Source organism: Zingiber officinale, chromosome 5B (assembly GCF_018446385.1).
Source record: "Zingiber officinale cultivar Zhangliang chromosome 5B, Zo_v1.1, whole genome shotgun sequence".
NCBI lineage: Eukaryota > Viridiplantae > Streptophyta > Magnoliopsida > Zingiberales > Zingiberaceae > Zingiber > Zingiber officinale.
In genome coordinates this window covers 129,601,999-129,746,177 of record NC_055995.1, presented here as the reverse complement: position 1 = coordinate 129,746,177, position 144,179 = coordinate 129,601,999, and the positions used below count along the sequence as shown (strand labels likewise).

The 144,179-nt window shown below is 39.6% G+C and overlaps 6 protein-coding genes across 6 annotated transcripts; 3 read left to right on the top strand and 3 right to left on the bottom strand.

Annotated features, from left to right (window-relative positions):
- Positions 1-14,230: 14,230 nt before the first annotated feature.
- Positions 14,231-17,127, top strand: LOC121985994 (TPR repeat-containing thioredoxin TTL1-like). The gene is made up of 7 exons (XM_042539744.1): positions 14,231-15,201; positions 15,277-15,472; positions 15,560-15,732; positions 15,810-16,143; positions 16,238-16,436; positions 16,516-16,622; positions 16,686-17,127. Exons 1-7 carry the CDS (start codon positions 14,312-14,314, stop codon positions 16,830-16,832), a joined length of 2,046 nt encoding a protein of 681 aa, XP_042395678.1. The 5' UTR covers positions 14,231-14,311; the 3' UTR covers positions 16,833-17,127.
- A 420-nt stretch (positions 17,128-17,547) lies between these two features.
- LOC121985992 (50S ribosomal protein L3, chloroplastic-like) lies at positions 17,548-22,897 on the bottom strand. Its single transcript, XM_042539743.1, has 2 exons — positions 22,276-22,897; positions 17,548-17,976 (listed from the first exon to the last, which is right to left on the bottom strand). Exons 1-2 carry the CDS (start codon positions 22,838-22,840, stop codon positions 17,687-17,689), a joined length of 855 nt encoding a protein of 284 aa, XP_042395677.1. The 5' UTR covers positions 22,841-22,897; the 3' UTR covers positions 17,548-17,686.
- Positions 22,898-45,381: 22,484 nt separating this feature from the next.
- LOC121985991 (protein ALTERED PHOSPHATE STARVATION RESPONSE 1-like) lies at positions 45,382-53,954 on the bottom strand. Its single transcript, XM_042539742.1, has 4 exons — positions 52,754-53,954; positions 50,780-50,961; positions 46,975-47,198; positions 45,382-46,312 (listed from the first exon to the last, which is right to left on the bottom strand). Exons 1-4 carry the CDS (start codon positions 53,802-53,804, stop codon positions 45,517-45,519), a joined length of 2,253 nt encoding a protein of 750 aa, XP_042395676.1. The 5' UTR covers positions 53,805-53,954; the 3' UTR covers positions 45,382-45,516.
- A 25,265-nt stretch (positions 53,955-79,219) lies between these two features.
- LOC121985990 (probable serine/threonine-protein kinase PBL7) lies at positions 79,220-82,094 on the top strand. Its single transcript, XM_042539741.1, has 6 exons — positions 79,220-80,283; positions 80,373-80,614; positions 80,793-81,184; positions 81,260-81,392; positions 81,472-81,561; positions 81,627-82,094. Exons 1-6 carry the CDS (start codon positions 79,986-79,988, stop codon positions 81,837-81,839), a joined length of 1,368 nt encoding a protein of 455 aa, XP_042395675.1. The 5' UTR covers positions 79,220-79,985; the 3' UTR covers positions 81,840-82,094.
- A 2,462-nt stretch (positions 82,095-84,556) lies between these two features.
- LOC121985989 (elongation factor Tu, mitochondrial-like) lies at positions 84,557-93,637 on the bottom strand. Its single transcript, XM_042539740.1, has 12 exons — positions 93,288-93,637; positions 92,366-92,441; positions 92,045-92,137; positions 91,717-91,791; positions 90,957-91,061; positions 90,775-90,865; positions 90,486-90,691; positions 89,102-89,185; positions 88,570-88,635; positions 88,421-88,483; positions 87,899-88,139; positions 84,557-84,910 (listed from the first exon to the last, which is right to left on the bottom strand). The coding sequence occupies exons 1-12, from the start codon at positions 93,467-93,469 to the stop codon at positions 84,840-84,842; spliced, it is 1,353 nt and encodes a 450-aa protein (XP_042395674.1). The 5' UTR covers positions 93,470-93,637; the 3' UTR covers positions 84,557-84,839.
- Positions 93,638-135,266: 41,629 nt separating this feature from the next.
- Positions 135,267-139,351, top strand: LOC121985988 (RNA demethylase ALKBH10B-like). The gene is made up of 8 exons (XM_042539739.1): positions 135,267-135,422; positions 135,509-136,113; positions 137,125-137,258; positions 137,403-137,520; positions 137,764-137,865; positions 138,053-138,168; positions 138,273-138,427; positions 138,570-139,351. Exons 2-8 carry the CDS (start codon positions 135,540-135,542, stop codon positions 139,024-139,026), a joined length of 1,656 nt encoding a protein of 551 aa, XP_042395673.1. The 5' UTR covers positions 135,267-135,422; positions 135,509-135,539; the 3' UTR covers positions 139,027-139,351.
- The last annotated feature ends 4,828 nt before the right edge of the window (positions 139,352-144,179 follow it).

The window sequence follows — 144,179 nt, the reverse complement described above, 5'->3', positions numbered from 1 at the left end:
CCAATGGAGATATCTTTTCTCTTATAAACCCATGATCTTTCCCATGTGTTTCCAATATGGGACTATGTTTGCAACCTTGCAACTCCAACAATCCCCCCCTCAAACAAAGGACCATAGGCTTCCCACGTCCGATCCTCGACCCACCAGGTCTTCCTGCCCCTCGGTCCACCCGACCTACTAGGACTTCCTTGCCTAGTCGCAACTAGGACTTCCTGCCTGGTATCTGGTCCTCTTGATCCGAACATAGGAGCTCCCACTTTCTTTGTTTGAGGTCAATATTGTACCCACATGGCTCAACCAGACCATAGCTCTTATGCACAGCCGGAGGTTAAACCTTCTGGCAGTCCGGGCTCTGATACCAATTGTAGGATCGAAAAGAATTTAGATATCTCCACAATAGCATGATATTATCCACTTTGGGCCTTAACCCTCATGGTTTTGCTCTTGGGCTCTCTCCAAAAGGCCTCATGCCAATGGAGATATCTTTTCTCTTATAAACCCATGATCTTTCCCATATGTTTCCAATATGGGACTATGTTTGCAACCTTGCAACCCCAACAATGGAGGATCTCCCCAAGTAAACCATCGCATATGTCCGGCCGGATGTTGAGGGAGCTGTCCGCCCGGAAGCCAGATTTGGAGTAAAGGGGAAAAGGACAAGGAACGTCTTTTTCTGACAGCAGGTATGTTTCACGTGGGGGCCATACTCCAAATCTTGTGACAGGGGATTCCACTGTCCCATCGAGGACATGCTAAGATTGTAGCAGTATGGGTTATGGAAGCTCACTGACAAGCCCTTACGGGAGTATGGGCTATGGACACGTGTGCACCTCGGAAGGTGTATACTCACTTCTTCGCTGCCCTATATAAAGACCCTTATTCTTCGCCGGAGGTACATTTTTCTACGAGTTCTGGAGCCACTTTTTCTCTCTTGAGCTTCGCCTGACTTGAGCGTCGGAGGGTCGCCGCCGGGAACCCCTTCCCGGCCCGACTTCTGTGCAGGTTCGCCGGAGCTGTGTTACCAGTCGAAGGTCCACGTCGACAGCCGGAGAGTGCCCCGTGCCCAGCGTCCGTTGGTTCAGCATTCGGACAGGATCAATTTGGCGCAGTCTGTGGGAACACACCTTCATCCGAGCGGAAGCAATGGACGAGGCTGGACGACCGCCCACGGTGATGCTCTCCACGAAGGAACTCGACGCTCTAATCAAGGCAAGAGCAACTAAGCTCGTGGAGCAACAGAGAGAGAATGCGCAAGCCGAGCGGCTGAAGCAACAAACAACGTCAGCATCAGGTGGCCGAGCGGAGACAATTATCCCCGAGCGGAGGCAATGATCCCCGAGCGGACGCCTCCCCCAAGACAATGATCCAACCGGCATTCAAGGGGGAGCACCGCCGAGCGGATGAAGATGGATTGGGACTTGGATCAACCATGAAGCGCAAATCATCTCCAGCCGTACCAAGCTGGGTGAGAGGTGCGCTGATGTAATTTTATATATGTTTTGGTCGCCTATGTCCTTGTAATGCAGGAAGCAGAAATAATTAAAGGATGACAAATAGCTTCGCCGAACGGCAGTGTCAAAATTAGCCTTAATGGCCGTATAAACCCTCCGAGCGGAAGACCGTCGAGCTCCGACGTTAAATATCGAGAGACGAGCCGGCGTCTATAAACCCTCCGAGCGGAAGACCGTCGAGCTCCGACGTTAAAAATTGAGAGACGAGCCGGCGTCTATAAATCATCCGAGCGAAAGGCCGTCGAGCTCCGATGGCGACTATAAACCCTCCGAGCGGAAGACCGTCGAGCTCCGACGTTAAAAATCGAGAGTCGAGCCGGCGACTATAAACCCTCCGAGCGGAAGACCGTCGAGCTCCGACGTTAAATATCGAGAGACAAGCCGGCGTCTATAAACGTCCGAGCAGAAGACCGTCGAGCTCGGGTTAGACGATCGGCAGTATCAAGTTAGCCGCGAAGACCGTCGAGCTCCGACGTTAAATATCGAGAGACGAGCCGGCGTCTATAAACGTCTGAGCAGAAGACCGTCGAGCTCCGACGTAAAATATTGAGAGACGAGCCGGCGTCTATAAACGGCCGAGCGCAAGACCGTCGAGCTCCGACGTTAAATATCGAGAGACGAGCCGGCGTCTATAAACGTCCGAGCGGAAGACCGTCGAGCTCCGACGTTAAATATCGAGAGACGAGCCGGCGTCTATAAACGGCCGAGCGCAAGACCATCGAGCTCCGACGTTAAATATCAAGAGACGAGCCGGCGTCTATAAACGTCCGAGCGCAAGACCATCGAGCTCCGACGTTAAATATCAAGAGACGAGCCGGCGTCTATAAACGTCCGAGTGCAAGACCGTCGAGCTCCGACGTTAAATATCGAGAGACGAGCCGGCGTCTATAAACGGCCGAGTGCAAGACCGTCGAGCTCCGACGTTAAATATCGAGAGACGAGCCGGCGTCTATAAACCCTCCGAGCGGAAGACCGTCGAGATCCGACGTTAAATATCGAGAGACGAGCCGGCGTCTATAAACCCTCCGAGCGGAAGACCGTCGAGCTCCGACGTTAAATATAGAGAGACGAGCCGGCGTCTATAAAGCCTCCGAGCGGAAGACCGTCGAGCTCCGACGTTAAATATCGAGAGACGAGCCGGCGTCTATAAACGTCCAAGCGGAAGACCGTCGAGCTCCGACTGCAAGTGTCCGAGAAGTTCATCGCCAATATTGTTCGACCGACTCTACGTTCCGCTCGGCTCAATGCCCAAAGGTTCTTGTCGGCTTATAGCGAGCGATCCTTGCTAGCAAAGCGGAATGTTACGCGTCCGGAATATTTGCCCGAGCGGAAGGGCATGGCCAAGTACTTCACAAGAATGCCTTTCGAATGCCAGAGGTGTGATAATAGGCGAGCGGGTAACACACATATTAATTAGCAAAAGGACAAAGTGCAAAAAGATAGAGTGCGCGAAAGGAAATCATTGCATTAAAAATAAAATCTCAGGCCGAGCGGCCTAAGTACAAAAGGGACCATATTTAGCCGAGTGGCCAAATTACAAAAATTACTCGATATAATCGTAGGGGGTCTTGGGAATGTTATTTAGGAGCGCCACCTGATCGCCGGCCGGAATATTGGTGGAGTCCGGAAGAAGGCCCTTCGACTTCAGATAGGTCATAGTGGCAGTCATGGCCAAGTCGAAGGTGTTGGTGCGGTTAGCACTAACGATTTAACCCAGGTTTTGATGAATGACAAATAGGTTAAGTTAGTTTTGTTGTTGTCTGACACTTTAATCGAGTGTGCAGGAGAAGTCCAGACAGGTCGACGGGCTGACCGGATGTCTGGCACGAAGTCCAGCTAGGTCGACGGGCTGACCAGATAGCTGGCGAGAAGTCCAAGCGGGTCGACGGGCTGACCGGACGCTTGGCGAGAAGTCCAGCTAGGTCGACGGGCTGACCGGACGCTTGGCAAGAAGTCCAGACGGGTCGACGGGCTGACCGGACGTCTGGCAGGTAAGTGAGGTAAGTCACTGGAGGGGAGTGACTGTGAGGACGCGTTCCCGGGAAGGGGACATTAGGCATCGATCCGGCTTAGATCCATTTCGGATGTCTAAGTCGAGATCGTGACTAAATTCCGGTCTCGGAAAGACGGAATCTAAGTCATACTCTTTTTATCCACCTGTTGAACTTTAACTGTGCTAACAATATGTTTTACAGGATGTATATTTGCCTCGGACTAACTTTGTTTTGCAGGAAAAGGGAGTTTTCTGAAACAAGGTGGTCCGGGCGCCCGGAGGGGATCCGGGCGCCCGGAAGGCGAATTCTATCCAGCCGAGTCGTCGCCACGTGGAGCATCATGGTTTGTGCAGCTACGTCACATTCCAGGCGCCCGGAAGGAATCCAGGCGCCCGGAACAACATATAAAAGAAGCACCAGGCAGGAGCTTCAGAATCAATCAATCAATCAAGCTGAGAACTCTTCTACTGCTGGTCTTGCTGCTCGACGTTCAGTGCGACGCCAACAAAGCTGCGACACTACGCTCCGTTCTTTTCCCTTTTTGTCGGTATTTGTTTTCAGTTTTCATTAGCATTCCCTGTATGGTTCTTTTGTAATCATCATTTCGAATTGCTAGTGATTGCCCAACGAAAGTGGTCAAGGACCACGGGCCTTCGAGTAAGAGTCGTCACAGGCTCCGAACGAAGTAAAACCATTGTGTCTATTTTTCTTTTCCGCTGCGTTTATACTCGATATTTTCGAATCGATATTCACCCCCCCCCCTCTATCGAATCTAACGGTCTTACAAGTGGTATCAGAGCAGGTACTGCTCTGATTTGGTGCAACCACCAATCAGGCAAAGGGGGGACTTTTTGAAAGAAAAATTAAATATCGTTTGTCTTTAAAACGATTTTTGAAAAATACATCGTCATCTTTTCACCATTGTTTAGTATTTAAAAAATATTACATTTTCAAAATTTTGAAATAATATTTTTTCAAATATTTTATTAATATTTTAATATTATTTTATTATTTTTTCCGAAAATAGTGAAATATTATTTTTTCCAGCACTGCTAATCCAAGACCAAGTCTTGGGATTTTTTTCTGTTTCTCTGTGTGCAAGAACAATGACTCTTCAAGAAGGACGGAACCCCCACGAACCACCACCATACGATCAAGATTCCAACTATTGGAAGCGATTAATGGAATGCTTCTTAGGAAGCGTAAACTTTGATTATTGGCTGATATTGAGAAAACCTTCTCAGAACTCAGAACTAAATACAAATGTAAGTAAAATCATTTGTAATGTTTTACCTAACAATGTTTTATGCAGAGTAAAAAAGTACAAAGATGCACATGAGCTTTGGACCCAATTGATCAAACTTCACGAGGAGCCGATGGAGCTTGAGGATCAAGTAAAAATCGAATCTGAACTCGGGTTAGATCCAATCGAAAAGCCTATTGAATTAGGGGTTGCGCTCAAGGTTAGTGATATTTACCAAAATACCCCTGCTAATAGTAGTTTAGAAAATATGAGCATTGATCTGGTTATTTCTGAAAATATATGTGAAAACAATGTAGTTGACAATAATTACAAAAATACCCCTAAGATATTATCTGATAAAACAAATCCAATTAATTTAAAAAATTCAAACTTGAACCTAAACAAATCTGAAAACTCAAATGATAGAGAGGACAAGGTGAATATTGATCTAGATAAAATTAATAAATTATTTAATAATCTAGACAATATTAATCTAGAAAATCCTATCCAAACCCAAGATAATTTAATTAATAAAAAATTAAATTTTAATGATAAGAATAATCTAATAAATTCCACTAATTATATCAACTTAAAAAATAAAGAAAATATAAGAATAAAATCAAACACTTTGATAAAATCAAAACTAAATTTAACAAAATTAAAATTAAATGTCAAGAATAACATATTAAATAAAGATAATCTGAAAAATTCAAAATTAACAATTAATAAAAGGTTAAAAGATAAACCTTTAAGGAAATATAATTCAAATAATTTAATTAATTCAAATTTAAAAATGAATAAAAACTTAAACTTTAAAAATAAGCTATTAAATAAAAATAATTCAATTAACCTAATAAAAGTGAAAATGAAAGAAAATTTTAAATACATTCTCTTAAAAAAAGATAATTTGACTAATTTAATTAATTCAAAATTAAAAAATTGAATCTAAATTACAAATTAAACATTAAATTTTAACCAAAACTTAACTATAATAAACCCAGAACTAAAAACTAAATTTATGGCCAATAATTCAGGGGGAGGCTCCAGAATAGCTGGCACCTCCAAAACTAACCTACCCGACAGGGTAACCCTAACCAACCTACCCGAAAAGGGTAACCCCAACCAACCTACCCGACAGGGTAATTAGGACTAGTTAAAGAGGGTTCAAGTTTAACTTGAATAATGGTACTGGTGAAGTTTTTTGATGATAGTACGTTGGGGAAGCTTGGGCATCGCATGTCTAGAAAGATATAACTTCAATCTGGTGCATTTGGCCAAGTGGAACCGACCGAAGTTACCTTTAAATGGATCCTAACTAGTTAGACCAAGGTTTAGTACTAAGCTCCGTGGATAGGACTATTCGGAAAACCTCGAAAGGTTGGTTACTTCTAATGACGTCCAAGTGACTCACCAAGCTTAGAAGTTTATCCGAAGAATGCCTATTTGTTCAGACCAAAGCTAAACCTGAATCTAACACAAGTTAAACCAAACTCTGTAATAAAATCTAATTCATCTCACAAAATTATAGTATTCCCTAATTGATAATCTAGATCGGGTGAGATGAATAAGGATTAAATTAATTTTCAAACTAAATTAAAATTAATTAAAATTAAAATTCGAATTTCAAATTACTTAAAATTAAATTTTGAATTTCAAATTAAAATTAAATTTCAAATTTCAAATTAAATTTTGAATTTAAAATTAAATTAAATTAAATTTAATTTAAATTAAATTAAATTAAAATTAATTTTTTTTTACTTAAAAATTTATTTTAAAATTAAACTTAATTTTTTTTAATTTAAAAATTATTTGAAAAATTCTTTAAAAACTATTTTAAAATTCTTTAAAAATTATTTAAAAACTATTTTAATATTCTTTAAAAATTATTTTAAAATTCTTTAAAAATTATTTTAAAAATTCTTTAAAAACTATATTTTAAAATTCTTTAAAAACTATTTTTAAAATTCTTTAAAAATTATTTGAAAAATTCTTTAAAAACTCTTTTTAAAATTCTTTAAAAATTATTTGAAAAATTCTTTAAAAATTATTTTAAAACTATTTTTTTAAAATTCATTAAAAACTATTTTAAAAATTCTTTAAAAACTATTTTTAAAATTCTTTAAAAATTATTTGAAAAATTCTTTAAAAACTATTTTAAAAATTCTTTTAAAAACTATTTTTTTTTAAATTCTATAAAACTATTTTAAAAATTTTTAAAAACTATTTTTAAAAATTCTTTAAAAATTATTTGAAAAATTCTTTAAAAACTATTTTTAAAAATTCTTTAAAAATTATTTGAAAAATTCTTTAAAAACTATTTTAAAATTCTTTAAATATTATTTTAAAATTCTTTAAATATTATTTTAAAATTCTTTAAAAATTATTTTAAAAATTCTTTAAAAACTATATTTTAAAATTCTTTAAAAACTATTTTTAAAATTCTTTAAAAAATTCTTTTAAAAATTAATTTAAAACATTTTAAAAATTATTTTAAAAATCATTTATAAAATATTTTAAAACTATCTAAAGATTTTGTATCATTTTCAAAAATTCTTCTTATTTTCTCACTATAATGAAATTTTGTTAACTTAAAAATAGTAATAATAAATTATTTCTATAGATTATTTTCACTTTAAAAATTATTATTTTTACTTTAATCTTAAACATCATTTTAACCTTAAAATTAATTTTTAATTTGACTTAACTAAAAATTAAATCTTAAATTAAAACTTAATATTGAAATCACAATTAAAATTAAAATTTTTAACTTCAACTTAAACTTAAATTAACCACTAATATTAATTTAAATCTAAAATCAAAACTGAATCAAACATATGTTAATTGACATAAAAACATATTATAAAAATCATTTTAAATTCCTTTTAAATGCTGTTTTAGAAATCCCTTTAAATTTTTTTAATAATAATAATAATTATAACTAACACTTTCATTGACCAACTCAATCAAGTAATATGAAATTTAAATTACTTCACTAAGTATTAAATTATTAAATCAAGTAAAAACTAATCAATAAATTATTGATAATGCTTAACTGTTATTGAATTAATAAAATCTTAATTAACCTAACTTTAATTAACTAACTCTTATTTAACCTTAAACTAAAGTTAAGCACCTGAATCTAAAATTAATAATTGATTAATCAAATTCAAATAAACAGTTATACCAAGGATATAGAGATAATAATATATGTATTACTAAATTAGACAAATGTGTTAGGGCTTTGAAATTTAACACAACCAAACCTTAGTATTAAAGGGGAGATATTAAATTAAGGGGAGTAACCAATTCAGGGGGAGGTTCAATTTCTTTTAAATCCTCTAGAAAAATTAATAAATAAGGAGGATTAATAAAGGAATATCAAATTCAGGGGGAGGTTTATTTTTTAATTATCTCCTTAAGCGTTATTTTTTAATCTTCTCTTTAAAATCTCTCTAGAAAATTCTACCTCATTTAAAAAAAATTTACTTTGAATATTTTTAGCAAATATTTTCAAAATTTTAAGTATCAAGTTCAGGGGAAGAAATTAATTAAAATTTTGTGTATTTTTTTACATCTATTTTAAAACTAACTTATTTTTAAAACACCAGTTTTCAAAAAGTTAAATTTAACTAAGTTTAATCCCACCTAATTTTTAAAAACCTGATTTTAAAAGTTGAGTGACATATATGCTTGAATATTCAACTTTCCAAACTTAGCTTTTATCAAATTATCCTTAAAAATTTATTCTGGCAAATATTTTACTTCCATATATGCTTGAAAATTCAACTTTCCAAACTTAGCTTTTATCAAATTATCCTTAAAAATTTATTCTGGCAAATATCTTACTTCTTGAAAAATTATTCTTACTTGTTTAAAATTTTTGCTTTGTTTTTAAAAATCGAAGTTGAAAATTTACCTTGTTGAAAAGTAAATGTTACTTAAACATGAAAAGTAAAATTAAAAAAACCTGATTTAAAATTTTTTTTGAAAACTTAAACTTGATTAACTTTAAACTTATACTTTTCAAAATTCAACTTGTCTCCCCCAACTCAACTTGACTATTTTTTTCAACTTGTTGTTAAAAATTGTACTTTTATCTTTCAATTTTGAACCAAACTTAGATATGTTTCAAAATTTGATTACTTTTTACAGTAACTCTACACTATGATTGTTTACCCTTGCTTATTTTTTATGAATGCCAAAGGGGAAGGGTTAGGTGGTTAAGTTAGCTAAACCAATTTGAAAATACAAACTAACTTTAAAACCACATAAATGCATGTTGTTTCTTGCATATGTTTTCACTAACTTAACCATGTTGTCATTCCATCAAAAAGGGGGAGATTGTTGGTGCGGTTAGCACTAACGATTTAACCCAGGTTTTGATGAATGACAAATAGGTTAAGTTAGTTTTGTTGTTGTCTGACACTTTGATCGAGTGTGCAGGAGAAGTCCAGACAGGCCGGATGTCTGGCACGAAGTCCAGCTAGGTCGACGGGCTGGCCGGATAGCTGGCGAGAAGTCCAAGCGGGTCGACGGGCTGACCGGACGCTTGGCGAGAAGTCCAGCTAGGTCGACGGGCTGACCGGATAGCTGGCGAGAAGTCCAAGCGGGTCGACGGGCTGACCGGACGCTTGGCAAGAAGTCCAGACGGGTCGACGGGCTGACCGGACGTCTGGCAGGTAAGTCACTGGAGGGGAGTGACTGTGAGGACGCGTTCCCGGGAAGGGGACATTAGGCGTCGATCCGGCTTAGATCCATTTCGGATGTCTAAGTCGAGATCGTGACTAGATTCCGGTCTCGGAAAGACGGAATCTAAGTCATACTCTTTTTATCCACCTGTTGAACTTTAACTGTGCTAACAATCTGTTTTACAGGATGTATATTTGCCTCGGACTAACTTTGTTTTGCAGGAAAAGGGAGTTTTCTGAAACAAGGTGGTCCGGGCGCCCGGAAGGGATCCGGGCGCCCGGAAGGCGAATTCTATCCAGCCGAGTCGTCGCCACGTGGAGCATCATGGTTTGAGCAGTTACGTCACATTCCAGGCGCCCGGAAGGAATCCAGGCGCCCGGAACAGCATATAAAAGAAGCACCAGGCAGGAGCTTCAGAATAATCAATCAAGCTGAGAACTCTTCTACTGCTGGTCTTGCTGCTCGACGTTCAGTGCGACGCCAACAAAGCTCCGACACTACGCTCCGTTCTTTTCCCTTTTTGTCGGTATTTGTTTTCAGTTTTCATTAGCATTCCCTGTACGGTTCTTTTGTAATCATCATTTCGAATTGCTAGTGATTGCCCAACGAAAGTGGTCAAGGACCACGGGCCTTCGAGTAGGAGTCGTCACAGGCTCCGAACGAAGTAAAACCATTGTGTCTATTTTTCTTTTCCGCTGCGTTTATACTCGATATTTTCGAATGGATATTCACCCCCCCTCTATCGAATCTAACGGTCTTACAGAAGGCTAAGTACATCCGCTCGCAAATTTTCTCCGAGAATTCGGGCGATCGGATGTAGCTCTGTCGCAGAGCGGCGACTCGGCTCGGCTCGGCTTCTTGATATTCTTTGAAAGCCGCCTGGGAGCCTGTGAGGGCCTCGTTCAGATTCTTAAGCTTTTCCGTGTCGGCCGAGCGGCCCGACTTTTCCCTGTCGAGCTGCTCCGTCAACTCTTTTATCTTCAGCTCCAGGCCCCGAGCCTCAACGTTCTTCTTCTCTAGATCGGAGATAGCTGTATTCTTCCGAGTGGTGGCCAGGGTTATTTTTGTGTCAAGCGACTTGACTTGTCGCTCGGACTCGGCCAAGGCGTGGGCCTGGTCTTCTTCTCGGCCGCGAGTTTGAGCTTTCTTGACTCCTTTGCACTCGGAATAGGAAGGACCACAAGGCGGACGGACCAATCTACTGCCTTCAGTAGCTCTTCATCCACAAGGCAGCGGTTGGAAACCGCAATTCTCCACCCATCTCGGCAAAAGAAAATTATAGTGTTAGCGGCCGATCGGAAAAATGAATACCAAAGTTTGTAGATTACAAACTTACCCCCGTATATGGTTGTTAGCCAAATTTCCGAGGGTATCAGCGCAGTGCGGGCATCGGCCCACATCTCAGCTAGGGCCCTTTCAAGGTGATGGTGTGCTCGGGCGTGGACGGATCCCCGCCCCTCTTGATCGGAAGATGAAGAATGACCCGAATCGTGCGGCCATGACCGGGGTCGTCTGACCGGTGGTCGGGAGAGGGAATGGTCGAGCGCTGGGCTGAATGGCGAGCGGGCGGAAGGGTGCTGATTGGAATAGCCTCCACTGGAGCAGCTGGCTCATCCCAATCCGAAGGCGTCCGGTCGGACGAGATGGTTTCGGTCTCTGGCGCCTTGCCCCGAGCAGTTGCAGTGACCCGCTCGGACGGTTGGACCGCGGAGGTTGCTGACCGCAGGGGAGTCTCCACTCGACGCCTCTTTTGTAAGGGTTGCTCCTCCTCCCGAGCGGAACCTTCCTCGGGGGCAGTTGGCTCTCCAGGAGGAGTGGCTCCGCTGGCCACGTTTTGCTGAGAAGCGGGAGCAGTCGACTCAGCCTGAGTCCCGCTCTCCCCTTCGTGAGATCCGACCGGCTGGATACCCAAAGCTTCCATTTCTTTGGCCACCGCGGCTTCCAGAGCGGCCGCCTTCCTCTTCAAAACACCGGCCATGACCGAATCCATAACGATGTCCGCTGCAAAGAAAGGAAAAGAAATCAGTTAGCAATCAAAGCAAATGTCCAACCAAAGTTCTTACCGAAGCCGGCCGGAAGAGGGGTCCGTATAGGACTCAGCCCGAAGATGTACATGACTCCCTCGTGGAGAAGTTTGTTGATGTCAAGTCGCAGACGGGCCAGTATATTTGCAGCGTGGAGGTAGTCCGGTCGAGTCTTAAACTTCTTCAACTCGGGAGTGGGGGGCAGATTGACTTGCCACTGAGTCGGGAAGCTTGCCTGATTGGGCATACAGATGTAGAAAAAATAATCCTTCCAATGTTTATTGGAAGTAGGGAGTTTGTTGAAAAAGACCAAGCCGGGCCGAGCTTGGAACATGAAGGTGCCCGGCTCGGCTTGCTTGGGGTAATAAAAATAAAAAAAGACCTCCGGTCGGAGGGGGATGTTGTGAATCTTAAACAAAACGACAACACCGCAGAGGACACGGAAGGTATTGGGTACTAAACTGCCGAGCGGCACCCCGAAAAAATTACAGACATCTATAATGAAGGGGTGCACAGGAAAACGAAGACCGGCAGTAAACTGGTCTCGGAAGACACAGAAAGCTCCGCGCGGCGGCCTGTGAGGCCGAGCGGAAGGACCAGCTAAACGAATTTCGAAATCCTCTGGGATTTCAAAATTGTCTGTCAAAATATCGAAGTCCCGCTGTTCGAATCGGGACTGCATGGTGGTGTACCATGGGTCGAGCGACTGATCTGCGGGATTGGAAGAACTAGTCATGGGCCGATCGGAAGGAATCAAAAGGCAAAAAGGCAGGAAAAGAACAACAACAAACGAAAGGAGGTTTCAAGGATCGAAACTGAGGAAGAAATGCGGAGGAAACACCGGAAAGGAGGAAGGAAAGCTATAAAACCTTACTGCGGGGAAAGGGATCGCGAAAGAGGCGCCGGAGAGCGTCGGAGAGCAGAAACAGGATCGCCGGAGCTCCAAAGCGCAGGGGGCAATGGTTGGAATCGCGGAGGCAAATGAGGAAGAGAAGGAAAAACGAAGAATTTATAGGGTGAGGGCCGGGCGGCCTCCACCGTTGGATCCAGGTCATGGGAATCAAAGCATGCATCGAGCCGTCCATTTCGAATCGCTTCGATCACATCAAAACACCACGCCACCGCCGCCGTACACCGATGGCAGTGCTCCACGTGGCATTCAATCATTCGGAGCATTTAATGAAAGCATGCTCAACCTTAATGTCGAAGATTGGCGCAGAATACGAGGAGATCCGGTGAAGACCATTGTTGATTCGCTTAAGGCTGCCTCTATGGTCGGCCGAGCGGATGATACAAGCACGGAGGAACCGCTCGGCCGGATTCTTAGTCCAGTCAGTCGGACTATCCGCCTCCTTCGACTAGACTTGAAGGGGAGGCAAGTGATCCGGTAGTAAGAGCAGGGGGCCCCGCCCTGTGAAGTCAACGCCACGTGGAAGCCACAGTGGCAGTCGTCCATCCGGAGAGGGCCGGGTCCGACCGGACGCCCGGAGAGGGCCGGGTCCGACCGGACGTCTGGCCGGCCGATGGAATCGAACGCCCGGAGAGGGATGGGTCCGATCGGCTTGCCGACCGGACGATATACGGCTGATGGTTAAAGGCGCCCTGTCGAAATCAGGGTTCCGGCGCTCAGTGGAAAAGGTCGTGGGCCGAGCGGACCTCACGCTCGGCCAAAGCCATAAGGTAACACTGCTAATAGTCCCCATAAAGCACGTGATGGAGGATCTCCCCAAGTAAACCATCGCATATGTCCGGCCGGATGTTGAGGGAGCTGTCCGCCCGGAAGCCAGATTTGGAGTAAAGGGGAAAAGGACAAGGAACGTCTTTTTCTGACAGCAGGTATGTTTCACGTGGGGGCCATACTCCAAATCTTGTGACAGGGGATTCCGCTGTCCCATCGAGGACATGCTAAGATTGTAGCAGTATGGGTTATGGAAGCTCACTGACAAGCCCTTACGGGAGTATGGGCTATGGACACGTGTGCACCTCGGAAGGTGTACACTCACTTCTTCGCTGCCCTATATAAAGGCCCTTATTCTTCGCCGGAGGTACGTTTTTCTACGAGTTCTGGAGCCACTTTTTCTCTCTTGAACTTCGCCTGACTTGAGCGTCGGAGGGTCGCCGCCGGGAACCCCTTCCCGGCCCGACTTCTGTGCAGGTTCGCCGGAGCTGTGTTACCAGTCGAAGGTCCACGTCGACAGCCGGAGAGTGCCCCCTGCCCAGCGTCCGTTGGTTCAGCATTCGGACAGGATCATGTATATTGAATGAACATAAATAAATTCTTACTAAGCTAAACATTAAATTTGTTCATGAACATTTGATTCATTTACCGTCCTAGTATAGTATATCTTCATTCTTCACATATAAATTATGTCAGCCGTCCGTGATTTACCTCCTTCGTATTGATCTTGAGAGTTAGGATGGGCTGACAAAGACACTGAGGATGAACATATTCATCTTTTACCACATCATATAAATTATGTCTTTATATAATTTCGAGTACCACAATTTTCTTAACTTTTTTTTCCAGAGCATTGCATATATTACGAAATAATTACATTAAAAGACTTCATGCCATTCTCAATTTAATAGAGAACCAAATCACTCCCGCGCCCGCTTCCTCCGCTCTCCCGCACACCCCAACGTAACGCAACTTTTCTCCTTCCTCTTCTTCTAATTCCTCTTTTCTTTCTGATCTCTTCTTCTCCGTGCAATGCAACTCAGGTCAACCTGATCAGGCATTCTCCGCCTCCTCCTCCGTCGTGAAATTCGCTGAGAGTCCAATGTTACCGTCGATGGTTTAATAACATATTGTTGGAGCTCTGCACCGCCATTGTTGTTGATGTTGTTATGATGGAGGAGGAGCACGGGAAGAAGGTCTCCGGGTGCGGCCTTTCCGTCCTCTATAACAGCTTCTTCCGCCGCGGGACAGCGGACCCGAATTTGAGCCACCTGCAGTCGTCGTCGGCCCCTCAGAGCACCAGGGTCTCCCCGGTCGACCCCAAGCGGCGCCGCTCCACGTTTGATGAGGAATTCATGTTGGAGTCGACCAACGCACCCAATGTCCGTGCCACGCCGGCTCCTTCCATGCCCAAGGCCGCCGCCTCCGGCGGTGGCTACGTCAAGGCCTCCGGCCGCCCGGCGCCGGGCGGCAGAAAACCTGGTCCACTGGGCTTGTCTGGGGAACTCGACAGCTTGATCCACGACCATCAGCGGAGCAAAGGAAGCAGCACCCTCGTCCGCGCCTCCTCCGGCAACGTCATGGTCTTCGGCAACCTCGGCAACATACGCGCCCCCGGCGCCACCACGCCCAACCGCAACGTCCTCGACTATTTGCCGAAGACGGCTAAGGAGAAGGACGGGGAGAAGGAGGCTACTAGGGATAGGCCCCGGCCCAACGCCGGCTCCGTGGCCCCTCCAAGCACCAACGAGGAAGATGAAGAGGAAGAGGATGCTCAGCCGCCCGAGGTGCTCTGCCGCGCTCTGTCCAAGAGGCTGGAACCGGAGGAGCTGAAGGAGATGGGCAACGAGGAGTACAAGAACGGGAGGTACGCGGAGGCAGTGGCGCTATACGACCGCGCCATCGTGATGGACCCTCACAAGGCGTCGTACTGGAGCAACAAGGCGGCGGCGCTGATGGCCATGGGGCAGCTCCTCAAGGCCGTCGCGGAATGCAAGGAGGCGGTGAGAATAGACCCGTCTTATGGCCGGGCGCACCGCCGTTTGGCCACCTTGTACCTCAGGTACTCGATTAAATTCCTCATCGACAACCACACTTGCCAATTCCAACTAAATTCGTTCTGGAAAGTTGGCCGCAGATTAGGGGAAGCCGAGAAGGCGATCCATCACTTCAAATTGGCAAAAAGAGAGGCGAATTCCCAGGACATTGCGCAAGCCTATCGACTGCAAGGCCATCTCTCCCAGAGCGTAGAAGCCCGCAAGAAAAGAGACTGGCACTCGATGCTGAAGGAAGCGCGAGCGGCTGTGGCTTCTGGTGCTGACGCAGATCCGCAGGTCTCTCAATCTTCTTCTGCTCCACGATATCATACGATTGCAATAGATTCCAGAACTAGATTAGATCTCTCTGGCTTTGCTCTCTAGATCTTGGGTGCCAACGTGGAGGCTCTGCTTGCACTCGGCAAGCAGGAAGAGGCAGAGAGCACGCTAGATTCTGCGGTCAAGTTCGACATCGATGCCTCTGCCAAGTTCTTTGGTCCTTCCAGAACCGCTTACCTGCTGTCAGTGAGAGCACAAGTTCAAATGGCTGCTGGCAGGTAAGGGCTAAGTGCTCGCGTTATCTCAGTACTCATGAACTAAATAGACATTTATTTCGTCGGTTCTTGCATTTAAGGTTCGACGAGGCGGTTGCGATAGCCCAGAAAGCTGCGCAGCTCGACCCGAGCAGTAGGGAAGGCAACGCCATAGCACGCAAGACGAGGGCAGTAGCGTCTGCTCGTTCGGCAGGCAACGATCTCTTCAAGGCATCGAAGGTTAACGAAGCTTCTGTGGCCTACAGCGAAGGCCTTGATCATGACCCCCAGAATGCAATTCTACTCTGTAACCGAGCGGCGTGCCGAGTGAAGCTTGGCCAGTGGGAGAAGGCCATCGAAGACTGCAATGCAGCACTAATCATGCGCCCTTCCTACGCCAAAGCTCGTCTTAGACGAGCTGACTGCAATGCCAAGGTAATCTAGCTCAGCTTGTGCCATGCATGTCTGAAAATGGAGAATCAATGCATGGTTTTGAGGTGGGTCGTCGTGTTTGCATGCGTTTATATAGCTTGAGAGATGGGAAGCATCGGTGCAAGATTATGAAGCTTTGGTTCAACAGCTTCCAGGAGATGAGGAGGTGGGCAAGGCCTTGGCCGAGGCACAACAGCAGCTCAAGAAACCGAAAGGCCAAGATCATAATAAATTTGCCAACAATTTTACCAATGTCACGAGCAAAGATCAATTCAAACGTCTCATTACTGCACCAGGCAAGTTTCTCCCTTCATTCAAAATAAATTTTTTGCCTTTTTCTTTTAGTTGTTGACATTTGTGTTGACTAATTTTCAGGGGTGTGTGTTTCCTTATCTTTCAACAATCTAAGTGAGCTTCCAGGGCAGACAATTCCTTTCATGGAGAGAATGTCCAAGAAATATCCTAGTGTTAACTTTCTCAAGGTGAATTGTTAGTTGGTGTCGTCCACAATCAAATTTGTTGAATTAAACTGCAAGTGTTTGCAGTTGGAGATCGATGAGCACCCATCCTTGAGGGACTACGGTTGCTCTGTGCCGGTGTTTACGATCTACAAGGACGGATCCATGGTCAGGGACATGGATGGGCTCGACCAGGAACAGCTTGAGACCTTGCTAGCATCCTTTGTCAGGTAATGAACTCATATCAGCTAACATGTACAGAGAGAACCAAGTGAAACTGCTGAAATCAATTCAGCTCACAAATTCAAAGGAGAATGTAAAAGATTAGTGACGATATAACTAACGGTGCCTGCAAATAAACATAAACTATAGAGAAGTAACTTAGAGACTTTTTTTTCCATTACAGATCTTTGTCGTGTATGTGCATATATGGAAATCAAACTCTTTTATTTTCCCCTATGCTGGTTCTTGATTTTTTTTATTATTATTATTGTAGAACTTAATTTGTTATGAGTATAGTATAAATTGAATATCTCAGACATGGTTGTGCCACGCCATTGTCACAGAATGATCATTTGGGCACCTTCATTAATTTTATACTCGGTCTGACTCAATTACCTTATCAAACAATTTTAACAATACAAAATTTGGTAGTTATTTTGTTTACAATCCTCATCGTCAGACAATACGACATTTATCAAGCAGTGGGGTTAAACTGCGAGTACAATTCCTACCAGATCATCTGCGTAAATGAAACAGTGAACCAAGACCATAGAAGACTAATAAAAGTTGAACAAAATTCATAGAAATAAAACATTTAGCCACCCAGTTCTCAACAAAGAGAATAATAATAACGATTGCATTGACAAGATAATAAGTGCTAACTTTTGGGTAACAAAATTCATATCAAAAAATAAAACATTAGCCACCCAGTTCTCAACAAAGAAAGTAATAATAACGATTGCATTGACAAGATAATAAGTGCTAACTTTTGGGTAACAAAATTCATATCAAAAAATAAAACATTAGCCACCCAGTTCTCAACAAAGAAAATAATAATAACGATTGCATTGACAAGATAATAAGTGCTAACTTTTGGGTATATTTAGCCCAACGATTTTGGCAGGTGTTATTCGAAGAAGATTGCCAGGCTTACCAGGAACAGCTCCTTTAATCATGACTGCTCGCAGTTCACTGTCAATTTTGACGACCTTCAGTTTTCTGATCTTGTTTTTGTTTCCTCCCATTCGACCAGGCATCTTCTTTCCCTTGTATACACGACCAGGAGTAGTACCGGCACCAATTGAACCCAAGGCTCTGTGACTTTTGGAGCCATGGGTCATTGGCCCACGACGGAAGTTGTGCCTTTTGATTCCACCTGAAAAAGGGGAAATGCTGAATGTTCATGTTCAACTCAGAGGTTCTTGTAGTTGGTTGTTTGCTTTCTTCAGACATGACCAATGTTCAAATTAGATGATTTTACTCAGCATTTGGTTGCAGCAGGAAGATGCATGAAACATACTCTTTTGGTTGACCAAGTCACTAGTTCAAACAAGAAAAAAATATAAAGATATATAGATTGAAGGCCATATATGCCTGAATAATACGTGATGTGGATTTGCATGGAAGATCAACAATTTGCATTTTTCATAAAACTGGAAAAATTAGGGTGTGTTTGGTTTACGCATGTTTCATTTTCATTTTCTAGAAAACGCGCGTTTTCTAGAAAATAAAAATGACTTTTAATCATTCTCTATTTTTCCAAAAAATACTATTTATTTTTTTAGAAAATAGACATGGAAAATGCAAACCAAACATCATTTTTCAAAAACGCACGTTTTTCAAAAAATGAAAATGAAAAACACACAAACCAAACGCACCCTTAGTTTCCCTATATGTATTAACATCAATTCTACCAATCAATAAATTTTTCATCTCCCCAAAATAGTTGATAATAGTAACATTAATAATTAAGAAAGGAAAAGAGCACGTGTCTTTCCTACTACATTAACAATATATGCGAAACGGATCCCTAATAGTTGGAATCTGCAGTTGATGTAAGCAATTTATAAGCCACTAGTAACTCTATGGTCTTCATTTCCTTGTGAATATTACCCAGACCATTTCCATTAGTCAAATTTTGATCGATCTATGTTAATTGGTGTGGAGAACAAATCTATATCTGATCTTAATCAGATCTGTTTTTTTAATTTAGCCGTTGTAGTTTGGAAAATGGCAGATTTGCCTAATTTTTGGCTTTCTATAAATTAATCTACCTAATCTGGTATATTCCAAGACCAGCCCCTCTAAAAATGTTTGAAATTTCTCTTTTAACTCCAATTGAGGCAGCATGATGCAGATCTTTTCTCTGCCAATTAACGTGGTATCCTTTCTATGCATCAAACTTAATATTTATAACTATTTAGTTTGGAAGATGTAGCTTCTAACACTACTTAGAGCTCTCACTTGACATTCACTTTTGAGCATGTATCCTGCAACTCCAAATCCAGCTATAATCCTTTCAACATGATATTTCCATCAATAAGCATCTAAGACCATCGCCAGCAAGCAAGTTACCATTGGCTATCCAGTGCCTGCTCATGCATGATTTTGTAGGTTTAGGTTCTCAATAGGAGTCAATGAGTTGCTATGCTGACCAGACACTGTAAAGCAGGGGATGACTTTCTAAGTCCCGCTTCATCTCTATTGACCTTTAGAGCCTTTGATGATGATTCATCCCCAACATAAAGTCTTTGAAGCTAACCAAATCATTTGTCCTCATTTACCAAATGCAGTAACTTTACAATCCTCACCACCTTGGTGAGGATGCTCCTCGACACCTTGCTCCTCTTTAGTAACATTTATGCATGATGTCTTCAAATGTCACTTGATTTCTTCTCTTGAGAGCTTTGGTGTTTGAAACAACTTGCTTTATACACAGTGAAAGATCCGAATTGCCACAGAACAATGGTGGATTGCTGTGCAACAATGGCTACAAAATTTTATGTCCTTTCTCGCAATGGAACATGCACTTCAGTTTCTAAACTGCCTCTATGAATGTTGTGAGCTCAAAATGGATCTTCCACCTCAAGTATCGAGATGGTAATTCCCTTAAATGCCAAAAAGCTCAACTTATTGCAAAGAACTTCATAACCCATCACATAATGACTTCAATGTCATGTTCAGTCAATCATTAAAACTACAACTTTCAGGTTACTACCATCTATTGTAGTCAACTCTAATTAGTCAATTTAGAAACTAAATGCTTTCAATACCTTTATCATGGGCATCTAAAAAAACAACAACAATTTTTATAGAGTAGTTGTCTATATACAGGTGGCAATGGTTCTAAAATCAAAATGTTAAATTTCTTTATAGAAAGGAATGGAATAAAGATATTCATTCTTTAGAATTTACATTGAAATATCAAACAAAGAAGAAAATGAAATAGATACTCATTTATTGCAGTAAGATACCTAATTTCATCCATATTAGATGACACATGAAATGACACTAATATTTCTCATCCATACATCTCATTTGTTGACAAAACATGTAAAATTTTCATACATATTGGGACATGCATGGATATTATTTCCATGAAGACCTTTATTAGGATCCAACTCACACCAAACCTCAACTGAATCTTTATATGCATTGGTAGGCTAGAATCACTTTGCATCACAAAAAGAGGTATAACTCATATCTATTACTGGTTAAACATTATTTAACATTCTCCCTTTGAACACCATCTATATCATCCTTAGTAGATAGTGGCTGTATGATCTCTTTATAACAAATGATGGAAGGGAAAATACATTTACTTTAAAATATAAAGGAAAGAAAATCATATGTCATTCTTAAAAATCTAAACCTATACTGCAAGTAACGAAGGAAGCCCCTTATACCCTAACATTAAGACATCCTACAAAAAGTATGAAACAATCTAGAAAAAATGTTAACCCAAGTACTTTAAAAGTCAACACCTGAAGCTTCACCTTCTTGGAGTCATCCATCTCTTGGGAGAGCCCAAAGATATGACTTAATTTGTCATCATCATGAATTAATCTTCACACTACAAGAGATAGTCTGTACCTCACTTAGTGATTCTTCTCTTGAAAGCAAAGGGCCTTTAACTAGCCTGTGTACTTAATCACAAAGATCACCCTAATAAACAATTCTCTTTGAAAAACATTCATGATACTAATCACCTAGTCATTCTTCTCTTGAAGCAAAGACTTTTATTAACCCTTGTATCATGGTTTGAAATCTCTTACCATGTCAAGCGAAATATATCGTTCTGATAAATTCTTGAAACTCAATACTAATCACTGAGATAATGTCTCCTATGTCGTGTCAATCACGTTGATGAGTATCATTTCATGTCAACACTCGATACTCCTTGTCCTTGGCATGCTAAAATTGAGATAATGTTGTTATTTTTAGTTTTGTAGTTTGTCTCCATACAAGCTAACATCAAAATTGTAGTAATCCAACATTGAACTTAACTATATAGTTATCTTATCTTTTTCTTCTTCATCTCTTTCCTCTTTCCACCTCTAATTTACCACTAACACCGTACATCGGTATATTGATACGATATTGAAACAAAATCGTTCTAGTCAAAGACCAAAACACTAGCATGGCTCGAGATTGTGAACCTTGCTTGTACTTAATTCCAAAAAAAACATCCCAAAAAACTATTCCATTTGGAAAGCATTCAACATGACGCTGATCACATAACCATCGTAATTCTTACCTAATTCAATACTCATCTCCTAATACTGATAATCTTTTAATCAAAGCTCCTAAAAGGGGGTCTATGATAATTCACCACCTTAAGGGAACATTCAACATGTTAATAACACACTACCCTAAAGGCTCAAATAACCAAGTAAACAAAATAAACAAAAGACATATTAGGAATTTGAATTTCTCTTTTAGCAATTGAAAACTTTGTTTATAACCATTATGTTAAGGAATTTACGAATACATATCCATTTACAATCTAAGCAAAGAATTGCATTACATAATCTTGATTATAAAAATTATGTTGATGATGCATCCCATAGACTAACCATATAGGGTATACTTATTCATTTATTAGCCCAAGCAATCCCATAATAACTCATTCAAATGGTTAATTCTAAGGATTACTTATTTAACTTGTCAATTTATTTAAATAATAATTTAATTTCTGAATTAGAAGATCTCTAAATTTAATTCAAGACATTCAAGCCTCCATCCTTCAACTTATCTCTAACTCCCAATCAATCCTTCGATTTATCCCTTCATGGAAATAAGCCCAAAGACCAGTCCAACTCTCAGCCATACATTGCAAGTATCCTTAGGATGGCTTCGTTACCTCTAGACCTGAATCTGATCTTGAGTGTAGTTACACTTCTCAGGTTCTCCAGATGTACAACCCTTAATTGGCTTCTAACTTGAGGCTCCTTGATCCATTTGGATTGGATCTTAGTGTGTAGAAGGTTGGTTTTTTTTACTTATGATCATCTTTTGGCAAGAAGCTGCCTATGGGCTGTAATCTCTCAACTGAAATCATCAGGCCGAAATATGCACGAATTGAAGTACTTGTGAGGGTAAGTACCATCAGATCAAATGAAAATGAAGAATGCGGAACAAAGATGCTCAATTAGACAGGTTGGAATCACGATACCTTGGAAACCCTTGCCGATAGAGTTGCCGGAGACATCAACGAGGTCTCCCTCCTTGAATATATCCTCGATGACAAGCCTCTGGCCGGGCTCGAATCCATCGACGGACTGGAGGCGGAACTCCTGGAGATGGCGCATAGGGATGGCGCCGGCCTTCTCAAGGTGGCCCATCTCGGGCTTAGTGAGCTTCCGGTCGCGGACGCGGCGGTACCCCACCTGTACGGCATCGTACCCGTCGGTTGCAGCGCTCTTCACCTGGGTGACGATGTTGCCCTCGCGGAAGCCGACGACGGTTACGGGGACGACAGTACCATCAGGTTCGAAGTACGTCATCATGCCGAGCTTTGTTCCCATGACGCCGATGCCTGCCTCCATGCTCATGACCGTCACTCCTCGAGGGCCGCGGTGGGGGAGGTTTCCGGAGGAAAAAGAGCGGGGAAAGGAATGGAAGGGGAAGCGGGGGGAGAGGAGGGCAGGACCGGGTAGAAGGGATAATACGGGTTTCCCGGTGCGAGCGGAGGCGAAGGAAGAGCAGCGGACGCCGCTGCACGTCACCGACAGCGCCATTGTTGCTTCGATGAGGGCGTTCGATTTTCTTATCTTCTTATCCAGCGAAATCAAGCATCACAGCGGGTGCGTTCTGTTCATGGGCGAAATTTACACAAAGATCCTAAAATCATTCATTTAAAAAAGCTTTTGCCCCTGGAAAATATCAAAAAAAAAAAAACAGTGCTCATTTTATCAAATTGTAGGATATTAACGTGGAAAAAGATGATTTGTTCGTTCCTGGATCAACTCAAATTGTAGGATATCAAGAAAATAAGGTTAGACAAATCGAACTCCTGATTTAGATGATGTTTTTAGAATGGTTATCGGAGGTTTACTTTAAACTGAAAGGGAGGTTCCAACTTTTCTTCACATGCATGGATGTGTAATCCTTTGGAGCATGCTCACTTAAGTTGATATTGTATCACAAGTACACATTTGTCTTTTGTTTTTTTTTAATCTCCTTGGGCTCAACTAATGCCGCGTTGTAGCTGGGATTCAAACTAGTTTAATGATGTGGATAAATTCGTAAGTGCACGGAGATATCATCAAATAATAAAAAATATCGATCACATGAGTACTGTGAATCAAGTACTAGTTAGAATGATAAACCAAGTTATCTAGACAATCAAAGTCTGCGTGTTGCTAGAACAAGAAAAAAAGTTGGAGTTGAGAGAGTAAGAAAAAGAGGTAAGAGAGTTGCAGAGAAGATCACAGAAAGAAGGCAGAGAAATTAGAGTAGAAATCAATGAGATCATAGAGAGAAGACAGTAAGATCTCAATGAGAATGCAGAGATGATCACAGAAGGGAGACAAAGATATCTGATCAGAAAGCAGAAAGATCACAAAAGGTTTAGTAGTGAAGGGGAATCTAGGACTTCAGTTTCACTCAAATGATTGTAAATATTTAATCTATGTTTGGTTTTCTATTCTCAATAAGTATTTATATAGGTAATCATCCTATGGAATCCAATGTGAACTTTTATTTTTACAATGACGTATCATCCATAATTATTTTCTACGTTCGAAAAGATCGTAACTAGTTATAGTAACCTAGAGGGGACCCTGTCACTAGATCTCACAACCACTAATTAACCACTTATCATATTGTATGACAACGAATTAGATTTGATCCATTAGGCTCTAAGATGGCCTAAGACTCCTCGCAACATATCGGGTTGTACTTTTGTATCCGACTCTCCGTGTCTTAGTTTTCTAAAGGTCGGAGGGTCAGGTTCTCTTTTCAATTCATCTCTAAACCCTCATGGGATACAAATCTCATGCTTTTGGCATTGAGATCATGTTAATATGGTAGATCCATACCATAAACACATATTTTATCAAATAAGAAACATACAAACATATAGATTAATCAAAAAGATGTTCACATTGTTGGTCCCTTTGGAGTCCGGCAAGAGGGGAGGGGTAAATTGCCCTACAAAATAAAACTCGAACCTTTTTCGGATTTCAACTATATAATGAACACTTGTAATAAATAAATAAAAGAGACTAAGTAAAGAAAAGCAGACACCAGAGTTTTACTTGGTTTGCAATCAGGGGATTGCTAATCCAAGGAATGTAAGCGCACTATCTGATTCTCCTCTGGGCGGAGTAGCCTCTTTACAATGTTAACAGCATAAATGAAAAGAACAGAATTGAAATCACAGAAGGAATTGATTACAAGTGAGATATTTTGAATGTACAGATCAGTACTTTATTTATAGTACTGGTTTGGGCGCCTGGAAGGGGTTCCGGGCGCCCCCGGGGGGATAAATTTTATCCCCCAACGGTCAGCTCGCGATCAGCTTCGATCTGGTCAAAATGAACCCCCGGGCGCCCGGAATTGATCCGGGCGCCCGGACCTGTCAAGTCAACAAAGTTGACTCTGGTCCAGGCTCTCTGCTCCGGTTCAGCTTGTCTGTTCGCTCCGGCTCCACTAGTTTGGGTGATCTCGGCCTTCCGGAATAGGGCTCACCCGAACCCATGTTCCGGCCTTCTCCTCGAGCAGCCTTCCTTCCCGGTTTCTCGTCCCTCGAGCGTCGCGCACGCTCTTCTCATCCACCGGTGTACTCTTCCGCGGACACCTCGTCCATCGGACGCACCGAGCCCGTCGGCTCTCTCCCGTGCCGTCCTTCTCGCTAGCCGCGTCTTCCGCTCGACTTCCTGTGTTCCTAAGCTCCTGCACACTTAGACACAAGGGTTAATCAAACGCAGGACCTAACTTAGCTTATTTGATCACATCAAAATACCTTGGGGTTCCAACAATCTCCCCCTTTTTGATGTGAGCAACCCAAGTTAAGTTAGGGTAAACATATGCAATAAGAACAATTTATATTCAAATAAGTCCAAGTACTTTTCAAATGAAAAAATTATATAACCTCCCTCTAGACTTAACATACTTCTCCCCCTTTGATCACATAAAAATTGGGGTTATAAACAAGTCTAAGGTAAATTCAAACAAAAATTTTGAGTGTAAAATATTTAAAAATGTCTAAGTAAAGACACTCTTCAGAATTTTTCTTTCGAGAAAAATTTAAGTAAAACATTTTTCAGATAAATAAAAAAAAATTCTAAGTTAATATTCATAAGAAACAATTCTAAGTCAATTTTAAGAAAAATTATAAGGCAATATTATTAAAAAAAAAATTCTAAGATAACTTTCATATAAAAAAAAAATTCTAAGTCAATTTTTATAAAAATTTCTAAGATAATAAAAAAAATTTCTAAGTCAAGTTAAAAATTTTACCTATTTTCTTACACAAATTGAATAACTCTTTTAAAGCATTAAGTAATTTAAATTAATGCTTGTTCAGTTAGTCAATTAAACTTTTCATTTCGATACTTGGCTTCCAGGTCGTGGCGAGGCACTAGGCCTTCTTGGTTATTGGAGCAACAACCACTTCCTTAGACAAAACCTCATAATGAAATTAGTTGTTTAATTTCCTTGCTGAAAATGCTAAGTCTGACTTTAATTTTAAATTAAACAGGTTTTTAGAACCCAGTAGAGGTTCCTACCTACAGGATTAACCAAGTATTTCCTAGGTATATAAATTTTTGATATATTTCTAATTTGACTTTGATGAAATCTATAATACCAATTTAAACCTCTATAATTTCTAAAAGTAGAAATATTTGAACCATTAGATTTTTTCAATCTTTCTATTTCTTCTTTTAGCTTTTCATTTTCAATTTTCAATTTTTCAAAATCCTCTATAAGACACGATTTTGCCAAAATTCTCTTTGTTTCTAAAATTTCATTTTCTAATTTGGCATTTTTATTTTCTAATTTATACATGGATTTAGTCATTGCCTTAATACCAAAGTAAAGTTCATCAGGGGGTAAGAGGCATACCTCACTTACCATATCAGATTTAAAGCCTGAATCTCCCCCTGCTTCGCTACTTCCATCTGAGGTCGCTCCTCCTTCATCGATGCTGGGTTCTGATGTACTTTGTCCTTCCTAGCTTGCCATCAGTGCTATCCTGGCATATTCTTGAGCTTCTGATTCGGATGAAGAAGTATCGTCCCAAGTTGCTTTTAGGTTGTATTTCTTGGGTGTCTTCATTTTGACCTTCTTGAGTTCTGAGCAGTCTTCCCTTAGGTGTCCCTCCTTCTGACACTGGTAGCACCGTACCTTTCTTCTACCTTTTTGATTCTTTTTATTCTGCATTTTAAATTTATTAGATCTAAAAAACTTTTTAAAGTTTCTTACCATGTACGCTTCTTGATCGTCTTCGGAGTCTGACTCAGGTTCATCCTTGTTGGTTGCGTTCAGCGCCATAGTCTGGGTTGTGTCCTTTGATATCTCTGCATATCTAGTTTCGTGTAATTCAAGGGTAGAAAACAACTCTTCTAAAGTACTTACCTCCAGGTCTTTTGAGATGTAGTAAGCATCGACGATTGATGTCCACTCCGGAGTTCTTGGAAACGCGTTGAGCGCGTAGCGTATAGTGTCCCGGTTTGTTACCGTTTCACCAAGGTTTTCGAGACCAGTAACTAGTTCTTTTACCTTTGCATGTAGACCGGCTACTTTCTCACCTTTCTCCAGACGGATGTTCATCAGTTTGTTGCGGAGGATGTCCCTTCTAGCGAGCTTTGCTTCGGACGTGCCTTCGTGGAGTTCCAAGAACTTCTCCCAAAGTTCTTTAGCAGATAAATAGTTTCCGATGCGGTTGACCTCTTGAGGCGGTAACACGCTCAGCAGGTGATGTTCCGCACGGCTGTTTGCTACCGACTCATTCTGCTCCTTCTTTGTCCAATCGCTCTCTTCTTTTTCTTTTCCATCTTTATCTATTGGAGCTACAAAACCATATTTCATAATAAACCGAATTTCAAAATCTGTTTTTAGGAATACCTCCATACGACGCTTCCAGTCTGCGAAGTTCCCCTCGAATTTTGGTGGAACAATGCTTGGTCCGGCCATCTTTGTTGCTTCGATCGGCGGTTAGTCCTCCTGAAGCGCCTTGCTCTGATACCACTTGTTGGTCCCTTTGGAGTCCGGCAAGAGGGGAGGGGTGAATTGCCCTACAAAATAAAACTCGAACCTTTCTCGGATTTCAACTATATAATGAACACTTGTAATAAATAAATAAAAGAGACTAAGTAAAGAAAAGCAGACATCAGAGTTTTACTTGGTTTGCAATCAGGGGATTGCTAATCCAAGGAATGTAAGCGCACTATCTGATTCTCCTCTGGGCGGAGTAGCCTCTTTACAACGTTGACAGCACAAATGAAAAGAACAGAATTGAAAGCACAGAAGGAATTGATTACAAGTGAGATATTTTGAATGTACAGATCAGTACTTTATTTATAATACTGGTCCGGGCGCCTGGCAGGGGTTCCGGGCGCCTGGAAGGGGTTCCGGGCGCCCCCGGGGGGATAAATTTTATCCCCCAACGGTCAGCTCGCGATCAGCTTCGATCTGGTCAAAATGAACCCCCGGGCGCCCGGACCTGTCAAGTCAACAAAGTTGACTCCCAGTTCAGCTCGTCTCAGTTCGGCTCGTCTTGGTCTGGGTCTGTTCGCTCCGGCTCCGCTAGTTTGGGTGATCTCGGCCTTCCGGAATAGGGCTCACCCGAACCCATGTTCCGGCCTTCTCCTCGAGCAGCCTTCCTTCCCGGTTTCTCGTCCCTCGAGCGTCGTGCTCGCTCTTCTCGTCAACCGGTGTACTCTTCCGCGGACACCTCGTCCCTCGGACGCACCGAGCCCGTCGGCTCTCTCCCGTGGCATCCTTCTCGCTAGCTGCGTCTTCCACTCGACTTCCTGTGTTCCTAAGCTCCTGCACACTTAGACACAAGGGTTAAACAAACGCAGGACCTAACTTAGCTTGTTTGATCACATCAAAATACCTTGGGGTTCCAACACACATATTAAAAGGGTTACTCCCTACATTCTAAAATCAAGAAAACTACTCCATTGTAAGAAAATTACAAACCAAAGACACTAATAAAAGCATTCAAATATACCAAAATAGAGAATAGAGATAGAGAAATACTTAGGAAGAAGATTTTTGGTGTCTTCGAAGTGGTTCTCTTGCGCCAGAGGTGGGCGGATCGCCAGAGTTGATGAAGATGATGCTTTTAGGATTCCCCAAGAGGGGGACGAAGTCCCCTAGTCCAAGCTTTTTCAAATAAGGGTTTGTTTTACCCTTTTATACCTCCTTTATACATTCTAGATCTGCCCTCATTTGATGGGATAGGCCAAAATTGACTTTTCATCTCTTAGACCAGTTTTCTCGATTGAACCCCGAAGAAAACTTATAGATATGAAAGTAATCTATATTTTGATAAGTGGTTCGAGCCCTAGTTCCAATCGAATCGAAAGTTATAGCTCTTCAAAGTTTAATCTATAGTTTGGGTCGGACAAGGTAGATTTGCTAAATTTACAAGACTCCGTTAAAATAGATTTTTTGATCATTAGATCTAGTTTTCTCGGGTTAGACCTTGAATCAAAGTTGTAGATCTTAAAATTATTTACATTTTCATATATGGCACGACCTATGATTCGAACCGAGCTAAAAGCTATAGCCTTTCGAAGTTTGATCCATATTGCAGGCAAAGGTTGACACAGACCGTGTTGGTTCACATGTCCACCCATGTGAAAATGGCAAAACCTAGCACATGTCATGCCTAGCCACATGAGCTGGTAGTGTGGGAGCTATTTGGAGTCATCGTAGCATTGTTTTACGCCCGATTTCTTCCGTATGAACATGCTTGTATTATGAGATATTGCCAGAGCATGTTTCTTGATTAAAATTTCATTTTGATAGGCTTTTGAATTATTTTTTTTCTTCATGGATGCTTTGTGTGTTCGACTCCTTACTCTACTCCACTTTCAATAGTCCATTTTAGCTCTAAATTCACGTCCTATCAATAAAAACATGTAAAGAGCAGTTTTTCAAACTAAAAGTAATAAAAAACACACATTAAGATGAAAACATGAAATATGTGTATATAAAATAGAATATGATGTATATCAAACTATGATAAAAAAAAAACTTATATGAAATGCACACATTAAAATTCCCTAGATTTAAACCTTTGCTTATCCTCAAGCAAGCATCAATATTAAGAATACATGTGAATTCATATCTTCCAAATTTCAATAAGTTTATCTAATCATATCAAATAGTATCATCTTTAAAAGAAAGTATTCAATTAGTTTCACCAAGCCCAAAGAGCTAGCTTAAGTACCTAGTGTCTAGTTTGTTCCTAAGGTTTCAAGTTCCTTTCTAGTCAAATCATCAATCCATTGTGTTCTCATAGTTTCCAACATTACACACTTACCTGCTATACACAAGATTCATCCCCTCTTCCCAACACCAAGTCTCAAAGGCATGCTCGGTATTGAAAGAAAAGGATAAATATTTTTGTTATGACCAAAAGTAGCTAGAGGGGGGGTGAATAGCTCGTCGCGTTCGCTCGGTTTTCGGCATTGCTTGTTTCTTCAAAGATGTGCAGCGGAAATACAAAGAAACACTCACACAATGCTAACACGGTTGGTTTACTTGGTATCCACCTCACAAGAGGTGACTAATCCAAGGATCCACACCAACGCACACACCCTCCACTAATAAAACTCTTCTTTATGGTAACTACCAAGGGCGGAGAAGCCCTACAAGACTCAATACAAGAAGAGAGGGAAAGGATACAAGAAATACAAGCTTACAAGCTTACAAGCTTACAATGAGTATAAACCCTAACCCTAGCTTCTCTTCTTGGCTTTGATCCGCCTATTGACTTGGAGAACTTCCAAGATCCTTCAAGAACTGGCGATCTGAGCTTTGTGAGTGCTGTGGAGGAGCTGGCGAGAGATCTGGAGTGAGTCGGTGAAGAGATGCCGAAGGAATCGTGCGCCTACGGCCTTTATCGACGCTAACGGTCGGATCCCGATCGATTCGAATGTTCCCAATCGATCGGGGAGGCTTTGGATCGATCCACGGATCGATCCAGAGCGCCTCTGTACTCTGGAAAAACGCCTGAATCGATCCACGGATCGATCCAGCGCTTATCGATCCAGCTCCAATCGATTCACCGATCGATTGAATCCTGGATCGATCCACCGATCGATCCAGCTCCTGGATCGATCCACCGATCGATCCTGCTCTTGGTTTTTGCCCAAAACCAAGTCCCAAGCCTCTCAAACCAACATCCGGTCAACCTTGAACTGTTGGTGCATCATGCCTAGCATCTGGTCACTCCCTCAACCTGCCATGACTCCCCATCAAGTGTTCGATCAATCCCTTTGACCCACTTGGACTTTTCTCTTCGTGCCAAGTATCCGGTCACTTCCTTGACCTACTTGGACTTCCACTAGATGTCTGGTCAACCTTGACCCATCTAGATTTCCTCGTGCCAAGTATCCAGTCAATCCTTTGACCTACTTGGACTTCCCAACACCAAATGTCCGATCATCCTTGATCCATCTGGATTTTCCCTTGCCTGGCTTCACTCACCAGGACTTTCACCTAGCTTCACTCACTAGGGTTTTCCATCTGCCTAGCTTCACTCACTAGGGCTTTCACCTGGCTTCACTCACCAGGACTTTCACCTAGCTTCACTCACTAGGGTTTTCAATCTGCCTAGCTTCACTCACTAGGACTTCCCTTCTGTCTGGCTTCACTCACCAGGACTTCCATTCTACCTAACATCCCAGTTAGGACTTCCCAGTCAAGTATCCGGTCAACCTTGACCTACTTGACTCTTCTTCAATCAATTTCTTATTGTCAAACATCTAAACTCAAACCAAGACTCAGCTTGGTCAACCAGGTCAACCTTGACCTGAGGGATGTTGCACTAACAATTTTTTCAGTAATCTAACTCGGTCTCAAAGGGGCATATCATCCTTTCTACCCATGACAACTATTTTCTATCCCATTATTGACACTCTTATTTTTCTTTTTTCACTCAGATATTTTTTTGCATCTCAAATATGTTTTTCTCTTATTTTCCCCTCATTTTTTTCAAATGATATTTTGATTTTTCCAAATAAGCTTTCACAAATCGAGCATAATCCAGTAACTAAAATGTTGGGAAAAGGATCACCTATGGTCACCATGATACTAATCCAATAAAATGAATCATGACTATGTTATAATAAATCCACCTTTTGGAAACAAATCAAAAGTGAAGTGTAATGATTAAACTATCAAGTAGGCATATGGTGAAACAAAAATCAACACAACATCGCTTCTATTAATTTTACTACTAGATGGAAAAACACGAATCACCAAAAATGAGAGATTGCATCAACATAGTAGCACTAATACTAAACACATCAAAATACTGCTTAATGGACAGGGCATGCATGAGTGCTTTTGTTTGATACAATGTAAACTAGAAGAAAAAATTTATTACGCAATAAGAAACATGACAAAACTAACTAATAACCCAAAGTATATACATTCCCCATATTTAAATTTTTCAATGTCTCAAAGATAATCATAACTCTAATTTGGAGGAACTTTAGAGTAAGAGGAGCTACCAAGTGAGACGTGTCAAATGTTTAAGTTATTCATGTGTTAAAGGCGCCCCTCTATTCGTTATTCACATTTCTTCTCAACTTTGAATCCTAAAAGAGAAAATTAGATAAGAAAAACCAAGTAGAGGGTTAGGATTAGGAGAAAGGAAAGAAGTAAGATCAAGGTAGATATGGCTCGTGCTTGCTCTTGGAGAAATTTAACACGAAAGCTTCATTTTTTTTATGGAGCTCGACACGGCCCGTGTCAGCTAACATGACCCGTGTCAGCTTGCACGGCCCGTGTTGACTTCTGGAGATTGGGCATGACCCGTGCCGACTGGCACAAGTGCTCGTGTTCATCTAGCCAAAAGGAGCACACTCATGCCACTAGACAAGGGGCTATCGTGGCTAGCAATCCGAGCTTGGCATGACCCGTGCTGCTAGGCATGGGTAGTCGTGGAGAGTTCCAGAATTTGTCTACCAACTCCATTTTCGCTACTTGCTTGCACCAAGTCTTAGGCTATCATTGAATATGCCCATCTTCAAATGGTTCCCATGAAATCGTCCATGTGGTTGCTATGAAAAATATACCGTACCACAAGCATGCTTGAGAAAATATTGATTAGTAGCTTCAAATATATCAAATGAAATTTTACCTACATCAATCATCAAAGTGAGTAAATCATCGAATATGATTTCATGTGTGGTTAGGGTAGGTTCTAGCTCCGGTGGGTAAGTGACTAAAAGAGGTGGATTCTTGGGGCTTAGTCTCCACTATATAAGTCCCTACACTTTGATCATCAAAAAATTCTAATCCTGCAACATCTATATAGTGTCCAGTGATTGTGTGACTAAAAAAAGTGATTCTTAGAGCATTGTTTTCACAGTACAAGTCCCTATACTTTCATTCACAATATCATCATAGGTAGGATAGAATATATCAAGATTAACATTAGCAACAGAAGTAACAACAATATCAATAGACACAACTAAATATTTTTCTTCAAGTGCTATCTTCATGACTTCATTTGCTTTGTTTTGAGTTGCAATAAAATTTTCGAACTTGATTTGTAAGCTATGAGACCTACTGTAATTATTGGATGTATGTCCTGTTGTTTCTATACCTCACAATATAATTGTTGTTGCAACCAATCATTATAGTCGGGGAGAACACCCTATTTTTCTCCACATACTCTATATGTAGGGTCAACTATTAGTGGACAATCATCAATCACATTTCATGTTGCACAACAATTCTCACAACAATAAGGAGAAAAATTCACAGCATTAAATTAATTAAATCATTGATTATAAGCATCCATTTTTCTTTATCAAACCAAAGACAAAAAAATACAACAAAAGAGAAACAAGAAAAGAAATATAGATTAACCTCAATGATATCCAACTAATATTGATTGGCAACAATGCCAAAAATTTGATATAAATAAATTCGTAAGTGCATTGAGATGTCGTCAAGTAATAAAAGATATCGATCTCAAGAGGACTATAAATACAGTACTAATCAGAATGGCAAATAGGTTATTTAGACTGATACGACGTGTTATGAGCAGCTCCAAAAGTAATATGAGATGGATAGTCAAGATGATATGACAGTCAAAGTCAATGTGAGGTGACAGTTAAAGTCAATGTGTACATAGTTGATCAGTCACTTCATGGGTTCAACTCCCTACTCTTCAAGGGCAAGGATCCCAGCATACAACTAGTCGACCTAAGAGCCGATCAGACTTTTGAGGCTCAGCTCCTCACTTCTCATGTGCAAGTCTTCTAGGATACAGTCGGTCGACCTAAGAGTCAGGCATCAGCTCCTTACTTCTCATATGTAAGTCTCTCAGCATACAGACAGCGGGTCATAAAGTCGGTTAAACCTTCCTGGTTCTCAACTCTCCTCTCATGGGCATGACCCTATCATATAGCTGGTAGACCTAATAGTCGGTCGGACTTCTGGAGCTTAGCTCCCTACTCTCCAAAGGCAATGCTCTCAACATACAGCAGATCGGCGTAAGAGTTGGTCAGACTTCCGGAGTTCAGCTCCTCACTTCTCATGTGCAAGTCTCCCAGCATATATCCAGGCAACCATAGCACTAGTTGGACCTTCGAGGCTCAGCTTCCCACTTCTCATATGCAAATCTCTCAGCATATAGCTGATCGGCCATTGAGCCGATTAGACCTCCCTAGTCTCAGCTCCCCCCTCATGGGCATGACCCCAGAATACATCCGGTCAACCTAAGAACCAGTCATACTTCCGGGACTTAGCTCCCCACTCTCCAAGGGCAAGATTCCTAGCATATAGCTAGTTGACTCCAAAGTCGGTTAAACTCCTTCTAGGAGACAACATTGTCAAAGAATCACAACTACCTGTCAGAGAATAACAACTACTCATCAAGAAATAGTTTGCTATTGACATATACAAACAACGGAACCTTCTAGGTGAGGGATATTGTACAACCTCTGTTACCCAACATATTCTGATACCAGACATTCTCTAACGTCTCATTATTGTGGAGGTTATTAGGGTCAATATAATAAGGGGTCCTCTCCATTGGCCAGGTACGTTACGCTACGCACGCACGCACACACACACACATCTATGCTAGGGACCCCCTCCCTAGTTCTCTCTAACGTTTCCATTTTCTCTCTTCGTGGTGTACGCAGAAAGGATCGCTCGGTGCTATCATCTTCCAGCTCTGAGTCTTCTCATGGTCAACAACAGAGTCACCTATCCAACACACCATCTTCCTCAATTTTAGACATGATCATAGACAATCAAAGGTTTATGTATGTCACTAGAACAAGAAATAAAGCTAGAGTTGAAAGAGTAAGAGAGAGAGGCGAGAGAGAGATGCAGAGAAGATCATAGAAAGAAGGCAGAGAAATTAGAGTAGAAGTTGGTGAGATCATAAGAGAAATAGTAAAATCTCAATGAGAAGGCAGACATGATCATAGAAGGGAGACAGAGAGATCTAGATCAGAAGCAAAAAGATCACAAAAGGTTTAGTTGTGAAGGGCAATTCTAGGACTTCAATTTCACCTAAATGATTATAAGCATTTAATCCATGTTTGATTTCCTATCGTTAATGGGTATTTATATAAGTAGACAATCCTATGATATCATATGTGAACTTTTGCTTCTACAATGGCGTATCACTCCTAATCCTTTTCTGTAGGGGATCGGTGGCCGACTAGAAGGGGGGTTGGATAGACGGCGCCCCCAAATCGTTCGCTTCCTACGTATTCGTTAGTGCGTAAGCGAAAATACAATAACAAATACTAATACGAATACAAATATAAACAAGAAAGAAATGCAAACCGCTAACACGTTCGTTTACGTGGTTTGTAGATAACTTGCTCCTACTCCACGGCTGTCCGTAAGGTGGACGATCCCTCAATCCGTCGGTGGATTAGTCCCCGGAAGCTCCGGCTAGCTCAAACCTCCTTGTGGGTAGAGAAACCTCACCACAACACTCACCAAGAACACTTGGACACAAGGAAAACCTTGAGCACTTAATGACTACTAATTAGGCTTTAACCAAATCTAATTTCATCACCTTGGTCGGCCATCCCATGCTTCTTCTTATAGAGCTTGGAAGAAATCAGCAAACTTGCCCATTACCAGTCGACTGGTCCATACACCAGTCGACTGGTGCCAGCCCAACGGCACTCCAACGGCTCTTTACCAGTCAATTAGTCCTTGCACCAGTCGACTGGTGTCTGACCGTTCAGGCACAGAAGCTCTCTGTGCTCACCACCAGTTGACTTATCCCAGTACCAATCGACCATTACAACCCTAAACTTAGGGTTTCCCATCCCGAGTACATTTCTCTCGCACTCGGACCCTCACGACTCAGTTTACTCCTCTTTGCAGCTTTGACCTCTTGCCTTCAAGCCTACTTCCTTTGGCTCTTGTCCCTCGGATGCATCCAAGCCTGCAGCTCATCCCCAATGTCATCCTTCGTGTATGCCTCGAAGTCGCTTCCCTCGACCCTTGTCCTTGCTGCCTTATCCACGGTCCCTCAGATGCATACAAGCCCACAGCTCATCCCTAATGTCATCTTTCACCGGACCCGAAGCCATCAACTTGAGTCACATGTGTATCCTACAGTCCTGCACAACTCAAGTACACATATCAAATACAAGGGTGAACCTAACTTAAACCCTTTGTCCAAACACCAAAACACATGGTCGCACGGACCATTGGGATTGCTCCAACAATCTCCCCCTTTTGGATGTTTGGCAATACGTTTAAGTTAGGAAAAACATAATAGCAAAACAATATGCTAAAAACAATGGACTTACGATGTCAAGGCTACACACTTGGACTTGCTCTACCGAATAGACTTACGTTGCCAAGGTTACACACTTGGACTTACACCGCCGAATGGACTTACGTTGCCACGGCTACACACTTGGACTTACACTGCCGAAACAAAATGCAACATGCATTGGAACATATCCCAAGGCTCCCCCTACACCTAAGGTCCCCAATGAGCTAGGATTTTCCCACAAAGATTTTAAGAACCTATCCCAAGGCTCCCCCTACGCCAAGGCACTAAGGTTTTCTCAACTAAACCTTACTTCTCCCCCTTTGCCTAACATTCAAAAACTCTCCAACAATATCCCAATTGTTGAAAACTTGTTGTCCAAATTGACCCTAAACTCATATATTTATCCCCTATGGATCACATACATCTAAACTAGTTGACACGATCAAGAACAACGTTGAAAACACTATCAGGCTGGTATCAGTCGACTGCCCCTTGGTACCAGTCGACTGCCCCTATTGAAATCAACACACAGAAGTATTTTGTGTTCGAAATCTACTGTTACCAGTCGACTGGTATCTGCACCAATCGACTGGTACCCTATTTCTGAAAAAATCAACCTTTTCTGGCCAACTTCAGAAATGCACCAAAAATTTTACAGACCTCCAAAAATCTCCAAATTTTATGGAGAAGTCTATTGTATCCATGTCTACTTGGGAAAAATACATTACAAAATATATCTATCACCAATCCCAAGATTGACATAAAATCCAAAACTAGCTAAATGGTTCAATTGAACCTTGACCTAAAGTCCTAGTTTTGGCTTCCTCTTGATATATTTGCCCATACCAACCCACAATGCATCTTTAGCATTGATTTATATGACATCTATACATCCAAAACTAATTATCATGCTATATGACTCTAATGTCATAATTCTAAGCATGAAACACAACTCAATTATGCCAAATCACTAAGGTTGAGACTCAAATCTGTCTTCAAACCTTTTGGCACATTCCATAACCCATCTAGAATCCCAAGTAGTACCCACTTGAGATTCATTTGCCATGGGTCCCAAATTGACTCTTTGAGCTCCCCCTAGAGCTCTTAACCTTAGCCACCTCCCTAGGTGACTCATCCACAATCGCTAAGCCACATCGGTGCACCTCCGGTGATACTTGGTCTACAAACCTAACCTTCTTAACCTTGAACACCTTGTCCTTGGTTAATTTAATCTTACCTTTAAATGGCTTTCCCTTGCCATTTATTGACTTCTCCTTGCTATAGTCATATGCAACCCTAGTATAAAACTTTCCCTTAGCATTGGAAACACTAGATCAATATCTTAGACCCGATCTATCATTGTTGGGTGTTTGACTACCCAACACCATACTTAACCTTCTAGATCCAACCATGAATCTAGCTAGGGTTTTCTCCAAACTATCAAGGTTTGCCTTTAAAGCTTGATTTTCCCTTTCTAGGTTCCTAAACCTAGAGTCAACATGTCCACCATGGACATTTCTAGACCTACCCATTTTTCTAGGCATGTCTCCCCTTCTTGGGATTAATGCCTTGGGTCTCTTTAGGTCTACCATTACTAATTTTATCATGACTAGGTACCTTGGGATTTTGATCTACATTAATCCTACTTCTATCTGATGGTGGCTACTCGGAAAACCTAGAGGTTCCACTGTACAAAAATTTTGTACAAAGGTCTGAACCTTTTCCTAGCTACCATGTGTTCTTTTAAATTAAATTTTGGATCGCCTGCGGAACTTAACACGTTTGATCCAAAACTTAATTTATTTGTTCTTTTAGGTTTAGACTTGGATCTCCTGCGGAACTTAACACGTTCTATCCAAATCACCTAAGTTATTAATTCCATTAAATATTAATTTTCATAATTAGTTCCCAGTACTGACGTGGCGAGGCACATGGCCTTCTTGGATATGGGAGCAACCACCACCGACTAGACAAAACTTTTTAAGGAAAGCTAATATTTAATTTCCTAAAATAACTTTAGGTTAACCAAAAGGAACAATCAAATCACAAGGAAAAGTAAAAACAAAAGAACACAACATCGAAAAACATATTCGAAATACTAGAATCGTAAGCCTCTTGTATTTGGTATTTATTTCCAAAAATAACTAGTATGATGCGGAAAAGAAAAATTACTAGTTATACCTTTTAGAAAGACCTCTTGATCTTCTACCGTATTCCTCTTCTAACCTCGGACGTTGTGTGGGCAACGATCTTCCGAGATGAGAAATCACCAACACACCTTCTTCTCCTCCTTGCTAGGTTCGGCCAAAACAAGAGCTTCACCAAGGATGAAGAAAACCACCAACCAAGCTCCAAGGGATGCAAGCTTTCTCTCCTTCTTCTTCTTCTTCTCCAAGTAGTATCCGGCCACCACAAGAGCTCCAAGGGAGATGAAGAATTCGGCCACCACAAAGAGGAAGAGAGAAAGAGAGGATGGCCGGCAACAACACCAAGGAAAAGAGGGAGAGAACAATAGAAGTTGTAACCCATGAAGGCACCCCTACCCCTTCTTTTATATTCCTTGGCTTTGGCAAATAAGGAAATTTATTTATAATAAAATTTCCTTAACTTTCCTTGACAACAATTAATTAAGAAAAATTAAATAAAATTTCTTAATCAATTAATCATGGTCGGCCACCTCAAATAGACAAATTAGGAGAGTTTCAATCAACAATAAAAACTTCCTTATTTGTCTTTGGAAATTTTTAAAAAAATAAAATTTCCCTTTAAAATCCCTTCATGGTTGATAAAAAGAAATTTCTATAATTTTAATTTTCAACATGTGAATAATTTTCAAAGAGAAAAAATAAAATATCTTTCCAATCTACAAATAAGGAAAGAGATCTAATCTCTTTCTTTTAATCTTTTGTAGATCCTTCAAAAAGAGATATTTTAATTTTAATTCTCTGTAATAAATTATATCTTCCACATAATAAAAATTAAAATTAAAAATCTTTTTAATTTTATTATGACCGGCCCCTCTAGCTTGGGTTCAAGCTAGGGTCGGCTACCCATAAACCAAGCTTAGGCCGACCCTAGCTTGATTCCCAAGCTAGCTTGGCCGGCCCCCTTTAGGTGGGTATAGAAGGTGGGTATAGGTGGGTATAGTACTCTATAAATAAGAGGCTACGATAGGGACCGAGAGGAGGAATTGGTTTTGGTCTTCCGATAAAATTAAGTATCCCGTGTTCGCCCCGAACACACAACTTAATTTTATCAATAATAATTCATTCCACTAGAGAACTATTATTGAACTACCGCACCAATCCCAAATTATATTTTTGGGCTCCTTCTTATTATGAGTGTGTTAGTCTCCCTGTGTTTAAGATGTCGAATGTCCACTAATTAAGTGAGTTACTGACAACTCATTTAATCAATATCTTAATCCAAGAATAGTACCACTCAACCTTATCGTCATATCGGACTAAGTCCACCTGCAGGGTTTAACATGACAATCTTTATGAGCTCATCTTGGGGACATTATCAACCTAAATTACTATGACACAGTTTTCTTCTATAATCAACAATACACACTATAAGTGATATCATTTCCCAACTTATCGGGTTTATTGATTCATCGAACTAAATCTCATCCTTTGATAAATTAAAGAAATAAATATCAAATATATGTGCTTGTTATTATATTAGGATTAAGAGCACACACTTCCATAATAGCTGAGGTCTTTGTTCCTTTATAAAGTCAGTATAAAAGAAAACGACCTCTGATGGTCCTACTCAATACACTCTAAGTGTACTAGTGTAATTATATAGTTAAGATAAACTAATACCTAATTACACTACGACCTTCCAATGGCTTGTTCCTTTCCATTTTGGTCGTGAGCTACTGTTTATAATTTATAAGGTACTGATAACATCATCTTCTGTATGTGACACCACATACTATGTTATCTACAATATAAATTAATTGAACAACTACAAACAAATGTATATAATTTGACCAAATGTGATTCTTTATTCAAAATAAATGTTTACAAAAGTTTAGGCTTTCAGTATACACTCTAACACTATCATGATATCTAAAATCAAAGTTATGCATGGGCAAATAATGGAAATTATTTCTAGCATGCATGGGAGTATAAACATTTGAATTATGATTCAAATTAGGGTATACCTCCCTTACCCTTGAAGCTCCCCCTTGACTTTTGCTTCTCTTCGTCTTTTCCCATTTCTTTAGATGCGCTAGCTTCTTGATCTATCCCTTCTTGGGACATTTGGTGTGGTAGTGGCCCTTCTCCCCACACGGGAAGCACACGATGCACATTTTTCTCCTTTGGACTTCTTCATTCCTACAACCCTTGTTAGTATTCAAATTAACTTGAATGGGTTTAGGAGTTACCTCTTTCTTATCCAATGGACATCTACTCTTGTAGTGTCCCTTTTCATTGCACCCAAAGCATATTATGTGGTCCTTTGACTTCCCTTCGGTGGAGGTGCTCACTAGGTTGACTTCCAAGACTTCTTCTTCACTTGTCTTGGATTCTTCTTCAACCTTTGAGGATGTAGATGTTACCTCATCTTCCTCATCCACACTTGTGGATGACCTCTCTTCATCCTTCTCCTCCTCGAAAGTTGAGCATGAATCAACTTCTGATTGCTCCTCCTCTACTTGAGTCACATCTTCTTTTTCTTTGAATTTTCTTTCTTCTTGTGTAGGTATGAGTTCTTTCCCTAGAACTTTCTTCAATTTGCTCCATAATTCATGGGAATTCTTGTGTTCACCTACATCACTTAACATGTTAGATGGTAAAATATCTACCAAAATTGATATTACCTTATCGTTTACGTTTGATCGTGTGGTTTGCTCTTCCGTCCAATGTCGTGGTCGGAGCTTCTTCCCTTTCTTGTCTTTCAGGACTTCAAACGGTTCCTTGATCACCATCATGGTATACCAATCCGTGTCGAAGAAGACCTCCATCTTCATCATCCAATAGGTGATGTCCTATAAGCCTCCGCCTTCAAACTTTGGCGGTTCAATCAAGTCGGTCATCTTTTGCTTCCTTGGCGGTTAGTCCTCGCTCTGCCACTTGTAGGGGATCGGTGGCATGCTAGAAGGGGGTTGGATAGACGACGCCCCCAAATCATTCGCTTCTTACGTATTCGTTAGTGCACAAGCGGAAATACAATAACAAATACTAATACGAATACAAATATAAACAAGAAAGAAATGCAAACCGCTAACATGTTCGTTTACGTGGTTCGGAGATAACTTACTCCTACTCCACGGTTGTCCGCAAGGTGGGCGATCCCTCAATCCGTCGGCGTATTAGTCCTCGGAAGCTCCGGCTAGGTCAAACCTCCTTGTGGGTGGAGAAACCTCACCACAACACTCACCGAGAACACTTGGACACAAGGGAAACCTTGAGCACTTAGTGACTACTAATTAGGCTTTAACAAAGTCTAATTTCATCACCTTGGCCGACCATCCCAAGCTCCTTCTTATAGAGCTTGGAAGAAATCAGCAAACTGATTTACCCGTTACAGTCGACTGGTCCATACACCAGTCGATTGGTGCCAGCCTAACGGCACTCCAATGGCTCTTTACCAATCGACTGGTCCTTGCACCAGTCGACTGGTGCTTGCCCGTTCGGGCACAGAAGCTCTCTATGCTCACCACCAGTTCACTGGTCCCAGTACCAGTCGACTAGTACAACCCTAAATTTAGGGTTTCCCATCCCGAGTACATTTCTCTCACACTCGGACCCTCACGACTCACTTGACTCTTCTTTGCAGCTTTGACCTCTTGCCTTCAAGCCTACTTCCTTTGGCTCTCATCCCTCGGATGCATCCAAGCCCGCGGCTCGTCGCCAATGTCATCCTTCGCGTATGCCTCGAAGTCGCTTCCCTCGGCCCTTGTCCTTGTTGCATTGTCCACGGTCCCTCAGATGCATACAAGCCCGCGGCTCATCCCCAATGTCATCCTTCACCGGACTCAAAGCCATCAACCTGAGTCACATGTGTATCCTGCAGTCATGCACAACTCAAGTACACATATCAAATACAAGGGTGAACCTAACTTAAACCCTTTGCCCAAATACCAAAACACATGGTCGCACGGACTATTAGGATTGCTCCAACATTTTCTACTTTCTTAATGATCATAACTAGTGATCATAACTTAGAGAGGACCCTATCATTAGATCTCATGATATCTAATTGATCACTTTTCCTACTACGTGACAATAAATTGGGTTTGATCCATTAGGCTCTATGAAGACCTAAGGTTCCTCGCGGTATACCGAGTTGCACTTTCATATTCGACTCTCCGCGTCTTGATTTTCTACAAGTCAGAGGGTCAGATTCTCCTTTCGATTCATCCCCAATCCCTCATGGGTACGAATCTCATACTTTTGACATTGAAATTGTGTTATACGGTATATCTGAACCATAAACACACATTTCATCAAAAAAGAAACATGCAAACATATAGATTAACTGAAAAAATGTTCACATATCAAAAGGGTTACTCCCTATATCATAGAATTAAGAGAACTACTCTATTGCAAGGAAATTACAAACAAAAGACACTAATAAAAGCATTCATACATATCAAAACAGATAATAGAGATAGAGAAATACTTATAGAGAAGATTCTCAATGTCTTCAGAGTGGTTCTCTTGCACCAGAGGTAGACGGATCGTCGGAGTTGATGAAGATGATACCTTTAGGATTTCTCAAAGAGTAGGGATGTAATCGAGCCGAGCTGAACTCTTGAATGTTTGAGCTTGACTCGTTTATAATCGAGCCGAGCTCGAGCTTTATTTAATGAATATATTCATGGCTCACGAGCTTATTCGAGTTTTTGTCGAGCCTAAACGAGCTTAATAAATATAAATCGTAAATTTAAATATTCATTAAAAACTAAATTATATATTTAGAGAAAATTATAATATTATTAAAATTTATAATTTTATTCTAATAAATAAATTTAATATATTTGTCTATATTTTTCATAAGTAGAGTATAAAATTTATAAATTCAATATCAAAACTATTTTTTTTTTATTTAAAAGTTGCTTAATGAGCTTAATGAACGTGTTTACGAGTTAACGAGCCGAATATTGCGAAGCTTGAGCTTGGTTTGTTTATCTTAACAAGCCTCATTAAACGAGCTCAAACGAGCTTTTATCGAATCGAGCTTCGAATAGCTCGCGAGCGGCTTGGTTCATTTACACCCCTACCAAAGAGGGAAAAAACCACTCCCTAAGAGGGGAATGAAGTCCCTTGGTCCAAACTTTTTCAAGCAAGGATTTACTTGACACTTTTATACCTCCTTCATACATTCTAAATATGCCCTCATTTGATGGGCTTAGCCAAAATTGATTTTTCACTACTTAGACCCAATTTTCTTGGGTTAAATCCTAAAGAAAACTTGTAGATTTTGAAGTTATCTATATTTTGATAGGTGATTCGACCCCTGGTTTCAATCGATCCGAAAGTTATATCCCTTCAAAGATTGGTATGCAATTTGGGTTGGGCAGGGTAAGTCTGCCAAATTTACAAGACTCCATCAAAACGTCCTTTTTGACCATTAGATCTAGTTTTCTCCGGTTGGACCCTAAATCAAAGTTGTAGATATTAAAATTATCTACATTTTAATATGTGGCATGACCCATGGTTTGAACCGAACTAAAAGTTATGGTTATTTGAAGTTTGGTCTGCAGTGCAAGCAGAGCCTGACACAGGCTGTGCTGGTTCACATGGGTACCCGTGTGGAAATTGCAGAGCCCAGCATGGGTCGTGTCCAGCCACACATGTTGGTCGTGTGGGAGCTATTTAGGGTCATTTTAGCACCATTTTGTGTCTGATTTCTTTCATATAATAACGTTCATGTCATTGGACATTGTTAGAGTGTGTTCCTTGATTAAAACTTCATTTTTATGGATTTTTGAATCCTTTTTCTTCGTGGGTGCTTCGTGTGTTCGGCTCCTTGCTCCACTCCACTTTCAATGCTCCATTTTAGCTCCAAATTCATGTCCTATCAATGAAAACATGTAAAATGTAATTCTTCGAATTAAAGGTAATAAAAAGTACATAGAGATGAAAACATGAAATATATGCATATAAAATCGGATAGGATGTGTTAAACTACGATAAAAATCTATATAAAATGCAGGGATCATTTAACTATTAAATTCAATCAAGTTACATGAGTAAAAAAACAGAGTCGGCAATTGTCCAGGGGAGTCACCTCAACATACTTAAAGAAACGTCATTATGCAGAAACAGCACAATTAGCACAAGTAAAGGAAGATTAACTAGTTTTCAATGGTAGACATAGCTGCCTCAGCTGTCATCACATGAAAAAAAAATGAGTTGGTAATACTAAACCATATCTTGTATTAGTATCATACAAACAAAACTGGTTTTGCAGGATGCAATTGGTTCAGAAACCACGAAAACAAACGATCAATAACCTGAGAAGCATAGCATATATCCATGAATGTTTTGAATGAACTCTAACATCCATTAAATGTCAGTTTCAAGGGTGAGAAGTCATCTAGTGATTACTAACCTCATTTATTATTAACATGTCTCTATTCAAAGGAGCATGATACATTTAACCGACACAATTCTTCGTCAGAAGGCACAACTTATCCTAGCAGAAACTCTTCGGTGATGATATTATCAAGACAATTTGATTGTTCAAAGTGTTCTTCATAAACAGTGGAGTAATTAGCTTTTTTGTATATTTATGATGTGGTGAGATGCACGGTTTGGCCAGTTGGTGGACGTAGTCGATTCTCACTTCATGTGTCAAGCAAATATTATGCCTGAATGAACATCAAAGCCTATGGATATCTCATCCTTAGTTGCATCAAATGGAGGTTTCAATCCGATGTAATTTGCAAGAAAAATGTGGCCTCTTCTAATTTTGCACCATCAACGGCGCCACATCCCAGTCCTGCTCCCTAACCATTAATAGATGATCATGGAACTTTCTCACAAGGTAAAACCCCCAACAAGGGATTTGAGTCATTTGACGTTGGGTGTGGCATGGGGGATTCACCTCCCGTGAGTAGGCATCCTTACGCACTGTGGTAAAAGGTGAATATACTCACCCCCAACGTCTCTGTCAATTCGTCCCAAGGTCAACACGAAAGAGGTAAATCACGGACGACTACTAATATTTGAAATAATGATTAGCACATAAGGAAAGTATTTACCTCGACTTTGCCGAGATTCGAAGACATCCTTACTCACGCATCGAGCTATAGTCGTTCACTTCTGCGACAGTCATCAAATCATTTTTGAAAAATAATAATAATAATAATTACAAACAGAATTACATTACTAATGAGCTAATTACATTTACCAGTCACCGATCTGAACACTGCAATCAAACAAGAAACAGAAAATATTTAGGAAAAAAAACATAAGACAGGATTTCTAACAGTTATCAAGCTGGTGAATGAGTGTGTTGTTGACTCTGATCGGCGATCAACTTCAAACTAGTATACATCCTGGTACAGAAATCAGCAAACTCTGACATAGCTCGAAAAAGTTCGGGCAAGTGCGTCTTGAGACTAGTGGCAGTTTTCTCCCTCACCTGCTTCAGCAACCTCCGGTGGACTTCAACTTCTCCTTCCAGTGTAGTTTTGAGAGACTGAACATAGGACCTTCTTTCCTCCATCTGGTCCTTCTCGGTTGTCCCTTCCGCACTCTCAGGTGCACCTACTGTTGATTTCATCATCTTATGTTCATGCTTGTGGTACCAGTCTTCAAAAGCTCGATTCTTTCGCAAATACTCCCTGTGCATCTCCTCCCGTTTTTCTTTCTGCTTTATCTCCTCATCTTGGAGGGTCCGGATTGAGTCTATGACAGCCGAAAAGCTTTGGATAGCATTGGCTGCAGGCTCATGCGGGATTTTTTGCAGATGATCATGCCATGTATGCACGAAAGGTTGGATCGGTGGTCGATGCGAAGATGATACTTTCTCTTTGTCTTTCAAGCCAGTTTCAATTGGGATGACGCTCAACTTCAACCAACTATTAAGAACGGTCACATACTCTTTTTGATAACTAACAAGTCCGCAGAAGTGCGTATGCCATGCTTTGACGATTCTGAACAGCTGTAATGTGCGCTTATATTGTACTTCACTTGTTTCCTTGGGAGCATTCGAAATGTCAAGGGCATTAACTATCTTTAGCTGATCACTGTGATGCTTGTGCATGACCTGCCACATCTTAGCCATCCTGATAACAAAAGATGGTATTCATTAGTGATATTAGCAGAAACATGTAGTAATAGAATAAGAAGCTAGGACATAATTCAACAACAATGCCCTAGTTTGCGCAATGCTATGTAATGCACAGAGAACAATTTGAGTCATCTTCTACAGTAGGCTTCTTAGAATACATAGATATGAGCATCACACACTTCTGATAATACATGAAACTCAAGGCAAATACCCTAAGCAGCATTAGACCAACGACACTGCCAATATGGTGCTTGCAGTGGTGTCTTTGCTTGGTGGCAGACAGGTTGGTTCTTGTGCACAGTTATACTAACACAAGAAAGCAAGAAAAATCATGCCAACCACGACAAGTTGCCAATATTTTATAATATGGTTTATGTATAATAGCATCATTTATATTTTATAGATATATTTACTAAATGACTAGGTGCAACTCATCTATATATTCTTAGCAAAATAAACATTAACCAGAAACTTCAAAACCTCAAAATACTACAGCAGGCCATTGGTGAGGTAAAGAGAAGATATTAAGTATCTTTAAAACAGTAGCTTGAAAACAGACATTAAATGGAGCATTGATTTTAATTGCATCCTAAATAGTCAACATGATGAATAATAAAAAATAATGCATTAAGAAAATACACTTCAAAAAATACTTACCCATCAACAAGATCCACAAGTTTTGGGTAAAGCTGTTTATCACGTAAACGCTCGATTTCAAACACAGTTGAATCCACCGACTGCATGTCAACAATGAGCCTAGTTTGTAAATGGCTAACTACTGCTTTAGTTCTTTCCAGTGTTTCAGTACTGGCGCCACGGTTATTTTGCCTTTGAAGTAAAGCAGCCTTCCACTGATACTCAATTTTCATAAGCTCACCTGCCTGTCTTCCATGAACTCAGTTTAGTTAATGTGCAAACAGGGCAAAAATGATAAAAAAACAGAAAGAAAAAGGAATAATCAGGATGCACATAAGCTTGATTATACGCAATAACTGGAGAAAAAGTTGAACTTGTTGAGTGTAGTATTAGTAAAACTTGTTTGGACGGTGCAGTCTTTCACGGGTTCCTTAATAAGTACAAGGTTTACTAATTGCCAGGATTTCAGATCCCAAATTCTTTTGTCGTTGTTATCCTGTGCTGTGAGGCTGGCATAATATAAACAATACCTTAAATGATTTATCTGAAATAAGTTGATTGGATAAGATGAATGACAATATTGGAAAAAGTAAAACCACAGTTCATGGGCATATATTCATGAATTTAAATTGATGGTGCCACATACAGTATTTTGCAAGATCTATAAGTGCTTGAGATGTTTCTGAAAATTTAAATTCTTGGACTACAATTAACTAGAGGTGGTAGTTTGTTGACTCACCTAAAAGTTACATTATATCCATCAAAGTGTTAGCAGATTCTTGACAAAATTTAAATTGTTTAAATGAGGATTGCTGATCAGTGGTAGGTTATGTACTCTTTGAAGTTACGTGTCTATTCTTTTAACTATTGAAAAGAAGACTCAAATCATGTTTTATATTTCAAGGCTTCAAGCAAACTATAAGGATATAGTTGAATTTGATTTAAGGAAACATTGTATTGCATATGCTGTAAGGGTTAATTAAATTTATACATGGAACGAATATGTCAAAATTTTACTCTTAAAATATTAATGCAGGACTAATCACACTACAACAATAACTTTATTACCACTTTCAAGCAAAATAGTAATGCGGGACTAAACCTACTACACCAATAACTTTATTACCCCTTTCAAGGAAATGAATTATGACAAAAAAAAACAATCACAAGGAGACAAATTCACACAAGGCGAGATAAAACTTGAGTTAACAAAGCTTGCAGTCTCAGATTAGCAAAGTTTTGAAACTAGTCGATGGAGAATGCAAGTGATGATCTCTTCGACCACAAAGAAGATAAAAAGAGAAATGATGAAATCAAACTAGGATGAAAAGAGATCTCAAAAACAAAACACTTGAATGGGCTTCAAGCAGCAGATACAATAGCACAAAATTATCCGAGGAAAAATAACAAATTCAAGAATCCTACAGGAAAAAAGTGGCTTCGCAGCTTGACTCAATTGCTAAATAGCAAAATGAGAACAAGACCTTTTTTCTATAGAGGTGTTAACTGAAGATGGAAAGTGCAGTCCAATCCATTGATAGAAATAGCAAAATGGGAACCAGATATTTTCTTTGTTCAGGTCTTCATCGACTTTTAGGCCGCGCATATGCATCATGTGAATTAATTAGAGTTAATCAAAAGATTAAGGCAGAAAGATAAAGACAAGAAAGGTCGATGACAAGGCTGGAAAAAGATGCAGAGATAAGATCTAAGAAGCAGAAGAGATGGATGCCAATGAACTAAAAGAAGGAAGAAAGGGAATAAGGGTTCCCCCTTGGATGTATCTTGAAGAAGATAAGTGTTGAAGAGGCTACAATACTTCTATGCTGGAGAAAAAAACTGGTCTTGCTAGCTGGTGTTGAAATAGAAAACCATAAATCTGGAGTTGGAAAAGAGCAGAAACCAAAGAACATAAACCATAGAAAACCAACAACACCATCGGATCAGGCAATTGCTTTTATAAGAGAACATATAGTCCATGAAATAAACATCAGACAGAAGAGATTATTGATCCTTTCCAAGCAGCAGCAACAAAAGGGAGATGTATTCCGCCAGTTGGGGCACCAAAAAAGAAAACCTTGCATGCAATAGAATCAACAGTGAAACGAGGGAACAACTAAGGGTGTCAATTCGGGTGGGTCGGGTTGAGTTTTTTTTTTTTTAACCCAACCTGAACCCAAGTTCAACCCAAAACTCCTAAACCCGAACCCAACCAACCCGAACCTGACCCGGATAACCCGAAAATCTGATTCAAAACAACTTTTTTTTTTTTTGCTATTTTCCCTATAATTCTTCACTTTTATCTCAATACTCCATCATTATCATACAAACATGATATTAATATACATAAAAACATCTTAATTTTCAAAATAAAATTTGATTTAACTAAAAAAACCCACTAAACCTTATATTTAGATCAACCCGGATCAACCCGAAACCAACCCGACCCAACCCAAAAATTTTTAACCCTCCAACCCAAACCCGACCCGAACTCGAAAATGCCCAACCCAAACCTGATTTTTTTTGGGTTGACTCAGGTTGCGTCGTCGGGTCGGGTTCATTGTTGACACCCCTAGGAACAACACTGGAGATGAATTATGAGCACGGAGGAAGGTGCCCCTAAAGTGATGCATCTAACAGTCAGTGTTTCTGTGGTGGGAAAACCCAAATGGGAGACAACAAGTAGAAGTCCATGACTGACACATTTGCGAGAAGATGGTCAAAGCAGAGATAGACCCAGTCTTCATGCCAGTGGAGCAAGCTCATCTCCAGCAGCTTCTTCTCATGTACGCAATCAGAATGCAAGCACCAAGAGCCAACATCCAGCTGACCTTTGTAGCAAGAAAGAAAAGGTAAAGAAGATGAATGCCAAAAGCCCAAGAGGGAAGAGCAGATCTGCCATCGAGCCCATGATCTCACACTATGGACGATCACTAGGAGAGATTTCTGAAGCTTCCTCCATATGAGAAAAGAGGAAAGTGTAGTTAAGAAACCTTTCAGCCTCATCATGGGATAACAAGAAGCAAGGTTAGGCTGATGGTCTCTAAATTTAGCAAGTAAACAAGATCTAGAAAAAACACAAATCATAAGGCACGGACATCTCTTATGAGGTTGTTGCCACAGAGAGGCAGATCAGGTGGAAAGCAATAAGTAAAAGCTGGCACGGATAATTGTAGAGTGATTATCCACAAATACATACGAGACCAAAGTAGAAAACCTACAATTAAAAAACCAATGCAGGATTAAACTTAGTTCACCGATAGCCCTATTACCTAATACTCTTAGCAGGATATAACAAAAAATTACTATTTTACAAATGGAAGAAAAACAATAAAGTGGGACAATTTTCACTTTGACTATAAATAGTATATGCATTTTACCTAAATAATTTTGCAGTGCATCAAAACCAGAAGCTTGTAGATGAATCTTTTTCATACATGATAGGGATGAATTTTCATCAGCAGAGAATCTTTAAAGCATTCATGTCGTGGTCATAAAATTGTCATGAGACGATTTATTGCAACCATTCAGTTAGAAGTCTTCATAAAAGTGCATATCAAGTTTATTGCATTTTAAATAAATAGGTAACCAAATCTATAGCACAGCCGCACAGGTAATATATATCAACTAACAAATACCCTGGGGTGAAACAAAAAAGTAAATTATGAGAAAAAAACGGGGTGATCTGAAGCATCTAGAGCCATAATCTGAATTTGCAAAATTGCAAAGAGAATTAGCTAAAAATCCAGTCACTGACTAACAAAGAAAAGCAGCTTGATGTCGTTTAATGCAGTCCACAGTTGTTTAATTATAGTAGAATATGCACCTTCACTTCATCATATAACTTTTTCTCCCATGCCAGGATCTTATCCAACACAGTTGCATGAGTCTCCCATTTATCATCATCATCATCAAAATCATCCTTCTTGCCTTCTGTCCCGGAAACACCTTTAAACGATCTATTCCAAGTAATAACACGCATGACCCTGGCAGAATGATCTATGTGACCTGCAAAATCGTAGGCCATGAGATATCACAACAATGAAAAAGGGAACTACAATGTCCACTTCTCAATGGGCATCATGCCAAGAAGGTATGGAATACCGACGGGGACTTGGCCTTAGCCGAGAATATGTGGACTACCTTTATCTTAAACACATTATAGCTACCCCAACATCTTCTCTAATCATGATGAATAAATATGAAGTACAATGCCAAAAAAGTCTTCTACAATTATATGCAATTTGTAGTTTGAAGACCTCAAATGGTATTTTTACAAAAAAAAAAAAAAAACCTTACATAACTTTTGAGTCCTGATCTCTAAGAAAAATGTGGTACCTCCACGTTGGCGGCCCCTCATGACTGTCCCACGTCTTTGAGAGGGAGTTCAACAGGAAACCAAATTGGCAAGTGAATGGGTAGGGGTAGTAGAAGTGATGACATCATCTACCGAGTTTCGACCCCCCGACCCCTACCGTCATTATCTCATACACTTACCAACTGAGTTAGCCCTGGGGCCGAGTCCTAATCTCTAATGCTACCACTAAAAGTGATGCTTCATTATCATCCATCACAGAATAAGTTTGAGGTTAATGAAATTGTATACAATAACAACAATTAATCCTTATCCCATTAGGTAGGGTCGTTCTATGCGGCTCTATCCATTATTATTTCATCATTATACTTAAATAAATTTTATTTTATTTTATTGTTGCTAACCAAGTCTTTTTGGTCTTCCTCTTCCACATTTGATGTGCATATTTGTCATAACTTCACATCGTCAAACTGAAGCATTTATTGGCCGTCTAAGTACATGTCTGTATCATCTTAAACGTGTCTCTCAAAGTTTTCCCTCAATAGATGCAACTCCGACTTTCTCTCTAATACTCTCATTTCTTATTTTGTCCATCCTCTTTAATGAAATTGTATAAAATGTTATAAATTAATTCCCTGGTTGCAAAATATTAATCATTAGCATATGGATTGAAAATATTGAACATGGCATCAAGAACACTTTATAAGAAAGGACATCAAAAGGCTTACCACCATTTTATCTTTTTGTTTTGATATGCTTCATTTCCTATTGGTCGGTAAAGTAGAAAATCACTAAGTTTCATAGAAATATGCAGAAATATAGTGAATACATTGGCATAGAAAACCTATCCGATTAGTAACTACTGAAAACTACAGGTTTCTTTAGAACACAAATCTCTTAATAACTGCGTAGTTGTCTTAGTCTTATGATTATATTTGTTTCAGTATTCTGGATAATTCCATAGCTAAATTTATTCCTTCCAATTACTAGCAAAGTTATAAAGCATAACTTTATTCTAAACTATCTGAAACCTCAAAATTTTGTTTGTAAGATAGATAGCCTAAAAGAAGGTATTGTGATTAGAATCAAGCTTAGACTGATCTCAAATTCAAATATATTGACTTTATTAAACCATCAAATTGAAGAAGTCACAAGGATCAGGAATATTACAAAAAAGTAGTCACCCTTATCGTGTTCCACTCATACAGATGTGTTACTAAAGTTTGTTATATGGTTTTGGTATTTAATACACCAGATCTCATGAAAAAGTGTGCTAATCCAAGAGAAGTTAAATGGACAGATTATTTTGGCGAGGTCCTTGTTCAACCTATGACTATTTGTTGTCATGCTTATTCTTGGTAATCCAATGCAGTTTAGGTAACAGAAATAGCCTAGGCATGGTATCTAGCAGCAACACTACAATCCAATTTGACTCTCTGCAACAAATAAATTTCCTAAGAGTTAATTCACAAAATAATTAAATACCTCTGCTATCTGCAAAATTAGAGTGGTAATGCATTCTAGTCGCCTCGAGCATCTTTAACACATCGTGCGTACTCTCCGATGCTTTAAGAAAATGGTCATCGAGTTCCAAAAGAACCTTTGAGAGACTAACACTTGGGCGAGTTGCCAGTATTATCTCCCCCCTCTTGGCATCCAGAGTTGATGCAGATTGAGCGTGCTGATGGTGCACGTTTCGCCCCTGCTTCAGTTTCTTTGGCACCTTTGGTGGCAGCGGAGGCTCGCTGACATCCTTCTCTGGCGTCAGAGGCTCATCATCATGGTGATTCGCAGTGCGGGGCGCTGGAGATGGTGTGTTAAGCTTCTCATCTGGAGCATCCGGTCTTTCAGAACGGATCGCATCAAGCGGGTCTAGCGACGGCGGCAACATGGTATGGTCCATGGGCGACCAAAAATCCCACTTGTTTTCCATGCCATTCGGATTTGAATCCGTCGGCAGCGGAGGGGGCGTGGAATAAGGGGGAGGCGGCGAGGGAACGGGAGGGGGAGGAGAGGGCGATGCGAATCCCGCGGTAGCTCTGGCGGTCCGATGACGCCTTTTGAGGCGAGTCCCACGCTCTTCTTCTTCCTCCTCCTCCTCCTCCTCATCGTCGGCCTCGGCCTCCTCTTCCCCCTCGTCATCGTCCTCGCGGATGGCGGCTTCCGGCTTGATCTTCGAAGGGAGCTTATTAGGAAGGTCGGGCATGCTTCTGGAGCGCTGGATAGGGACTGCGGAAAACTCTGTCGGCGGCGGAGGCGGCGGTAAGAAGGCATCGGTGGGCGGCTGGATCGGGGCGACGGAGGCGGAAGATTCGGCAGCAGCGGAGGAAGAGGAGGAAGGTCGGTTAGGTTCGTAGGACTCTCCCTGTCCCAACTCGCCGAGAGCCGCGCCGACGTTCTTGAGCTGGACGGCGTAGGCGGAATGGGCGGCGGCGAAGGCGTTGCGGGCGGACACCGCCGACTTCATCCACTGTCGGCGCTCCTTGCATCGCACCACCGCCTCCTCGTTCTCGATCCGGGACTGCGCGCATCCCATGGCAGCGGCAGTGTCCCCTCTTCACCTTCCCCCTCGCCTCATCGGCAAGGTCAAGGATGAGACGTTGTTGCGGCAAATGGATTCGGGAATCAAAGCGATCTGTGGTTGCGGTGAATCACCAAATCTCGCCGATTGTGCGAGAAAAGTAATTTAATAGCTAGTGTGATTTTAGTTCATGAATTCTACTTAAATTAAGAAGATTTTTTATTATTAAAATTTAAATTTGTACAGAAAAAAATAATTCTATTGCTTTTGTCTAAATGAAGGGGAAAAAAAGCTATAATTTCACAACTAGAAAGATAATATGTATATTGAAAATTTAAAAATCAATAGTAATTTAATTCAAATATATAAACTTTAGATATGATTAAAGCTTACATATAATAATAATAAAAAAAGAGTATATTGAAATATACACAACTGCAATTATAAAAAGTTTAGTTAGGTTTAGTTCCATAACGATATACACAGTGTTTTCTCTGTTCTTTTGAAATACAAACAAACCTGCAAAGGATACTTGACAAACGCTGGTTAAACAGATTATCAAAAAGGTTAGGACAAATGAACTGATATGCTTATCTGCCTGAAACCGACGATACTGAGTCGCTTGGAGGGAGCGAGGGAGCGATGCTCTAATATTTCTTAAATGGACTCCTGAGTACATTTTCAGATTGAGAAAAAAAGAAATTGTAGGAAACAGATAAACTTAACTAGTTAATTGATGCCATGAGAAACTGGACAGGTTAGTGAAAATTTGTCAAACTATCTCAGTCAAGACATGTCATTACAAGAGTAATTAAAGAAGACAAACTGTAAGACACAATGAACAGCATATACCTGATGGTGAAACATCACAAATGCTAGGTCAAAGAACACAAGTAGGAAGGGAAGAAAAATTGGAGCCACCACAAAATATACAGAACCGAGCAAGAAGTATAGTCGTGTCCTTGGATTTAACGAAGCAAACTCTGAATAATTAACCAGGATTTAAAGCAGGGAATTTGGATTCTTTTTGCAGCTTGATATTCCCGCTTGCTTCACTCCATAGCAGGAGAATTACACTCCATGATCAAAGAGAAGAACAAAGCTAACAGAGCGACCTGATGAGTGCAGAGGGAAGTTCAATGTCGATCCCCCCAACTCCATCTCCAACTTACTGAGACAGAACTTTCAATTGGTCATTTGATAGTTTCCTCAATTTATGGATCATCGGATTTTAAATCGAGTTTTTCAGTAAAAATTTTAAATGCATCTAGTTACGTTCAACAGCTATCGAAAACTAGTGTAAGAAGAGATCTCTACTTATCTCTTTTCTTGCTTTTTTTCCCCCTTAATGTTTATGATCTTGATGGAAGGAGATGGTGTTTATGTTCATGAAATTTATTTGATTGTACATATGATTTTTTTTTCTCATAGTCTTGATATTGGACAAGTGATTGATACAATGGTCTCAATCTCAAACAAACATCCAAATCGATTATGACAATTAATTTGATACAAAACCATTACTCTATTCAATTGTCCTAGCTAATTAACTTGATTTGATCCTTGTATATATGCTAATATAATTGTCACTTGCTACTCATATTATATTGATCCTTGACTGTACACATATCCACGTAAAAGCAAAATCACACGTTACAACAAATTTAAAATATTTTTGTAAATTGTAACTCACGCATAAAACTAAGTGCTGTTGTCATGAAGGCATACACATAAGACAAACATACATAATTAAGATTTATCGTGATGTCATGTATTAAGTCAAAATATTTAATTAGGATCAATACAACTCTCCTTTTGTAATTATTTCGGCATGAAATAGAGAGATGGAACCGGATCAAAATTAATTGATAGATCTAAATAATTCGGAATGATATGGAACTTGATTTTGTATGTTCTGTCTATTTTTTTTTTTGAAATATTATATTTATATCTTTAAATATTAATGTAACATTTTATATTGAGAGCAGTAAATTTTTTAACACGAATTTGCTTTTAGAATTTAAAATTTAGGGCCACAAAATCATTCTCAATCGATTAGTAGATACATTGTAATAATCGATTGATAAATTAGGAACAGTAAAAAGGGTTAAAATGGATATGAGCTACATGATTTGATAATTTTAAAATTTAGGTGTGCTATTTGGGTATTTAGAAATTTTAACTATGTGGTTTGATAATTTATCATATATATAATTCTGTTATTCTATTCATCCATCTATGGGTAACGCATGTGCACCTACTGATATGGCAAATTGACGCAACATTTTTAAAAAAAATTTAAGTTTAGAATTTAGGATTTATATGAGTTGTCCATGAATCGGTGAGCAATAACATGATTCATCTTTGCCGATGATTTTATATCCCTCTAAGAATTTTCATATAAATCTATGTTTCTTACTATATTTAATTATGTTGGCTGTTTTAAATATTTTTTAGTTTAGAATTTTTTTTTCTGTAGCCCGGTACACGAAGCTTTCGTCATACAGGGTCTCGGAGAATGATCCATTATACGCAGTCTTACTCTATTTTTTACAAGAGGATGTTTTCAGGATTTGAACTCGTAATCTTTTGGTCATAAAATAATCTTTATCGTTGTGTCAACGCTCCCCTTCAAAAAGATAGTCCAGTGCACAAAACTCCTGTTATGCGAGGTCTCGAGAAAAATCTATTGTATGTAATCTTATCCTATTTTTTTACAAGAGACTGTTTCAAATATTTAATTTTTTTTTTCTAGAGATCAGAGCTTTAAATTCATATAACATTACTAAAATTATTTTAATCTTGTCACTATCACCCGAATTAAATATGATTTTATCCTCAAAAGATGACAACGAATCTACAAATGTCTTGATTGAACTTTTTGTTTTTCAGTACTCAGAGCCTTCTCATTTTTAATTCTGTTAAACAAGCAATTAGGCCTTAATTAATATCTCTGTTGATCACACTCTACAAATTTTAAAATAGCCAAATTATGTATATCTGAGGCTTATTAACATGGCTCGCAAAGAAGTTTGGTACAAAGGATCACATGCACGTGACTATTAATAGACCATTCATGCTTGCTACTTACAGAAGCAGAAAGATGAACAGTTTGTTGTCATTGCTTCTCACCATCATGCTGATCAATTATGCATTCTCACGGTCTTGTCCTTTTCCTTACTACAGCAATGTGAGTGAGTATTGCAAATAGCTTGGGGACCATCGACGCCATGGCAATGAATAATGCTTAGCAGATTGTGAGCAATGTGCTGTGCTTCTGACCTCACAACTAGGGCAATCCAAGGAGGACTATGCCAGGGAAGGTTTAGTGAGTTGGGTTGACAATGACTCATTGGAAGTCATATTTGTCAGGGAACCAAGGGATGGCAGTAGCATGAGGTGAATCTGACAGAGGAAGCTATTGAAAGTGAAAAAAAAAGGGGTAAAAATGATTCAGTTCCATTATCGAATTGTCGATAGATCAATAGGATTCTTTACCAGCAACTATTGGATGACTGAACTCGTTTGTCAAAAATATTTCTGAAGGACCCATCTATTAACATGTTCTTGTTCATTATCACAAAGTAACAAAGTTGATACAAATATATTTCTAAATATCTTTAAAAAAGTTCAAGTTATTTCAAAATATATATATCAACAAGCAAAAGTATTGTTTTTCTAGATAACTTATATCATTAATTTAGTATTTAAATTATTTTAACTCTACAATAATATTACAAAGAAATTAAAAGATTAAATTATAAATTGATTAGGGATTTATAATACTAAATTAATTAATCAAACCAACTCTAAACATATTCATAAATATATTGATATTTAAGTGATATTAATATTAACTGCATAGGACTGTCTTTAGAGTTATTTATTAAATTTTTATATTTTGAAATGATTTTTTAAAATATTTAAACCCCAATTAACAAATATTTGAATTTTTATGTTATATATTGATATCACAATTATATATATATATATATATATATATATATATATATATATATATATATATATATATATATATATCATCAAAATATTTAACTTTTTGAGCTGATAAATTCTGGCGTTAACCCGTCCGAATCGAATAAAATTTTACATGAGGATAAATTAGAAAGTACTCATAATTGTTCATCCTAAGCAACAGTGCAACACGCACGATGAGATGAAAATGATAAATCTAAGAGTGAGGGAGTCAACGTTCTCATAAGTATAATCAAAGAGGGCTATGGTCATTAGTGCAGGTCATATCTTATTGTGGCGTATGTTTGCTGCGACCTTTTTGAATTATGGTATATCTGTCCAGATATCTGCCGCATGGATTTTAAAACCTAAGTCGTATGAATTTTAAGAACCATATAAGAATTCACATATAGGAAATACAGGAACATATGAGCATGGATCTTTGTTACCTAATTGAAGAGCTTTAGTGTCGTCGGCTTAATTTCTATAGAAGAAGATGTAGTGGAAAGGAAGGTCTTCCAAGGGGCTTAAGGGATGATGGTGTCGTAAAGCTTCTTGTCAATGGGGAACAAGAAACTATGTCAAGATTATTTCCTAAACCCTTGGAGACCAAGCCTATATATAGTGGACATCTATTATCAGCACATAGATTGTCACGCCCCAGAGGAGTCCCTGTCCGAAGAAATTTCGGCAGCACCTCCCCTGTACGGCGGACAATATGAAACATTACTACATACAAAATATACATCAGCCACATACGGCTGGAATATATATACAAAATACAAACAACATGACACGCGGTCTAATATACTCAGCCTGCCCGGCTGGAAAAAAATGAATAAACATAAAACATAATACAACAGCCCACACGGTTGGATATGAGCACACAGCAGCGGAAGACATAAAACGCTACGAACGTAAGACCAACAACAACCCTAACAAAAATACCTGTCATCACAGACTTGACCCAGAACACAAACCAATTCATACAATACTAAAATCGCTGTATACTAAAAAAAATACAAGTAAAGCAGAAATAAAACCGATATAACGCAGGACCCAGGACTGGCAGCTGGCATCTCTCCAAGCATCCACGACTCATCTACTTGCTACCTGGCGAAAGAAAATCATTTTGTGGGGTGGTGAGTATTGGAACTCAGCGGGTATAGAAAAGATAGTGCATGAACATAATCAACCAATAGAGAATACCCAAAAGGAATACAGTCTCAAAAGAGAATAGCAGATACAAAAATAAAACCATGATAAAGGTTCATACCTGGAACCATATCCTAGGCTAGATATAGAAAGTCAGAAATGGTACTAATCTGCTACAGTACTGCTCATAACTACAGAGGTAACGTGTAAGGTATATAAACATTTCCAATTAATAAATCAAGGTTTAACCACCTACAACGTGAGCATATCTCAACATAAGACAACATATCAGCATAAGTGAACAACAGCAAGAAGCAGCGGCAGCATAAATATACCACAACAGCATAAGTAAGCAATAACAACATAAGTAAACAGCAGCAGCCAAAGCAGACATAATAACAGCGTATGCACGGATGGTCACCCCGCCCACCTCTCTGCACCATGACCCTTGTATGGTCGAGAGGCCGGATCAATAACAACTGTACCACCCAAAGGCCGCCACTCTCGCGAGTGACCGGATGGACAGGTGCTGAGTAGCTAACTAGCTACACAGCGAAGGGGGTCCCTGCTGCTCGTACTCCAGCTACCACTCACACGAGTGGCCGAGTGCGGCACGACAGGACAAGCGACATCAACTCCAGCTACCACTCTCTCGAGTGGCCGAGGATGCGGCATGCATGCAATGACATGATGCGAACAATGCAACAGTCATCATATATATATAAGCAGAAACGGGTATGCTACATGAAGCCAACATGCTCAATATCGTATATACATAAGCAACAGTCAAAGCATACAAACATGATATCTAGTATCTGCTACCGATCATGGACAACAAAAGAGACTGTATAGATATGGAAACGAATTTTTCAAAGATTGCGTGGAAGTATCAAGCGCAGGAAAGTAAGAGTGGAGTCAAGGTAAACAGTCCTTATCCAAAATAATTCATGCACTAAGGTCAAAGTACTAAAACAAAACAAAGCAAGAAGTACCCGCCTTTAACTGTAGATCATGTTGTATTTTCTTTACTTCCAAATACTTGTCTCGTATCAGTGTCCTGCAATAAATCGTGTGATTACAACCAAATCCCTTCATACATTAAATAGCTACCTAAATCCAAATCTAACCAAGAAACCCTAGTTAAACCTATCCAAATCCAAAGAATCTGATTACAATCCTGTACTCATCAAACTCAACTATTAAACACTCATTTATCAACCGATCCATTAAATAAAAGATTAAACCTCCCTAAATCATGTCGTTATTTAATCCATGTTTCAAAACAAGTAATCATTGTCCATAACATCTAATTAACAACTACACTGTTCCAATTTGAATCTACATGTATGAATCCACTATGACTTACCTCAATCCATATTTGCAACAGCAATCCTCCACACCACAGGGATCACCACCATCAAAAATCTGCAACCCAACCCACACCCTAAATCAAAATTTAACACTTCCTTAACTAGGCAGAAGATCACATACTCAACCACTCACCTTTCGGTTACATTGTCGAATCAACTATGCCTGGTTAGAAATTTTCTGTCGGACCAGGAATTCAATTCCAGCACCGGTCTTGAAGCTGGATTGGCGACTGAAGGTAAGAATTTGGTGGCTGCAGCTAGGGAACGACATCAGGCAATCGGCCGATAAAAAGAGGCTCGGTTGAAGGCGATGGTGGCGTTGCCCAACGCTAGGGCTCGGCTCGCAGAGAAGAAGGTCGACGCTGTGGCTTGAGAGGGATGAGGTCTCCGGCTGTGATCTGTGCTGCTCGTGCGAGAGAGAGGGAAGAAGGATTCGGCTGTGGCTCGACGAGGAGGAGATCGCCGGCGGTGTGCCTCGCGTGAGGAAGGAGAGACCGCGAGAGGTTGACGGCTCGGGAAGGGAGGAGATCGCCGGTGGGTTTGGTGAGAAAAATCGCGAAAGAGGGGGAACGACGTCCGACTTAGGGCTCGGGGAAGGGAAAGGAGTTTCGGCGCAGGGGCTTAGGAGAGAATAAGAAACTTAGGTTTTAATAGGAAACTTAGGTCTATTAATCAAATCGACTCCCTAATAAATAGGTATTCCCTCCTTAATAAATAGGTATTCCAAATAGACTTTTTCTAAAGCCTATAATTTTATCCCCTCAAAATACATCCTACGGGCTCCAATTAAATCTCAGAAAATTTCTAAAAATTCCTAAAAATTTCAGTAAGATTATTTCTCAATAATCCTATTATTTAGTACTTATTTGGGTACCGTATTTTACATAGATAATAATAGATGTGGGGCATAAGTCTATATATATATTGAACATCTATTATCAACATATAGATGATAATAGATGCGGGACTAAAGGTTCTATAAATACAAGGTTTACATCCAATAATCAAACCCAATAAACCTAAGTTAGATCATTTTAAAGGGTTCAGATCGTATTCACATATACAACTTATAAATAAGTCGACTTAATAGGGATAATTATATTCAACAATCTCTCACTTGGGTTATATGTGAGTTGTATGTTGAATACAAGTAAAACTTTAGTTGATACCAAACTTTATGGGTATAAGATACCCCTGCAAATAATCTGGTCCATTAACTTCATTAGTATAGGATTAGAGAGATCATAACTACTGTATATGATCACAGCAAGCCCTAACAGTAATCACAATAGCAATGTCATTAATGACATAGATCAAGATGTAGATGTATAGAGTGCAAATTATATGAAATTTGATAAGTACATGTCAATTTTCAACTGGTCCTAAAATGACCTCAAAAAAGGTCATATCATATTTGTGAAATACTTTATGCTAAACTGCAATAACAAATCATGATCAACTTTATGATTCCAAAAGATATCTGTATCATATTTACAAACACCAAATACTAAATAACAGTAGTAAATGATGATATCATAGTTAAAATGTCAAACAAACATTGAAATTCCCATTAATATTTTAAACTTTAAGTACGTACAATAATCAAAACAAAATGTTTGTCTTTATTATTAAATATAGAGCAATAAGATAAATACAGACTCCCACTAGATGAGTTCTTCTTCCATAAGGACTCATACATCCACAACATGCACATGAAACACCTTAGACACAAGCCTTTGGTGAGTGAATCGGTCAACATGGAATCTGTGCTAATGTGATCTACCATAATTTGACTACTCTGAACTCTTTCTTTAACCGCTAGAAACTTGATATCAATATGCTTGGACTTCGACGAACTATGGTTGTTCTTGGCATAAAGTTCTGCGGCTTTATTATCACAGTAAATCGTCAGTGGTCTATCAATGTCATCAATGATCTGTAATGCTGTGATAAAGTTCCATGGCCAAATCTCTTGATTGGATGCTTCGTAGCATGCTACCAACTCTGCCTCCATAGTAGAAGTGGTTACTAGCGTCTACTTGACGTTCTTCCAAGATATAGCCCCTCCAGCAAGCATAAAAATATAGTCCGAAGTAGATCTCCTGCTATCCAAGCATCCAGAAAAATCGAAGTTTGAATGTCCAATCACCTCCGGATGATTTGACCTCTGATACATGAGCATACGTCCTTTAGTTCTTTGCAAATACTACATCACTCTCTTTACCACTTTCAGTGCGATGGTCTTGGGTTACTTACATATCTGCCTAACATCCCCACTATAAATGTTATATCTGGCCGAGTGTAAACTTGTGAATATATGATACTTCCCACTGCTGACACATATGGAAATTATTCCATCTCCTTTATTTCAAGTTCAAGTCATGGACACTGTTGCAAGCTGAACTTGTCACCTCTTGACACAGGCGTGTCACCAGGTGTACAATTCTACATATTATACCTTATAAAAACTTTTTCAATGTGGGCCTATTGTGAAAGTCCAAGAATACCTCTTGAACAATCACGATAGATATATATGCCTAAAACAAAGGATGCTTCACCAAGATCTTTAATTTCAAAATTACCTAATAGAAATGACTTGGTTTAATGCAACATACCCTTATTATTACTCACAAGTAATATATCGCCCACATACAAAACAAGTATAACAAACTTGCTCCCACTGAACTTGACATATATGCACTGATTAACGAGGTTCTCTTTAAATCTAAATAAGGTAACTACTTGATCAAATTTTTAGTACCACTGACAGAGCGCCTACTTTAAACCATAAATAAACTTTTTTAATCTACATACTAGGTGTTTTGAGTCCTTAGACTCAAAGTTCTCTGATTGTACCATATATATAGACTCCTCTATGTCTCCATTGAGGAATGCAGTCTTTACATCCATTTGATGCAACTTTAAATCATAATGAGCTACAAGTGTCATGATTACTCTAAGAGAGTCTTTTGTTGACACAAGTGAGAAAGTCTCCATGTAATCAATATTTTTTTTTCTAAGTGAATCCCTTAGCAACAAGACGAGCCTTATACTTTTCGACATTGTCCCTTGAATCCCTCTTAGTTTTAAATATTCATTTACAACTAACGGACTTCTTTCCTTCAGGCAATTCGATAAGTTCCCAAATGTCATTGTCTGACATAGATTTCAACTCTTCTTACATGTCATTAATCCACCTTTCGGGGTTAGAGGATTGTTTGACTTCTTAGAAAGATGTAGAATCACCTTCCAATCCTATGTTAAAGTCATACTCTTGGAGATAAGCATAATCACGAGAATTCGTGGTTCTCTGTTCCCTAGTGGGATCGCCTTAAAGGCACTTGTGTTTAAGGTGGTTGAGGTACTTGCTCATCAAAATGAGACAACACTTCAATTTCAGTGACAGCTTCCTCCAATTGCATTGAGATGTCATAGAAATATCTTGATTAACTACGCTCACAGGATGTGTGATACTCATAATGTGCGATATGATAACCATACAGCTACTGATCGCGCTAGTAGTAATCATAGGAGGATCGCCAATACTTTTCTCAAAAGATACTTCCCTGATTTTATTATTACTCCCACTATCCTAAATGAACTTGACATTTCCCGTTTCGAAGAGGGATCATAAAATTTATACCCTCTTGAATTTTCAAAGTATCCTACAAAATTACAGTTAATCGTTCTTGAGTCCAGTTTCCATTCATTAGGCTTGTAAGGCATAGCTTCAGCTGGACAACCCGAGACGTGTAAGTGTCTAATGCTAGGCTTCTTACCCATCCACATCTCGAATGGGGTTTTAGTTATTGTCTTACTAGGTACTCTATTAAGTAGGTAAACTACAGTCTTGAGTGCTTCATCCTACAAGGACTCTGGTAGAGAAGTGAAAGTCATCATACTTCTTACCATGTCTTTTAGGATTCGATTGCGACGCTCATCTACACCATTCTGACTGGGTGTACCAGGTATGGTATACTGAGGCACAATTCCACACTCAACAAGGTAATTCGCAAAAGGTCATGGACGTTGTTCACCTGATCTAGCATATCGACCGTAATATTCACCTCCACGGTTGGATCAGACGACTTTAATTTTCTTACATAGTTGAAGTTCAACTTCAGCTTTGAAAATTTTGAACATGTCCAAATATTGTGATTTCTCATGAATAAGGTAAGATAACCAAATCTGGAATAGTCGTCTATGAAGCTAATAAAATATATGTGTTCATTCCAAGATGCCTTAGGGAATGATCCATAAATATCTGTATGTATTAGCTACAAAACATCATTACAACGGCTAATCCCCTTATTTCTTTTATTAGTAGTCTTCCCCCTTGATACACTCTATACAGACATCAAAGTCTGACATATCAAGGGAATCGAGAATTCCATGTGATTTTAACCTTTCTAGGCGTTGTTTGGATATATATCCTAAATGTTTATGTCACAACATGGAAGAATTCTCATTAGTCAATTTATGCTTCGTACATATACTTGCATTATCACGTTATCAACTGTAGGAGTAAAGGTGCTTAATTTATAAAGCTTATCAACCAAGGACCCATTGTCAACCAATACTGAATTAAAGAAAATACTGAAAATTCTATTTCTAAATGAACAAGAATAACCTGAGTTGTCCAAACAAGAAATTGAAATTAAATTCCATCGAAAAGACGGTACAATAAATGTATTTTCTAAATACATAAAGACATATTTTATTCATGATCTGAACAAAATAATATTTTGTTCCATAGTTGTAAACTATCTTGTGCATATATCTGGCATAAACGTAACTTTCCTTTGGGCTGATTACTTTTAGAATAGATATACGTCTACCAATATAAAATGCACTAAATCTACCTAAAATGTCTTCCTTTGGGCCAACAAATTAGTTCAACTTAATAGCATGTTGTGTAGATAGAGGCAAAAAAAAAACTCTAGAAACTTAATTTGAATAAAAATTACTTAATCAGTCTTAACAACATAAAATTAGATTTATTAATCAATTGATATCTTATGGTAATCGATTGGTATAATCCAAGTGATTATCTCGATCGATCTAAAAATCTATTATATGTGACTATATGAGTATATATAAAACCCTTTATTAAGACATTAAAACTTCTTTTATAATTAAATAATAGTATTTAATATTATTTTTATTTTTCTCTCTTGGCACTGTTTCGATTTGAAACAGTTTGTTTTTAATAAAATCCTGTTTCAAATTGAAACAGTTTTTTTTTCGAAATTCTGTTGCACTTTGGAAACAGTGGTAGTTGTTTCATGTTGAAGTAGTGACAGTTTTTTTTTCCTTTTAGTGTTTCATGTTAAACCAGTTTGTTTATTGTTTCACTCTGAAATCATTTTTTTGTATGAAATATTTTTTATATTGTTTCATACAGAGGGTGTTTGGCTGAGCTTATAAGCTCTCTAAAATAATTTATAAGTTATTTTAGATGTTATAAGCTCTTCAAATTTATTTGGTAATTTTTTTTTCAAACAGCTTATAAGCTATCAAAATAAATTGTTTTTGAGCTTATAAGTTGTTTTTAAAAAAGTATGGAAGACCCTATTTTTTAAAAAAAGATCTTATTTTAATATTTTATTTTTCTAAAATATCCTTATATAATTTGATAAATCTCCATCTTATCTTCCATAAATTTTTATAAGCCTAATATCTTTTTATCTCCGCCGACTTTTCTTCCAACGTTGTGTCATCTTCTCCGCCAACGTCTCTTTCTAATTTTCTCTCCCCCGGTGCAGAAATTCGTCCAAAACCCTCTATTAATAAAAGTCTCAAAACCCTCTATTAATAGTATTATACCATTTTTGATAATTTTATTAATAAAAAGATCTTATAATACCAAACACATCAATATCTTTAAGCTGATTGTAATAAGTTCACCCAAATATTTTAACAACTTATTTTTAAAATAAGACTTTTATAAACTCCTAAAATAATTTATAAGGGGGCGTTTGGTTCTTTCCAAGGAATCGGAATGGGAATGGGTATCATAGTATTATGGAATGGGAATGGGTATGAGCTTGGGTATCATTCTTAAAAATGATGTTTGGTTAGTTAAATATTTTCAATCGGAATGAACCTAAATTTCCTTTTTTACCCTTACAGGAAAATAAGAGGAAAAATTAGATGGGAGAGAAAGTTGAATGAGAGAGAAACATATAATGAGAGAAAATGATGAGAGAGAGTGTGTGATGAGAGAGAAAGTGTGTTTGGAAAAAAAAATGAAGAGAGAGAAAGTATAATCAGAGAAAATGAGGAGAGAGTGCATGATAGGAGAGATTGAGAAAAGAAAAAGTATGATGAGAGAGAAAGCCTGATGAGAAAAAATGAAGAGAGAGAAAGTATTATGAGAGAAAATGAAAGAGTGAGGAGAGATAAAGTGGGTTGAGAGAGAAAAAGCGATGGAAAAAATGAAGAGAGAGAAAGTATGATCAGAGAAAATGAGAGATTGAGGAGAGAGAAAATATGCTGAGAGAGAAAGATTAATGGAAAAAATGAAGAGAGAGAAAGTATTATGAGATAAAATGAAAAAGTGAGGAGAGAGAAAGTGGGTTGAGAGAGAAAGAATGTTGGGAAAAAATGAAGAGAGAGAAAGTATGATGAGAGAAAATGCGAGACTGGGAGAGAGAAAATATGATGAGAGAGAAAATGTGCTTAGAGAAAAAGTGTGATTAGAGAAAATAAAGAGAGAGTGTGTGATGAGAGAGAATAAAGAGAGAGAAAGTGTGATAAGAGAAAATGAGGAGAGAGAGTATGCTGAGAGATATTGAGGAGAGAGAAAGTATGATGAGAGAGAAAGTACGATGAGAGAGAAAGTATGATGAAAAAATAAGTAGAAAATGTATAATGGGAGAGAAAGTGTGATAGAACAGAATGAAGAAAGAGAAAATAAGGAGAGAGAGTATATGATGGGAGAGAATATAGAGAGAGAATGAGGAGAGAGAAAGTATATTGAGAGAGAAAATGTGATGATAAAATAAGGAGAGAGAAAATATGATGAGAAAGAGAGTGTAAAATTAAAAAAATTGAATAAATATACTAAGGGTATTTTTGTCTAAAACTTAATTCACAATCCTATTCCATCAAAACCCAAGGGAGGGGGTGGGTTTCATCCATACCCAAATTTTTGGATTTCATTCCAAAATCTTGATTCCATTCCCATTAACCAAACACAAGGTTTGGGAATAAATTCATTCCCTCATTTCCAAACTCATAAACCAAACGTCACCTAAGTTATATGAACTTATAAGTTGTTTTTAATAAATTTAGTTAAACATCCTCTTAGTTGAACCAATTTATTTATTGTTTCACTCTGAAACCATTTCTTATATTGTTTCATGCAGAGATCGGAAAAAAAAAACTTTAATCGATTAAAATAAAAACTTAATCGATTACAAATTCGTGAGTTTAGATAGAGAATTTTTAATCAATTAAGAAATTTTTTTAATCAATTAAGAAATTTTTTTAATCAATTTATATTAATTTTATTTAATATTTTAAATTTGGTAATTAATTGACCGATCAAATCAATTGATTAAATCATCACTATATTAGTAAAACCTAATACAACATAAAATCCAAAGGACCAATAAAAACTTTAATTTTAAACATGAAATCAATGAAACGGCTCTAATACTAATGGATAATTTTTATAAAATCTAAGTCACATAAATTTTAAAAATCGTATAAAAATTTAAATACAAGAACATATGAGGGTCATATATTTAAAAATCGTATAAGAATTTAAATACAAGAATATATGAGATGAGGGTCATATCCTTATCTTTAGCGTGGTCAGCTTGATTTCTGTGGAAAAAGATGCAGCGGAAAGGAAGGTCTGGAACTTAAGGGATGACGACATTATAAAGTTTCTTGTCAATGGGGAACTAGAAATTATATCAAAATTATTTCTTAAGTTCTTGGGGACCAACCTTATATACAATGGGCATATATTATCAACTCATAGATAATAATAAATGTAAGACTATAAATCCATATATATACTGAACATATATTATCAACATATAGATGACAATAAATACGGGACTAAAAGTTCTACATATATAAGCTAAGTTCTACATCCAACAACCGAATCCAATAAATCTAAATTATATCATTTTAAAATATTCAAATAATATTCACATAGATAACTTACAAATAAATTCACTTAATAAAAATAATTATATTCAATAATAATATAAATCAAATTTTCAAATTGTGTTTGATAGGATTAAATTGAAACATCAAGCTATATCTAAAGAGAGGAAGAAAATTTATTTGACTCTACATATTCATGGATAACTAAGTATAAATTTAAAGATATGGAAGCTCATGTGGATATCCTGATTCATTTTTACTGATCGAGGTATTCGGATAGACTTTTGAGCATCTAGATTTATATTCAGTTGCTCATAAATATATAGGATAAGGATGTGCAAGATATTAAATTCATATATATAGAGAGAGAAAGAGAAAATTTATCTTGTACATCCTTATGTTACACATTTATAGGCGATTGAATGTAAATCCGGACGTTCGAAAGTCCATCCGGGAGCCCTGATTTATTTTTACCGATTAGGGTGCTCGAACGGACTTCCGAGAGTCCGAATTTACAGTCCCTCATGAATGTATAAGATACGGATGTGCATATATATATATAATAGTAAAATTCTGTTGGTTGTATTTCGTTTAAATTTTGAATCAATTGTTACCCCTATGTACTGTCATATTCATGATCACAAAATTACAAGTAACAGTTTTTTCAACTTGTTTTGGGAATCCAAACAAGCTCAATTGGTGAATTTTGTTACCGGTATAGTAAATTTTTTTTCACTAACTACACTTTGCAGAAGTCTAATTACAGAAAGCCAAGTGAGGATTCCAAAGACAATCTTTGGTTTCATATGTACTATTTTGCTAGAAGCAGTTGTTGGATTAAATAATTTGTTATGGGAGATTTTAAAAATTAGTTGAATTTAAATACATCAAATTAAATTCAACTTATCTATCGAGATGACCTGAACTGATAATCTTAGGCTGCTAGTAAGGACTAGTTTCTATTAAGTGCAGAACTTTGACTACACAGTAGTCGAGCGAGCTAAGCGACCGATCGGGCTGAGAAACTGAGCAAGCTCAGAGACTGGTTAGATAGGTTGAGCTGGCAGTTAGGTTGACTGGACAGAGTAGCCAAGCGAGTGATCGGCGCGGCGTGTGTACTGCAGAGTGAACCGAGTGAGAGGTCGAGAGGAATTTCGCCGAGCAAAGGATTCGGCCGAGCGGAGGATTCGACAGAGCGGAATCTCCCTGAGCGGAGCGGCCGAACGGGCTATGCAACCGGGTGAGTGAGTGAGCGGATAGGTAAGTCGCAGACCAAGTGACCGAACTACCGAGCGAGTAAGCAAGCGAGCGGCTGAGCGAATTGCGGTCAGATGGGCGAGTAGCCGAGCAAAGAAGAGGTCGGGTGAGCGAGCGGTCGAGAGAGTGTGTGGCCGGACGGGCTTGCGGTCGAGCGAATGAGTGTACGACCGAGAGGACCGAGCGTATGGCCAAACGAACTAAGCAGTCGGTCAGGCTAGCAGCCGACGGACGAAAATGCCAATCGAGTTAACGGCCGAGCAAACACAGAGGTCGACCGAGTAGCGTCCAAGTTAACGTAAAGTTCGAGTAGGCGGATAAACCGAGGCCTGTGAGGGTTGTAGTTTCCTTGAAACATATTCGCCCTACCTTCGGCTGTGCTTTGAGGTTTCCTCGGGTCGTCTGTTTCTCAAGATACAACAGTGAACCATGATCCCCATCAAGTACTGATGGTCACGACGAACTGAGAGGTACCTGATTGCTATCACGGGCACTCCGCCGAGCAAAAAATGCACGACAGAAGAGAAGGGGAATGTAGGTGGAGAGTTTCAACTTTTTGAGCGTGTAACCTTTTGTCTGTGATCGCAATCTCCTTATATAGGAGCTCAGATCAATGGGCAACGTTCGCCAGCTGTGAAACGCTAACATTTCACTCGACACCCTTAAATAAGCAGCAAAAAGTTTATGTGGCAAAATATTAGTTGTTCCACTTGGGTAATTTTTGCCCCAATCAGTCTGGCATTCATACAAATCGTGCTCGCACACGAGTCAAAATGGTTCAATGCAATCTAGACCTTGGATTTACATCCCCGCACATCCACGTGTAAAAAAAAGTCTTTCCCCATACATTTATTCATATCATCAATGTATATAAATCAATATAAACTAACAAACATATCTTGAAACTCTCAATGTAAGACTAAAATCTCATTCACACTAAAACTTTGTATCTCTTCCCTCTTTTCTCCATTTACATATATCCAACAGCAGCATCCTTATTTTCTTTACTCTCCTTGACACTTAGCGAACAGTATCTTCTTTACTCTTATTAATTCCTTCAACTAACTACAATCATATAATAGTAAGCCAACATTTTTGTCTTTTTACCATACATACTACTTGTCCTTTAAAAATAAGAATCATAATCATCTGTTCCTTTATCGTCACTCTCCTAAAGCCTATATTAAGTAGTTCCTTCACATGGGTGAATTCAAAAAGTAGCTCTTAATCCATCTATCTATCTACCAAAATTTGCTCTACTTCTTCGCTTTGGACGACAACACCCTAGAGCACCTTGAAAACTACCTTCTGGTTGCCTCTTTCCTAATCTTTCTCTCAATTCTAAAAATCGGGGTGGATCCTTTTGGCTGATGTTGTAGTTTCGACTGCAACCCCAACCAGCATCCACATAATTGTACGAAGAAACGTAAGTCACAAGCATCTACGTACCGATCCTCAAGCTGGATGAATCCCCATTTCACATTTCAACTTAATTTCAAGTTAACTTGTCCTAGCATGCATTTAGAATGAAAACGAGCTGTTTATGGTCCCAAGTCCTAAATATCAAATGCTTGCAAGCAGCATTGGGCAGTAGCACGAGGGAGGATCTTTGCATTGATCAGGCAGCCTCGTCGCAATGCCAATTTTTCATTAATAAAATACAGTTGGATAGGTCAGGAAGAGCCCAGTATAAGTATCCCACAGGTAATGACAACCAAATTGGATCGAGTGATAAACAATTAGAGGGAGCTAACAAGATCTGAAATCTTCACGTGCTCAATGATTTCTAGTTCTAAGAAGAGTCATTGAACACACTAAGGATAAAAGAATGAGAGTATTTTCAAAATGCATGATTATGCTGTATTTTGAGATACTCTTGCCTCTCTATTTATATAGCAAATCAGCCCTCAGGTTATAGTGTGCAGGATATTCAGATTGTCACATAAATATCTACGATTCGAGCCCTAGTTATAACGAATTTGTAAGAATTTTTTCTCTAAATGAGACACGTAACTAAAGAATGCTGGACTTTTGAGCTGTCCGCTGCGAGCACTTCTCGATTTACCCTACTGGTCGGTGGAAAATTTTTGTAGGATCAAACCGGTCATCCCAGGCTCGACGTTACCTAACCTGATAAATCATTTTTTTTTATATAGCAAATCAATATATAAGATAAGGTACGCAGATCAAACGAATTTTTTTTTATATAACAAATCAACATATAAGATAAGGTACGCAGATCAAACGAATGCTTCTATTTAAATTTAGTTAACTTAAATCCTCTTTAATTGATTGAAATACATACATAAAAATCTTATCAATAGTGACTAATTATGAGTTAAATTAATCATAATAGAAGTGCTTCTATTTTATATTTGTAATTCTGTATTCACCCAGTCCAACAGATTCTATATAGAAATGATGTTTTTTAGTTTTCCAAATACTTTAAAAATCACAAGAGAAAGAAGTTCTATCACCCAACAATATAGATGTGAATTTAATTTGAACTACTACAATTGACAAGGAGGTTTAGGAAATGGGAAAAGGAGGTTTACGAAATGGGAAATGTGCGGGTAAGAAATGCTCTCATTTGCCTATTGTACCAAAAGGTGGAGTTGTCACTTTACCAGCCCCATATTTTCTAAAATGAGGTAAAGTACGAGGAACATTTATCCTAAAACAACTACATTTTTATGAGAAAAGTTAGATATATAATAAAATATTTTTCATCTTAAAAATTAATTTCAAGACTTACTAAATAACCATTACGCTAACCTATATACAAGTTTTCTCTCTCAGAGAGGGGAGGTTGGCCTACAAATCTTTTCCGTCAAAGACACTCATGCTGGTACATGTGACCATTAGACCAGGGGCATCTTGTCCTCAATCATTAATATCACTTGTATTGATGTTTTGTTGTTTATTTTTTTCCCCATGACTTTGATGCCCTTAATTATTGAAGAAGACACACAAGTATGCCAACCCTCTGGCAACACTTGTTCCCACTTCAGATGGTAAAATTCTCAGACCTTTTGTCCTCTACTTCCTAGAAAAAAAATCATGACATTACAGGTTGATCTGTTTAGCCGACTTCACGCTAGTCACTTGATTAGATACACTTCTAAATGGGCAATTCTCATAGAAAGATTTTATCCAGGTTGTTGAAGATCAATATCAATCCACACAACGTTCGAGATAAGAAAAGGAATACGATAGAAGATCAAGAGGTTATTTTTACTTACAAAGAAAGGTATAACTAGTAATTATTTTTCGCATCATACTAGTTTTCTTTATATAGTTATTTTTAGAAATACCAAACACAAGAGACATATGATTCTAGAGTTTTCGGATTTGTTTCGAGGTTGTGTTTCTTTTCTTTTATTTTTCGAATTTGTGATTCGATTGTTGTTTTTGGTTAACCTAGAGTTATTTAAGGAAATTAAATATTAAATTTTCTTAAAAGGCTTTGTCTAGGCGGTGGTGGTTGCTCCCATATCCAAGAAGACCATGTGTCTCGCCATGCAGTCCTGGAAGCCAATTTTGAAAATTAATATTTAATGAAATTAATAACATAGGTGGATTTGAATCAATAGTATTAAGTTCCGCTTGCGATTCAAATCTAAATCATTAAGAACAGATAAGTGAATAAGATTTAACAGACAGAAATTAGAATGTGTGGTTAAGAGTATTTCTCTCATTCAATAGATAGAATTTAATTGATAAGAATTAAAATGTATGGTTGAGAGTATTTCTCTCATCCAATGGATAGGGATAGAATTTCTTGGTAGATAGAATTTAGTTTTCTAATCAACTATGTATCTTGTATAGTGAGTACTATAAATACTCCCCCTGCATTCTTGTTTCATCATCCAACGAAAAATAAAAGTATAGAGTCTTCAAATTGAAAGTTGTTCTTCATATTCCTTTTCCTTTCCTCTCTAAAATTGTGAGTGATCCTCAAAAGTGTTGTAGTGTCTTTGAAGTGTGAATATAATACAAGTAATTTATATACTTGTTTATAGTCCAATTTTTTTCTCGACAATTGGTATCAGAGCTGAACGATCATGGATTATTTTTGGTGAAGTTATCTTGAATTGTGAGGAGGTTTATATTGTACAAGGTTGTTAATCAAAATTGTTCGGTATAATCAAAATATTTCCGACACGATGGGCGACCTTCAAGTAGTAGGAGGAGTCAAGAAACTCAACAACAAAAACTACAACACGTGGACAACATGTATGGAGTCCTACCTACAAGGTCAGGATCTTTGGGAGGTTGTTAGTGGTAGTGAAGTCATGCAACCAGCAGAAGATGCTAATGCCATCTTGCGAAAATGGAGGATCAAAGCAGGTAAAGCAATGTTTGCTTTGAAAATCACAATTGAAGAAGAAATGTTGGAGCACATCCGAGATGCCAAAACACCAAAGGAAGTATGAGATACCTTTGCTACACTCTTTTCAAAGAAGAATGATGCAAGATTGCAACTCCTGGAGAATGAGCTACTTGCAATAGGGCAACGTGACAAAACGATTGCCCAATACTTTCACAAGGTAAAGTCGATATGTCGCGAAATTTCAGAATTAGATCCAGCAGCTCCTATTGGGGAAACCAGGATAAAGAGAATAATTATCCATGATTTGAAACCAGAATATCGAGGATTTGTTGTTGCTATACATGGATGGCCAACACAATCATCACTTCTTGAGTTTGAAAATTTACTTACAAGCCAAGAAGCTATGGCTAAGCAAATGGGAGAAGTCTCGCTAAAGGGTGAGGAGGAAGCGCTCTACACCAATAAAAGTAAGGGCAGTTTCAAACGACATGCCGGTGATGGATCTAAAAAGGATGGTGACAAAGTAAAGAATTATCAAGGCAATGAAGGTCATCATCCAAGAAGAGCCCCACATAATCATGTCAATAATAGAAAGTTTATTGGCAAGTGTTACAACTGTGGGAAGGTGGGTCACATGACAAAAGATTGCTGGGCCAAGAAAAAGTTTGTCCAGAGTAATACTGTTACCTCCAATCCTAAGGAGAATAGCGAAGATGACTGGGATGCTGAAGCCTTGTTCGCTGCAGAGGAAAATGAAGTAGCTTTTACAACAATGTCAGGCAAGATTAACTACAAAAATGATTGGATCGTAGATTCAGGCTGCTCAAATCACATGACAGGTGATAAAGAAAAGCTACAAAACTTGTCCGAATATAAGGGAGCTCGTATGGTGGTGACAGCCAACAACTCAAGGTTACTAATAACTCACATTGGTAAGACAATAATTACACCCCGATATAATTTTAACCAGGTGTCACTTCAAGATGTCTATCATGTCCCAGGAATGAAGAAAAATTTATTATCTGTGTCTCAGCTAACATCATCAAGTTACTATGTTCTATTTGGTCCTGAAAATGTAAAGGTATATCAAAATCTCAAAATATCAGAAACACCGATAATGGAGGGGCAACGACTAGAGTCAGTCTACGTGATGTCAGCAGAGTCTGCATATATAGACAAGACAAGGAAAAGTGAAACATCAGACATATGACATATGAGATTAGGTCATGTTAACTATTCCAAGTTAAACATGATGATGAAGAAGTCAATGCTTAAGGGGCTTCCTCAACTAGACATACGAACAGACACGGTATGTGCGGGATGCCAATATGGTAAAGCACACCAATTACCATATCAAGAGTCAAAGTTTAAAGCAAAGGAACCATTAGAGTTAGTCCACTCTGATGTATTCGGGCTCGTTAAGCAACCATCAATCGGCGGTATGCGGTACATGGTGACATTCATTGATGACTTCTCAAGGTATGTCTAGGTCTTATTTATGAAAGAAAAATCTGATACATTTTCCAAGTTTAAAGAGTTCAAACAGTCAGTTGAAGGAGAATTGGGAACAAAGGTCTGTTGTCTACGCACAGACAACGGGGGAGAATATAGCTCAAGAGAGTTCTCCCAATACTTAAGAGAAAGTCGAATATACCATCAGTACACATATGCCAGCACACCACAACAGAATGGTATAGCAGAAAGAAAGAACCGACATCTTGTAGAAGTTTGTCGGAGTATGTTGCACAACAAGAATGTACCTATACGATTTTGGGCTGAAGCAATGAGGACTGCAGCTTTTGTCATTAACAAACTTCCTCAACCAAGGTTAGAATTCATTTCACCTTTTGAGAAATTATGGAATATAAAACCTACAGTTAGCTACTTTCGAGTATTTAGTTGCGTATGTTATGTATTTGTTTCTGATCACTTACAAACCAAGTTCGACAAGAAAGCTATTAGATGTATCTTTGTGGGATATGATAGCTAAAGAAAGGGGTGGAAATGTTGCAATCCAACAAGTGGAAGATGTTACACTTCACGAAATGTAGTGTTTGATGAAACATCTTCTTGGTGGAATCTCGTTAAGGAGGTGTTGTCAGATTCTAAAGACCTCGAAGACAAATTGCAACAAAAGATGAGAGAGCATATTGTTCAACTTCAACTAAGTTCAGATGAACCAAGAGATCCAAATGACAATGATATTGAACAAGGAGTAGCTCAGAGTCCTTGGCAAACCGACATATATCAACAACCAAATGAAGAAGAAAGACCTAGTGAAATGGCAAAATCAACTCCACAATCTCAACTCCGAAGGTCAATTAGAACACGAAGGTCAAATCCAAAATATGCCAATGCAACCATAGTTGAAGAAGCAACAGAGCCTGAGACATTTGAAGAAGCGTCGCAAAGTCCTGAGTGGGTGATAGCTATGAAAGAAGAGATTGATGCACTACAGCAAAATCAAACTTGGGATCTCATACCAAAACCAAGAGATGTGAAACTCATTTCTTGCAAGTGGGTTTTCAAAATAAAGCGTCGTCCAGATGGGTCAATCGAGAGGTACAAGGCACGATTGGTAGCTCGTGGTTTCTCTCAATAATATGGACTAGACTATGACGAAACATTTAGTCCAGTGGCAAAACTTGCAACTGTACGAATCCTTCTTGCACTTGCAGCCAACAAATACTGGAATATATGGCAGATGGATGTGAAGATTGTTTTTCTTCATGGAGAATTGGATCGGGAAATTTATATGATCCAACTAATAGGTTTTCAGAACTAACATCATCCTGAATATGTGTGTAAGCTACGGAAATCACTCTACGGATTGAAACAAGCACCCAGGACGTGGTATGGTAAAATTGCTGAATTTCTAACTCAAAGTGGTTATTTAGTAACATCTGCAGATTCCAGCTTATTTATCAAAACAAATAAAGGAAAATTAGCTATCGTGTTAGTATATGTGGATGACCTAGTCATAACAGGCAATGACAAAGAAGAAATTCTTCAAACAAAGGAGAATTTATCAGTTCACTTTCAAATGAAAGAACTTGAGCAACTTAAGCATTTCCTTGGTTTAGAGATTGATCGCACACAAAATGAAATATTTCTTTGTCAATAAAAAATATTCCAAAGACTTGTTGAAAAAGTTTGGAATGCTCGAATGCAAGCCGATCTCGACACCCATGGAGCCAAATATCAGAATGTGTGCACATGAAGGGAAAAGTTTAGAAGATGCAACTATGTATCAACAATTGGTAGGCAGTCTCATCTACTTAACCTTAACTCGACCTGATATTTCTCATGCAGTCAGTGTGATAAGTCGGTATATGCAAAATCCAAAGAAGCCTCATTTGGAAGCAGCTAGACGAATATTAAGATATGTAAAGAGCACAACTGATTATAGCCTTTTGTACAAAAGAAATGAAGACTACAAGTTAGTTGGCTACTGCGATGCTGACTATGCAGGAGATTGTGACACAAGAAGATCAACAACTGGTTATGTATTCAAGCTTGGTTCTTGAACAATCTCGTGGTGCAGCAAGAGACAACCAACTGTATCATTGTCAACTACTGAAGCTGAGTATCGAGCAACAGCAATGGCAGCTCAAGAGAGCACATGGATAATACAACTAATGAATAATCTACATCAACCAGTAGATTATGCAGTTCCAGTATATTGTGACAATAAATCAGCAATTCGTTTGGCAGAAAATCCAATCTTTCATGTAAGAACTAAGCATGTTGAAGTTCATTATCATTTTATCAAAGAAAAATTTCTACAAGGAGAAATTGAGATGAGACAAATCAGTACAGATGATCAAGTTGTAGACGTGTTTACAAAAGGATTAAACGCCAACAAATTTAAGATGTTTCGTTATCAACTCAGCACAGTACAAAGGGTTGGTGTTGAGGGGGAGTGTTGAAGATCAATACCAATCTGTTAACGGATAAGAATAAAAATAGTTATCAACTCAGCACAGTACAAAGGGTTGGTGTTGGGGGGGAGTGTTGAAGATCAATACCAACCCGTTAACGGATAAGAATAAAAATATAGATGGGAGTATTTTTTTCTCATTCAATAGATAAGATTTAACTGATAGAAATTAGAATGTGTGGTTGAGAGTATTTCTCTCATTTAATAGATAGAATTTAATTGATAAAAATTAAATTATATGGTTGAGAGTATTTCTCATCCAATGGATAGGGATAGAATTTCTTGGTATATAGAATTTAGTTTTCTGATCAACTATGTATCTTGTATGGTGAGTACTATAAATACTCCCCTGCATTCTTGTTTCATCATCCAACGAAAAATAAAAGTATAGAGTCTTCAAGTTGAAAGTTGTTCTTCATCTTCCTTTTCCTTTCCTCTCTAAAATTGTGAGTGATCCTTAAAAGTGTTGTAGTGTTTTTGAAGTGTGAATATAATATAAGTAATTTATTTACTTATTTATAGTCTAATTTTTTTCTAGACACAGGTCTGATCATTTGACATATAAAATTTAAAAAAATGGGATTCTGAACTTCAATCGTGCAGGTTCTGTATTCACGAATGCTTATCTATATACATGAATATCCTCCTTTGTGGCAAAAGGCGAATACGCTCGCTCCCAGCATCCCCGTCCACCCGTTCCAAGGCTAATACGGTGGAGGTAAATCACGGATGACTACTAATCTTTGGAATAATGACTAACACATAATGGAAGTATTTAGCTTGAATTTACCAAAATTCAAATCTCAGACCTCATATCCTCTTGCTGCAGCAGAAGCAGACTATCGTCCTCTAATTCGTCAAAAATAGGGGCAGCGACCCCTGCTACTCCCTCCAAAGTAGAGGCTCCAAGATCAATTTTGGAGAAAGAAGAACGATCAATGGTGGATCTGGAAGGTCAACGCAATGAATGAAAACAGAGTTTGGGAACACCAACCTAATATTTTATAGCCTCATGCATCAGCATAGCTCTTGTTTCTATGTGCTAGTCATATATTTATGGCCGAGTTGCGACATTGGTGTATACTTAATTAGACAAGTTGATAGACAGACTCAGTCCGGTCAACTTCAGAATGAGTTAAAGAATGACAGAGATAACATCAAGCTTCATCAAACATTAGTTTTACAGAAGAGCATGGATCCGCAAGTTGATCTGAGGGACGTCTGTAGCGGCCGGAGGAATGCCGGAGAATTCGAATTTCGATGACGTTATTGTCTCTGAATCAGAACGCCGAGTTGGTTGTCGAAGTATGTGGAGAAAACTTGCTTCGTTTTGGTGGGGATCATCGTGTCCTCGGAATCAAGACCGTCATGACGCCGGCGGAGGTCTCCAGCCTCAGCGAGAGAGGCGTGACGTCAAGGAGCAGCAGGTCCTGCACCTTCGAACAGAGAGTCGATCTCTCCAAGAATTTTATCGAGAGGTCCACGTTGAGCTCCTCAAACCGAGCTCGGGTGACGGCGAACAGAGAGTCGATCTCGACCGCGGTTTGGGCGGCGGAGAGAGTTCGCTTCGTCCTCCCGCAAACTGTTCTGAGCCGCCGGAGAGCCTTGCGGTTGCCGCTGATGTCCTTGTGCCATGCGGTTGTTGTCCCTCCAGCATTATTTAGCTGAAAAGAGCTTCTTTTTGGTCCCAGAGTCCTAAATATCAAGCGTCGGGCAAGGAGAATATATCTTTGCATTAATTCATCCAATCTCATCACTCGGTGTCAATTTTTCATTAATAGAAAACAGTTGGATAGGTGGGGAAAGGAGCCCAATGTTCTACGCGAAATGACAACTAAATTGGATCAAGCACTGCCTCATAATAAATAACAAGTCACGAGAGGGAGCCGGGGAAAGAGTTGGGGAATTAATGGTGGGCACAAAGCATGTGAAAGAAGATTGGACTTATATGGCGCTTGCTTCTTGTTGACCCTCCAGTTAAAGGCATCCCCTAACCAGTAGCACGCCTCTCCTTATCCCTTCTCCATTCATAGTCACCAGAAATGGCTATGCTTTCTTCCCCTCCGCCATTCTTGCGTCATCCCAACCACAGTGAACCTCAACATGGGAGGAGCGGCCCGAGCTTTCTCACCTCTAATTCCGTTGTCCTCGTCGTTGGGCCTCTCACGGTGATCGTAGTTCTTGTAGCCGCCGTTTCGTTGCTGGTAGTAGTTTGCAGAGTTAAATCTAGGAAGAGCGGCAACATCAGCAACTGCGCTAGCAGCTTTAGGAAAGGAAGCTTTGATAGGACCCAAATTCCTATTTACTCCACCAATGGCATCGCCTATGGCTATAGCCCAGGTAGTTAACTCGCTCGCCCCAATTCCTTAGCTTGTTTATGATGATACGTATCGGGCATTGATTCAGCTAACTAGTCCATTTGTATCCAGATGTTAGGAGTTGCATTCAAGGGAGGAAGCTGGGGTTTCCCATGCAAGTCAGGTGTAGGAGAGGGCAGGTTTTCACTTACAAGGAGTTGGAGCAGGCCACCGAAGGATTCAGTGAGAGCAATGTGATCGGAAATGGTGGCTTTGGTTTGGTGTTTAGGGGAACCCTCAACGATGGGACAGTGACAGCCATCAAGATGCTGCAAAGAGAAGGGAAGCAAGGCGAGAGAGACTTTAGGACAGAGGTAGCTAACTTTCAGATATTACCTTTCTTGTATTATAATTCATTCCCCTTTTGATTTCAGAAACAATTCTATTTGAACATGGAAATTTAGATCAAACATTCTCATTTGTCACAAGGTTTTCAAAGAGAGAAAGATGCCGAGGTTAAAATTCTTAGACATTTTAATCATGACGTTACAGGTCGATCTACTTAGCCGACTGCACTCAGGTCACTTGGTTGGCCTAATTGGCTACTGTGCCGATCAACATCATCGGCTGCTGGTGTTCGAGTACATGCCTAATGGCAACCTTCAACACCACCTCCACCCCAAATCGAAGAACCAGAATCACAGACCTCTCGACTGGTGGACGAGGCTCAGCATCGCACTTGACTGTGCTCGCGCTCTCGAGTTTCTTCATGAGCACACCGTCCCAGCCGTTATCCACAGGGATTTCAAGTGCAGCAACATCCTCTTGGACCACAACTGCAGAGCTAAAGTCTCAGACTTTGGCATGGCCAAGGTTGGCTCTGATAAGATCAATGGCCAGATTCTCACTAGAGTCTTGGGAACTACTGGCTACGTTGCACCCGAGTGAGTGTGACTAACGACTCAGAATACATGTCCATCCATTTGCTAGCATAGAGAAATTAATTTGGTGGTGAACAGGTATGCGTCGACTGGCAAATTGACAACCAAGTCGGATGTTTACAGTTTCGGAGTGGTTCTTCTTGAACTCATAACTGGCAGGGTGCCGGTTGATCCAGCAAGGCCCCAAGGAGAGCACGTCTTAGTCTCATGGGTTGGCATTTTTTTTTTAATTATTATTTCTGTATTGTGTCATTTCCCTTAGATTTCTTATCATTTGATAACTGTTGCAGGCTCTTCCAAGGCTTACCAACCGAGAGAAGGTTATGGAAATGGTAGATCCAGTTCTAAGTGGACAATTCTCAAAAAAAGAGCTAGTCCAGGTCTGATTAGTTGACAAATACAAAACTTATATCTATATGCATGCATAACTTGTTGATATCTTCAGGTTGCAGCTATAGCTGCAGTCTGCGTGCAAGCAGAAGCAGACTATCGCCCTCTAATGACCGATGTCGTGCAATCCCTCATCCCGCTCGTCGTCAAAAATAGCATGGCTGCGAGTACCCCTGCTACTCCCTCCAAAGTGGAAGTCCCAAGATCATCATTTTTGGAGAAAGAAGAAGGATCAGTGGTTGATCTGGAAGGTCAGTGCAATGAATGAAAACACAGTTTGGAGACACCTTCTAGCCAATATTCTGTGTGCTAGTCGTATACATACATATGGCTGAGTTGGCCGTTGATGTATACTTCATAATTGGTTGATGCCACTTGATGTCCAATTCTTTGAACATTTCTGTTTCCTTGATGTATATTCTATGTGCTAGTCATATATTTATGACTGAATTGCACGTTTATGTATACTTGATGCCACTTGATATTAAATTTCAAAAATGAAGTTTAAGATAGACAAACATAACAGCAAGCTTCATAAAACATTATAACAAGTTAAACCCAGAGGTATTCTTAGAGTGAGTTGATTGTGACTGAGTCGACTAAAGGCTTCAGTCATCCTATAGGATGTGCATCTGTTCGAGGTTGTAGTTGATGCCAGACGACTAATAGTGGGTTTGAGTCAGCTAGGTAATCAACTTGAGATGATTAACTAACAAAATATTTCTGTTTGTGGGGGAATAGACTTAGTTGAGTCTTGCTATAGCAAAAAAGCTCAAGAGATTCGTTGATGGAAAAAAGCTATAACAATGGTCGAATCAACTAAAGTTACAGTGCATCAGTTTTTATGGAGCATTCCAGTTGACTAATCGGCAGGACAGTCATGAACCCATATATGAAACAAAAGAAAACATTTCATTCTTTCTCTACTTCATTTTTTAAGAATTATTGTTTTATTTCTTATCAATTTTATTCCATGGAGGAATATTATAAGGCAGACTTGGCATTGGAATATTCAAAATGTACAAGTGTCAGATCTGAAAAGATATCTAGAATTTTGTATACATGTATTTATATCTTCTTATAGGTACTCTCTACATCAATCCTTTCTCCCTTGAACAAGTTACGATTCCTAGATTGCCATACAAAATGAATTAAGGCCGACATAGTTAGGTGCTGAGCTTTAATCAAAACATTAGACCCATAATAATGCAACTTGGAAACCCGAAGCATGCTCTTGTATCTGAACATCTCTTGGGTCATCTGGAGCCAGTCACTAACTCTCCTCCTAAGTGAATCCACCACTGTGCACCTGAAAAAAAGATGCTCAACCCCACAAAAAATGCATAACTCGTCATGCACATATGGTTGTCTCTCTGTAGTTTGCAACCTCTCATGCACCAGCAGTCGCGTGGTGAATATAAAACTAGATGTCTTCCATATCGTAGTCACCCATGCCTCCCTCTGCCCTCACAGCATGAAGAAGTCATAAGCTTTAGCTACTCCTCCCTTGGCCACTGAAAACTCTACCCATCTAGGCGCACACCAACCTCTAAATCGGAATTAACAGACGATCCAATCTCATCCTGAATCAAAGTAATTTCCTTATTGGGAGGAGAGTCTGTGCCTTTAGCTTGCTATAACTATATATCCTCCTGAGCCAAGTGTGATGGATTCACTTGATCCATAATGAGTTCTGCTTGTCCAGTTGTCCTAAATGCACTAGAGTACCTTACAGTAAAGTCTTGTTCCAAACCTTGAGATCTCTCAGCCCTCGGCCACCACTCTCCTTGGGATTGCATATCTCAGCCCAAGTGATTAGTAAATGCTTCAACATTCACATGAAGCTACGACAAACTACATAGATGTTGTCAATAACAGTACAAGGCAATGGAAGGGCAGCTACCTCTGCACTCCACTCCCGAAGGACTGAAAAACCTGAGTTGAAGCTTCTCTGCTAAGAGTGTGTTTTGGCCATGAATATATCTTTTGAATTAGGGAGTCTACCAAGGTATTATAATCTGATACTACTTTGGGCTTATCAGCCGCCAATGGGATTCCCAAGTATTAGAATGGGAAGCAACCCTCCTGAAAGTCAGTCAAATGAAGAAGTCTGCACTAGATCTGCGCATCAACTCCCGTCATATAATAATCTAATACTTGACTTAAAGTGATTTGTTTCAGCCTTGCCATGTTAGCAAACTAGGTGAGGCAACCAACTAGCCCCTCCGCTGAAAGTGAGTCTCCTATGCAAACAATACGAGGTCCACAGAGGCAAGATGAGTAGAAGATGGGTAATATGTTAGGGAGCACACTTAGGAGTGGAAATTGAAGTCATTCCCTATAGCCATCTCCTGTAACATCCTGGAGACTATGTCAAGTCCTCTCGGGACAGTCTAGTGATTAGTGCATAAGGTGTTGCCATCATAAGGTCTCGACAAAGTCGAGATAAATACCTCCCTTATGTGTTAGTCATGATTCCAAAGGCTAATAACCGCCCATGATTTACCTCCTCTATGTTGGCCCTGGGACGGATTGGCGAGACGCTAAGGGCGAGCATATTCACCTTTTGCCACCTAGAGACTACGTCAATGCAAAAGCAGAATACATACAAAAATAGAGGATCGATCTTCTTATCACAACCCCTTACCCCTTTGAAGTGACCATGAAAATCACCATTGATAGAGACAAAGAGTAGGTGCGATATTATTGTGATGCCACTCTACAATCCAAGTGATAAATTTCCCTTAATGAATCGTTTATCTAAAAACGCTAGATTGATGGGTTGTCCAGTACTTTTCGATTTATTCTAATAGCCAATGAGAAACTTTTATAGAACCGGACCGATCACTCTCAAAATTAGGCAGCCTAGATTGAATGCCTAGTATCAATTAAAAAAAATGAATCACAAAATTTGGCTGATGCAGTCCTCTTATTCATATACCGATAGAACTAGAAACTTTAATCTAATAATAACAAAAAAAATTGTAAATGACAACTTAAATCGTATCAGTTAGTGATCAAACCATGTATAGGATTTTCACATGGTTTGTCCAATTTGCTCACAACATTTGGTTAATTATTCATGATGGCATAACATGAATGATTCGTTGGCGTTTCAGACGCCCAAAAATTTCATGTAGCCACATCACCGAATGCTTTCAGAAGGAAAGCAAACCAATTGAAATATAAAAAACAAGCTATGTGGCGAAATAATTTGTTCCGGTATCTGAGGCAAATAGCTAGGTATATAGTGAAGTGGGAAGAAACCTCAGCTGATCACTTTCGACACAACTCCCGCACCGACCGTTCTCCCACCTTCTCGAAGCGCAAATCTTTGCCCTGAATCAGGAAATAAAAGTTTTATGCTCGAGTTATAGGCCCAAATACTGAAAAAATAGTTTAACTTTATATGTAAACTGTTCATAAGGAATCAAGAATCAACAAACAATTAAGGTAGCTTCCCTTGTTGCAGAGTTAAGCAACCATGCATCTCTTACTTTCAACAAGGCGAAGACATGTATCCCTTACACACCATGTCTAAAAATGAATAGTTTTGATTGGTATTTCACCTCTTCCCTTGGTCAGGTAGTCGACATTCATGACTTGTTGAAGATATATATGGATAATCTCAAAAGGCATCACAGAACCTTTAAACAGTAACATAAGCTTCATGGAAGTATGAATTGAATCAGATTCGACTCAAACTCAGGCATATAGATATGGATCCAGAATTTTCCAGTTCTAGTCACCCAAATGCTAATCTAGCATACCAATACTGTCATTGGAGACACCAAACAATTGGTAGCTTCTCAAACTCAGGATTTCGAAAGAGAATCCTATGTAAAATGATTACCTCCGAATCCAAACTGACTAGGTCTAGATTTCTGTCATCATCCATACAACTATGAAAAAGAAACATGATTATGTAAAGATCCTCAGAAATTAACCTAAGATTCCAAAGTAGATCAAATTTCCAATGACAAATCACCATTTACATCCATCTTAGCTGATATTTAAAAATGATGAAATCCATGTGCAGATCAACAATGGAAACTCAACTCTGACAAGTTAGATGGACCCAATGTCTTTGTTCTACTATGTTGTCATCGAAGCTAAGGAAATGAATCAAGAAGTCAAAGGAAGAACTAGAATGGGCGGAAGGTTATAGGAAGGAAAAATAGTAAAGGTGGAAAGGAGGTAAGGTAAATATAATGGATAATATTTTGAATGATGGATAAACAAAGCTCATGTGATTTCCCATGTTTGCAAAAAGGAGTTTGTTTACTTCTAACAACAAATCTCATAAGCCCAGTGAATCTTGTACCATTGTTTAAAAAGTGGCCTATGTAATTGGCTTCAGTATAATAAATGCATTAAGCATACATTCAAAAACTACACTATAGTTAATTCGAACCTAGGGAGGTCACGATCCAATAAAACTCTAATTATTAGGTTGGTCTCTCCTCAAACAATAATGGTTTGTTTTTTATGTTATGTTCTCCTCCTCAGAGAACTCTGATCACAAAGCACTCTATAAGCTAATTTTTTAGTGTGGTAATTTTTTTTATGTTAATTGAAACATGTCACATTTGTTTTACATTGTTGATCAATATATATTGTTATATAGCATGTGTTTTTGTTTGTATAATTACATATGTTTTTGTTTTGAATGGATATATATATAGTCTTGATATCCTACTTACCCTATGGAAGGTGAGCACCATGTGTAATTTTTTTTTAGTTTTTTTTTTTTTTCTTTAGCTTAAATATTATAACACAAACCCAAAACCATAAAACCTAAACCTTAAGCTCTAAAAAAATATACTTGACACTCACAAAGTGAGCACTGTAAGTAGGGTAACATTGTTGTATGTGTGTATATATATGCTGACCTTATTACCAATACTATTTTTAAATATATTAATATCGACCATATATGCTGAACGAGAGCCTAGGTGCAAAGTGGAAGTTACAAGTTTGAATCTGGAAAATCGTCTCTTGTAAAGCAGGATAAGGTTGCGTGCTATAGACCCTTCCGAACCCGCATTGGCGGGAGCTTCATGTACTAGAATGTCCTTTATTGATCAAAATGCTCCTGTATACATATATGCAATGCAATTGAGAGACTGTATACCACTTGCATATAAAAAAGGACAGTCCGGTGCACGAAGCTCCCGCCATGCGGGATCCTGGGGAGACTGTATACCACTTGCATATGCTTTTTAAAAACTTTCTCAACTTTCCCTCCCACTTTCATATTGGTGCACCATTTTGGTTCTGATATTGTAGATGCAACATAGATTGTGTACCTTAATAACTAATTAGGCACTCTAATGACAAGAGACAAAAGGGAAGAGTATCTCTGAATATACAAAAACATAATTATTCCTAAATTCCTGACATACTGAATAATTTACCATTATGCTTATAGGCTTTAGCCCCCAAAATAGAAGGAATAGTAATAAAATATAGACTGTCATTGCACCCAGCCTATTTTTTTTATTGGAATAAATAATATATAAAACTATAAAAACTTAAATTCGGAAGTGTCTGCACCATTCTGCCTTTGTTTTGCAATAAAATTACAAGAAAAAGAACCATAATTTTACTATGCACATGGTGAATACTAACATTGAGACATGAAATGATAAAAGCCCAGCAGTAAATCTACTAGTTTTAAGATAATACTGATCTGGATATCAAAATAATTCACTTGGTAAGTAGCAACAGAGAAATAGACAACTATAGAAACACAGCAGTAATCTACTACATTCAAAATAGTACTATTCTGGATATGAAAATTTTCATTGTCAGGTTTCAGATTTCTATTGCAAAACAAGCTTAACCTACAGATAGCCAATTACCATATATAAAGGCAATGCAAAATTTCCTAAGAACCTGCACTAGACTTCCAAATTTTAGAATATTCAATGATATCAAAGAGACGAATAGATCTTTTTTTTAAGAAAAAGGACTAAAATATGGGCTGTAATAGCACAAATCTTAGCTGTAAACTTGTAGATAAGCACTAGGTGTAAGTGTCAAACACATGCCATATTGTTTAGTAAATAGATACTAAAGCACTATGACAGTGGTTTGGTGGAGAAGAGGAAGATATAAAAGCCTTTTCAAGCACAAAATGCAACAAATCCATAAAAGAAATACATCAGGAATTATAATCTACAACATGAAGCTATATGTCAACTAATACATATAATTTTCTCTACGCAAGTCTAGCAAACCAGACGCTTAATCACGGTTGTCAAAATGACCAAACAATTTCATAGAAACATTGTTTCTCTAGCGAAGGAAAACACAATAAAGTACCTGGTTCAAGGGGAACAGGAGATATCAACTCAAAAGTAGCTGAGACATTATCTCCAGGCATCACCATCTTTATATGATCAGGAAGCAAAACTCTGCCAGTAATATCTGCAGTTCTCAGGTAGAACTGGGGACTGTATTTTGAGATGAAAGCTGTGTGACGACCACCTTCATCTTTTGTCAATACATAAATCTCTCCTTCAAATTTCGTATATGTCTTTATTGTACCAGGCTTGCAAACTATCTACACTTATCAAAAACTATAAGTTACAAACTGATGCATAACTGAAAATACAAATCATAAAACACAAAAGCATGAGTCTTGAAGTCAAGTTTAGTTTCATGAGAAATCCTATGTATCAAATTTACCTATTGTTGTCTTCACATTCATATCTTGAAATAGAAGACAAAGAACAACATTTGATAATTTGGTCATAGATAATTTCGATAAAAGAATGTTATATTGCAAAGCCACAAAGTAGCAATTCAGCAGTCTGAAGCACAATTATGATAATTAATGCTCACCTGTCCTCTTTGCACATCACCACGTTTTAACCCACGTAGTAAAAGGCCAACATTGTCACCAGCCTAGATTACATAAAAACTATATAATATGTTCTGATATCTAAGGAAGTCTAATGGAGAAAATAAACAACAAAAAATTAACTACTCACTTGTCCATGATCCAAGATCTTCTTAAACATCTCAACACCAGTGACAGTAGTTTTCAAAGGTCCACCCTAATAAAAGGAAATTTAAGAGATAAGTATATTAGTTAAGTGATGTGAAGAATTCAACTAGAAACAAATATTGATAATAGAAAAATATATAAAAAAAGTATCATTAATAAATAAAAGAATGTGATCAATCAGGAAGGAAAAAAAAACTCTCACCTGCATTATATTCAAATCCATCCATTTAAAAAATAATTCACATATAAAAAAAAGAACAGTCCGGTGTACGAAGCTCCCGCTATGCGGGGTTCCGGGGAAGGATCCATTGTACGTAGTCTTACCTTGCTTTTTGCAAGAGGTTGTTTCCAGGATTTGAACCCGTGACCTTTTGGTCACAAAGCAACAACTTTACCGTTGCGCCAAGGCTCCCCTTCAACAAATAATTCACATATAAGAAAGATAAATTCTTGCAAATATTAACAACAATAGTCGATTCAATTAATTCTCTAATTTTAAGGGAAACAACTCTCACCTGCATTAATCCTAAAATTTCAACATCTTCTCCAGTTTTAATTGTTCCTTGCTCAACCCGTCCAGTAACAACAGTTCCACGTCCCTGCAACATCAACCGTCATGCTCTTGATATTAGTCTTCAAGTAGTACAAGCAGATAGTGAAATTAGAACATCAAAGACTACACAAAGCATGTCATGAAAAGATTGATTTGTAAGAGACATTATGAAAGAAGAAAAAAAATTAAAAGATTAAAGTATATTTATAGTGTTTTGCACATGGTTTAAAATCTCAAGCTATGCCGAGATCTTGATCCCGGACCGGAACGATATAGTTTCAGTAGCATATCGTGCCGATATAATTCCGATATTTTTTAAATATAAAATATATTAACTGCAAAAACAACAACAACCAAACCTTATCCTACTATGTGGGGTCGGCTATATGGATCATTGTACGTCATTGGACTCTATCCCCTACTATATCATCATCTATACTTAAATAAATTTTATCTTATTTTATTGCTGCTAACCAAGTCCTTTTTGATCTTCCTTTTCCTCGTTTGATATGAGTATTTGGCACAGTTTCACATCGCCTAATCGAAAATTTATTGGCCGTCTAAGTACATATTCATATCATCTTAAACGTCTCTCTAAGTTTTCCCTCAATAGATGCAATTCCCTAAATAAAAAATATATTAACTAAAAATAAAAAATTTAATATTAATAATTTATATATATATATATATATATATATATATATAATGGAATAATTTTATTAGATTTTAATTAAGCCTCTTTAAATTATCTCAATCATAGATAGGAGTTGATTAAATTTATTAACCTAAGTATTTAATTAAATCATAAATTCTCATTCACGTTCCGCGGGCATGCAAGGCCCTCGCGACGCCTTCGGGGGCATTGTCAGGCTCGCACGACGCCTCTAGATGCGTCGCAGGGTCGTGCGACGTGTCGCGGTGACACTGTGTGCCAATGCCAGTCCGCGGATGGAACGAGATGTTTCGCCCATATCGGGCAAAACAGTTCGAGATTTTAATCCATAGTTTTACAAAGGAATTCCAACTTGAACCGTGATAATGTATATATGGACATTAAGAGCAGTAGATGTTTATCTACATTCTCAACATAAAATCAAGAACCAAATTATCAACCGGTATTCTGCTGTATGTGTGAGATGATCTAATGGCAAGATCATAATAATCAAGAGGTAGATCTTTTCTCAATACTCACCAGCAAGGAATTCTGATAGAGCATCATAAGAATCAATATGACTAATTGAAAACAAGGACATATATCATATAATCTTAAATTACTCTCACAACCTTAATAGTTTTGTAAAGGATTAAAAGTAAATTTGAATAATTAGTCAAGTCATGATATAAACCTGTATTGAAAATACATCTTCAATAGGCATGAGGAAGGATTTGTCAAGCTGACGTATTGGATCTGGTATATATGAATCCACTGCATCCATTAATTTTAAAATAGCTTGCTTTCCTATTTCTTCATTTCTTCCTTCTAAAGCGGACAATGCTGAGCCTTGAATGATAGGAATCTCATCCCCAGGGAACTTGTAAAAACTAAGGAGCTCTAGAATTAAACAAAGAGAATATCAAGCACAATGGAAAAAGTATCAAATTTCTACAAGGAAAAAATATCAACCAAGACCATACCTCGAAGCTCCATTTCTACAAGCTCCAATAATTCAGGATCATCTACAGCATCAACCTTATTTAAAAAGCATACAAGTGATGGCACACCCACCTACATGAGGAAAAAATTGAATCAATATAAAAAAAATACTCCAAATAGTGTCTGAAAAATAAAATCAAATATGGAATGACAACAATATTACTTGGCGAGCAAGAAGAATATGCTCCTTCGTTTGAGGCATTGGCCCATCAGGTGCTGATACAACAAGGATACCACCATCCATCTGAGCAGCTCCAGTGATCATATTCTATTTTTGAACAAAGATATAAGTCAAAATATTAAGTACATTTGGTTTTTCCTACAAAATATTAAATATGCTCATGAGAAAAGACAAGTTGAAGATGATGCTTACACTAGGCAGTCTGAGGTAATTGACTATTGAGAGGAAAAACAAACATAGCAATGCACAATATAGTTGCAGCATGCAAGAATGCATTTAGTAACAAGACCTTCAATGAATTTAGAAATAAGGATTCATAAAATATTTAATTCTGGCAAAGTTCTAAGCAATTTTTTGCATTTGATAGGAGGAATTTCAGAACAACCTAAATGTGAGATTAAAAGTTAACTTTAAAGAAAAATCTATTAAATTGCCAATGGAAGTGATACATGAAGTTAGACAATTTTCTTGACATGACTTTTTCACACACAAAGTTTTTGGCATGAAATTTTAGACTTGATAAGTTATAAAAATCTAGGAATTAGAAAATAAATATCGAAGAACAAGTGTGTTGATTGTCACTCAACCATAACAATTGGCAATTAAATACTTCTCCAACAAGACTAGGCAAACTGGTAGTAGGCCGCCCGTAAAGGATTTGAGTATGCTAATCATGCAAATGGTTTTCCTAATATCGGATAATTTAAACTTTTCAAGGAGACATAATGGTTTCCCATATTACCTTAACATAGTCTGCATGTCCGGGACAATCAACATGCGCATAATGTCGTTTTGCAGTTTCATATTCTACATGTGCCTGCAAAAACAAAAAATTATCTGCATATGAAATAAAAAATGAGAAGGGGAGTCTTGGCGCAACGATAAAGTTGTTGCTATGTGACCAAAAGGTCACGGGTTCGAATCCTGGAAACAGCCTCTTGCAAAAAACAGGATAAGGCTGCGTACAATGGATCTTTCCCCGGGACCCCGCATGGCGGGAGCTTCGTGCACCGGGCTGCCCTTTTATATAAAATAAAAAATGAATTATCAAAGAAATTAAAAAAAAAAACCGTTGCAATGGTAATTCCTCTAGCTTTCTCCTCAGGGGCTTTGTCAATCTCATCAAAAGCAATTGCTTTAGCTTTTCCCTCTTCAGAAAGAACCTAGAGAAAAAAAAATCTTAATGAACAAAGCTGTACATAAAAACCAAAGTAAACAGTTATAAAACTTATTTGGCTTTAGCTTATAGAAGTTATGACAACAAAGAATCACTAAAACTAAATTATTTACATCATAAATCCATAAAAACAACAACAGTATGTAGAGAAATGAACTAATTGGATAGTAAAACAAAAACAAATAAAAAAATCACAACTGAAAGGCAAGCTAACCTTTGTAATTGCTGCTGTGAGAGTGGTTTTCCCATGATCAACATGCCCAATTGTACCAACATTGACATGAGGTTTCCTACAAAAGAAAGAAAGAAACTAAAATCAAAACTGCTTAAAAGTTCTTCACTTATGTGTCTTCCTATTATTAGTGTGACACAAAAGATTATCAAAATGCATCAAATATTTGAATGAACATAAATAAAAAAAGGGTAGTTAACCAAACTAGAAATACAATTTAACTGAAGAATCCAACAAGCACAAAAAAAAATGACACCTTACTTAAAATTGATGGATGCCAATTGGATCCTCTTCAATAGGGAAGTAGCGAATTGTGATGAATAGCCAATAGACAGCAACAATCTAAATTTGCCTTATTGCGTGGTATGAGTTTTAAAATCCCAAAATATCCACCGTAACTTGACCAGTAAAGTAGAGAAGAGAAAAGAAACAAAAAAAAAAAAAAAGAGAACCAGAACTAAATTTGGTGTGGTCAAATGCCGGGGCTATCCAGTCAAATGGCTATGCAAGTCGAAATATAGATTAACTAGCAAAAGAGCTGCTTGACTCTAATAATTACTACTACTACTCAGCAAACCGAGAAATTCTCATCGAATTTAAAAGGTTAAAGTAATAAGAATTTGTTGGATGGAACCAGCTAGAGAAGACATTGAAGCGACAGGAGAATTAAACCCGATAACTTGGACAACATGGATAATTCATTGATTGTACAGCAAAATATAACATGAGATAGTCAATAAGTTATCTGTACTGCGTTTCAAGAAGGCAATGCCTACGAAAAGAACTAACCAACGGATCATTCAGTGAGGCCAAAATGAAGGATTTCTCCTTCGTTCTGCTAAAAATCAATTTTTTTCAGCATGTTTCAAAAGCTCAACTAATAAAGGGGCATTGCGAGTCTTACGTTCGGGTGAAGGTGGCCATAGACCTCCTCCACCAAAGCGCCACCGCGGTGTCGTTTCCACTGGTGGGGCTGAGCACACATTGGGAGTCCGCGCGGAGGCATGAAGTTGGGAGAGGTGAGGAGAAGGTGAAGCGTGGAAGCCGCCTTGAACTATGGTTTCTCAGAGCAGCCACTATGGCCATGGGAAGAAACTGGGCGATCGCTGCGCAGGGTGACTGTGGGTTGACGAAATTAAACGCTGATGCTTCGAGTTAGGGTTTTGGGGAGAGAGGGTTGGAACCGGTCTGGATTCCGGACCGGTAGTTCTTGGTGAAATGAAGAGCTTGGAAAGGCATCACAGCTTGACAATTGGATGATAAATAACTTGGAGTGCGAACTTAATTAGAAAAATACGTAGGGGAGAATTTCTGTGGCAAAGCTTATTTACCTTCCTTTAGTGTATACACCATCAAACAAAATTAAATAAATAAATTTAAACAGAGATGATGAATTCTTCACAATTTTTCAAAGGACGCATCCAAGATTTAGGATTGCCCAAAAGATACCTCAAGATTTAAGATGTCTAAAAGATGTATCTCTTACCCATTTTACCTCTCTAGGAAAGTTAACTTTTTCGTATCTTTTCTCTCCCCTTTACCTACAACAGCTTTATATAAAGAGTGTTTAAAGTAAAAATAATCATCTTTTATTATAATTTTCTCTCATCTTAAATTAGATTAAATTTATTTTTCTACTTGATATGCATGCAACAATCATTATGATATTAACTTTTAAAAATCGGGACTATAACTTAATTACACCAGCATTATTATAGTACTTGTTTTTAAAAACCAACCTGACAATGTGTTAAGTTGTGATATTGATTTTTTAAAAAACAATAAAGAAAAGTATATTTGGATTCCTAAGCACGGTAAAAATTCACAAGAGTTGGAATAGGTTCAATCAAAGTTCTAAATCGATCAATAGATTTTAGCTAAAAAACATTAAACCTAGGGGATTTGGATTTTTTAAAAGTTGACATATAATTGAAGAGATAGTACAGTGAAAGTATTTATATTGTTCATGTTTGGTTCTAGCATTCCTACGATAAATTATGTGTAAGTGCTAATTGCCTACAAGTTATAAACTTTGAAAATCTTTTAATCATTGATGTTAATGGCTTCAAACTGACATCTCTAGGCACATATAGACTCCGGAGCACTTCAAAAACTTATAGCACTTGGAATGAGTCTGATCAAAACTCTCTAGGTCCATTGATGGATTTCAGCCCATCAATGTATTTTAATTGAAACCCATTGATAAACCTGAAAAGGTTTTAAAAGATATTTTTTGGGCTTGAAGTTGGATTGTTATGGATTTCACTCGGTAATAAATGTAGATCTCTGAACGAGTTTCACTTCAAACCAATGATCGTCTTGTTCTAATACTTGAGTAAAAGTTATACCCTCTGGAAGCAAACATTTGACACGTATACATAACTTATTGTAGGGATCTCAGAATCATACCTGAACATCATAAATACCTTTACTGTACTATCCTTTTTCATTATATGTAACTTTTCATAAATTCAAATCTCCTAGATTCATCAATGGGTTTCGATCATAACTTATTGATTAACCTAGAGAACTCCAATCGAACGCATTCTAAGTGCTACAAGTTTCTAAAGTGCCTCAGAGTATATATGTGCACAAATATATTAGCTTGAAGTTATTAACAACGGTGATTATAAAGTTTTTAAAGTTTATAACTTTAAGACAATTAACACATATATATAATTTATCGTAGAGATGTCAGAACTAGGCATGATTTATATGAACACCATAAATACCTTCACTGTACTGCCCACTTCCATTACAAGTCAACTTTTCAAAAATCTAGATCTTGTAGGTCCATCAATGGGTTCCGACTAAAACTTATTGATGGATGTAGCACCACAGTGGTGCTAGTGTAATTAAGTTGTGATGTTGGTTTTTAAAAATTAACATCATTGTGGTTGGTGTATGCATGCAAAGGAGAAAAAAAAGTTTAATTTAATTTAAAAAGAAAGAAAGAGAGAAAAGTTGTTACAGGTAAAGCAAAAAGAGAAAATAGAAGAACAAGTAAACTTTGACAAAAGGGATAAACTGGAAAATATGTGCACCTTTTGAGTAGTCTCAAACCTCAAGACGCCTTTTGGTTTTGGACCATTCCAAACCAGGTGCTTTTGAGAAAATCCCTTAGGGTGTGTTTAGTTGAGGTTTATTCTAAATAACCTTTATTATCTACTTAAGATTCTCAACGAAAACCTTGTTTGATTTATATAATCGGTGATTCTAGAGTAATGATCTAGGTCTGATACGTCAGCAAAAGGGACATGCAATCAGGAATCAGAAAATATCAAAAAACTGAGATTTTTCTTGATTCCGAAGTAAACAAAAATTTTTGACCAAAAATATCCTTCGATATTTATACTTTGGGACAAAAATACTCCTAAAATTTTTATAACAAAAAATTTATTTTAAATTATAAAAAATAAATAAAAATATGTGGTATTTTATTTTAAAAAATATAGTAAAGTTAAAATAAGGTAAAGTTTAGAAAAAATGAAAACTTAAAAAAAACATAAACAACGAAAACTTAAAAAACGTAAACTTAAAACAAAAAACTTAGGGTACGTTTAGTTTACGCGTTTTTCATTTTCATGTTCCAAAAAACCTGTGTTTTCTAAAAAATAGGTGATATGAATATATCAGAAGGGACCCATTAGGAATAAGGAAAAGGAGGCAGGGGTATTTTGGAGATTCCACTATAGATCCCCCTTTTAGGTCGAAGGGTTTGGACGAAGGAAAGGGGTTTTTTGCTTCGTGGAGTTTCTCCACTGCCACAACAAAGGGGGGAGGGAGAGAGCTGTTGGTGCAACCTTAGGTCAAGGTTGACCTGGTTAACCTGACTCGAGTTGACCTGACTCGAGTTGTATTTTGATGTTTGACTTAGAAAGATTGTCGGTGCAACCTTAGGTCAAGGTTGACCTAGTTGAGTTGCATGTTGATGTTTGACACTCGTGGAAGAGTTGTATTCTTGATATGGGATAAGAATAGATGTTTGGGAGATTGTTGGTGCAACCTTAGGTCAAGGTTGACCTGGTTAACCTGATTCGGGAAAAAGTCCAAGTATGGAGACTTGGCACTGGAAAAGTCCAAGCAGGGAGCTTGGCACGCGAAAAGTCCAAGTATGGAGACTTGGTACGGGAAAAGTCCAAGTATGGAGACTTGGCACTGGAAAAGTCCAAGTATGGAGACTTGGCATGGAAAAGTCCTAACTGGGATGTTAGGCAGTGTGGAAAGTCCTGGTGAGTGAAGCCAGGCAGTGGGAAAGTCCTAACTGGGATGTTAGGCAGTTGAAAAGTCCTGGTGAGTGAAGCCAGGCAGTCGGGAAATCCTGGTGAGTGAATCCAGGTGAAAATCCTAGTGAGTGAAGCTAGGTGAAGGTGAAAGTCCTGGTGAGTGAAGCCAGGCATTCGGGAAAATCCTGGTGAGTGAAGCCAGGTGAAAATCCTAGTGAGTGAAGCTAGGTGAATGAGAAAGTCCTAACTGGGATGTTAGGCAGTTGGAAAGTCCTGGTGAGTGAAGCCAGGCAGTTGTGGAAATCCTGGTGAGTGAAGCCAGGTGAAAACCCTAGTGAGTGAAGCTAGGTGAAAGTCCTGGTGAGTGAAGCCGGGCAAGGGAAAATCCAGATGGATCAAGGGTGATCGGACATCTGGTGATGGGAAGTCCAAGTAGGTCATAGGAGTGACCGGATACTTGGTACGGAGAGAAAAGTCTAAGTGGGTAAAAGGGATTGACCGGACACTTAGCGGGGAGTCCTAGCAGGTCAAGGGAGTGACCGGATGCTAGGCGCAATGTACCAACAGGTCAAGATTGACCGGATGTTGGTTTGGACTTGGTTTGGGCGAAAACCATGAGCTGGATCGATCTGGTGATCGATCCAGTGATACCGAGAATATTCTGATCGGTCTGGTGACCGATCAGTAACACATCAGTAGCATACTGTGTGTTAACTGATCGGTCTGGGGACCGATCAGCACAAAGCCTGATCGGTCCCCGGACCGATCAGGGACGGAACAGAAGCGAAGGAGGAGGGAATGGATCGGTCTGTGGACCGATCCACATGGAGCCTGATCGGTCCACAGACCGATCCAGGCACTAGCCGTTGCGACGCAACGGCTAGATTTCTTCTGTGTTTCTTCGTTTTCTTCGCAGGTTATAAAAGGAGGGCTGCTGCTGCGAGCCTCTTCCTTCCTTCTTCTTCCTTCTTCCTGTTCTTGGTGCTGCTAAGCTTGCTGTTGAGCTTTGTTGAGCTGCTTTGAAGCTTCGCGTGAGCTTCCGGCTGGGTCACCTGCTGTTGTAGGCGCTTGGGAGCGGCTGCTTCTTCCAGTCGAAGAGAAGGCAAGAAAGTTTACATTTGTATTGTACTTTATTTCTTGTTTTCCTTGTACTCTTTTCTTGCTGTTGCAAGAAGTTTCTGTGGCGAGGTTTCTCCACCCAGAAGGAGAGTTTTTATTAGCCGGTTTTCCGGGGACTCATCCACCGACGGATTGATTGGGTTCGTCCACCTTACGGACACGCCGAGGAGTAGGAGCATCATCTCCGAACCTCGTACATCGCTGTGTTAAGGTTTGATATTCTTCCTTTCGTTTCTAGTTTATTTTTCCGCTGCGCTAACGAATTGTAGGAAGAAACGAGTGATTTGGGGCGGCTATTCACACCCCCCTCTCTAGCCGAGTACGTAGGATCCTAACAAGTGGTATCAGAGCGAGGTCGCTCTTCGCTGGATTAACACCCGAGGGAGCACAAGCTAGAGATGGATCAACTCGGAGAGGACATCACCATTCCACCCTTCTACGATTACGACGACTTCGCGTTTTGGAAGGTAAGAATGAAATATTATCTTATGACTAATCTTGAGAATTGGAGGTGTGTGCAAGTAGGTTTCACTCCTCCGGAGGATGAAGAAGGAAAACCTCTCAAGAAGAAGAAGTGGACGAAGGAGCAAATCCACAAATCAACCATCAACGATGAGGTAACGAAAATCATTGAATTTTCTTTACCTAATGATGTTTTGTGTAGGATAGGTGGGTATAACGATGCCAAGGAATTGTGGAATAACTTGGCAAAGCTCCATGAGGAGAACTCCACTTCAAGTCATGAAGAGGAGTCAAGTGAGCCAAGGAGCTCACTTCATGAAGGAATGGATTTAGAAGTTGAGGGCCACTCAACATCTAAAGAAGAAGAGGAGGAGAGTTCTTCTTCAAGTTCGGAGCAAGAAGAAGAAGAAGCGTCTACCTCCGGAAGGGATGAAGAAGAGAGCTTTCATCCACCCTCAAACCTAGGTAACTCAAGCATTTTAATTTCTAGCAAATTACACATAATGTGCTTTGAGTGTAGGGAGTATGGACATTACAAGAGTAAATGTCCAAAGAGTTAGAAAGACTCCACCGGCGCCAAAGGTCAAGGAAGCCGGAGTCCCAACACGCAAGGGCAAGGAGCACGTGGTGTGCTTCCAATGCAAGCGAAGGGGACATTATCGGAGCCAATGTCCGAGAGGGAGGCAATCTCACAAGGACAAGAGATCGAGCACATGTATAGGGGGAGCTAGGGCAAACCCTAAGGTAATCTCTAAGGCACATTCTTGCAATTCTAGTAGGATGCATGCTAGTAGCCTTATTGCTATTGTCAAGAATGATAAGCATGTTAATTATAGAAATCGATACACATGCTTAGGTGCCAAACATGTGAGCCTAGATAAGGATAACACTAGGAAAGCCAACCCTAGAATTAACCCATCTAAGGCTAAGGAAAACCTAGGTAGGAATCCAAAATCATCTAGACATATGCCTAGGAATACCTCAAAGAAAAATGATAAATTAAAGCTTGAGGTATTAGAGAAAGAAAATCAAGTCTTGAGGTCAAGACTTGACTCTCTAGAAAAGGCTCTTGAGGATTTGACTCTAGGGTCTAGGGGTCAAAAACCCAAGTCCAAGGACAAGAAAGGTTTGGGTCACAAACCTAAGTCCCAAGTGGTCAAGCCCACTTATCATAGTGTTCCATTCGATTATGGAACAAAACCTAGGGCTAGGAAGACCACCACCAAGGTCACAAGGGGAGTCACCCCTAGAGTTGATCTTGATGAGTCCCAAATGACCAAGGCTTTAAAGCCTAAGAGGGTCATTAGGAGGGTTGCTAGGGAAGTCATCCCTAGTGAATATTTAGTGAACCCAATGAGCTCAAATAGGTATTGGATTCCTAGGAGCATCTTCTCTATCCCATAGATGGGTTAGAGAGTGTCAACTCCAATTAGAAGGGTAGTTAACCCAACTTTGAGGAAATTGACACTCAAGGAGCATTTTCAAGGTTTGATAACCTTTGAAAATGAAAGAATTATTATTTACTCCTTGAAGAGTAAATTGCGCCATATTTGAAAAATATCGATTTTAATCTTATTTGGCACAATTTAAGAAAACCTAGAGAAATACCATAATTGGGATTTTGGTTTTCTCTTAGGGATATATGGGCAATATAGGGTTAGATTTTAAGTTAGCTAAGGCTAAGAATACTTAGATAGGGAATTTAGGTATTTTATTTGTGCTAACTTGCCATGATTGGTTGCCATATGTCATGACATGACATCATATTTATTTTATTATCATTTGAAATGTCATGATAATGCTTAGGCTAGTTTATATGTCATGCTTTATTTAAGTTTTCAAACTTTATGTCATGACATCATGACATTGGCACATGTTATTATGTATGACATCATTATATGCCATGTCATCATCTTGTGCATTAATGATCAATGAAATTGATTTAAGGATGAAAAACACATTTTGATATTGAGATCAAATTTGTGTTTAGAAAATGCATGAGAACTTAGCCTAAGTTGACCTTAATCCATATCTCACATCAAATTGACTTGAATGTGGTTTGATACACCTTAGATGTGTGTGAGATATTAGGATCATGAGTTAGGATCAAGGTGCATTGTCCTTGTACCTAGATGACCCTAATTCAAGAAATTAAGGATCATAGGGAAAGCTTGTGTACAAGTCATGTACATCTAGCCCTAAGACTATGGTCCTAAATTCAAATGGTTTTAAAAGTATTTTAAAATTGATTTGAAAAACCTTGATGAAGCTTTCCTAGTGATAGCATTCATCATTGAACATTGTGATACAAAGTTGAGTTAAACTTGAACGATTTCAAAGTTTTTGAACTTTGTATCAAGATTGAAAAATGGAAGTTATTTTCATAGAAAACTATTTTCTATGATAGTATATGTTATGAGGAATGTATCCTCAAAATTTCACAATTTTTCGAATTTTCTGTAATTTTCGTGAGTTTCGAACTTCTCCCGGGAGAAAATCGAAGTTTTGATTTCATAGGCTGGATCGGTCCGGGGACCGATCCAGAATATCTGATCGGTCTGCGGACCGATCCAGAGTATTGTGGAGCAGACCGATCGGTGAGTTCCAGTAGCACGAGTGCGATCTGGTGAAGGGCTGATCGGTCTGGTGACCGATCAGTGATGATCCAGAAAGAGGATCGATTTGGGAATCGATCCAAGGGGTTCCTGATCGGTCTGGGGACCGATCAGTGCGTGCTGAATTGCTGAAATTCGACTGGATGTCTGAAATTTCAGTTTTAGGAAGTGGTGTTTTTGAATTTCTAAATGTTTGAAACTCTCCAAGACATTGTTGGTGCAATGGTCAAGGGGGAGTTGGCCTTTAGGGAGAGTTTTACCTAATTGTCAAGGGGGAGTTTTTACTCCTTAAGACTTTTGAGGATTAGTGATATGGGATTATCACTAAGTTGATTGTTGAGTTTAGTATCAAGGGGGAAATTAAGAGTTTCAATGAAAGGTATGGGACTTTCATTAGGAAGAAACTCTTGACCTTGATACTCTCTTTTTCTTTTTGATGTGTGTCAAAAAGGGGAGAGTGTTCATTGGAGAATTATTGGAGAACCCAAGTTAGGTTATCGGGTTAACCTAAGCTAGGGGAAGAATGTCAAGGAATGTTCGAGGAAGAACATTGGAATTCTTTTTGATGTGTGTCAAAAAGGGGGAGAATTATTGGAGAACCCAAGTTAGGTTATCGGGTTAACCTAAGGGGAGAATGTCCAGAGAATGTTCAAGGAAAGAACATTGGACATTGGAAGATGATTGGAAAACCTAAGTTAGGTTATCGGGTTAACCTAACTTGATTATGAGTTTTGTCAAACATAAAAAAGGGGGAGATTGTTGGTGCAACCTTAGGTCAAGGTTGACCTGGTTGACCTGACTCGAGTTGACCTGACTCGAGGTGTATTTTGATGTTTGACTTAGGAAGATTGTCGGTGCAACCTTAGGTCAATGTTGACCTAGTTGAGTTGCATGTTGATGTTTGACACTCGTGGAAGAGTTGTATTCTTGATATGGGACAAGAATAGATGTTTGGGAGATTGTTGGTGCAACCTTAGGTCAAGGTTGACCTGGTTAACCTGATTCGGGAAAAAGTCCAAGTATGGAGACTTGGCACTGGAAAAGTCCAAGCAGGGAGCTTGGCACGCGAAAAGTCCAAGTATGGAGACTTGGCACGGGAAAAGTCCAAGTATGGAGACTTGGCACTGGAAAAGTCCAAGTATGGAGACTTGGCATGGAAAAGTCCTAACTGGGATGTTAGGCAGTGTGGAAAGTCCTGGTGAGTGAAGCCAGGCAGTGGGAAAGTCCTAACTGGGATGTTAGGCAGTTGAAAAGTCCTGGTGAGTGAAGCCAGGCAGTCGGGAAATCCTGGTGAGTGAATCCAGGTGAAAATCCTAGTGAGTGAAGCTAGGTGAAGGTGAAAGTCCTGGTGAGTGAAGCCAGGCATTCGGGAAAATCCTGGTGAGTGAAGCCAGGTGAAAATCCTAGTGAGTGAAGCTAGGTGAATGAGAAAGTCCTAACTGGGATGTTAGGCAGTTGGAAAGTCCTGGTGAGTGAAGCCAGGCAGTTGTGGAAATCCTGGTGAGTGAAGCCAGGTGAAAACCCTAGTGAGTGAAGTTAGGTGAAAGTCCTGGTGAGTGAAGCCGGGCAAGGGAAAATCCAGATGGATCAAGGGTGATCGGACATCTGGTGATGGGAAGTCCAAGTAGGTCATAGGAGTGACCGGATACTTGGTACGGAGAGAAAAGTCTAAGTGGGTCAAAGGGATTGACCGGACACTTAGCGGGGAGTCCTAGCAGGTCAAGGGAGTGACCGGATGCTAGGCGCAATGTACCAACAGGTCAAGATTGACCGGATGTTGGTTTGGACTTGGTTTGGGCGAAAACCATGAGCTGGATCGATCTGGTGATCGATCCGGTGATCTAGAATATTCGATCGGTCGGTGACCGATCGAACACATCGATAGCATCTTGTGTTAATCGATCGGTGACCGATCGAGTCGATCGAGCGAGCAGGCGGGCGCAGAGGGGCTGATCGGTCCGGGACCGATCAGCCTGATCGGTCCCGGACCGATCAGAGGTTCCTGATCGGTCCATGGACCGATCGGAACAGAAGCGAAGGAGGGAATGGATCGGTCCGTGGACCGATCCACATGGAGCCTGATCGGTCCACAGATAGGCACTAGCCGTTGCGACGCAACGGCTAGATTTCTTCGTGTTTCTTCGTTTTCTAAAAGGAGGGCTGCTGCTGCGAGCCTCTTCCTTCCTTCTTCTTCCTTCTTCCTTCTTGCTGCTTTTAATTTATTGAGCTTTGTTGAGCCGCTTTGAAGCTTCGCGTGAGCTTCCGGCTGGGTCACCTGCTGTTGTAGGCGCTTGGGAGCGGCTGGGTCACCTGCTGTTGTAGGCGCTTGGGAGCGGCTGCTTCTTCCAGTCGAAGAGAAGGCAAGAAAGTTTACATTTGTATTGTACTTTATTTCTTGTTTTCCTTGTACTCTTTTCTTGCTGTTGCAAGAAGTTTCTGTGGCGAGGTTTCTCCACCCAGAAGGAGAGTTTTTATTAGCCGGTTTTCCGGGGACTCATCCACCGACGGATTGATTGGGTTCGTCCACCTTACGGACACGCCGAGGAGTAGGAGCATCATCTCCGAACCTCGTACATCGCTGTGTTAAGGTTTGATATTCTTCCTTTCGTTTCTAGTTTATTTTTCCGCTGCGCTAACGAATTGTAGGAAGAAACGAGCGATTTGGGGCGGCTATTCACACCCCCCCTCTCTAGCCGAGTACGTAGGATCCTAACAAGTGGTATCAGAGCAAGGTTTGCTCTTCGCCGGATTAACACCCGAGGGAGCACAAGCTAGAGATGGATCAACTCGGAGAGGACATCACCATTCCACCCTTCTACGATTGCGACGACTTCGCGTTTTGGAAGGTAAGAATGAAATATTATCTTATGACTAATCTTGAGAATTGGAGGTGTGTGCAAGTAGGTTTCACTCCTCCGGAGGATGAAGAAGGAAAACCTCTCAAGAAGAAGAAGTGGACGAAGGAGCAAATCCACAAATCAACCATCAACGATGAGGTAACGAAAATCATTGAATTTTCTTTACCTAATGATGTTTTGTGTAGGATAGGTGGGTATAACGATGCCAAGGAGTTGTGGAATAACTTGGCAAAGCTCCATGAGGAGAACTCCACTTCAAGTCATGAAGAGGAGTCAAGTGAGCCAAGGAGCTCACTTCATGAAGGAATGGATTTAGAAGTTGAGGGCCACTCAACATCTAAAGAAGAAGAGGAGGAGAGTTCTTCTTCAAGTTCGGAGCAAGAAGAAGAAGAAGCGTCTACCTCCGGAAGGGATGAAGAAGAGAGCTTTCATCCACCCTCAAACCTAGGTAACTCAAGCATTTTAATTTCTAGCAAATTACACATAATGTGCTTTGAGTGTAGGGAGTATGGACATTACAAGAGTAAATGTCCAAAGAGAGTTAGAAAGACTCCACCGGCGCCAAAGGTCAAGGAAGCCGGAGTCCCAACACGCAAGGGCAAGGAGCACGTGGTGTGCTTCCAATGCAAGCGAAGGGGACATTATCGGAGTCAATGTCCGAGGGGAAGGCAACCTCACAAGGAAAAGAGATCGAGCACATGTATAGGGGGAGCTAGGGCAAACCCTAAGGTAATCTCTAAGGCACATTCTTGCAATTCTAGTAGGATGCATGCTAGTAGCCTTATTGCTATTGTCAAGAATGATAAGCATGTTAATTATAGAAATCGATACACATGCTTAGGTGCCAAACATGTGAGCCTAGATAAGGATAACACTAGGAAAGCCAACCCTAGAATTAACCCATCTAAGGCTAAGGAAAACCTAGGTAGGAATCCAAAATCATCTAGACATATGCCTAGGAATACCTCAAAGAAAAATGATAAATTAAAGCTTGAGGTATTAGAGAAAGAAAATCAAGTCTTGAGGTCAAGACTTGACTCTCTAGAAAAGGCTCTTGAGGATTTGACTCTAGGGTCTAGGGGTCAAAAACCCAAGTCCAAGGACAAGAAAGGTTTGGGTCACAAACCTAAGTCCCAAGTGGTCAAGCCCACTTATCATAATGTTCCATTCGATTATGGAACAAAACCTAGGGCTAGGAAGACCACCACCAAGGTCACAAGGGGAGTCACCCCTAGAGTTGATCTTGATGAGTCCCAAATGACCAAGGCTTTAAAGCCTAAGAGGGTCATTAGGAGGGTTGCTAGGGAAGTCATCCCTAGTGAATATTTAGTGAACCCAATGAGCTCAAATAGGTATTGGATTCCTAGGAGCATCTTCTCTATCCCATAGATGGGTTAGAGAGTGTCAACTCCAATTAGAAGGGTAGTTAACCCAACTTTGAGGAAATTGACACTCAAGGAGCATTTTCAAGGTTTTGATAACCTTTGAAAATGAAAAAGAATTATTATTTACTCCTTGAAGAGTAAATTGCGCCATATTTGAAAAATATCGATTTTAATCTTATTTGGCACAATTTAAGAAAACCTAGAGAAATACCATAATTGGGATTTTGGTTTTCTCTTAGGGATATATGGGCAATATAGGGTTAGATTTTAAGTTAGCTAAGGCTAAGAATACTTAGATAGGGAATTTAGGTATTTTATTTGTGCTAACTTGCCATGATTGGTTGCCATATGTCATGACATGACATCATATTTATTTTATTATCATTTGAAATGTCATGATAATGCTTAGGCTAGTTTATATGTCATGCTTTATTTAAGTTTTCAAACTTTATGTCATGACATCATGACATTGGCACATGTTATTATGTATGACATCATTATATGCCATGTCATCATCTTGTGCATTAATGATCAATGAAATTGATTTAAGGATGAAAAACACATTTTGATATTGAGATCAAATTTGTGTTTAGAAAATGCATGAGAACTTAGCCTAAGTTGACCTTAATCCATATCTCACATCAAATTGACTTGAATGTGGTTTGATACACCTTAGATGTGTGTGAGATATTAGGATCATGAGTTAGGATCAAGGTGCATTGTCCTTGTACCTAGATGACCCTAATTCAAGAAATTAAGGATCATAGGGAAAGCTTGTGTACAAGTCATGTACATCTAGCCCTAAGACTATGGTCCTAAATTCAAATGGTTTTAAAAGTATTTTAAAATTGATTTGAAAAACCTTGATGAAGCTTTCCTAGTGATAGCATTCATCATTGAACATTGTGATACAAAGTTGAGTTAAACTTGAACGATTTCAAAGTTTTTGAACTTTGTATCAAGATTGAAAAATGGAAGTTATTTTCATAGAAAACTATTTTTCTATGATAGTATATGTTATGAGGAATGTATCCTCAAAATTTCACAATTTTTCGAATTTTCTGTAATTTTCTGTGAGTTTCTGAACTTCTCCCGGGGAGAAAATCAGAAGTTTTGATTTCAGTGGCTGGATCGGTCCGGGGACCGATCCAGGGAATATCTGATCGGTCTGCGGACCGATCCAGAGTATTGTGGATCGGTCTGCAGACCGATCAGTGAGTTCCAGTAGCACGAGTGCGATCTGGTGAAGGGCTGATCGGTCTGGTGACCGATCAGTGATGATCCAGAAAGAGGATCGATTTGGGAATCGATCCAAGGGGTTCCTGATCGGTCTGGGGACCGATCAGTGCGTGCTGAATTGCTGAAATTCGACTGGATGTCTGAAATTTCAGTTTTAGGAAGTGGTGTTTTTGAATTTCTAAATGTTTGAAACTCTCCAAGACATTGTTGGTGCAATGGTCAAGGGGGAGTTGGCCTTTAGGGAGAGTTTTACCTAATTGTCAAGGGGGAGTTTTTACTCCTTAAGACTTTTGAGGATTAGTGATATGGGATTATCACTAAGTTGATTGTTGAGTTTAGTATCAAGGGGGAAATTAAGAGTTTCAATGAAAGGTATGGGACTTTCATTAGGAAGAAACTCTTGACCTTGATACTCTCTTTTTCTTTTTGATGTGTGTCAAAAAGGGGAGAGTGTTCATTGGAGAATTATTGGAGAACCCAAGTTAGGTTATCGGGTTAACCTAAGCTAGGGGAAGAATGTCAAGGAATGTTCGAGGAAGAACATTGGAATTCTTTTTGATGTGTGTCAAAAAGGGGGAGAATTATTGGAGAACCCAAGTTAGGTTATCGGGTTAACCTAAGGGGAGAATGTCCAGAGAATGTTCAAGGAAAGAACATTGGACATTGGAAGATGATTGGAAAACCTAAGTTAGGTTATCGGGTTAACCTAACTTGATTATGAGTTTTGTCAAACATCAAAAAGGGGGAGATTGTTGGTGCAACCTTAGGTCAAGGTTGACCTGGTTGACCTGACTCGAGTTGACCTGACTCGAGGTGTATTTTGATGTTTGACTTAGGAAGATTGTCGGTGCAACCTTAGGTCAATGTTGACCTAGTTGAGTTGCATGTTGATGTTTGACACTCGTGGAAGAGTTGTATTCTTGATATGGGACAAGAATAGATGTTTGGGAGATTGTTGGTGCAACCTTAGGTCAAGGTTGACCTGGTTAACCTGATTCGGGAAAAAGTCCAAGTATGGAGACTTGGCACTGGAAAAGTCCAAGCAGGGAGCTTGGCACGCGAAAAGTCCAAGTATGGAGACTTGGCACTGGAAAAGTCCAAGTATGGAGACTTGGCACTGGAAAAGTCCAAGTATGGAGACTTGGCATGGAAAAGTCCTAACTGGGATGTTAGGCAGTGGGAAAGTCCTAACTGGGATGTTAGGCAGTTGAAAAGTCCTGGTGAGTGAAGCCAGGCAGTCGGGAAATCCTGGTGAGTGAATCCAGGTGAAAATCCTAGTGAGTGAAGCTAGGTGAAGGTGAAAGTCCTGGTGAGTGAAGCCAGGCATTCGGGAAAATCCTGGTGAGTGAAGCCAGGTGAAAATCCTAGTGAGTGAAGCTAGGTGAATGAGAAAGTCCTAACTGGGATGTTAGGCAGTTGGAAAGTCCTGGTGAGTGAAGCCAGGCAGTTGTGGAAATCCTGGTGAGTGAAGCCAGGTGAAAACCCTAGTGAGTGAAGCTAGGTGAAAGTCTTGGTGAGTGAAGCCGGGCAAGGGAAAATCCAGATGGATCAAGGGTGATCGGACATCTGGTGATGGGAAGTCCAAGTAGGTCAAGGGTGATCGGATGCTTGAGTACGGAGAGAAAAGTCTAAGTGGGTAAAAGGGATTGACCGGACACTTGGCGGGAGTCCTAGCAGGTCAAGGGTGACCGGATGCTAGGCAATGTACCAACAGTCAAGATTGACCGGATGTTGGTTTGGACTTGGTTTGGCGAAAACGAGGAGTCGGATCGATCGGTGATCGATCCGGTGATCCGAATATTCTCGATCGGTGCGGTGACCGATCGGTAACACATCGATAGCATCTTGTGTTAACCGATCGATCGGTGACCGTCGAGTCGATCGAAGCGAGGCGGGCGCGAGGGCTGATCGGTGCGGGGACCGATCGGCCTGCTGATCGGTCCGGACCGATCGGAGGTTCTGATCGGTCCATGGACCGATCGGGGAGCGAAGGAGGAGGGAATGGATCGGTCCGTGGACCGATCCGTCTGTGGACCGATCAGGGCACTAGCCGTTGCGACGCAACGGCTAGATTTCTTCTGTGTTTCTTCGTTTTCTTCGCAGGTTATAAAAGGAGGGCTGCTGCTGCGAGCCTCTTCCTTCCTTCTTCTTCCTTCTTCCTGTTCTTGGTGCTGCTAAGCTTGCTGTTGAGCTTTGTTGAGCTGCTTTGAAGCTTCGCGTGAGCTTCCGGCTGGGTCACCTGCTGTTGTAGGCGCTTGGGAGCGGCTGGGTCACCTGCTGTTGTAGGCGCTTGGGAGCGGCTGCTTCTTCCAGTCGAAGAGAAGGCAAGAAAGTTTACATTTGTATTGTACTTTATTTCTTGTTTTCCTTGTACTCTTTTCTTGCTGTTGCAAGAAGTTTCTGTGGCGAGGTTTCTCCACCCAGAAGGAGAGTTTTTATTAGCCGGTTTTCCGGGGACTCATCCACCGACGGATTGATTGGGTTCGTCCACCTTACGGACACGCCGAGGAGTAGGAGCATCATCTCCGAACCTCGTACATCGCTGTGTTAAGGTTTGATATTCTTCCTTTCGTTTCTAGTTTATTTTTCCGCTGCGCTAACGAATTGTAGGAAGAAACGAGTGATTTGGGGCGGCTATTCACACCCCCCTCTCTAGCCGAGTACGTAGGATCCTAACAAGAGCTTCTTCTCCTTCTCTCGCAGCCAACAACGAGCGACTCTCGCTGCCACCAACGAGCGACTCCCACCGGCGACGATCGCCTCCGAGCTGTCTCCTTCCTTCCCCATGTCAGCGACACCGGATTAGTGTCGACACTGCCTCTCACCACCGTTTCTTCCTTCTTCGAGCCGACGTCGCTGGGGTTGCCAGTGTCGCCACATTACCACCCTTCTCCTGCGTCGCCAGGGAGCCCTTTCCCCCAGGGCATGCTACTCCGCCCCAACGGACGCCGCCGGTTACCGGACACCTTCGGCTGAGTCCGGCCTCTCAGCCCTAGCGTAGCCTCCATCGTGCACCTCCTCCTTGTTGGATGGATCGAGAAGCGCTAGAGGAGGGGGCGAATAGTACTCATGGCTTTCACAATCGATTTCGCAAAACACGAGTGATAAAGAAGCGGAAATAGTAAAATGCACAAACATACAGAAGATGCGAGAAGTTACTTCGTTCGGAGCCTATCTCGACTCCTACTCGAAGGCCCGCGGTCGTTGACCGCTTTCAGTGGGCAACAACTATAGTATCGCAAGAAGAATTACAGCTTTGAAATACAATTGAAGTGAAAGCAAATAATAAGACTAATTGTACCGACGACAAGAACAGTATCTCGAAGCTTCGGGTCGTCGGGATCTTGTAGCAGCACTTTCGGGCGTCTTTTGGAGCAGCACGATGAAGAAAGAAAGTTTGGTAATTGTTGTTTCAAGCTGCTGCTCGAAACATGCACCCTTTTAAACAATGGTCAAGGCGCCTTGAAACCCCTCTGAGGCGCCTCAAACTCAGCAAGTCAGCCGCACGGATCAGCGCAGACTCCTTCTACTCTCATCCTCCTCAAGGCGCCTTCAGGCCAGTCCAAGGCGCCTTGAACCCCAGCTCCAAGGCGCCTTCAAGCCCTTCTGAGGCGCCTCCAGCATTTCTGGACAGCTGCCTTCGGCTAGCACCCGAGGTGCCTCTAAGCCCCATGGAGGCGTCTCGGGCACTGTTCATCCGAGGCTGAGTTCTGAATTTTGGCCCTGCAAAACATGTTAGTTCACAAATACAAAACACATCCTGCAAAACCAAGTTCGCACAGAAATAATATGATAAATGAAATTGTCGACAGTCATCGGACTGCCCGGGTCTGACTTTGGATTTCCAACCGGAAACCCTAGGTCGACCCGACGCCTACTGTTCCCTCTGCGGGGAACGCGTCCTCACCTACTCCACTCAAGAGATTTACCTGTTGCCAGTACGATCCTCCAGATCGACTGGACTTTTGCTCAGTGTTCGAAGCTTCCGGACTTTCTGCTGGACTTCCGCTTCCCGGCTGATCCAGTCTTTCACTTGGTTCGCGATACCAGGACTTTCCACCTAGGGTTACCCCCCCTAGGACTTTTGCTTGAATCTCTCGACCCGCCAAGACTTTCCGCATAGGGTTACCACCCCCTATGACCTAGGGTTACCACCCCCTAGGGTTTTCCACCTGTCTAACCGCAACTAGGACTTTTGCCTAAGTACACTTAGGACTTTTCTGCAAACTTGTTCAACATATTAGAAACCAAAACACCTTAACTTTGAACCCTTTGACATAATCAAAACATAGGTTCGATCGTCGGATGCTTCCCGCACCAACACTCCTCTCCACTTCATTTCTCCCTCGCAGCCCCTGCCACTTAATCAGCTGCCGGCGTCCATAGCCGCTTCCAGCGGCCGCAAGAGTCCACAGCCATTTCCAGCGGCCGCTAGCAGCCCAGCTCTGCCTCCCTCTCCCTCCTTACTGATGCCCTTCTCTATGTCGTTCACCGCCATCCGACGCTACCCTCCCGAGCCGCCACCCACCTTATTGTCGTTGCGAGGTCGCCGGCGGACCACGCCAGCTCAAAATCTGCCCCGAGCCGTAGACGGTTCCCATCGTCGTAGACGACCTTCGATTCACATTGTCGTACACTTCCAATGCTAATCCGGTATCTGATTCACGTTGACGTGCATTTTCGACATTGATCTGGCCTTCGAGCCGTCATTATGTTCCGGCCTTCTAGCAGCCGTCGTGTTCCGGCCTTCGTGTAGTTATTGTATCACGACCTGCGTGCTGATATCATATCCTGGCCTGCGTGTCGCTATTGTCTCCTGGTCTGCGTGCCACTATTATCTCTCGGCCTGCGTACCGATGTCATATCTCGGCCTGCGTGCTAGAGTTATATCTCGGCTTATGTGCCGTCTTTCAGATCCAAGTTGCATTCCGCTCTGTGTCGCTAGACCGAGCTCCACATCCAACTCTCGTTCATCTACTATTCCGGGTCACGACAACTCGAGCGGCATCTCGATCAGCTCACCAATCCACCCAAGGGCACCCCCCTGGGCCAGGGTACGTTACCGTACTCACTCTCCATTCATTCTATTATTATAGTATTAGTCTGTTACTTATATATTCGTTGGATCTGCCTCAAGTATCGAGGTACGTACCAGGGATCGTGGCGATCTGGTCGCTGGTTGCAGGTAGTGTTGACCAGAGGATTTCTGACGACTTGGTCAACATAGAAGTCATCTCGACATACCCTCCTCCAGGACATTGCGATTCCGTCAACATTCCATCTACTTCACCTGGTGGTCCGTCTAACTCAGATTCCGGACAGGATCGATAAAAAATGACTTTTAAACGTTCTCTATTTTTCCAAAAAATGTTATCTATTTTTTTAGAAAACAGATATGAAAAATACAAACCAAACACCATTTTCAGAAACGCATATTTTCTAGAAAAAAAAAAAGGAAAACGCACCAACCAAACACCCCCTTAATTTTTTAAAAAGAATAAAATAACAATATATATTATTAGTTTTGTAATATAGATAATATAATAGAATATTAAACAAGGTAATACATTACAATCTTCATACAGATAAATTTTTATTACATTATCTAAGTTGAACCAAATAATATTAAATTATATTTATTACTCATAATCTTGATTATGTAATTATTACATGATAACTTAAATCAAAAGTACCCTTAATATTTATAAAGAAAGCTAGTGAATTAAGTTCATCAATATATTAAACTCATTAATCGTCTAAATAAATTTTAAAAAAATAAACAATTTAAACAATTAAATAAAAAGAATAATTAGTTTCAGAATTTAATTCAATCACCTAGTTTAATTTCTTGCTTATACTACTATAGAAGCTAGGTAGGTAAATAAATCTGTCAATTCTTGTAGCTCTTGGCTGATCTTCAATTTCAAAATTTTAGTAAAATTATTTTTAGGAGAATTAGCTCTTGGCTGGTTAATTATATGACTAGAAAGCTACGTTTAATAGGAGATAATCTATCTTATCTCGATTGTATTATAATATAATTAATTTATTAAGTACAATTCTAAAATCTGTAATATAATATAATCTATATTATAAAGGTAATAAAATTTTGTAATCTGGATTATAAGGTTAACACCATGTAATCCAATTACGTTATGAGGTCACCGTTTAATTAAAATTTAAATGTCAGTCGCCGGCTATCGACCGCCACTGTCACCCACCATCGGCCGTCAGTCGTCGCCCAGGTCACCGATGTAGCTACCGTCGGCCACCACCTTCGGGCACTGTCAGCCATCGCTGCCGGCCACCGCCTCCTACAGAGGTGAGGTGGCCATCGCCTCTGACAGAGGTCGTAGGATATTTTTATCATTTTATAATAATATGAATTATATTTCTTATAAAAATAATGAACATCAAATAAAAGAATGTAATATACACTTGTAATTAAAGATTATATACATTATATTACCAAACGTAGTAATGTAATCAAGATTATATTACATTACTGATCCTGTCCGAAAGCTAAGAAGACGGAACCGCGGGAATGATGTGGCTGGAATGCTGACCAAGTCGCCATGCCCCCGAGGGGAGGGTAAGATGAGCTGTCTTCTATGTTGACCAAGTCATCAGTGTTGGTGCAACCTTAGGTCAAGGTTGACCTGGTTGACCTGACTCGAGTTGTATTTTGATGTTTGACGAGAATAGAAAAGTTCTATTCTGATGTTTGACGAGAATAGAAAAGTTCTATTCTGATGTTTGACGAGAGTAGAAAAGTTGTATTCTGATGTTTGACAAGGATACAAACTTGGGAGATTATGGGTGCAATCTTTGGTCAAGGTTGACCTAGTTGACCCAAGGTGAGTCGACCTGATTAGGGAAAGCCCTGGTGAGTGAAGCTAGGCAGTTGGAAAGTTCTGGTGAGTGAAGCCAGGCAAGGGAAATCCAGATAGGTCAAGGTTGACCAGACATCTGGTGAAAAGTCCAAGTATGGAGACTTGGCACGGAAAAGTCCAAGCAGGGAGCTTGGCACGGGAAAAGTCCAAGTATGGAGACTTGGCGTGGAAAAGTCCAAGTAGGGAGCTTGGCACGGGAAAAGTCCAAGTATGGAGACTTGGCACGGAAAAGTCCAAGCAGGGAGCTTGGCACGGGAAAAGTCCAAGTATGGAGACTTGGCACGGAAAAGTCCAAGCAGGGAGCTTGGCACGAGAAAAGTCCAAGTATGGAGACTTGGCACGGAAAAGTCCAAGCAGGGAACTTGGCACGGGAAAAGTCCAAGTATGGAAGCTTGGCATGCGAAGTCGGGGAGGGCTCGGCAGCTCGTTCTCCGGACTAGGTCAGAGAGGGCTCGGTAGCTCGTTCTCTGGACCGGATGGAGTCGGAGAGGGCTCGGTAGCTCGTTCTCCGGACTAGGTCAGAGAGGGCTCGGTAGCTCGTTCTCTGGACCGGATGGAGTCGGAGAGGGCTCGGTAGCTCGTTCTCCGGACTAGGTCAGAGAGGGCTCGGTAGCTCGTTCTCTGGACCGGACGAAGTCGGAGAGGGCTCGGTAGCTCGTTCTCCGGACTAGGTAGGGTTTAGGGCTGGGAGCTCTAAACCTGGATCGGTCTGGTGATCGATCCAGTGATACGCTAATTGACTGATCGGTCTGGTGACTGATCAGTAACCAAACAGTGTGTTTCTGTGAATTACCTGATCGGTGGACCGATCGGAAGCGAAGATCGGGAGAAGAAGAGGGGATGGGTGCATGGACCGATCCACTCTGATCGGTCCACGCCGATCGAGAGGCCCAACTCTGTGAGAGTTGGCGATCGTCACCGATCAGTCTAAGGCCTGATCGGTCCCAAGACCGATCATAACACTCCTGGACCGATCAGGAGTGTGCCTGATCGGTCCAGGCCCTAGCCGTTGCGACACAACGGCTAGTTTATGTGTCTTCTTCTTCGCAGGTTATATATCGAGGTCAAGGGCCTCTACAGTAATAGTTCTTGCTCTTCCTCCTTACTGCTATTTGAGCTTTGCTGAGCTCTCGGTTTGCTGAAGCTTCGCGTGAGCTTCGTGCTGGTTTTCTAGCTGCTGGAGCCGTGAAGCTGCTGCTTCATCAACGGACTCCGACGAGAAGGCAAGCAAGTGTGTTTACAATTTCTATTGTTCTTGTTTGTTTCCTCTATTGTTGTACTCCTCTGTTTTGCTGTTGCAAAGACTTTGTGGTGAGGTTTCTCCACCCAGAAGGAGTTCATATTAGCCGGTTATCCGGGGTTTCATTCACCGACGGATTGATAGGCTTCGTCCACCTTACGGACATGCCGAGGAGTAGGAGTATCATCTTCGAGCCTCGTTACATCGCTGTGTCTAAGGTTTGATCTTCTCGTTCTCGTTTCTGTTGTTATTTTTCCGCTGCGCTAACTCGATTTGTAGAAAGAAACGCAAAATTGGGGTCGGCTATTCACACCCCCCATCTCTAGCCGCATCCGAAGGTCCTAACAATCAGAAGATCTCTGGTCAACACTACCTGCAGACAACGATCAAGTTACCCCGGTCCCTGACACCCCGATGCTTGAGGCAGATCACACGAATATATAAGGAACATGATAATGGTAGAATAATAAAATGAGTAAGGAATGAGTATGATGATGTACCCTGGCTCAGGGGGCGTCCTCTGATGGATCGGTGAGCTAATCTTGACACTGATCGAGTCGTCGTGGCCTAAAAGAGTAGATGGATGTGAGCCATATGAAGAGCTGGATCTGACGGTATGGAGCTGATGCGATAGGAAGTCGAAATATGATAGCGACTTATAGACTATAACACAATAATGACGCGAAGGCCAGAACACAACACACACTAACGGCTCACAAGCCGGATAGTAATAGCGGCGTAAAGGTAGAAATACCACATAGCGCGAAAGCTGGAACACAACCAAGACAAAGAGCCAGAAGCAGAGTCAGCACCTGGACTCCCTACACGTGGGTTGTGGACGCGGGGAGGCTACTGGGGGGGGTGCTTGCAGCGTGTAGCGCTTGCCAGCGAGGGGGAGGGTTGTGGTGTGTAGCGCCTGCTGCAGAGGGAGAAGAGGAGGACGCAGCAACTGCATGCGCCCTTGACAGCGGTGGCTGGGGGTGGCTGTGTGAGAGAGAGGGGGGAGGAGGTTAGCAGCTAGATGCGGCGACGACGATCGTTAGATGCGATGGCGACAGCTGGATACGACGTCTAGCTGAGGACAAAGGCGACGAGAGAAGCCGGGGCGTTGTGGGATGCTAACGGCGAAGATGGAACACGCAAGGGAAAAAGGGATGGGGCTCCTGTGTGAGGCGGTGTTAGAGGGAGGCGATGAGAGGGGGCGACGTTTAGCCACTGAAAGAGAGGCTACCGACATGGGGCGGTTGCTAGTTGGCGACGACAAGGGGGGAGTCGGCTGCAAGACTCTCGGTGAGGTAGCGATGAGCCCTGTGACAAAGTGGCACCGAACTGAGAAAAGGGAAATAGTGCCCTAAATAAAAGGAGCTATAGTAAAATAATAAAAATGTCTCTCTCTTGTATTCTCGTATCTCTATTAATCGTATCAATTATATTATAAAATTTATTATATTACAAATTTGACTATAAACGTAGCCTAAGTTAAAAAGGTGAATTATCCTATTATGCACGGGATTGCACTTTTGGAAATTACTGTTGTAACACCAGTATTATGCTATATATATATATATATATATATATATCCCTATTTAAAAAACGGTATAATTATTATCATTTTAACAACGCAGCAATTGTCATTTACTATTATATTTTACATTTTACATTTTATAAATAATTGTTATTTTCTTTCTTCAATTTTCTGAACTTCTGATTTTAGCCTTATATTCACCAATGTTTTGACACAGGAATCCTTCAATCCATCCACACGAATATACTATGTGGAAGTTTTAATGTTAGTTTAATATGTAATATGTGATTGAGTTGAATTATGCATTTTGAAAAAAAAAAATCAAAAGAAAAACAAAGTCAAAAAGGTTTCATTATATTCCTTTCGTATATTTATTGAAAATTGAAAAAAAAAAATTACTAGAATACTTTTATTTTAAATAGTTTTTTATTTTAGGATGTGAAATTGAAGTTCATCTCGTCTTCTCACATCCTACTCCTCTTTAACCTCAATATCATTTTTAGAAGTGAGGAAATACTTTATGACAGCTTAAGGGATAATTTAATCTAATCGAATTTGTCAAAACACCCGAGTGAGAGATTTCCTATTGATTACGTATGGTTTAAGAACCTCATTTTTGAAATATATTAAAGGATTCTCTCGCATTCATTTTAATTGCATTCAGTTTTTCCAGCGTTTGAATGGTTGTTTTTATCAGTTCTAGCTCCAATATTGTGCCACTGCTTTTCAATCTATAGTTGTGTGATTCCAAATTTTGTGGGTTTTCAACTACAGAATTGTACCAGTCTAAAGTTAAAATGCATGACAGGAGACAATAACAAAGAGTTGAGCTTGAAAATAAGGTAGTTCTTGGGGACTTTTCTTCTCCTTCTTGTAGTGTGAAGTGACTTTTCATAGTGGTCCGTTAAACAACTTAATTATTGACATCAGACGTGATAATGATTATCCTACGGATTAACAAGATTAACAAGATGAGAGCTTAGAGAAGAAACTCAAGAAGAGAGAACATAAAAAAAATAAGGAAAACTTTAAAATAAAAAGAAGAAAATTCTTAATATATGGAACTCAATTCCAATCTTATAAAGGAAAAAAAATTTTGAGAAAAAAAATCTCTTGATAACAATTAAAAATAATATAAGATGTTGTTATAAATTAATTATGACCCATAATTAACACGAATATCAAAAATACCTTAAATACCAAAATTTAAAAAATTATTAAAAATAATAATAAAATCTTTGAGACTCAGTTGAGGGTCTAAATGGTGAAATTTGGACTCGAAAAATGGCACTTATAGGTGTCCCTATAATAAATATAGATTTTTAAATTTTGCACATGTAGTGACACTCATAGCTTGATTTTAAATCGAGTCAAAATTTTTTACCGTTTAAAATTCAAAGAGTCATGTTAAGTTAATTCTGCATCAATTAAGGGTGTAAGTAAGCCGAGTTTTTTGGTCTTATTCAAGACCTCTTTTTTCAGTCTTTGGTTAAGCACTTCCTTGATTTGGGCTTTCATCCCTCAAGTCCATTAACTACTCTACCCAAGTTAATTACCTGTGCTTAACCACAAAGTATGTCTAACACAACTAAACCTAGACACTTAATGTAGCGATATCAAATATATATATACTTAACTCTTATTGCCAAACAATCAAAATAATGTAGTATAATCCAACCACAAGGAGATATTGTTTCATCAATAGTTGTCCTTTCTAGCATACTAAAAGAGTTGAAATAGCCAGACATCCCTTCACCACTAAATTGATATTGTATGACACTTCAATAGGAAGTCATAGAGAACAGAGAACACAATTGGGATAAAGTTATCACCGCTAAGTCGAACCAACAACCCCAACCACCAAATTTTGCAAGATCTTCTATGAACAAAAGTAAATCTGCGACTTAAGCAATTTCACACGGACGACACATTCAACCTTCCACGCTGCATTGCTCATCTTCGATGCCACTAAGAGAACCTTGCTAGTAACTTATCAAAGCGTATGCTCCCTTCTTTAACAATCAAGTAAATACAAGAGCAGTGCGAGAGGGTAATCAACATTTGTATAAAAAAGACTAGAAGTCACACCTCTAGCAACCCCCGTGTTCGATAGCTAATTCAGGAGTCACCATACCTATGAGTGGAACATTTGAGATCGATAGAGGACCCGTCTCAAAAGACAAAATACAATAGAATTGCAACCTATCAATTACGGCTCCAACTCAAAAGTACATGTAATATATCACCTTGTGACCTCTTGGTCACAAAGGGTGCTTTGCTGACCGCTTTGGAGACAAAGGAAATAGATAATATCACTGCGGTATTCATTGTGAACAAACACCAGGTATAATAAGTTTGATTTTGTCCGATAATTGTGAAGAAGATTAGCTGAGGAGGTAACTTTTGGGTTGACTATTGGTAGACCTTGCTCCGCCCTATAACATAAAAAATGTTAGTGCCGAGTTAGGAAAGGGGTCCTGACGTTGGCCCTTCGACGTTCAAGTCAGTCATCGAAAAAATGAAAGGAAGCAGAGCAACAGTAAGCACGTACGTGAATAGTGAATAACGCATACCTCCGTCGGTGCATGAACCCCCTTTATATAGCGCCCCATCGGGCGACGTGCACGCTTTGTTGGTGCAATTTCCAGTAGGTCAAGGTTGACCTTGACCAAGCGTAAACCTTGGTCATGGTTTCGATGTTTGACAATACAGAAAGACATGTAGACATGGACAATGCAGGTGCAGTTGTCCATGCGGAGAGATACTGATCAGGGTCTGATCAGGTTGGATGAAGGAAAGTCAAGTAGGTCAAGGTTGACCGGATACTTGACTGGAAAGTCCTAACTGGGATGTTAGGCAGTTCGGAAAAGTCCTGGTGAGTGAAGCCAGGCAGTTCGGAAAGTCCTGGTGAGTAAAGCCAGGCAGTTGGTGAAAGTCCTGGTGAGTGGAGCCAGGCAAGGGAAACCCTGGTGAGTGAAGCCAGGTAAAAGTCCTAGTGAGTGAAGCTAGGCAGTTGGGAAGTCTTGGTGAGTGAAGCCGGGCAAGGGAAAAATCCAGATGGATCAAGGGTGATCGGACATCTGGTGTTGGAAAGACCAAGTGGGTCAAAGGGATTGACCGGACACTTGTTGTGAAGGTCTTAGCAGGTCAAGGGAGTGACCGGATGCTAAGTATGATGTACCAACAGGTCAAGGTTGACCGGATGTTGGTTTGGAAGGCTTGGGACTTGGTTTGGGCAAAAACCAAGCTCTGGATCGATCAGTGGATCGATCCAGTGATACACTGGGTTATCTAATCGGTCTGGTGACCGATCAGTAACCAAACAGTATGCTACTGTATGTTATCTGATCGGTCTGCAGACCGATCAGAAAGCAAACAGAAGGCAAAGAGAAAAGGAGGGGATCAGTCTGTGGACCGATCCACATGAACCCTGATCGGTCCACAGACCGATCAGGAGACGATCAGAGAGTTGTGCAAACTCTCTGTGAAGTGTGCTGATCGGTCTGGGGACCGATCAGACTGGGGCCTGATCGGTCCCCAGGACCGATCAGAGGTGCCCTGGACCGATCAGGCCTAAGCCTGATCGGTCCAGGTCCTAGCCGTTGCGACACAACGACTAGTTTATGTGTCTTCTTCTTCGCAGGATATATACGGAGGTCGAGGGTCTCTACGGTACTTCTTCTCCTGGTTCTTGCTCCTGCGATCTGAGCTTTGTTGAGCTCCCCATTGCTGAAGCTTCGTGTGAGCTTCCGTCGGCTGGTTGTCTAGCTGCTGTGCTTGAATCCGTGAAGTTGTCGCTTCATCAACGGACTTCAGTCAACAACGAGAAGGCAAGAAAACTTGGTAGTGTTTGTACATTCATATTCTTCTTATTTGCTTTCTCTATTGTTGTACTCCTTATTGCTGTTGCAAAGTTATTGTGGCGAGGTTTCTCCACCCACAAGGAGTATATATTAGCCGGTTCTCCGGGGACTCATCCACCGACGGATTGATAGGCTTCGTCCACCTTATGGACACGCCGAGGAGTAGGAGTTTCATCTCCGAACCTCGTTACATCGACGCGTATTGAGGTTTGATTTCTTGTCTTCGTTTCTTGTTTTCATTTCCGCTGCGCTAACCCTAGTTTGTAGAAAGAAACGAAACGATTTGGGGTCGGCTATTCACACCCCCCCTCTAGCCGCGATCATCGATCCTAACAAGTGGTATCAGAGCGAGGTCGCTCTTCGCCGGATTAACACCCGAGGGAGCACAAGCTAGAGATGGATCAACTCGGAGAAGACATCACCATTCCACCCTTCTACGATCGCGACGACTTCGCGTTTTGGAAGGTAAGAATGAAATATTTTCTTATGACTAATCTTGAGAATTGGAGTTGTGTCCAATTAGGTTTCAAGCCTCCGACGGACAAGAAAGGAGAAACCCTAGAGAAGAAGGAGTGGACCAAGGAACAAGTCCACCAATCCCTAGTCAACGATGAGGTATTGAAGATTTTTGAATTTTCTTTACCTAATGACATTCTATGTAAGATAGGTGGATACAACAATGCCAAGGAGTTATGGAATAACTTGGCTAAGTTCCATGAGGGGAACTCCACTTCAAGCCATGAAGAGGAGTCAAGTGAGCCAAGGAGTTCACTTCATGGAGGAATGGATTTAGAAGTTGAGGGCCACTCAACATCTAAAGAAGAAGAGGAGGAGAGTTCTTCTTCAAGTTCGGAGCAAGAAGAAGAAGCTTCTACCTCCGGAAGGGATGAAGGAGAGAGCGTTCATCCATCCTCAACTCTAGGTAACTCAAGCCATTTAGTTTCTAGCAAATTACACATAATGTGCTTTGAGTGTAGGAAATTTGGGCACTACAAGAGTAAGTGTCCAAAGAGGATTAGGAAGACTCCACCGGCGCCAAAGATCAAGGAAGCCGGAGTCCCGATACGCAAGAGCAAGGAGCACGTGGTGTGCTTCCAATGCAAGTGAAGGGGACATTATCGGAGCCAATGTCCGAGGGGGAGGCAACCTCACAAGGACAAGAAGACGAGCACATCGATAGGGAGAGCTAAGGCAAACCCTAAGGTAATCTCTAAGGCACATTATTGCAATACTAGTAAGATGCATGCTAGTAGTTTGATTACAATAGACAATAATGATAAGCATGATAATTATAGAAATCGATACACATGCTTAGGTGCCAAACATGTGAGCCTAGATAAGGATAACACTAGGAAAGTCAACCCTAGGATCAACTCATCTAAGGTTAAGGATAATCTAGGTAGAAATTCCAAAACAACTAGACACATGCCTAGGAATACCTCAAAGAAAAATGAAAAATTAAAAATTGAGGCATTAGAGAAGGAGAATCAAGTCTTGAGGTCAAGACTTGATACTTTGGAAAAGGCTCTTAAGAACTTGGAGAAGTCATCTCTAGGGTTTAAGGGTCAAAAACCAATGTCCAAGGACAAGAAAGGTTTGGGTCACAAACCTAAGTCCCAAGTGGTCAAGCCCACTTATCATAATGTTCCATTCGATTATGGAACAAAATCTAGGGCTAGAAAGACCATCACCAAGGTCACAAGGGGAGTCACCCCTAGAGTTGATCTTGATGAGTCCCAAATGACCAAGGCTTTAAAGCCTAGGAGGGTCATTAGAAGGGTTGCTAGGGAAGTCATCCCTAGTGAATATTTAGTGAACCCAATGAGCTCCAATAGGTATTGGGTTCCTAGGAGCGTGATTTCATCACGCTAGATGAGTTAGGGTGTGCCAACCTTACTTGAATAGGTAGTTAACCTAATCATGGAAAAAGGTGGCACTTTAGGAATTTTCAAGGTGCAATCAAGCCTTGAAAATGAAATTGAAAATTATTCCTAAGGTGATTAGGATGTGCCAATCACATTTGAGGAGTTCTCTTAGGTCAATTTAATTGGCACATAGTGATCTAAACATCCTTGGTATGTGATTTTAGGTCTATTACACTTAGGAATATAGAATTTATGGCAAAATGATCAAAATTATCAAAAATGGCAACTAAGGCTAGAATTAGGTATTTTCTATACCTTGACATGTTATTTGCCATATATTGCTTGTCATATGCCATGTCATGACATCATATTTAATTCATGATCATTTAAAATGTCATGATAATGCTTAGGTTAGTTAAATGTCATGCTTTATTTAAGTTTCATACTTTATGCCATGACATCATGACATTGGCACATGTTTCCATTTATGATACAATTATATGCCATGTCATCACCTTGTGCATTAATGATCAATTAACTTGATTTAAGGATAAGAAACACAATTTGATATGGAGATCAAATTGTTGTTTAGAAAAATGCATGAGAACTTAGATTAAGCTAACCTAAACCCATATCTCACATCAAAATTGACTTGAATGTGTTTGATACACCTTAGATGAGTGTGAGATATTAGGATTATGAGTTAGGATCAAGGTGCATGGTTCTTGTACCTAGATGAGCCTAATTCGAAATTGGGGATCATAGGGAAAGCTTGTGTACAAGTCATGTACATTTAGCCCTAAGATTGTGATCCCAAATTAAAGGGTTTAAAATCATTTTAAAATTGATTTGAAAAACCTTGATGAAACTTTTCTAGTGATAGCATTCATCATTGAGAAAGTTGATACAAAGTTGAGTTAAACTTGAACTATCTCAAAGTTTGTCGAACTTTGTATCAAGTTTTGAAAATGGAAGTTATTTTCATAGAAAACTATTTTTCCATGATAGTATATGTTATGAGGAATGTATCCTCAAAATTTCACAATTTTTGAAATTTTCTGTGATTTTCTAGAGGTTTCTGAATTTCGGGAGAAGAAAAATTCAGAAATCAGAATCAGAGGTTGTGGACCGATCAGGAGGTTCCCTGATCGGTCCAGGTCTGTGTGGATCGGTCACTGTGACTGATCCAGGGAAGGTCTGATCGGTCAGGTGACCGATCAGCGCGTGCCAACCTGCTGAATTTCGACTGTTTGCCTGAAATTGCAGCTCGGGAGGTGGTGTTTTCGCGCTCTAAAGGTTTGGAACTCTCCAAGACATTGTTGGTGCAATGGTCAAGGGGGAGTTGACCTTTAGGGGGAGTTTTACCTATTAGTCAAGGAGGAGTTGACTTTTAGGGGGAGTTTTTACTCCTAAGAGTGATATGAGATTATCACTAATTGTTGAATTTAGTATCAAGGGGGAAAATTAAGGGTTTCAATGAAAGGTATGAGACTTTCATTAGGAAGAAACTCTTGACCTTGATTCTCTCCTTTTGATGTGTGTCAAAAAAGGGAAGAATGTCTAGAGAATGTTCAAGGAAGAACATTGGAGTTTGTGGGAGAGTTTGTTGATCACGACGAGTGAAGTTGTGAACAACGATAACTTACTCTTCAGGGGGAGAGTTTGTTGATGTGTGTCAATAGGGGGAGAATGAAGGGTTTAAGTTAGGCCTTCATTATCTGAGAAGGAGTTGCCTTCTTAGAAGGAGAATGTAAGGTTGTAACTTATGTTTCATTACCTAGTGGCATGAAGAAAGTTGAGGCTATTGGATTAGCCTAACTTAAAGGTATTGTCAAACATCAAAAAGGGGGAGATTGTTGGTGCAATTTCCAGTAGGTCAAGGTTGACCTTGACCAAGCGTAAACCTTGGTCATGGTTTTGATGTTTGACAATACAGAAAGACATGTAGACATGGACAATGCAGGTGCAGTTGTCCATGCAGAGAGATACTGATCAGGGTCTGATCAGGTTGGATGAAGGAAAGTCAAGTAGGTCAAGGTTGACCGGATACTTGACTGGAAAGTCCTAACTGGGATGTTAGGCAGTTCGGAAAAGTCCTGGTGAGTGAAGCCAGGCAGTTCGGAAAGTCCTGGTGAGTAAAGCCAGGCAGTTGGTGAAAGTCCTGGTGAGTGGAGCCAGGCAAGGGAAACCCTGGTGAGTGGAGCCAGGCAAGGGAAACCCTGGTGAGTGAAGCCAGGTAAAAGTCCTAGTGAGTGAAGCTAGGCAGTTGGGAAGTCCTGGTGAGTGAAGCCGGGCAAGGGAAAAATCCAGATGGATCAAGGGTGATCGGACATCTGGTGTTGGAAAGACCAAGTGGGTCAAAGGGATTGACCGGACACTTGTTGTGAAGGTCTTAGCAGGTCAAGGGAGTGACCGGATGCTAAGTATGATGTACCAACAGGTCAAGGTTGACCGGATGTTGGTTTGGAAGGCTTGGGACTTGGTTTGGGCAAAAACCAAGCTCTGGATCGATCCAGTGATACACTGGGTTATCTGATCGGTCTGGTGACCGATCAGTAACCAAACAGTATGCTACTGTATGTTATCTGATCGGTCTGCAGACCGATCAGAAAGCAAACAGAAGGCAAAGAGAAAAGGAGGGGATCGGCCTGTGGACCGATCCACATGAACCTTGATCGGTCCACAGACCGATCAGGAGACGATCAAAGAGTTGTGCAAACTCTCTGTGAAGTGTGCTGATCGGTCTGGGGACCGATCAGACTGGGGCCTGATCGGTCCCCAGGACCGATCAGAGGTGCCCTGGACCGATCAGGCCTAAGCCTGATCGGTCCAGGTCCTAGCCGTTGCGACACAACGGCTAGTTTATGTGTCTTCTTCTTCGCAGGATATATACGGAGGTCGAGGGTCTCTACGGTACTTCTTCTCCTGGTTCTTGCTCCTGCGATCTGAGCTTTGTTGAGCTCCCCATTGCTGAAGCTTTGTATGAGCTTCCGTCGGCTGGTTGTCTAGCTGCTGTGCTTGAATCCGTGAAGTTGTCGCTTCATCAACGGACTTCAGTCGACAACGAGAAGGCAAGAAAACTTGGTAGTGTTTGTACATTCATATTCTTCTTATTTGCTTTCTCTATTGTTGTACTTCTTATTGCTGTTGCAAAGTTATTGTGGCGAGGTTTCTCCACCCACAAGGAGTATATATTAGCCGGTTCTCCGGGGACTCATCCACCGACGGATTGATAGGCTTCGTCCACCTTATGGACACGCCGAGGAGTAGGAGTTTCATCTCCGAACCTCGTTACATCGACGCGTATTGAGGTTTGATTTCTTGTCTTCGTTTCTTGTTTTCATTTCCGCTGCGCTAACCCTAGTTTGTAGAAAAAAACGAAACGATTTGGGGTCGGCTATTCACAACCCCCTCTCTAGCCGCGATCATCGATCCTAACACGCTTCTCAAGGTGTGAGCATGTTCTCCAAATTATCCTATGAAAATACATGTCAAAAAAGTGGCTCTGACACCATACCTTAATATGACATGTAAATTTCTAACAAAACAGTAGAAGCTTCCGTCGTACGATTCGCCTATTAACCATGTTTCGTTGTCAGCGGTATTATCTCCCAAAGGGATATCAATGGATATGAGAGGGGTCCCACTGCTTGACCGAACGAAGGAGTCGCTCGGCCGGGGATCCACACTCAGTTGACCTCTGCTACTTCCCTGTAATGACTTAGTTTGGTGGATATTTCAGCTTGATCGGGCGAGTGCTCCGGTCGCCTTGACGTTCCTCCGCTTCGTGATGAGCACCTGATGCTCTTATCGTAGTGCTCTTGGCTGTACGAGTGTTCTGCTTGGACCCGCTATTCGTCGATCGGACACTTAATGCTTGATCAGCAATTGCAGTAGACCTCCGCTCGGTCCACCTTTTGGTGAGCCTGTTGGTTCTCTAGCATTGACCGCCCCGACTATGACCTCCACATTGACCTTGACTTTAACATCCATATCATTTACTACCTTCGCCCTTGACCCGCACTAGGTGGATCCCTTATCATCGCATCAAAGTCTAAGCTGAAAAACTAGTTGAAGGACTCCTGCGACCACTCTCACCCGCCTTTTCTCTCCCATGATTTGAGATATATGATATTTCTTTCAATTGTTGAATGCATCATTCAAGGTCAACTCCAATGCTAGTAGTAGTTTTTGTATAATTCTAATGAATAATATTTTTCAGTAATTAAGTGTAATTGCAATTGATGGTATATTTGCAGGCATTCAACATTCGACTCAATCAGTAGTAGTAACAATATGGTTCCAATTCCCTTCCGCAAGTCTATAATGGGTCGATAAAGCCTTTTTAGTTATAGCAGTATTTTGGTCTTATGAAGCTATTCCGTGTCTATTAGACTAGTACTTACAACAGTCCATCAAATCAAACATAGAAATGAAATAAACCTTTGTTTCATTCCATAAATCAAACTAAGTACATATATTTGTATTCCACATTCATCCTCTACTTTGTGGTCCGATCGATGTGGCTACATTAAGCCTAGAATTAGGTCCGCATCAATATACTTGAATGAATGGTCTAAATGCCTAAACTCAACCCACTGGCAGTAGATTGAGCTAGACTTCATACACTCAGCCTATGTTGACTTATAAACTCCCTTAACTACTGGTTTTAGTGTGTTGGCCAAATTACATTATTACAAACACTTGTTCATTATAAGGTCCGGAAATACAATTATAAGCTAAATCTTGTATTTGCTTGTGATTTGTTATCATATATATATATGGTTGTTTTCATTTAGTTGAATCAACAGCTCTGCTCAAGGATGAAGAAAGTAGGTCCACTAATTAGAAAAGTAGCAAGCCCAAAAAGTTCAAAAATGAGAAACAATAGCTTCCTTCACAATCCTTTATAGAACAAAAGGAAAAAAAAAGACATAAATACTTAAACTAACTGTAGGATTAAGTCCATATGAATGGACTAAATCCAATTAAATCCATATAAGTGGACTTAATCTTCATAAGGTAAGCTTATACTTGATTAACATACAGACAACAATTTACTATTAAGAAAATTAAACCTCAATTAAGTGATCTAAAGTTTAATTACATATAAAGGGATTTGGATTAAATGGATATGGATTCAATATGTAAATCCAATAACCCGGTTTATTAACATTAATGTGTTATTCATGATGAATGGACTTGGTATATAAGGGAAGATGCTCATGAATTAGGGCATGTTCTTGAGCTTCTTCATTGACCTCTTCTCATCCCAATTGAGAAGGAATACGAATTGTCGTCGCCCACTCCTATAGAAGATTATTCCGCGCTTGCAGGATCTCTAGCGACAAATAAAAGCAATATTCCTTAACGATGGATTCAAGTAAGCTCTTCGCTAGCTATTGTTTCAGTTTTCTATATTGCTTTAAAGATTGATGATAGTTAGATCTTATTGTTGATGCATCCTTTAGTTTATTATTATTTTTCAACAATTTGGTATATATACATCAATTTTTACATTTGATTCCATCTGGATAAGCAGAATTGATGTATATCCAATGGATGCAACATGGATAGGTTAGGATTTAACCTATGAATCAAGATTTTTGCATTATTCGAAAAGAACATGATTGGCGGCGCAATTTTAGGGTTCTTTTAGCTAAAAAATTGTGATAAAAAATCTGATTTTTTCAGTCACCAATCGATTGGGTAATCGATTAATGTTCACTAATCGATTACCATGAAGGTTTTTTTGCATTACTAATCAATTAGCATAAAGGCTTTTTTGCATTACCAATCAATTAGCATGAAGGCCAATCTATTGGGATTGCAAGATAGAGATAGGATTTCAAATCAATTGAGTTGATCGATTGGTGTTTACCAATTAATTGAGCCAATCAATTACTTGAACTTGATTTGCAAACAGATCCAAATTGATTGGGTGATCTATTGATGTTCATTAATCAATTATCACGAGGAGGCAATTAATTACAGAATTTAAGGATACCCATAGAGGATTTTCGAATCGATTGATTGATCGATTGGTGTTACCAATCGATTGGGCAATCAATTGCAGTTCATTGAGAGAATAGATTTCATGTTAGCGGATCTATTCACTAAGGGCTTATCACCCAAAGTGTTTCATCAACATGTGCTGAACATGGGGTTCTTCCTTTTGATGAAGTACCAATTATATAGGAATTTGTATTTTGTATGATGCTCTATATTCATGAACACACATTTTAACTTATTGTATATATTGCAGATTTTCTATATATGTGCATGATTTTGACTTTTTCTGACATATAAATATCATATTTACTGTTACGATTTTACATCTAGTTGTTGTAAATATGATGTGAACTCCATTAGGAGTCATAAAATTGAATCATGATTTACCACTGTGAATTAGTATAAGGTTTTGGTAAATATGATTTGGATCTGGGTTGGGTTATAAAGAGGATTTATTGGGAATGGGCATTTATAGATCACATTTCATATCATTCTTGTACTACACATCCACATTTGATCTATGTCGTTAATGATTACTATTGGGTCTTGTTACAGTTACAATAGTTATGACTTTTTTAGTCCTATACTAATTGATTTAATAGACCAGATTGTTTAAAGGGGTATTTAACCCATAAAGTTTGTCATGTTGAAATCAGCTAAGGGGTTGTGTGGTATATAAGAAATTAAGTATAGCCCAAGTAGGAGATTATATGATTAAGTCTATATAGGTGGACTAAATCCAATTAAGTTCACATGTGTGAGCTTAATCTATGTAAGGTGATCTTACACTTGATTAACACATACACAACTAATTGCCATTAAGAAAACTAAACTCCAATTAAGTGATTTAAAGCTTAATTGTATATAAAAGAGTTTGTATTAAATGAATGCAGATTCAATGAATAGATCCAATAACTTGGTTCATTAATATTAATGGGCTATTAATGATGAATGAGTTTAAGGTAGATAGTCCTTATAGGATGAACTTGATATATAAAGGAAGATGCTCATGAATTAGGATATGTTCTTGAGTTTCTTCATTGACCTCCTCTCGTCCCTATTGAGAAGGAATACGGATTGTCGTTGCCCACTCCTGTAAAAGATTATTCCACGCTTGCAGGATCTCCGGTGATAAGTAAAAAATAATAGTCCTTAGCGATGGATTCAGATTAGTTCTTCGCTAGCTATTGTTTCGATTTTCTATATTGCTTTTAAGATTGGTGATAACTAAATTCTTTTGTTGATGCATCCTTTAGTTCATTATTGATGTATTGCAATTCTTACACCGACTTCATTGAAGTTACTGTGTCATGTTTTCTTGATGAGTAAATGGTGAGATAGGAGATAATCCTAAGATCTCGCTGAGTCTTTCAAGCATCAAGGCATCAAGGCCACTTGCATCTCCATCGGCTTTTGAAACGTAGTGACCAAAAATCTTAACTTAATATTACTGCTTGAGAAACATCACTGAGATTAAGTTGATGCTTTACTTTGCTTGTAGTCTTGTTCTTGACTCTTGTAATATAGCTTTTGGTTTTTTGTTATCAATCAATGGTCTGATGAATTCTGGTACGCAACAAATATTCTTTCCAAGTGGACCAAAGCTTTCACCATCTTCCGTGGGCTTCCGGAGTCCACTTCGCCTTGCCTTAGTATTTTTGTTTCTTCTGTGTTCTTGTAATGCATGGACACTCCATTTGAAAAAAAAAACAAAAAAATTTATTACAATGTAGCAAAGCACTGCTTGAATAGCTTCATCTCCATGTGCATCACCCAATGGCATATATCATCTTGGGACCAGATATCTTTTATGAAGGAGTGACGTTTACTGGCTGTTTTTTTTTGTTTTGAAATCTATCATTGTCTGTCACAATCATATATTAAATATTGGCATCAAGTATGTTTCTTGGTCAGATTTCTCTAATTCAATATGATCGTCTGATATAGTCATAAAGGATTAATTCAGGGAATTATATCTTGCTCCTCATCTAAACTAACACGGATCATATATCTACTTATATAACTTTTTTTTTTTGAAAAAAGGATTTATATAACCTTCTAATCTACAAGTATTGTTTTTGCTTAATAATTTGTATATTAAGGAGATGGAAGCCTGATTTAGTCAATACAGAGATGTTTATGCTAATGTTAAAAAATGCTAGTTGAATCTCCCTATGTTTATATTACTGACTTTTGACATTTTATTAATGGTGAAGAGTGCATGTCCTCAAGAAACTAAGATTTATAAATTTTCATGATTAGTTGACTCCATATTTGTTTATCAGAGTTGCTTCACCACAGCTGTCACATCATTTTAAAAGGCAAGCCTAAATAGTTTGGTATTCCATTTGCAGTTTGCTTGCTTTACCAATCGCTTTGTCTTTTAAAAAAGTTCTGAGCTCAAATTTGCTCTTCACATTCCATCAAACATTGTGCTTTAGTTTACCATCCAATCATGACATGCTGAGGAATCAGAAGATTTTCTGACCTTAATGCCATTGTTCATCATCATCGCAGTGAAATTATAACCTTGACCAATGCAACACAGTGCAATCGTGTAGCTAGACCTTTCAATATCCTTAGTATATATAGGACACTACTGAGCAGAGCAGAAAGGATATTTGGTGTTGAATTTTGTGTTTTCTTTTTTAATTTAATTCAAATTATTTTTCTTGTTTTTAGTTGTTATGATAATATATATGTGAATGTATTTAGTCTCACATTGTTAAGCTAAAAAAGTTGGAAGACAATATATATGGATTTCTTTCATCCTTGCTTAGCAAAGTTAAGGGGACCTATACGCATGCGCGGGCCGAGTCCAAATCCGGTGGTTTCGGAGGGTTCGAGCCGGAAATTCATAAATCGGACGCGACGCCCGCGATTATCGCACGCAAGGGGGGTGCAAATCCCCAGCTTGTGGGCCTCAAGGCGGCCTGGTTTGTTTTTTGCCGGTCGAGGTTTGGTTCTGTCCCGCGCGTGAGGAAGCGTTGGTTCGTTGGCGAAGCAGTATCCCGCGTGTGAGGGAATCAACGCTTCTACGCCTCTGTTTCTCGTTCGATATCTCTCGAACAATCTACTCTTCTCCTTCTTCCCTCTCTGTGTGCGTACACTTTTGTCCTGAGGCTTGGTTTTGCGATTTGAAGTTGAGTCCGAGTGCGACGTTCGTCTTGGAGTGCACCTACGGACGATGCGAGTGGTTGTCGGATCTTGAGAGAATTTTGCCGGAGAGCCTCTGCACTGTGGGCGGCAATAAATTACAGTCGGCGGGTTCGAGCCGGAAATCCATAAACCGGGCGCGATGCACGCGATTATCGCGTGCAAGGGGAGTGCAAATCCCCAGCATGTGGGCCTCAAGGCGGCCTGGTTTGTTTTTTGCCGGTCGAGATTTGGTTCTATCCCGCGTGTGAGGAAGCGTTGGTTCGCTGGCGAAGCAGTATCCCGCGTGTTAGGGAATCAATGCTTCTGCGCCTCTGTTCCTCGTTCGATATCTCTCGAACAGTCTGCTCTTCTCCTTCTTCCCTCTCTGTGTGCATACGCTTTTGTCCTGAGGCTTGGTTCTGCGATCTGAGGTTGAGTCCGAGTACGACGTTCGTCTTGGAATGCATCTACGGACGACATGAGTGGTTATCGGATCTTGGGAGAATTTTGCCGGAGAATCTCTGTACCGTGGACGGCAATAAATTATAATCGGCATGCCGACGCTTCAACCGGAGATAACAATTTCTCGACCTTACTCTTTTATTTACAAGTTTATTGCATGTTTATTTTTTTGGTGCAAACATATTACTGTGTTAATGCTCTCTTACAACCATATTTGGTGGGTCAAAAAATTGGATGGTAGAAGTGAGTGAAGGAGATCTACTTGCTTCGTGGATTCGATTGCTTAGGAGACTTCTTTCTTCCATGTAACTTCCTCACAAATACATTGAACTGGGGGAGGCAATAAGTATCAGATTCCTTTTTTGCCTTAGGAACCTTAAAGCTTCAATGATACTTATCATTCTTGACAGGTGCTGCAGGAGCTGTTCTTGACCATCCAATTACTTTACTAAACTAGAAAAGAAAGGTTAGATTCTCTCAAGTGCAACTAAATTATGTGTGATTACAATATGAAAATAGAGAAGAATCGATTCTTAGTCAGACATTGTCTAGTTGGTCTTACCTGAGATGGATTCTTGTGAGTTTTACTGCAACGAAGTTAAGTCAGAAACTAAGAGATCCTTCTTATAAAACTTGTACCAAGGATGCATAGCAATGCAGTGTCAAAGAAACTGTATCTTGTTGTATTTGCTTACTGCCCAACAATGATGAGCATGCAGATAGAAAGCATAGAGCAAGAGCTCAAGCACCCAATTGGTGGACTCCAAAGAACAAAAGTATTCTTTTTGTGCTACCTCCTGCAGTCAACTTGCACACATGAAAGCTTCACAAAGAGCATATTTTGAGTCAAGAACCTTTTTTCCAGTGATCCATCCATTTGTGCTCCCCAATGCTTCTTGAATGATGAATGAGTGGAGCAAAAGAATACCTAGCTATGACAGACAACCTTGAGAGGGACCTTTAGTCGCCTCTGCAATAAAGATATTCTGCTCGATATTTATCTTTAAGGTCATGCATCTTTGCAACAAAATCAAAATTATATGCATGCCATAAAATATCTGCAACTTGACTACTAAATTACTGCAGTTGCATCAGTTTGCTGGGATCATTTGCTTCATTAGTTGCATCACAAGGATGGCCACATGTTGCAAAGTTTAATTATCATTGTACTGAAAATTACCGACATCAACGAATATATAAAGCTACAATTGCAATAATCTAGACAGAAATGGAAAACGAGATCTTTCATGCTTGCGTACTTTGTTAGATTAATGACTTCTACACTCTGAGTTAATGATGTGACAACAAAAACAAATTAAACTGCTATGGTCTAATCCTACGTCCCCTTAATGCGCACGTAATCAAGATACTAATGAACTGCCCTGTTCCATTTTTAATTTAATGACAGATTCTTAAGGACATTGACAGAGGATGGAGATTCCAAAGCCATGGATGTCTTCTTTTCTGTCCTTTGTACCAAACGAAAATTTATTAAGTTTTATAACAAGCAAACCGGAAATCTTTCTAAAGCACGGTTGCCTTTTTTTATGTTTGGCACAAAGAAGCAAATTAAAGAGAGCAGCACGAAGGGATTGGAGTAGGGACTGGCGAGCACTCTGAAGGAGCCATGTATCTTTAATTTGGTGGTGCTGCTCTTTTAGTTTCCACCATCCAAAGAGCACTCCGAGCTTTGGTACACACTGTAGATTATTCCTTGGAAGGGAACAAGGAATAGGACCACAGAACGGATCGCCCTTACTCATGGTTGGGCTACCAAATCTTTTTCACTCTTTTGGATCAGTGATGATAATGCTGTTATTTATATTTCGGATTTAATGAAATCAAAACAACCTTTTTCATATCCTCTTTCAGAATACTAAAAGAAGTTGATGGTCCTACACATGAATTTAGTTGGGAAAGAAAGAAAGTGAGAGTGACAAAGATGCGATAAGATTGCTTAAATTGCCCTTCATTTATTTACTGAATTGCGTGCCTTCCAATTTGAGTTCATCAGGATTTGGTTGTGCTTATTTCAAAGTTTGAGCTTTCTAAATCAATACTATTCGACAGGTTCACCAAAGGTAGATGGACCATACCTAGTTGAGCAATTTTAATATTAACGAGGGAAATCAAACACGTAATAATTTATATTGGAGCAAAAAGGTACCCTAAGTGGTTCAATATCGTTATCATGGTAAAATATAGGCAAGTAAATCAATTTAAATTACATTATCGTTAGTCCGCAGTCACAACTCACGACGACCTAGCCACGAGCTCGTATTCAATCCATGATCATGACTCATGATGACTTGGTTGTGAACCAATAGTAGTCCGTTCAAGGTCATAACTTGTGACCGTTCTTTTGGGACGGTGCGGTGGATAAGATATAGAGTGTTGTCATATGAAATCTTGAAGTTAAAATTCGACGCGTTTGAACATATCTTTTTCTATGTCTTGGTCACCTGTACTAATAGTTAGTAATTATTCATGATTTACCTCATCTGTATTATTCTAGGTACATATTGATAGGGTATTGGGAATGATCAAATCTCTTTTTTTCCGCCAGACTATGATCACAAGCTCACGACCAATCCACGGCTGAAAGCTTATGGCTAGACTATGCATTGGCCTACTTGCAGCCAAGCTATGAGCACACAGAGAGACTTGCCAGCAGCTAGGGCACAAGCTCAATGTGAGTTTGTTGTTTGCTCGTGATAGGCAATAACAAAAATTTAGAGGAATTTTACTAAGAAGAAAAGAAAAAGTAATTTCTCCTAACTTTAGATGGATGAGAAATCGGTCCAGATTGATCCGTGGCTAAATTTTAAATTTTATTTTCCTTTCTTGCCAGATGACAATTGAAGTGATGTGAATATAAAGCCTAGTAAAATTTACTTCTTCTAGCTCTAATTAATATAATGGATTTATGACAACTTTATATAAAGTACCATTCATAATTTTTTTTCCTCACTTTTTAGCATTACAAAGCTTTCAATTATGGACAATATGCATACGTAAATTGAAGAATTTTTAATATATTTCTAATGAACAAATAACTTAAATGACGTATAGCTCATTTCCTTGCCCAATCATGCACAAATAAACTAATATAACTTTATTTATCTCCACATTGATGTAAAATAAGCATGGCCAGCGAATCACCTGCAAAATCAGGCAGCACTGTTTTGGTCAAATCAATCGCTTCCAAATTTTCAACCAATAAAGAAAAATCACGTTTCTCTTGACATAATCGGGGGCTTTAGATTCCAGCCGCACACGTGTACAAAATCCAGAGTATCTGCTAAAATATTTCTCGTGCCGCCTCACGTGCTCGAGTACTGTTCCCAATTTTCCTTCCCATCTCTTTCCTAATTCTTTACGTGTTAATTTGGAAATTTCCGGTTGGACTTTGGTTCGCCAATCGACCTCGGACCGTTCGGCACTGAACCGGGTCTGATTTGGTCGGTTCGCTCAGTCTGGCTCGGAAGGAAGGGGATCAGAAACGAAAGCGGCTGGAGTTTCTTAGACAGGGAACGCGAAAGGGAGGAGCGGTCAGTGGAGGACTTGGAAAACAGACTGTGGGTCCCGGGAAGATCTCTGTTGGCTGTCTCGGATGGGATGTCAGATTTGCCATCGACCAACTGCTATCGTAAAGGTGCACGCCACGGGCGTTAACAAATAATGAATGAGGAGGAAAAAGGAAATTAAAAGACTGCTCGTGTCTCTTTCAAGTTTCAAGCCTCAACCGACGTGCTAGCTGACGACTTCGCCACGTCATCCTCCACCGGAATGCCAAGCAGTCTAGTTTTTTTTTTTTTTTAAATTTTATTTTAATTTTTATATATGAGTTCGTTCCCAAATCATATACAAGGAGATAAATTAGCCGACCGTAAAATTTGATGAGCAGTATAACTCAAAGGTACCAGCATGATTGATGAAACTATCATTATTTAGGTGCCTCTCGGAACTGGTGTTGGCCTGATCGCCCGGTTCTGGTGCTCCGGGCCACTTTGGTCCGCCACGTGGAAATCGACGTGTATATCGACGTGTATTGGATCCAGCTGTATATATACGGCCCTTGGGGTCTCCTCCTCTTGGTCTCAAGATATTTGGTGTCTGCAGTCTCAGCAATTTACTGTGAATTTCAAATCCTTTTTTTTTTCTTTTATATTTCTGTTCTTAATCTCTCTCGCTCTCGCTCTCGCTGTCACCGGGATTCGTAGGAAGAGCGGCGATTGAGTGATCTCTGGAGCGATGGCGGCAGTGGTGGCAGGGGCCGGTACCTCGGCGGCGGTACCGGAGCTATACGCGAGGGACGCGATGATCGCGTGGTTCCGGAGCGAGTTCGCTGCCGCGAATGCGATCATCGACGCGCTTTGCAGCCACCTGGCGCAGATAGGGGGTGCCGAGGAGTACGAGTCGGTGTTCGCCGCCGTACACCGTCGGCGTCTCAACTGGATCCCGGTGCTCCATATGCAGAAATTTTTCTCCATCTCCGACATCTCCGCCGAGCTTCATTCGGTGGCGGCGAATCGATCTCCGGCGAAGGATAAGTTCCATGCAGTGTTTCGGCCGGAGGAGAAGCCTAAGGCGATCGACATCCCTCCCGCGAAGGAGGAAATTGCCGCGGCGGAGGAAGCGGTGGCAGAGGGCGTTGAGATCGGCGTAAAGTATGCGGCGGCGGCGGCGGAAATACCTTCGGACGAGGCGGCCTACGGTAGCATTGAAGGTGCGGAGATCGAGGAGCAAGCGGTGGCGGCGACGGAGGTTTATTCTGGGGGAGATGCTTCGGATCACAAGGCAGTTGAAGATGGTGACGCCGACAAAGGTAACTAATTAATTTATCAAATCAATTAATCAACGGATGCCATTTCAATCATTCTCTCAAAATTTCAACACTTTTTTCCCCCGCGGCTACAGTTTTTTACATTTCTAGATCTCTTCTCCAACGAGAGTTAGCTTTGAACGAAATTCCAATTCGATAGGACGGCCCTGATAGAGTTTCTCTTCTCCCTCTGAGCATTCAGCAGTCGATTGTGTGGCCGTGGCCTCCCGGCGGTCAGATCGAGATAGACCCTGTAAGTGAAAGCGTCCACAGACATGGGGAATCGTTGATTTTCCGTCTTTCCTTCAACTTTTTAGGTAGTCAGAAGAGGAAGCCAATTAGCTCGGAAGCCGTGGAGAAGCTGCGGATCGCATTGGGGATGAACCAAAAGCAAGCGGCGCTGCCCTCGCTTGACGCGGCTCCCTGGCGTCACGTGGCGATTGTTCTCGTATGACGCGGACCACGAGGGTTACGATCCGCAATTAACGATCGGACGGTCTAAACCAGCCGATGATCCCCACGAGTCGGGTGGGAGTGGGAGGTGGGTGAGGGTACATGTGCCGCAACCCGTTTGGTGGTCAACCAGCCTACCCCCTCGGGGAAGGGGTTTGGTGGTGCTGGCCCAGTCACCTCGCCACGCCGTTGTTAGGGATCCGGCGCAACGGCGTCCACATGCCTGTGGACCGCCGGGCCCCGCCAGTGGTGGCTTTAGGTGGCGTCCGTGGAGGCGGAGCCCATCTCGATGGAAATGGCCGCCGCCTAAACATTATTTGCAATAGACCATTCTGGCGGCGACTGCAAGGAAAATTCCATTTTGCAAGCATTTAGGGCATTTGGGCTTTGAACTTTATTTCTTCACCGCTGTGCCCAACTACCATTTCAAGTTTTCTACGGCATGCGTTTTTTTGCTGTGGTTGAAGTCCTGGACCATAAATGAATCTCATGTTGAAATTTCAAAATCCTTCTGAGTTGTTGATTCAGGCATTAACTGTATATTATAATTGCACGTGTTAGGATCGCAAGAGGAGCTGGGTTCTGTGGTGGAGGTCAACGTTTGTACTGAACGTGGAGATTGCTTGGCGCCTCGCCCAGAGAGGATCAAGATCTCCAAGGGTTTTGTGGCGAAGGAAGCAGTGAAAGGGCATATGGCGAGTTCTATCTTAACATCATTGGGCACAATTTCTGTATAGAGATGCAATATAAGATGCTGTAGGAAGTAGAAGTTTTGCATTCATATAAAATTAGCAAGCTTCCCATATGATCAAGTATATTGATTATTGTGATTTTGTCAGGTCAATGTTGTAAAAGGTCTCAAGTTGTATGAGAACATTTTCTCAGAGTCAGAGCTACCAAGCCTTGTTGAATACATCAATGAGCTTCGTCTGGCAGGACGCAGAGGAGAACTACCTGGTAAAATTCTGCTCTATCGTTTATTACTTTCTAGTATCAAATCACTGCATTTCTTATTAATGAGATTGCTTTTCATTAATCAAATAGTTGATACTGCCATCATTTTTTTTGGGCAAAAATGTGTCTTCTTGTGTTTGAGATTTGTCAGTATGTCAACATAGGTTTTGTTTGGAGGCATTCTGTACTGTAGTTGATCAGGAGTTAACAAATGTGGAATAACTGCATTTGTGCATTTGTTTTCAGGAGAAACTTATATTTTCTTCAACAAGCAAATAAAGGGGAACAAGAGGGAGATCATTCAACTTGGCGTGCCATTATTCCAATCAGCTACTGAAGAGGGAGCAAGTAAAGATTACAATTCTAAAAATTGTTCCAATTCTGTTAATTTCAATTAATTTGGCATCAATATGAAAACTTGCTACTTTGGTCATTCAACAATCCAAGAATAAACTAATGATGATGTTCGCAAAAAAAGGAAAAAAAGAAAAACAATCCCTAACTGATGGACAAAGTGTTTTTTTTGTTTATGTAGGCAATATAGAATCGATTCCCTCTGCTTTGCAGACTGTAATTAATCACTTGGTTCAGTGGCGCTTAGTACCAGAAAGTAAGAAGCCTAACAGCTGCATTATCAACTTCTTTGATGAGGTAACACTTTTTTATAGAGTTAATTGGAATTATGCTTAGAGTTCTAAAGTTTGAAGTTCAAGTTTTCTCATGGGCCTCTCCAACTTTATTTTGTTTTTCTTCAGGATGAGCATTCACAACCCTACTTCAAACCTCCGCATCTCGAAAATCCCATTTCAACGCTTCTCCTCTCTGAAACTACAATGGCATTTGGGCGGTCTCTGATCAGCGATCATGAGGGAAATTATAAGGGATCTCTGACTCTTACAGTTAAGGAAGGGTATACAAACAAACTTGAATTCCATTTTGAAATTGTTTTGTTAGACACTACGAGCAACTCAATATAATACCTGCTGCATTAGTTTGTTTAGACAATTCAGTTATGAAATTCTTACATAATAATCATGCATAAAATTCTGCAGATCGCTGCTAGTTATGCGCGGGAATAGTGCGGACATGGCAAGGCATGTTGTGTGTGCATCACCAAGTAAGAGGATGACCATAACATTTGTGAAAGTTAGAACTTTCACTCTCCATTCAGATTCACCTACTGCCATCCAGTCCAACAAAGCAATGACCTTGTGGCAATCAGGAAACCCGACCTCCCCGCAAAAGGTGCCTAATGGCGGCATCATTGCCTATGGACCTCCTGCCATGATCCCTGCTACATGGGGTTTGACTCTCCGCACCCCTGTTGTTATGCTGGCACCACCACCTAGAGCAGTTGTCATGAACCCGATTAAGAAGGTTTCACGCAACGGAACGGGTGTCTTCTTGCCATGGGCAATTGGCCCAAAGAAGTACACCAAGCATCTCCCTCCACGCATTCAGAAGAGGAGGCTGCTAGCCTTGCCATCCCCTCTAGAAGCACAAGCATAGATTCTTCCGGCAGACTCAAACCGAAAAGCGTGGATTAGCTGGCCATCAGGCCTTTTTTTTAAGAATCATAGAGATGGCAATTGCAACATTAGGGTGCATGTTCTTTGTTAGTTATGTCTTGTAAGGAAGTGGATGTAGTTATGGTTGTGTCTAAATGGTGAAGAGGGGTTTCATGCCAAGGAATGTCTTTTTCTGAAGTTAGAATAGCAATGGGAAGGTGCTTAAATCTCTCCTCGTGGATCTGTTATATGCATTTCCAAGGTAGATAGATTCTTGGTCTCATATTTCTTTCTAGGTGGAATTCAAGTTTGCATTTCCTTTGTCATTTGGTATTCTTTTAATCGTTCGATCAGCCTAACTCAAAACCAGATCTTGAGGCACAAATCATGAACTCTATTGACTATTATGTTTGGAACTCGAGGACGGATGCCCCCTCGTTTCGATTTTTCACTGGCTCAATAGGAAGGCCAGCAGAGACAGCCAGAAATTTTGACCTGTATCTTTTCTACTGATCAACTAATAGCTATTTCAATATTTCACCTGATTAACTATGTCTCATATTGCATGGATAGGAAAGTCAAAGTCAAAAGAGAGAGATTGCTGCTCTGTACATTATTCTCAGAATCCAGAAGGCGGCTAAACAGATATGCTGATTGGCAGCTGATGTTCTACCGCTAAAAAGGTGACTGTTTATATCTTATGTCTTTCATAGTCTCATTTTTAGAAGTTCAAATTTTCTATCTCTAAATTTTTCTGTCCATGTGTCCTCTTGTCAATCGGACGGATTAGATTATATCTCAAGAATACATTGAACATCACGAGGATACTGTATATATCTTAAGGATACCATGATGTCTTGAGATGTAATCTGATCCGTCCGATCGGTAGGGGACACGGGGACAGAGAAATTTGGGGACAGAAGATTTGAACTACATTTTTAGATAATATAAAAGAAAATAAATTATAAAATTAATGTGAGAGGGATTTTTTTTATGTCCGATCTCTATTGTAGTAAGTTTCTCATCTTCTAATCCCATGGGGACAGCTGATGTTAAACCAGTTAGTTAACCTTTTGTTTTTCACTTTATCTAACAAGTATTCTCTAAAAAAACGTCACTTTACGATTTGCGTGCAAATTAAGCCTCTCTTACCAGGCGTTTGTCAGTCTGTTTGTTGGTTGAATCCACGGTTAGACATACCAACTCTTCTTTTCTCTCTAGAGAGTTGGAGGCATTCTGTTACTTGTTCTGAGAGTTCACTTGATGAGGCTGCTTGATAGAGAAGTTTGCATCTGCATCAGCTCATTGTATTCATCTGGATGTTAGCAACGTAACCCTCCAATCATTATTCAAAAACTTCCCAGCATATCCCCGTCAAGAGTCCCTTTGGGGATTCTAACTTTAAACCAAGCAATCATTCTTATGCAATAATGCAAGGCCAAGTTTATCTCCATCAATCATGCTCTCTTGTAACAATTTAGAACATTCTTTTAAGATAGTAAATAAATCAAATGTTCGTTAGCAATTTTGATGCTTAATTTGGTAAAAAATTTATTTATATCCCTTCAATGTGTATATATATACGATTATGATATACTGTATGATGTTACAGTACGTGACTGTGCGTGTCGCGCAGTATATCAGATTTCTTTTGTTTTTTTATATTTTTTAAATTTTGAATTAAAAAATAATTAAAAATTATTTTTTAAGATTTTATTTGTAGGGTTTAGATTTCCTAATTAGGTTATAATTTTTCAGTTAATTTTATTTTTTAAGATTTTACCTTTAGAATTCAGATTTTTCAATTGAATTATAGTATTTAGTTAAAAGAAAAATTAAAAATGAAATAAATTTAAGTATTTACGGAGTAGTGTAATGTGTTAAGTGGATATCTTAACGTATTAGGGATTTATATAAAGAAATATTATTTTTTTTTTAATTCAAAATTTCTTTGTCTTTTTATTTTTTTATTTTGAATTAAAAAAATAATTAAAATGTTTTTTTAAAATTTTATTTCTAAGATTTAGATTTCCCAATCGGGTTATAATTTTTAAGCTAATTTTCTTTTTTAAAATTTTGCCTTTAAGGTTCAGGCTTTTCAATTGGGTTATAGTGTTTAGTTAAAAGAAAAATTAAAAATGAAATAAATTAAAAAAAAAATGTTGAACCGTCACATCAGCGGCCCCCCTAGAGCTGGTCCCACGGATATAGAGGGAGGTAAATGCAGGTACATAGGTGGAAAATGTATGGCGGAGATGTTAATTCCAGGCAGTGGTGATTGGATCGGACATCATAGTAATTAAATATCTAATGTCAAATAAAAAATAAACAAAACTGCATATTTATTAATAAAATTTTTATAAATATAGTAAATAATGAACCGGTAATTAAATTTATATTATCAAGTTTAATAATTAATAGGTTTAAAAATATAAAAATTTTATTTAATTAAGTGTTTGATAATATATAACCATTTGAATGACTTGGTTTATTTTTAATTTAATTTAATTTAACTTAATTATCTTATTAAATAAACTTAAAGATCATAAAATTTAACTCATCTTCATTCATTTTTAACCCTTTTTAATAATACGGTGCTCCAAGTCCAAAGTTTAATTGGCCTTCTACAAACTAAACCTCCCCAGCTTGTCATAATATGAACCCAATTGTAACAATTTAGAATATTCTTTTAAGATAAATTTTGAGGATTTAGTAAGAACTTATTTCCGTTAAATACAAATAAGGTGAATTCAATGAATAAGTTTAAATAATTAATTATATTAAATAAATAAATTTTAATATATTTGTATTTAACTCGATCTAAGGTTTGAATTATAATTACGATACTATGCAGAAGCGGATCTAAGAACATTAATCGTCTGAATGAGTACTTTTTGATTTATCCAAATGGTATGTGAGAAACTTCTGTGGCGTCGAATCGGTCATCTTAGAATTAATTGATTCGAAGAGCTAGATACCTAATATCAACTAAAAAAATGAATAAAAATTATAAATTATTCATGAATAATATTTATGAACAATATTCATAAATAAAATTTTAAATCATATTTAGTAATAAAATTTTTATCGATATAGTAAATAAATAAATAAAATTTTAAAATAAACAAATAATTAAATTTTTATTATCGAGTTGAATAATTAATCAATTTATAAATATAAACATTTTAAATAATTAAATAAATTTGAATTGAAAGTTTGATAAAATATAAACAAATTAAACTAAGTTTGTAAAAAAAATTTAAATTAAACTTAAATAACTATTTTAATGATTTGATTTGATTTAACTTAATTATTTTATTAAATAAATATAAACATCATAAAATTTAGTTTGCCTTTATGCTTTGTTTACTTAGCAGGAAGGAAATAAAAACTATGGATAAATAAAGAAGGATTATATTCTTTTCTTTTATTTACTTCAAAAAAAAAAAAAAAAACATAAGAAATTTACTTCGAAAAACATAAGAAATTCTCTTCTTTTCTTTTGTTTACCAAATGGACATTTATAAATCCTTCTACGCATAATTTTTTCATTATTTTTTAGCTTCCATCCAAATCGGGCGGAAAGCAATTCCTTTCTGCCGCAACACTCATATCTATCTCTCACCGTCACTATTGACAATACAAGACAGTGATAGGCGACTACACTCGATGTCCTTTTCCTACCGATACCCCTGTGAGGGAGATGCACGTGGCTAGGGAGGAGATGACCCAGTGAGCATGAGCAACCTCGGAGGTTGCTCGAGGGGCCGACAGCCCACAGAGGGCGAGTGACCTAAGAGATCACTTCCATGCTCGGTGGCCCCAAGGGCGAGTGTCCTTGGAGGTCGCTTGCAGGGTTGGCGGCCCCTCGAGGGCAAGCGACCTCAGAGGTCGCTCATGAGGCCGGCGGTCCTCTTGAGGGTGAGCGCGAGAGAGTGACTGCAAGTCCAGTGGCATTGCAAAGGCGCAGGGTTGGCGACCCTATGAAGGCGAGCGCGAGCGAGGGTAAGCAGGCAAGTAGGGTCGGTGGCCTATGAGTATGAGCGCGAGTGAGGATGTTGAGGAGTGAGGATGAGTGAGGGTGGGCAAGCATGAGTGAGGGCAGGCAAGCATGAGCGAGGGCGAGCGAGCGAAGCCGGTGGCCAAGCGACGGCGTGTGTGCTGGGTTGGTGGCCCTATGAGGGCGAGGGCGAGTATGAGCGCGCAAGGTCGACGGCCTTGCGAGGGTGAGTACGAGTGAAGGCAAGGGCGAGTGCGAGGAAACCCGTGATTCTCTCTTTTTTTTTTTCCATATCTTTCCCTTTTTCCATGGAGAGCTTTTCTTTTCTCTTAGCCTTGATTCTTTTATTTTCTTTTTTCTTTCTCCTACCTTTCCCATCAATTCCTTTCCTTCCCCTTTCATTCTTTCGGAGTAAACAGGCTTAATCATGGATAACCTTTTTTTTTTATTTTTAAGGTGCTCCAAGTTCAAAGTTTAGGTGGCCCTTCTAAAACCTATAATATTATCCTAATAAAAAGATAATTACTTCTGTCTATCTCAAACGTTACTCGTACTCTGTCCCTATATTATATGGAAAAAAAAAAAATTTTAAGAACAATTTATATAGATCCTTAAGTGACTAAGACATGAGAAAAAAAAAATGGAGATAGGCATCAAATTGGTCATGCCAGCAAATCCGCTGGTATCCCAGACTATCACATTAAGTACAAGATGTACGGTATTGTTACGAAGACAATAAGAGAAAAAAAAATCTTAAAATTTAATTTATATTATTTATTGTGTTGATATAATATAACTGTAAATTAGAAAAAAATTTCCAACCATAACTTTAACTTTGTATACATTCCCTATATCTAAAAGACTTTGTTTCCACATCCTACATACAAAATTTCATTTGCTTCAATTCTCTTATGTAAATATCATTATCTAATTACCTTTCAGATTTTTTAGGTATAAAAAATCTAAAAATAAATATAATTCATCTTAAATTCAACACTTTAAGCTAGAATTCAGTATATTTCTATCAAAATTACCTCATCAAATTTTTTTAGGTATAAAAAATTTAAAAATAAGTATAATTTCTCTTAAATTCGATACTTTAAATTAAAATTCAGTATATTTTTTTTATCAAATTGAACATGACTTTTTTCTTA

Bases quoted from the DNA above. Each gene is read 5' to 3' on its own strand.
- LOC121985994 (XM_042539744.1), top strand. From the start codon at position 14,312: ATGGAGGAGGAGCACGGGAAGAAGGTCTCCGGGTGCGGCCTTTCCGTC. The intron at 15,473-15,559 runs GTCTCTCAATCT...TTTGCTCTCTAG, and splicing joins GTGCTGACGCAGATCCGCAG to ATCTTGGGTGCCAACGTGGA. The intron at 16,144-16,237 runs GTAATCTAGCTC...GCGTTTATATAG, and splicing joins GAGCTGACTGCAATGCCAAG to CTTGAGAGATGGGAAGCATC.
- LOC121985992 (XM_042539743.1), bottom strand. From the start codon at position 22,840: ATGGCGCTGTCGGTGACGTGCAGCGGCGTCCGCTGCTCTTCCTTCGCC. The intron at 17,977-22,275 runs GTATCGTGATTC...CCCCTTTTTCAG, and splicing joins TATCGGCAAGGGTTTCCAAG to GTGGAATCAAAAGGCACAAC.
- LOC121985991 (XM_042539742.1), bottom strand. From the start codon at position 53,804: ATGGGATGCGCGCAGTCCCGGATCGAGAACGAGGAGGCGGTGGTGCGA. The intron at 47,199-50,779 runs GTGCATATTCTA...CATGGAAGACAG, and splicing joins AGTTATATGATGAAGTGAAG to GCAGGTGAGCTTATGAAAAT. The intron at 46,313-46,974 runs GTAAGTATTTTT...TTTTGTTATCAG, and splicing joins CTTGTGGATCTTGTTGATGG to GATGGCTAAGATGTGGCAGG.
- LOC121985990 (XM_042539741.1), top strand. From the start codon at position 79,986: ATGGCTATGCTTTCTTCCCCTCCGCCATTCTTGCGTCATCCCAACCAC. The intron at 80,284-80,372 runs GTAGTTAACTCG...ATTTGTATCCAG, and splicing joins CGCCTATGGCTATAGCCCAG to ATGTTAGGAGTTGCATTCAA. The intron at 80,615-80,792 runs GTAGCTAACTTT...ATGACGTTACAG, and splicing joins AGAGAGACTTTAGGACAGAG to GTCGATCTACTTAGCCGACT.
- LOC121985989 (XM_042539740.1), bottom strand. From the start codon at position 93,469: ATGGCCATAGTGGCTGCTCTGAGAAACCATAGTTCAAGGCGGCTTCCA. The intron at 91,792-92,044 runs GTTTTTTTTTTT...TTGTTTTTGCAG, and splicing joins GAGGAATTACCATTGCAACG to GCACATGTAGAATATGAAAC. The intron at 91,062-91,716 runs GTAATATGGGAA...GTTCAAAAATAG, and splicing joins GACATGCAGACTATGTTAAG to AATATGATCACTGGAGCTGC.
- LOC121985988 (XM_042539739.1), top strand. From the start codon at position 135,540: ATGGCGGCAGTGGTGGCAGGGGCCGGTACCTCGGCGGCGGTACCGGAG. The intron at 137,259-137,402 runs GCGAGTTCTATC...TGATTTTGTCAG, and splicing joins AAGCAGTGAAAGGGCATATG to GTCAATGTTGTAAAAGGTCT. The intron at 138,428-138,569 runs GTATACAAACAA...AAAATTCTGCAG, and splicing joins ACTCTTACAGTTAAGGAAGG to ATCGCTGCTAGTTATGCGCG.